Source organism: Giraffa tippelskirchi, chromosome 7 (assembly GCF_054371585.1).
Source record: "Giraffa tippelskirchi isolate mGirTip1 chromosome 7, T2T-mGirTip1v1.2.pri, whole genome shotgun sequence".
Taxonomy (NCBI): Eukaryota; Metazoa; Chordata; class Mammalia; order Artiodactyla; family Giraffidae; genus Giraffa; species Giraffa tippelskirchi.
In genome coordinates, this window is record NC_137281.1 from 125938679 (window position 1) to 126082857 (window position 144179).

The 144179-nt window shown below is 40.9% G+C and overlaps 3 protein-coding genes and 1 pseudogene across 17 annotated transcripts; 2 read left to right on the forward strand and 2 right to left on the reverse strand.

Annotated features, from left to right (window-relative positions):
- The first annotated feature begins 1527 nt into the window (after positions 1 to 1527).
- On the forward strand, positions 1528 to 74792 carry SLC30A4 (solute carrier family 30 member 4). Of its 7 annotated transcripts, XM_081511406.1 has the most exons (10): positions 1555 to 1660; positions 35909 to 36155; positions 38799 to 38884; positions 46940 to 47444; positions 55582 to 55728; positions 68530 to 68683; positions 70130 to 70331; positions 71150 to 71255; positions 72011 to 72145; positions 72746 to 74792. In XM_081511406.1, exons 4-10 carry the CDS (start codon positions 47054 to 47056, stop codon positions 72898 to 72900), a joined length of 1290 nt encoding a protein of 429 aa, XP_081367532.1. In that variant the 5' UTR covers positions 1555 to 1660; positions 35909 to 36155; positions 38799 to 38884; positions 46940 to 47053; the 3' UTR covers positions 72901 to 74792. The 7 variants fall into 7 exon arrangements, with proteins under 7 accessions (XP_081367530.1, XP_081367534.1, XP_081367531.1 ...); XM_081511404.1 differs by lacking the exon at positions 35909 to 36155 and having other exon boundaries at positions 1528 to 1660; XM_081511408.1 differs by lacking the exon at positions 35909 to 36155 and having other exon boundaries at positions 1528 to 1660; positions 72011 to 72140.
- On the forward strand, positions 1607 to 27847 carry LOC145514193 (large ribosomal subunit protein uL3m-like; annotated as a pseudogene).
- COXFA4L3 (cytochrome c oxidase associated subunit FA4L3) lies at positions 60996 to 112547 on the reverse strand. Of its 7 annotated transcripts, XM_081511412.1 has the most exons (8): positions 112498 to 112547; positions 112299 to 112359; positions 112060 to 112145; positions 111073 to 111133; positions 108663 to 108727; positions 92568 to 92638; positions 66799 to 66847; positions 60999 to 61555 (listed from the first exon to the last, which is right to left on the reverse strand). In XM_081511412.1, exons 2-8 carry the CDS (start codon positions 112332 to 112334, stop codon positions 61519 to 61521), a joined length of 405 nt encoding a protein of 134 aa, XP_081367538.1. In that variant the 5' UTR covers positions 112335 to 112359; positions 112498 to 112547; the 3' UTR covers positions 60999 to 61518. The 7 variants fall into 7 exon arrangements, with proteins under 7 accessions (XP_081367539.1, XP_081367538.1, XP_081367540.1 ...); XM_081511414.1 differs by lacking the exon at positions 66799 to 66847 and having other exon boundaries at positions 61000 to 61555; XM_081511411.1 differs by lacking the exons at positions 60999 to 61555; positions 66799 to 66847 and adding an exon at positions 85934 to 87372.
- Positions 112548 to 121549: 9002 nt separating this feature from the next.
- AFG2B (AAA ATPase AFG2B) lies at positions 121550 to 140328 on the reverse strand. Of its 3 annotated transcripts, none has more exons than XR_014059907.1 (8): positions 139157 to 140328; positions 137444 to 137629; positions 131386 to 131544; positions 126642 to 126851; positions 125530 to 125615; positions 124123 to 124257; positions 123255 to 123380; positions 121550 to 121824 (listed from the first exon to the last, which is right to left on the reverse strand). XR_014059907.1 is itself a non-coding variant. In XM_081511419.1 (8 exons), the coding sequence occupies exons 1-8, from the start codon at positions 140249 to 140251 to the stop codon at positions 121657 to 121659; spliced, it is 2268 nt and encodes a 755-aa protein (XP_081367545.1). In that variant the 5' UTR covers positions 140252 to 140328; the 3' UTR covers positions 121550 to 121656. The 3 variants fall into 3 exon arrangements, 2 of the variants coding, with proteins under 2 accessions (XP_081367545.1, XP_081367543.1); XM_081511419.1 differs by having other exon boundaries at positions 124123 to 124253; positions 125562 to 125754; XM_081511417.1 differs by having other exon boundaries at positions 125530 to 125754.
- Between the last annotated feature and the right edge of the window lie 3851 nt (positions 140329 to 144179).

The window sequence follows — 144179 nt, forward strand, 5'->3', positions numbered from 1 at the left end:
TTTCAATGATCCAGGAGATGTTGGCAATTTGATCTCTGGTTCCTCTGCCTCATCTAAAACCAGCTTGAACATCTGGAAGTTCACGGTTCACGTATTGCTGAAGCCTGGCTTGGAGAATTTTGAGCATTACTTTACTAGCATGTGAGATGAGTGCAATTGTGCAGTAGTTTGAGCATTCTTTGGCATTGCCTTTCTTTGGGATTGGAATGAAAACTGACCTTTTCCAGTCCTGTGGCCACTGCTGAGTTTTCCAGATTTGCTGGCATATCGAGTGCAGCACTTTCACAGCATCATCTTTCAGGATTTGAAATAGCTCAACTGGAATTCCATCACCTCCACTAGCTTTGTTCGTAGTGATGCTTTCTAAGGCTCACTTGACTTCACATTCCAGGATGTCTGGCTCTAGGTGAGTGATCACACCATCGTGATTATCTAGGTCGTGAAGATCTTTTTTGTACAGTTCTTCTGTGTATTCTTGCCATCTCTTCTTAATATCTTCTGCTTCTGTTAGGTCCATACCATTTCTGTCCTTTATCGACCCCATCTTTGCATGAAATGTTCCCTTGGTATCTCTAATTTTCTTGAAGAGATCTCTAGTCTTTCCCATTCTGTTGTTTTCCTCTATTTCTTTGCATTGATCGCTGAGGAAGGCTTTCTTATCTCTCCTTGCTATTCTTTGGAACTCTGCATCCAGATGGGAATATCTTTCCTTTTCTCCTTTGCTTTTCACTTAGTGTGACAAAAATGACAAGGAGGACTTTCTGCCAGACCCACATTGCCTTTCTCTTTCTCCTGTTTCTTCTTTATCCCCACAGATTTCAACTCAATGCATGTAGTTCTTGTTGAGGACTCTCTGTGTTCTAGCCCCCATTAATCAAATACTGTGCACTTAATACTGCATGTAACACAGCTCAAAACCAAAAGGCTGGAATTTGATACCAAGGAAGTAAATAGTTCATTGAGTTATATACATCTTTTGAAGTACCTTTAATTTCCCCAGTGGTAGTGGCCATTCTCTTTTATGCACCAAAGTTATAATCCACTTAAAATAACTGAGTACCTGAGATTGGACTAGGCACTGTAGGGTGTTATTTTTTTTAAAAAAAAAGACAAAAATTCTTGTTGCTGTCCACCAGGAATTTATAGTCTAGCATCTACATAGTAGAATTAGAGAGCATGATGGTAAAGTACTAAATTATGTGGACAGACCTAGAAGAATATAAACTACATCATGATGTCATATTGGTTTCCTATTGCTGCTGTAACAAATTAACACAGACTTGGTAGCTTAACTCAACACAAATTTATTACCTTACAATTCTGGAGGTCAAATGTCCAAAATAAGCCTTTGTGGGCTAAAATCAAGGTTTTGGCAGGGCTACTTACTTCTTGAGGCTCTGAGAAACAATCCTCTCTCTTACCTTTTTTACCTTTTGGAGGGTAGCCACATTGCTTGGCTCATGACCCCACCTCACACTGCCTTTTCTCCCTCCACTGCCATTGTTGCATCGTCTCCTCCTCTATCCTGATCCTCTGGTCCTCATAAGGACCCATAAGGACTTGTGATCACATTGAACTTGCCTGCATAACTCAGGATAGTCTCCCCATCTCATCATGGTTCTTTTTAAACACATCAGCAAAGTTCCTGTTGCCATGTAAGGTAATATTCACAGATTCTGGGGAATTGAAAGTGAACACATTTGAGGGGGGAGGGGAAGGCATTATTCAGCCAGCCACAGGTGTGCAGTTGTGTAAACCATGATTGGGAGATAACTAGAGAAAAATTTTAAACTTAATAGAGGAAATTAATCTAAGCTGTATCTTGAAGGACAGGTCAATGTAATATGCAGAACAAATATTACTTAAACCTTCTAACAGGAAAAACAAAAATACCATAAGTAAAAAGAACATACTTAAGACTCAAAGACCTCAAGGTGCTGACTTTTGGGGAAAACAAGAATAACATAGATTAAATGGTTAGTAAAAGAACCTAATGGAGAAAGGTGTTGTGTAATCCTTTAGATCAAAAGAACTTACAAAGACAAAAAATAACACAAAATGTGGTCATATTGCTCTGGAGAAGTTAGTCCAAAGAAATGATATCCAGAAAAAGCTAAATGCTGTATGTATTCATAGCAAAAGAAAAAGAAATCCATTGGATTTCAAGAAACTTGAACTCCAAAAGAAGGAAGGCAAACCTATTGCAATAAATACACAAAATCTTTTTTCTATTTTAGTTTTGCCATTTTCCTTAAATTTTCCTACATCATTTTTGCTAACATAAGGGGAGTAGCTAGATAGCAGAGTCAAGTAAAAAAAAGTTAATACATGAATATTTTCTATTCCTTTTATTGATCAGGGTGTCCTATATTTAGGATATGCTGATTCAATTTTTTTTTTAACTGTCCTAATTTGACCTAATTCTCTCACAGGATTTTCTTGTCCCTTCCCTTCATCTCTCCCCATTCTTTTCTAAAATGAAAGAAAGAATAGAGGTGGGAGGACAAAAAGATTCAAGTGAGAAAAATGCAGGGACCAGGGGCTGCAGAAGAAAAGGGATGGAAAGGAGGAAGATATATAGGAGAAAGATGTTACAGCCCATGACCTTTCCTTCTAGTGGATTAAAGTGTTGAAAATTTGAAAACATTCATATAGGGTGCTGTGCTTGCAAAATAATAAAAAGGAAAGAAGGGAACTGGAGGTAGAAAATCAGAGAAGTTGGGACATTAAAGCAAAACAGTTTACCATTTTGTCTATGGTGAACCAACTGAAAAGGTGTCTCAAGCAGTTTTAACCACTTTTCTTATATTTACATGAGAAATATTCTTTCACATCAGCAAAGTACTAAAATTCTTCCACCCATGGTAACTCTGCTACATTTCCATCACTCCTTTCTTGCCTTATCCAAAAAACATACTCTTCCGTGGATTATTTCACCAACCCATTCTTCTAACCTTGCTGCCAGAAAGTTTGTAAAATATATGCAGAGGTCAAAAGCAATGGCTTCTGACATTTTAAAATAGACTCACAAAAAATTGTTTTTAATTTTTGGCTACACTGGGTCTTCATTGCTGCCCAGAGGTTTTTTCTAGTTGTAACGAGCAGGAACTACTCTGTAGCTGCGGTGCGAAGGCTTTTCATTGCGGTGACTTCTCTTGCTGCGGCGCACAGCTTGCAGCATGGAGTAGTTGTGGCACACGGGCTTAGATGCCCTGTGGCGTGTGGAATCTTCCCAGACCAGGGATCAAACCTGTGTTTCGTGCAATGATAGATCGACTCTTAAGCACTGGACCACCACTCCAAAATAGATTTTTTTTTTTAACAGCAGTTTTAGGTTCACAGTAAAATTAAGAGGAAAGTATAGATATCTTCTACTGCTGCACATACATTATCAACATCCCTCACTAGAGTGCTGCATTCATTATGATTGATGAACGTACATTAACATATCATTATCATACATGTACATGTATGGCTGAGTTCCTTCACTGATCACATGAAACTATCACAACATTGTTTGTTAACAGGCTACACCCCAGTGCAAAATCGGAGAAGGAAATGCAACCCACTCCAGTACCCTTGCCAGGAAAATCCCATGGACGGAGGAGCCTGGTGTGCTATAGTCCATGGGGTCGCGAAGAGTCGGACACAACTGAGCGACTTCACTTTCACTTTTCACTTTCATGCATTGGAGAAGGAAATGGCAACCCACTCCAGTATTCTTGCCTGGAGAATCCCAGGGACAGAGGAGCCTGGTGGGCTGCCGTCTATGGGATTGCACAGAGTCAGAGATGACTGAAGCGACTTAGCCGCAGCAGCAGCAGCAGTGCAAAATAAAAATTAAAAAAAAAGAACCTATCATTCTCACCCAAAGTTGATAGTCTATATTAGGAGCCACTCTTCATGTTGTATATTTCTTGAAACTGGACAAGTAAAATAATGTATCCACCACTAGAGGATCATGCAGAATGGTTTCACTGTCCTGAAAGTCCTCTGTGCACTGCCTATTTATTTCTCCCTCCCTTCTAATCCCTGGCAACCACTCATCTTTTTACTTCATACTTTTGCCTTTTCCAAAATGTCATATATTTGGACTCATATAGTATGTAGCCTTTTCAGATTGGTTTCTTTCACTCAGCAATATGCATTTACTCCAAGTCTTTCTGTGGATTGATGGCTCATTTCTTATTGGCACAGAGTAATAATCCATTGTCCAGATGTACCACAGTTTACTCATTCTATCACCACTGTAGGACATCATTGTTACTTCCAGTATTTGGCAATTATGTATAAAGCTGCTGTATACATCCAGGTGCAGATTTTTGTGCATACATATGTTTTCAACTCTTTTGGGTAAATACCAAGGAGCAAGATTGCTGCATCATATGGTAAAAGTGTGTTTAGTTTTGGAAGAAACTGCCAAACTGTCTTCTAAACTGGCTGTACCATTTGCATTCCCACCAGCAATGAAAGAGAGTTCCTCTTGCTCCATATCCTTGCAAGCATATGGAGTTGTCAGTATTCTGAATTTTGGCCTTCTTATAAGTGTGTAGTAGTATTCTTTAGTTGCTTTAATTTGTATTTCCTGATGACATATGATGTAGAACATCTTTTTATATGCTTATTTTCCATTTGTATATCTTCTTTGGTGAAACATCTGTTCTGCTCTCTTGCCCATTTCTAAATCAGATTGCTTGTTTTCTTGTTATTTAGCTCTTTGTATACATTGGGTAACAGTCCTTTATCAGATATGTCTTTTGCAAATATTTCCTTGCAGTCTGTGATTTGCCTTCTCATTCTCTTAATAGAATTTTTTAAATGAAAACTTGAAAGGAGCTCAGAGCAGAATGTCTTCATGTAAAGAGGGCAGATTCTCAAATCTCCCACAAAGGCAGCCTATCAGTTTTGACATTTATAGATAGGAACATCTTTCTGAAGTATGCAGCAGTGGAATTAACAAAGGATTTAATGTCAAAAGACATGATTCAATCATAGCTAAGACATTTATTAGGTGAATTAGTTAGGAGTTTTTTCGTTTCAAGTGAAAAAGTCCAAACCTGCTTAAGAAAAACAAGGAACATAGTGACTCAAAGAACTTAAAAACTAGGAGTTGATCCAGCTTCAAAGAGAGCTATATTCATTTCTTTAAATAAAATCAGGAATTTCTTTCTTTCTTTATCTTTCTCTCTCTCTGGTTCTCCACTTGGCTTTCCTCTGTATTGGCTTCCCTCTAGCAGCTTTCTCTAGACAATAGCTCTAGGTTTTCATGGTTCTTACAGCTCCCAAGTGAAGCCAACTCATTCCTAGAATTCATTTATTTCTCTCTTTTTAAAAAAAACCCAAATTATTTGGACCATATGCCAACCTGCCTCAGTCTCTGCATTCAGTGGGATATAGTGGGATCTGATAGGCTAGTGTGGGTCGTATGTAACAGAGATAGGCAAAGTCCCTTGATTGACAGTCCTGCTAGGAGTTACAGAAAGACATAGTTCCTTAAAGGAAAACCAGAGTCATATTACCAAAATGAGAAAGGAAACTGGCCCAACAAAAGCAACAGATATAAACTATATCAGTTGTGAGGTTTTAGTCAAGTCACTTAGTCTCTGGTTTGTTGTTTGTTTGTTTTTTATCAGTAAAAGAGACAGGGAGATAATAACACCAGACCCCATTACTGGACATAGTTCTTGTGAGAAACAAACACTCAATAAAACATATGAAAGGATCTGTAAGCTGTGAAGCACAACAGCAGTCCCTAAGTATATATTATTTGTCAGAAGAAACAGTATTATTTCTGTAATTAGTACCTCATTTATGTCAAATGACAAAACTAAAACAATTTAGTAACAAGTTTGATGTCCTTTATTCAAGAGAAGATAATCATGGATTGGGGAGAGTTCAGATCCTTTGCATACTGAGGGATTAAGAGCAAGTTTTACAGAACATTAGTAGAGGCAACATTGCACAGCAAAGGAAACTATAAACAAAACAAAAAGACAATCCACAAAATGGGAGAAAATATTTGCAATGATGCAACCAACAAGGGCTTAATTTCCAAAATATACAAACAGCTCATACAACTCAATAACCATAACAATAAAAAACAATAAAATGAAAACAATAAAAAATGCCCAGAAGACCTAAATAAACATTTCTCCAAAGAAGACATACAGATGGCCAATAGGTACATGCGAAGATGCTCAACATCACTAATTATTAGAGAAATGCAGATCAAAACTACAATGAGGTGCCACCTCAAGCCAGTCAGAACGTCTACAAATCTTAAATGTTGAAGAGGGTGTGGAAAAAAAGGAACCCTCCTGCACTGTTGGTGGGAATGGAAATTGATACAGTCACTATGGAGAACAGTATGGAGGTTCCTTAAAAAGCTAAAAATAGAGCTACCAAATGATCCAACAATACCACTCCTGGGCATATATCCAGGGAAAACCATAATTTGAAGAGGTACTTTCACTCCAATGTTCACTGAAGCACTATCTAAAATAGTCAGAACGTGGAAGCAACCTAAATGTCCATTGACAGAGGAATGGATAAAGAAGATGTGGTACATATATATATGATGGAATATTACTCAGCCATTAAAAAAGAACAAAATAATGCCATCTGCAGCAACATGGATGAGCCTAGAGATTATCATAATAAGTGAAGTAAGTCAGAGAAAGGCAAATACATGATATCACTAATATATGAAATCTAAAAAGCAGAACAAATGAACTTATGTACAGAACAGAAATAAAATTTATATACATAGAAAACAAACTTATGGTTACCAAAGGGGAAGGGTGGCAGGGATGAACTGGGTGTATGGAATTAACAGACACACAATACCATAAATAAAATAGATAAACTTCATCCTCCCCTCCCACACCAATAGAAGCAGAATACTGACAGTGGTATTGATTAAAGGATAATGGGAAAAAATCCAAGAAAAAAGAATATAGATATAGATATACCATATATAGCTCCATTATAGAACTATAATGGAAAAAATATGGCAAATATAGTGGAAAAATATCTATGTAATGTATATATAGATACACACTCATGTATGAACTACCAACACCCAAGACTTTCTTTACTCTCAATACCACTGTTGGTATTCCGCTTCCATTGGTGTGAAAGGAGAGGACAAAGTGTCTTATTTTCTTCTTCTTTATAGCATTATGATGTCTAATTCATGGTCTTACTCATGAGTAAAAGAACATTCATAATATTGAGTGAAAATCACTTAAAATATCACCAGTGTTTTTGGACTATTAGTAAAACTAGTGGTAAAAACTTTATTCATTCAAGAGCTTTACATCTTAAAATTCTCTTTTAATATGCTTATATTGATTCAAAAGGCAATAATTCTTCCACTTTAGAGTTTTTGCAAAATTCATTTATTTTCTTAGTATGAAGATGTCAAAGTGGCCACCAACCATATTTTCTTTCTATATAATGCATAAAGTGGAATTTCAATGACTATAGGCAACATAACTTATTCCAGAACTCAGCTTTCTTTTCAGGATAGATTTATTTAAATTAGCTAAGATAATATTAATCATGCTTTATTCAAAATTACTAAAAGTAGCACATGCAGTAGCTTTCCAAAACAGCTCTTATTTGTTACTTTAAATATTCTCTTCAAAGTATTTCTGTTGCCAGATATAAATAATTTCCAAAGAGTCTTCACTTTGGAGACCAGATGGTGAAATGATATATAAAAATTCAGTTTCTTGTAATGTAATATGATGAGGTCAGTAATACAGAAAGTTCAGAGTCTCCAATTCCTTTTTCAATTTAAAAATTCCAGTGGATCACCTTAGTTTTAAATTATTGCTCTAGTCTTTGGCCTTCTTATAAATTTCTTGTCAGTGTCTTTTGAACTACTTTATGAAAGTGCTGTCTTTATTCACTTACTTTCATCTTCATCTAGTATTTTTTCTGAACTGTTTACCTGATTTACTAAATGAAAGAGCACATTTAAAAGCATTATTTTTTAAATAATTTTATTTATTTATTTACTTTTGATTGTGCTGGGTCTTCATTGCTGCACAGGCTTTCCTCTAATTGCAGCTAGCGGGAGCTACTCTCTAGTTGCAGTTGTGCAGGCTTCTCACTGCGGTGGCTCCTTTTGTTGCACAGCATGGGCTGTAGGGAGCACTGGCTTCAGTAGTTGCGGCACGTGGTCTCAGTAGCTGCAGCTCCTGGGCTAAGAGCACAGACTCAATAGTTGTGGTGCAAGGCCTTAGTTGCTCCACGGCATGTAGGATATTCCAGAATCAGGGATCAAACCTGTGTCTCCTGCACTAGCACACAGATTCTTTACCACTGAGCCACCAGGTAAACTCTAAAAGCATTATTTTTAAAGATTTCAAAGCTAAAGATTTCAAAAGATTTTAAAATGTCATTTTTCTTTTTAAGATTTCATAAAAATCTTAATTATGTGTTCCCAGGAGAAAAATACATTCATTTAATTTACTTAGAGAGATAAATAAAATCTGTCTATATTTCGTCACTAGCCTAGTAAAACTAATTCCTTAATGTCAGTGATTGTGAAGGACTTTTCCAGCCCTGGTGGCCCTCGGATCCACTCCCTACCTTTACTTTTCCTGCTCTGTATCACAGGCTCCTGTGTTCCTGGCCCCTGTGTCATGACTTCCAGATGGGTTTGGCCAGTTGGGGGAACTGGTAGAGACTGGAGGCTGGGAGATTGAAAGGAGAGAGTAGAGAAGAAATCCCAGTCTTTGTCCCTCTCTGCCTTGGGAGGCAACTGGAGCAACAACTGGCTCTCCTGTCTGGTCCTAGCTCCCAGCTGCAGAATCCTATCAGGATTTCAGCTTTGTCAGTCAGGATCCACTCAGGAGAGAAAATCCATGCAGTAATGTGAATGAAGAAGGCTTAATATAAAGAATTATTCACTATAGTAGACACAGGAGTAAGGCAGGATTGGCCAATAAGAAATGAAGAGAAATCTAAAGAATACAAGAGTAGCAGGTATAGGACTCCCCTGGTGGTCCAGTTGTTGAGAATCCACCTGCCAATGCAGGGGACAGGGGTTGGATCCCTAGTCTGGGAAGATCCCACGTGCTGTGAGGCAACTAAGCTTGTGTTCCACAACTACTGAGCCCACATTCCAAAGCTTGCAAGCCACAACTACTGAGCCCACATGCCATAACTACTGAAGCCCACGGGCCCTAGAGCCTGTGCTCCACAAGAGGAGCCACTGTAATAGGAAGCCTGCACACCACAACGAAGAGTAGCCCCTGCTCACCATCACTAGAGAAAGCTCGAGAGTGGCAACAAAGACCTAGCACAGCCAAAAACAAATATTAAAAATAATGATAATAAAAGATAGCACATATAAGGAGTAGTTACAACTCTGGTGCTTAGAGAGCAAGTACCATCCTTCCCTACCTCACCAAAACTAAGATCCAGGTCATGGTGGAAACAGAATAGCCATGGCTCACTGAATGGTGGGCTTCCCTGGTGGCTCAGAGGGTAAAGCCTCTGCCTGCAAGGTGGGAGACCTGGGTTTGATGCCTGGGTAGGGAAGATCCCCTGGAGAAGGAAATGGCAACCCACTCCAGTATTCTTGCCTGGAAAACCCCATGGACAGAGAAGCCTGGGGGGGTACAGTCCATGGGGTCGCAAAGAGGACATGACTGAGCGACTTTACTTTCACTTTCTTTCACTGAATGGTGGAGACGTTTGCTATGGTATCACACCAGCAGAATTTGCCCGGGGAAATCAGCCCCTACCTCATAACAGCAAGGACACTCTGGAGGATGCTGGAGGAAGCTGCCCACAGGGAAGTACTGTGAGTTACTGGCACACAGTAGCAGATGCTGCAGCAGCTGCAAGCACTTCAAGAGCCAGGCACTGCAGAAGCTGTACAGACTGCAGGAGCACCAGTGAGAAAAGTACCCAGGAGTTGAGAGAGAAAAACCCTCCTCCTGCAATGTCTCTCCAGCACCTCCTACTGACCAAAGCTTAATATCATGCCAACTGACAAAGGAGAAACATTTGGAGGGAGAAACTAATCCAGAAACAAGGCCTGGTTTAGTTTGCTCTATCTGCATAATGTATTACCACTAATTTAGTAACTTAAACAACACACATGTATTATCTCACAACTTCTGTGAGTTAGGAGTCTGGCATATTTTGTCTAGGTTCTCTGCTTAGGGTCTCACAAGGCTGAAATCAAAGTGTCAGCTAGCGGCATCCTCATCTGGAGGCTTATGGAAGAAGCAATCATTCAGAGTGTTCACATAATTCAGTTCCTTGGAGGTATAGGACTGATGTCTCTGTATTTTTGTTGACCACTGACTAAGGACTGCTTTTGCAATGTCTCCCCCTCCATAGGCTCTCTTAAACAATGTTTCTTTCTCTTACAGTTTTATTGAGATATAATTGACACATAACGCTGTGTAAGTTTAAGATGTGCAGCATGAATGTACACCATGAAATGATTATCACAATAAATGTAAACACCATCATCTCACATAGGAACGACATCAAATAAAATTTTTTCTAGTGATGAAAACTCCTAGGATTTACTCTGTTAACAACTTTCATATATGTTGTACCTTAAAATCCTGGTACTTATTTATCTTATAACTGAAAATTTGTACCTTTTGACAGACTTCATCCAGTTCCCCCAACCACTGCCTCTGGTAACCACATATCTGATCTCTTTTCCTATAAGGTTTTTTTTTTTTTTTGCTTTTGAAGTATTTTTGATCTACAATACGGTAACCACATATCTGATCTCTTTTCCTATGAGGTTTTTTTTTTTTTTGCTTTTGAAGTATTTTTGATCTACAATACTACAATAGTTCCTGTTATACAACACAGTGATCTTATATTACTGTACATTTCAAAATTATCACCCACCATAAGTCTAGTTACCATATCATCATAGAAAAATATTACATAATTATTGACTATATTCCACACACTACATTTCATACTGTGACTTATTTATTCTGATCTATAAGTCTGTACCTCTTATCTTTCTCACCTATTTCTATCCTCCAACCACCCCCTTCCCTTTGGCAACCACCATTTGTTCTCTGTGTCTATAACTGTTGCAATATTTCATTTTCAATACAGAAATCTTTAATTACAGCCAATCTCTTTTTGAATAGCTTTCGGTGATGAAAAACTCATTATTTCACTAAATGACCTATTATTTTTGAGGATTTATAATTGTTAGGAGGTTCTTCACTGTGATGAACTGAAATCTATTTTTTAATTAATTGAGGTATTTTTGAGGGGGCCCCTCCTCCAACACAGCATAGCATGTGGGATCTTAGTTCCCTGACCAGGGACTGAACCCATGCCCCCTGCATTGGAAGCAAAGAATCTTAACCGCTAAATTACCAGGGAAGTCCCAAGGCATAGTTGATTAAAAATTATATCAGTTTCAGATATGCAACATAATGACAAAAAATTTTTATAGATTATACTCAATTTAAAGTTATTATAAAATATTGGCTGTATTCCCTGTGCTGTATAATATATCCTTATAGTTTATTTATTTTATGTTTTAAGCTATATCCTTATATCTTATTTTATTTATAGTAGTCTCTGCCTCTTAATCCCCTATCACAATTTTGCCCCTCTCCATGTCCCTCTCTCCATTAATAATCACTAATTAAGCCACTATATAAAAGCCAAATTTTAAAAGAAATGGGGTGTGCTGGTCAGTTCTATAAGTCAACCTGGCTAGACATAGTCCCCACTTATTTAATCAAACCCTATTTCAGGTGTTACAGTGAAGATACTTTGTACAGGTGAATTAAATCTGTAATCAGTTGACTTTAAGGAAGATTCTCCTAGAGAATCTGGTGGGCCTGATTCAGTCAGTTAAAAGGTTTTTAAGAGCAGAACTGAGATTTCTCAGAAGAAGAAACTCCTCTGTGGATAACAGTTTTAACTGATGCCTAAGAGTCCCATTCTGCCCTTCCTGATGGTCCATCCTACCAGTGTCCCCTCGCAGCCACCATAGTTATGTAAGCCAACTCTATGCAATACATTTCTAAATTTATCTCCTGTTGGTTCTGTTTTTCTGGCTGAGCTCTGACTGAGGATTGGGGGCTGGGCAGAAAGAGGGGAGAGGCCTGCACAGAGGAATAAAGGAAGAGGAGCAGGCAGCAAAAGGGAGTGCTGACGGGGGCGGGGGGGGGGGGGGTGATTTGACAATTCTGCCCAAGGAAGTCTTTGTTTGGGAAAAGAAAAGAAAAGACAGAAAACTCTCAGAGGGCACCAAGGGTCCAAAGCAAAGAAAGGTAGAAGGGGGCGGCGACCACACCGCGAACCCACTCTTCTTCAGCAGCTTTAGTTATTGGTAGCAGAGGGAGTGGAGAGGGGCTATTGACTTTCTAATGGGACCAAGGTGTCTGCCAATTCTGTGAAAGCTCGTCCTCATAACAGCACAAGCTCACTTCAGCCTTTTTGTGCATTTCTCTTCTTTCATGTAACCAGAGAGGCAAATGCATACCTTTGCAACTAATGCTTCCAGACTCATCTGCAAAAATACACCTGAAAAAAAGAAAAAGGAGCAGGGAGGGAACTGGGTTCCTTCTACATCTAGAGGGTTTCCCCAGATATCACAAATTATACTGGCAACTTTTCTAGAAATTAGTAGGCATCCTAAACTAAGAATGTATTTGAATAACTCAAGAGGAAAAACAAAATCTAAGTTGGAAAAAATAAAATGTTTGGATAAATACATATTTAAATAAGCAAGTTAGTAAAGAGATGCCAATATGAACATTGAAAGGAAGAAAAAATGGTATAGCCTTCAAGGGACTCTAAGAAGGAAACTACATAGGAATGATTTAAAAAAAAAAAAAACAGGAATAAATGAAAAGTTAGAGACTCAAAACTGAACAGACTTAAAACTGTACCAAAATTAAAGGAATCAGCTACTGGATGAGAAATGTAAAAAATTAGCTAGTAGTCTAGAATTTTTCACATAGAAATTACATGAAAAAGAAAGAAGTTGAAATAAATTAGAAAATCTTCATAATAAAAATTTCTTCTGAAAGAAACAAACTATTGACACAAATAATAACATGGGTGTGTTGTGGAATCCAGAGTCACAAAACACACCTTGGAGGACACTCAAGACAGTGGAGTACAGTTTATTACGCCAGCAGGTCCAAGGGGAATCAGTTCCCAACAAGGACCCTGATGTTTCTGAGAGGCCCAGTTTTATACTCCCCACTACATGACTAGTTACATGTTGGCAACCTCTTTGTTGTATATGATTGAGTTTCACAACAAGTAGGTGCTAGGAGAACAAACAATTAAGCTTAAAGGGGGGGAACAATGATTATACATTAAGGGGGGATGTCTCCATGGTTAATCTAACAGGGGCAGCCTGACCTCAACTACAATCTTCAGTTGTCATCTGTAGGGAGGGAAGCCTCCAGGAGACCTGGTTTTCACTGGCAACAGTTTCCTCACTCTTGGGCAGAGTTCAGGCCCAGTTCACATCCTGTCTTTAAGATGGATGACAGGCTTCAAGATGGAGTGTCTCCTGCTTTCCTCACACTGGCCCCAACATTCCCCACTCTTGAGGCTCATCTTATCTTTAATGATGGGCATTAGTCATGGGTAAGTACAGCACACAGGGACTATGTAACTGCAGCAGGGCTGTCAGTCTGGAGGTTATATGTTGAGTTATACACTGGAGAATACAAGGCCCCAAAATTAATAATATAATGATTAACAAAATAATTACAAAAGGATTTTCCACCAAACACCTGTGATCCAAGAAAATACCGATGTCTAAAAAAAAGGATTATCATTAGACATAGCTTTTACCTGGTTTTTCATGTTGTCTAGAGTGGCTGATATATTGCCAGATAAATCAAAGGTATATACACAACATTCAATTTTAATTATAGCACAGGTCCCTCCTTGGGTGACTATAAATATGTCTAAAGCCATTTGATTTTGAATCACTGCCTTTCTCATTTGTATCTATTCTTCATTTAAAGCTTGGATTGCCTTTGCTTTGTCCAGGAGGGCCTGTTTTGTGAAGTTAGTTAGAGCTTTTATTTTAATTATCACAGACCTTGCCCACTGCACATGTAAATAAGGCAAATTTACTGGGGCTTGTTGTAAGGATGGCTTAATACTTCCGTGAGCAAAGGCAAATCCTAATGTACAGCAGCCGATCCAACCGACTGGAAGCAAAGGCCATAAATTTGATCCACACAGCCACTGGGTGCCATTAGGGGCCACCCATCAGATCCTAGGGTTGTACTTCCAGTCTGAGCCAGACCAGTGAGCTGGTAAATCTGGGCAACACTGCTGCTGCTGCTGCCAAGTCGCTTTAGTCGTGTCTGACTCTGTGCGACCCTACAGACGGCAGCCCACCAGGCTCCCCTGTCCCTGGGACTCTCCAGGCAAGAATACTGGAGTGGGTTGCCATTTCCTTCTGCATTGCATGAAAATGAAAAGTGAAAGTGAAGTCGCTCAGTCGTGTCCGACTCTTAGCGATCCCATGGACCGCAGTCCATCAGGCTCCTCCGTTCATGGGATTTCCCAAGCAAAAGTACTGGAGTGGGTTGCCATTGCCTTCTCGACCTTTTATATTTGTTCACATTGCTCAGAAGACAAGTATCCCACATATTTTAGTTCTTTTCGATCTATGGGATGGTCACCAAATCCAACTTATTCCCTTTGTTCCCAACAGATAGGGGCAGGGACAATAGGTTAGCCTTTTTCTGGGGTCATCCAAAAATATTCATCCCTTATCTTGTAAAATTAATCAAATTACCTGATGGATTGGCCCTTCTTACTGACCATTGAGTTCTTATTCCTTTTATTTTTTAAGTAAAAGGTATAGGCTTTGGTCACTTTTGTAAGGCTTGCATTTACCTCAGATGTTATCCCATGGCCTTGATCAATTTGGCTAAAGTCCAGGTTACACCAAGTAAGAAGTGACAGGTTGTGAGTTACCGAGGAAGCAAACACCTCTCATTGCTGTCTCAAAAACGAGCAGAGGGAGCTGAAGTCCCGTCTGCATAGGGGAGACACCCACCAAGGGAGTACATCCATCACTGACAAAGGCATGGCCCCACAAACCTAACAGTTTGAAGTACTATGGAAGTTTGTATACGAGTGAGCCCAGGACAGGAACACAGTATCCTGAGTTTGCAGTCCTAGTAGGGTCATCGTGCCGATCAGGAACAGCAGAATTATTCACAGCGGCTCCATCCTGAATCTGTGGTCGCCAATGGAAGACAAGTCAGGTCTTCAGTGGTCCCTCTGGGTTAGGATGGGCAGTCCAAGGTCCCTTTTCCTCTGCTGCTGTCTTGAACTGGGTATGGTGAATCTAGGGAGTAATACCTGCAACTTTAACTGCAGTGGGAGTGGTTAGTACAATTGTGTATGGCCCTTTCCAGGTGGGTGGGGACAGCATCTGTTGCTTCCAATCCTTTACCCATACTAAATCTCCCAGTGAGTATGGGTGTACAGTAGTGTCTAGAGAAAATGGAATTTATTTTTAACATAAAGGGTGATGTCACAGATCACCTTTCCCAACTGTTCCAGTTGCTGCAACACCTCCATCCCTTCTTTGTAATAAATTTCACTTTACTTCCTGAATAAGTGGGGGAGGCCTCCCGAACATTATCTCATAGGGGGAATACCCATGGGACCGGGGGCTCATTCTGATCCTCATTAACTCTAATGACCGCACATCCATCCAGGGGGGCGCCAGTTTCTTGCACCCATTTTGCCAAAGTCACCTTGATGGTCCAGTTCATTCTCAACCATTCTTGAGCTTTGTGGCCTATACTGTATGTTGTTTCCATTGAATATTTACTGCTTTGCAGATCAGTTGCAATAATTCTGCCACAAATGCAGGCCCATTATCTGCTTCTATACTCTGCTGCTGCTGCTGCTGCTGCTAAGTCGTGTCAGTCGTGTCCGACTCTGTGCGACCCCGTAGACGGCAGCCCACCAGGCTCCTCCGTCCCTGGGATTCTCCAGGCAAGAACACTGGAGTGGGTTGCCATTTCCTCCTCCAGTGCGTGAAAGTGAAAAGTGAAAGTGAAGTTGCTCAGTCGTGTCCAACTCTTCGAGACCCCATGGGCTGCAGCCTACCAGGCTCCTCCGTCCATGGGGTTTCCCAGGCAAGAGTACTGGAGTGGGATGCCATTGCCTTCTCCCGATTCTATACTCAGAGGGAACCAAAACCTGGAAATAATGTCTCTCAGCAAGAACTGGGCCACTTCCTTCGCTTTTTCAGTCTTAGTGGAGTAAGCTTCTACCCATCCAGTAAAAGTACATACCATCCCCGGCAAATATTTGTATCCTCGGCATGGTTTTACCTCAGTGAAGACCACTTCTAGATGTTTAAATGAAGCTGTTCTCTTTAATTGTATTCCGGGAGGCCTGGTCTCCTTGGGAGACGGTTATTCTTGGCACAGGTTTAGCACTGGAGGCTTCCATCTGCACACAAGGCTATTAGATATGGTACGACAAAATAGCAAGCTAAAATCTCACTCAGTTAGTGCCCAGGTGTTTTTTTTTCCCTTGTCTTAGACTGGGGCTGCTGGGGCGGTTAGTAGGCTAGACACCACAGGCGTCACTGTAAGTTTGGTTGCTATGTTGTTCAGGGCGGCTGCTTGTTTTGCCACTCAGTTGGCCAAATAGTTCCCTTTCGTCTGAGGTGTGTCCAACCACTGGTGGCCCCTACAAGTGCATTACTGTCACTGCAGCGGGTTACCACACTGCTTCCAACAGCAGCAGAATTTTTTCTTTATTTTTTATCTCTTTGTCGGTTGCAGTTAATAGCCCCCTTTCTTTATATATGGAGAACTCCTGGTAGTAAAGGGCAGTGGGGCCAGGATGACTCTGCCGGTCTGCAGTGCCACCTGGACTTTCCTAAGAGCCACCTGCAAAACCTCTGTCTCCTGAGGTTTCTTTGTAGACCTCAGATGCCTGGGAGTCCCTGTCGTGTTCCTCAGTATGGGGGAGGAAGTGGGAGCTCCTCTTCCTCTGGATCATGATATATATTTTTTTCAGCTTTTCTTGCCTGGGTTCTGCCTGTGCCAGCAAAATCTCACTTTCTCTTTTTTTAAGGTAACACACCCAGGCCCAAGGGAGTGGGTTTTGCACAATTAGTAGCCATGAGTCAATGTACAGAAACTGATCTGGGTGGCCTGGCTGCCTGGTTATCACAGAATACACAGCCCAAACTTTGTCCAATTTTAGGGTTCCCTCTGAAGGTCATCTTACCCCAAAGGATGGCCAGTCTTCCACAAATGGTTTTAAGCTTGTTTGGGGTTAACTTTATGCCATAGACTCCTCCAAAGCCCTTTCTGAAGTTTTTAATCATGCAATCAAAAATGGTTGGCTTGGATTCTCCACCGCCCATCCTGCTTTTACTTTCCTTTTATCGCTTATGGCAAGTACAACTTCTATTTCGTTGCTCCTTTGCCAGGGTCTTATATCCCAGCCATTGCCGATGTCTCCACTCAAAGAAACAAGACAACTGCCACTTTACCTCAGCTATGACTGGGGTGAAAAGGGCTTTACCTGCTAAGTCTTTCAATGGTAATACCTCTCATATTTTTCTTGCTCTCTAAGCAGCCAGCCAGATCCAATCAATTAAGGCTTCCACGTACTCTTCTCTGCACAAGTCTGATCCTTGCGAAATCCAAGATGGTCTTATCACTGGTTGATGTAGGCAAACATGTGTCCAAAGCCACAGTTCCCAATCTGACCCCAAGCAATGCTGGGGAGGTCCCTGAGTCCCAAAGGAGAACGGGAGGGTGTCGCGGCAAAGGGGACAGTCCCTTGGAAACCAAAAGATACGCTGACAATCAGTACAGGTCTGGTTAACAGAGTACCAGTTATTTCAGTAAACAATTTCCCACTGAGCCTAAAAGGACACAGCCAACATCGAATCATCCAGCCCCAAGAGGTTGATCAGGCCCTTTTTTCCACTATTACAGTGAGACCTACCTACGCACTTCCCTTCTGTCGTCCACAGTCTTGTGAAGTCCACCTGGAAGGACAAATCGCTAAAACAAGAGCCAATCTGGAGGGGGAGGCACCTTCCCCTCCCAGAGGCTCTCATCCCAGCAAGTTACAGGAGGAGGCTCAATGGGCCTGTCTCTCCAAGGGCTTCCCAGCCAACGCACCGGAAATGTTGTGGAAACCGCAGTCGCAAAACACACTTGAGTGTCACAAAGGACACTCAAGACAGTGGAGTACAGTTTATTATGCCAGCGGGTCCAAGGGGAATCAGTTCCCAACAAGGACCCTGATGTTTCTGAGAGGCCCAGTTTTATACCCCCCACTACATGACTGGTTACATGTTAGCAACCTCTTTGTTGTATATGGTTGAGTTTTACAACAAGCAAGTGCTAGGAGAACAAACAATTAAGGTTAAAGCGGGGGAACAATGATTATACATCAAGGGGGGATGTCTCCATGGTTAATCTAACAGAGGCAGCCTGACCTCAGCTACAATCTCAGGTTGTCATCTGTAGGCGAGGGAGGTCTCCAGAAGACCTGTTTTTCACTAGCAACAGTTTCCTCACTCTTGGGCAGGGTTCAGGCCCAGTTCACAGCCTGTCTTTAAGATAGATGACAGGCTTCAAGATGGAGTCTCTCCTGCTTTCCTCACACTGGCCCAAACAGGTGAATCTCAAAAACATTATGTTGAGTGAAAGAAGCCTATACTAAATAGGTGCATACTGTGTGGTTCCCTTTATATAAAGTTCTAGAATAGCAAAGACTGATGTATGGAAAAAAAAAAACTAATCAAAACAGTGGTCAGTTCTAAGGAGTAAGGAAAGCGATTGACGGGAACGGGCAAAAAAGAACTTCTAGGGCAATTATTAGTCATCAGGAAAACACAAATGCAAGTTAGAACTACACTGAAAACTATGCAGAAGGATAGGTGTATAGATTGATAGAATAGAATTGAGAGTCCAGAAATCAACCCATATGTTTGTTTTTGTTGTTCAGTTGTTCAGTCATGTCCAACTCTTTGCGACACATGGACAGCACCTCACCAGGCTTCCCTGTCCTTCATCATCTCCCGAAGCTTGCTCAAACTGATGTCCATCGAGTTGGTGATACCATCCAACCATCTCATCCTCTGTCGTCCCCTCCTCCTCCTGCCTTCAATCTTTCCCAGCATCAGGGTCTTTTCTAAGGAGTCAGTTCTTCGCATCACGTAGCCAAAATATTGGAGCTTCAGCTTCAGCATCAGTCTTTCCAGTGAATATTCAGGACTGGTTTCCTTTAGGATTGACTAGTTTGATCTCCTTGCAGTCCAAGGGGCTCTGAAGAGTTTTCTCCAGCACTACAGTTTGAAAGCATCAATTCTTCAATGCTCAGCCTTCTTTATGGTCCAACTCTCACATCCATACATGACTACTGGAAAAACCATAGCTTTGACTAGACAGGACTTTGTTGGCAAGGTAATGTCTCTGCTTTTAAATATGCTGTCTAGGTTTGCCATAGTTTTTCTTTTTCCAAGGAGCAAGCATCTTTTAATTTCATGGCTGCAGTCACCCTCTGTAGTGATTTTGAAGCACCCCAAAATAGAGTCTCTCACTGTTTCCATTGTTTCCCTACTATTTGCCATGAAGTGACAGGACCAGATGCCATGATCTTAGTTTTCTGAATGTTGAGTTTTAAGCCAGCTTTTTCACTCTCCTCTCTCACCTTCATCAGGAGGCTCTTTAGTTCCTTTTTGCCTTCTGCCATAAGGGTGGTGTTATCTGAGGTTGTTTATATTTCTCCTGGCATTCTTGATTCCAGTTTGTGCTTCATCCAGCCCCACATTTTGCATGATGTACTCTGCATACAAGTTAAATATGCAGAGTGACAATATACAGCCTTGACGTACTCCTTTCCCCTAATTTGGAACCAGTCCACTGTTTCATGTCCAATTCTAACTGTTGCTTCTTGACCTGCATATAGATTTCTCAGGAGGCAGCTGAGATGGTCTGGTATTCCCATTTCTTTAAGAATTTTCCACAGTTTGTTGTGATCCACAGTCAAAGGCTTTAGCATATTCAGTGAAGCAGATGTAGAGGTTTTTCTGGAATTCTCTTGCTTTTTCTATGATCCAACGGATGTTGGCAATTTGGTTTCTGGTTCCTCTGCCTCTTCTAAATCCAGCTTGAACATCTGGAAGTTCTCAGTTCACATACTGTTGAAGCCTCACTTGGAGAATTTTGAGCATTACTTTGCTAGCATGTGAGATGAGTGTAACTGTGTTGTAGTTTGAACATTCTTTGGGATTGCCTTTCTTTGGGATTGGAATGAAAACTGATTTGAGTTCAACTGTTTTTCCACAAAAGGACCAAGACAGTTCAAAGCCAAGAATAGTTCAATGCCAAGAATAATTTTCAACAAATGATGCTTGGACATCTGAATATTCACATACAAAAGAATCACTTGGGACCCTTATCTCACACCATACGCAAAAATTAATTCAAAGTGGATTATAGACCTGTATGTAAGAGCTAAAGCTACAAAACAGAAACAAGGGTGTAAATATTTATGACTTCAGATTAGGCAATGGGATTTCTAGATATGACACCAAAACACAAGCCAAAAACAAAGAAAAATAAATTGGAATTAGTCAAAATTGCAAAAGAGTCAAACACGACTTACCAACTAAACAACAACGAATGAATATTCTTATAAAATTGATTTTGTGGAGAACAGTATTGACTCAGTAGCCCCAGTATAAGGAAGTTCCTCACCAAAATGACATAAAGTTCTAGTGCTGCTGATTCAGTGTGAAAGAGAGTGTGTTAGTCACTCAGTCGTGTCCGACTCTTGGTGACTCCATGGACTGTAGCTGATTCAGGGGCAGAGTTAAAGCTAAGAATTGCTCTCTGGAAATCTTTAACTAACAACTACCATGAATGATTAGTAAATCTTTTAAAAAAGACAAACTGATATTTACTGAGTACTTAGTATACAACGGTCCTATGAAGACCTACAAGACCTTTTAGAACACCCAAAAAAGATGTTCTTTTCATTATAGGGGACTGGAATGCAAAAGTAGGAATCCAGGAAACACCTGGTGTAACAAGCAAATTTGGCCTTGGAGTACAGAATGAGGCAGGGCAAAGGCTAATAGAGTTTTGCCAAGAGAACGCACTGGTCACAGCAAACACCCTCTTCCAACAACACAAGAGAAGACTCTACACATGGACATCACCAGATTGTCAACACCAAAATCAGACTGATTATATTCTTTACAGCCAAAGATGGAGAAGCTCTATACAGTCAGCAAAAACAAGACCAGGAGTGGACTGTGGCTCAGATCATGAACTCCTTATTGCCAAATTCAGACTTAAATTGAAGAAAGTAGGGAAAACCACTAGACCATTCAGGTATGACCTAAATCAAACCCCTTATGATTATACAGTGGAAGTGACAAATAGATTTAAGGGACTAGATCTGATAGAGTGCTTGATGAACTATGGACAGAGGTTCATGACATTGTACAGGAGACAGGGATCAGGACCATCCCCATGGAAAAGAAATGCAAAAAAGCAGAAGAGCTGTCTGAGGAGGCCTTACAAATAGCTGAGAAAAGAAGAGAAGCAAAAAGCAAAGGAGAAAAGGAAAGACATTCCCATCTGAATGCAGAGTTCCAAATAATAACAAGGAGAGATAAGAAAGCCTTCCTCAGCGATCAATGCAAAGAAATAGAGGAAAACAACAGAATGGGAAAGACTAGAGATCTCTTCAAGAAAATTAGAGATACTAAGGGAACATTTCATGCAAAGATGGGGTCGATAAAGGACAGAAATGGTATGCACCTAACAGAAGCAGAAGATATTAAGAAGAGATGGCAAGAATACAAAGAAAAACTATACAAAAAATATCTTCACGACCCAGATAATCACGATAGTGTGACCACTCACCTAGAGCCAGACATCCTGGAATGTGAAGTTAAGTGGGCCTTAGAAAGCATCACTACGAACAAAGCTAGTGGAGGTGATGGAATTCCAGTTGAGCTATTTCAAATCCTGAAAGATGATGCTGTGAAAGTGCTGCACTCAATATGCCAGCAAATCTGGAAAACTCAGCAGTGGCCACAGGACTGGGAAAGGTCAGTTTTCATTCCAATCCCAAAGAATGCTCAAACTGCCGCACAATTGCACTCATCTCACATGCTAGTAAAGTAATGCTCAAAATTCTCCAAGCCAGGCTTCAGCAATACGTGAACCATGAACTTCCAGATGTTCAAGCTGGTTTTAGAAAAGGCAGAGGAACCAGAGATCAAATTGCCAACATCCGCTGGATCATCGAAAAAGCAAGAGAGTTCCAGAAAAACATCTATTTCTGCTTTATTGACTATGCCAAAGACTTTGACCGTGTGGATCACGATAAACTGTGGAAAATTCTGAAAGAGATGGGAATACCAGACCATCTGACCTGTCTCTTGAGAAACCTGTATGCCGGTCAGGAAGCAACAGTTAGAACTGGACATGGAACAACAGACTGGTTCCAAATGGGAAAAGGAGTACGTCAAGGCTGTATATTGTCACCCTGCTTATTTAACTTATATGCAGAGTACATCATGAGAAACGCTGGGCTGGAAGAAACACAAGCTGGAATCAAGACTGCTGGGAGAAATATCAATAACCTCAGATATGCAGATGACACCACCCTTATGGCAGAAAGTGAAGAAGAACTAAAGAGCCTCTTGATGAAAGTGAAAGAGGAGAGTGAAAAAGTTGGCTTAAAGCTCAACGTTCAGAAAACTAAGATCATGGAATCTGGTCCCATCACTTCGTGGGAAATAGATGGGGAAACAGTGGAAGCAGTGTCAGACTTTATTTTTGGGGGCTCCAAAATCACTGCTGATGGTGATTGCAGCCATGAAATTAAAAGATGCTTGCTCCTTGGAAGGAAGGTTATGACCAACCTAGATAGCATATTTAAAAGCAGAGACATTACTTTGCCAGCAAAGGTCCGTCTACTCAAGGCTATGGTTTTTCCAGTAGTCATGTATGGATGTGAGAGTTGGACGATGAAGAAATCTGAGCACCGAAGAACTGATGCTTTTGAACTGTGGTGTTGGAGAAGACTCTTGAGAGTCCCTTGGACTGTAAGAAGATCCAACCAGTCCATCCTAAAGGAGATCAGTCCTGGGTGCTCATTGGAAGGACTGATGTTGAAGCTGAAACTCCAATACTTTGGCCACCTCATGTGAAGTGTTGACTCATTGGAAAAGACCCTAATGCTGGGAAGGATTGGGGGCAGGAGGAGAAGGGGATGACAGAGGATGAGATGGTTGGATGGCATCACCGACTCGATGAACATGGGTTTGGGTAAACTCTGGGAGTTGGTAATGGACAGGGAAGCCTGGCGTGCTGTGATTCATGGGGTCGCAAAGAGTCAGACATGACTGAGTGACTGAACTGAACTAGTATACAACAGGCACTGTGTTACATGTTTAATCTCCTTTTGTGCTCATTTCACACGCCAGCAAGTTTATGCTCAAAATCCTTCAAGCTAGGCTTCAGCAGTATGTGAATCAAGACTTCCAAATGGACAAGCTGGACTTAGAAAAGGCAGAGGAACCAGATATCAAATTGCTAACATATGCTGAATCACAGAAAAAGCAAGGGAATTCCAAAAAATCATATACTTCTGCTTTATTGACTACGCTAAAGCCATTGACTATGTGGATCACAACAAACTGTGGAATATCTTAAAGAGATGGGAATACTAGACCACATTACCTGCCTCCTGAGAAACCTGTATGCAGGTCAAGAAGCAACAGTTAGAACTGGACATGTAACAGCAGACTGGTTCAAAATTGGGAAAGGAGTATGACAAGGCAGTATGTTATCACCCTGATTATTTAATTTATATGCAGAGTACATCATGCAAAATGCTGGGCTGAATGAAGCACAAGCTGGAATCAAGATTGCCAGGAGAAATATCAATAACCTCAGACATGCAGATGACACCGCCCTTATGGCAGAAAGTAAAGAGAAAGTAAAGAGCCTCTTGATGAAAGTGAAAGAGGAGAGTGAAAAAGCTGGCTTAAAACTCGACATTCAGAAAACTAAGATCATGGCATCTGGTCCCATCACTTCATGGCAAATAGTAGGGAAACAATGGAAACATTGTCAGATTTCATTTTATTTGGCTCCAAAATCACTGCGGATGGTGACTGCAGCCATGAAATTAAAAGACACTTGTTTATTGGAAGAAAAGCTATGACAAACCTAGACAGCATATTAAAAAGTAGAGACGTCACTTTGCCAACAAAGGTCCGTCTAGTCAAAACTATGATTTTTCCAGTAGTCATGTATGAATGTGAGAGTTGGACCATAAAGAAGGCTGAGCACTGATGAATTGATGCTTTCAAACTGTAGTGCTGGAGAAGACTCTTGAGAGTCCCTTGGACAGCAAGAATATCAAACCAGTCAATCCTAAAGGAAATCAATCCTGACTATTCATTGGAAGGACTGATGCTGAAGTTGAAGCTCCAGTACTTTGGCCACCTGATGCAAAAAACTGACTCCTTAGAAAAGACCCTGATGCTGGGAAAGATTGAAGGCAGGTGGAGAAGGGGACAACAGAGGATGAGATGGTTGGATGGCATCACCGACTCAATGGACGTGAGTTTGAGCAAACTCAGGGAGATAGTGAAGGACAGGAAAGCCTGGTGTGCTGCAGTCCATGGGGTTGCAAGGAGTCTGACACAACTTAGCAAGCGAACAACAACAAGGCTCCACCAGAATCCTAGAAGGAATGTAACGGTAATATTGCTGTTATTTTACAAATGGAATAACTAAAGCTCACAGAGATTAGTAGCTTGCCCATAGTCAGCCAGGTAAATACGTGATTATAAATGCCATGGTTAAAAGAAGTAAGTCTGTCTCATTTATCCCTGGGTTCCCAATGTCTAAGCACATATTGGATGAATGGCATCACTGACTCAATGGATATGAATCTGAGCTCTGGGAGGTGGTGAAGGACAGGAAAGCCTGGCATGCTCCAGTCCATGGAGTCCCAAAGAGTCTGACGCTACTAAGCGACTGAACAACAACAAGCACATATTGAGAATATAATTTTTATAATGATTATATAGATTGTGCTAAATGATAGAAGACTTGACTGTCTTACCCTGAAGAACACACTAGTATCTACTCTACACTAACATTAAAAGCCCTAGTTTTTTGAATTTATCACTTTTAATGGAGCAATGAACAAAGCCACATTTAACTTGTTTGAAATACCACTTATTGCATCTAACAAAGCCTTTTCACTTAGGCTCCCTTATTATCAGAAGCAAGGAATAGTTCAATTAAAAATACATACATGTGTACATATATACAGGCACTCCCCAAAACATAACAGCTGCAGTAATTGCTAACAGCCCTATTTTTAAGATATGTTTTAATTCAAAGCTTTGTTTTACTTTATATATAGACAGTATAGAGCTTTAGCTTTGACAAGCCAGTGAAATTTTTCTTTCAAAATTCTAAAATGCCAGCAGGACCCCTAAAATTAACTTACTGAAAATGAAACAAAAATGTAGTAATTACTTGAAGGAGTCAGTACTAATGACTCTACCAGCTGGGTAAACAATTATAGCAGAGGCATTTAAAAATACCCATACTAGTTAAGGTAACAGATACACCCTAAAGCCTTGTAAGTCTCAAGTAAATAAATGTTCCCCCTTCACCATACAGCCTATGGAAGTCATTGGGTTATTGGGCTCTGCTCCACATGCTCAATCATGGAGGTTCCTTAAAAAATTAAAAATAGAACTACCATATGATCCAGCAATCCCACTTCTGAAAGAATTTAAATCAGGATCTCAAATATCTTAGCACTTCTATGTTCATTGTAGCACTATTCACAATGGCAAAGATGTGAAAAGAAATGTCCAGTGACATAAATGGATAGAGAAAATGTGATTGATATATACACAAAAACACAATGGATGTTCCACCTTTAAAAAGAAAGAAATTCTGCAATATGCAATAAGATACATGAATCTTGAGGACATTATTCTAAGTGAAATCAGCCAATCATAGACAGATGACTGCATGATTCCACTTATAACAGGTATCAAAAATAGTCAAATTCATAAAATCAAAGAATGGAATGGTGAAGGGCTGGGAGGTGAGGAAAATGAAGACTTAAGGGGCACAAAGTTTCAGTTAAGCAAGAGGAATAAGTTCTAACCAGCAGATCATTGGTTGAATAGCTCACAGATGTCTGACCCTTGGCAGAGAAGCCCTGAAAACAGAGTGGTGGGATGCCTAAAAGTGTCTCAAAAAGACACCTCTCCCCCCACAGGATGCCTGGTTGGAGGCTGCCGATGCAGACCAGTGCACAGATGCTGATGTGAAATGAAAATATCTCCTTCCATATCAATAAACAAGAAATGTCACAGCCATCAGCAATTTCTGGCCTCCAAATATGAATGAGGGCTCCAAAAACCGTGATCCAGAGGATGCAGCCACCCCCACAGTGATTGCTGAGGAGCTGGGGGAATGCAAGAAGCAAGGTGAACAAGGAAACAGGATTGGACCAGACAGCTGAAGTACAGATGAAAGGAATGAATTCAGTGAGCCCAGAGGCTTGCATCTTCCCATACATAGAATGCTAAATTCCTTAACTTGATAACCTGATCTTTGATGTTCAGACTGCCTGCTCCCTTTGTTGCAAACTTGTATATAGCCTGAATTCCCCTCCTGCCTCCTTGGAGCAGTTTTCTCAGAGCTACTGAGATGCTGTCTCCCTGACTCAGAATCCTAAATATTCCCACCAAATAAAATAACTCTCTACTTTCAGGTTGTGACTATATTTTTTAGTCCACACTGGGCTGAGGCATAGGTAACTCGGGTGCTGCTCAGGGCTTGGGCAAGAGAAGGAACACCTGGCTCTTTGTTAGAAGACCCCACAGCAAGAGTTGCACTTGATGGAATAAGCATCTTTGCAAAGAAAATATTGTTAAGCAGTTGATCTCTGATAAAAAAAAAAAAAAAAAAAAAGCCAGTTAATGAGTAAACTATGTCCATTAAAAGATGAACCATGGCCTTTACATCGTTGGGAACCAGGTTCCTCTAAAGTTAACTTTATCACACAGAAGCTGGGAGTGATGCCTTTATGGACTAAGGAAGGTCAAAAAGATATGGCGACAAAATATGAGACTGTCACATCCTAAAATATACTCCAAAGAACCATAATGGAAAAATGGCAGCCCTAACTGTAGGAAGAAAAATTGTATCACATTTCTGTAAATCTACACCTATATTGGAAATTTACTGGAAACTTGACTTGCTGCCAGTATGGAAAGTTAAAAACCTTTCATAATAACAGACAACACTGTCATTAAACCAGGCATTCCTTGTTATGCTGCTCATTTTCTCCCAGACAGTATATGAATGTCACAACAAAAATCATATTGGTAAAGGTTTTTGAGGCATCATGAAAACATGGGAATTTAAAGGCCAGCCTACTACTCATGGTCAAACAAAAATCCACAGTAAGTCCTGGAACAATTTCAACCAGTGATGTTGCCAGAGTCAGCCTGGAACTAAAATGCCTGGACATATGGGAGGCATAGATAGGACAGCATATGGACTGAAAGCACAATATAAGCTTTGTAAATGGCTCTGTACCTGGACATAAAAATTGCTCAGAGATGCTCAGAGATTCTAAACTGCTCACAGATAAAGATTACTATTAAAATTTATTACTCCCTATATATTTCCCTAATAGAGATGAAGAGGAACAACCACAACATTTGTAGGATAAAAATATGTGTCCACCTAGCACACCTGCTATTATATTTGCCTAACTCATTGGACAGGCAGAACCTCACATGTTCTTTGAGTTTTGATGAGCCAGAACAATAAGATTAGCCAGGATTTATATTCTCTGTTCTCAAGCACAGCAATACCATACTTGTTATCTTTGTCAAAAGCATAAATATATTATTCATTCTCCAACTAAACTTTGTAAGAAAAATTACTACTTAAAGGATTTCAACCCTGAATATTCATTGTAAGGACTGATGCTGAAGCTGAAGCCCCAATACTCTGGCCACCTGATGCAAAGAACCGACTCATTGAAAAAGACCCTAAGGCTAGGAAAGATTGAGGGCAGGAGGAGAAGGGGGCAACAGAGGATGAGATGGTTGGATGTCATCCCTGACTCATTGGACATGAGTTTGAGAAAACTCAGGAAGATAGTAAACGACAGGGAAGCCTAGCATGCTGTAGTCCATGAGGTCACAAAGAGTTGGACATGACTTAGTAACTGAACAACAATGAATCAGTTAAGTAGATTGGATATGCCAAATTTAGAGGAACTGGCAGTCTGCTGCTAAGTCACTTCAGTCGTGTCCAACTCTGTGAGACCCCATAGACGGCAGCCCACCAGGCTTCCCTGTCCTTGGGATTCTCTAGGCAAGAACACTGGAGTGGGTTGCCATTTCCTTCTCCAATGCATGCAAGTGAAAAGTGAAAGTGAAGTTACTCAGTCGTGTCCAACTCTTAGCGACCCCGTGGACTGCAGCCTACCCGGCTACTCCGTCCATGGGATTTTCCAGGCAAGAGTACTGGAGTGGGTTGTCATTGCCTTCTCCGAAGCATACTAGCAAAATCTTTGTAATTTGAAAGATTCATTCTCTTTTTTTACTGCATATTTCCCAAGTTATTTTAAAGTGTTTGTAAATTTAACCTCTTTTATTCAAAAGAAAAATGAGGGAGTATGGTCAAGATGGTAGAGTAGGAGAACCCTGGGTTCACCTTCTTCCACAGGCACACCAAAATTATAACTACTTACAGAGCCCACTCCAGTGTTCTTGCCTGGAGAATCCCAGGGACAGGGAGCCTGGTGGGCTGTCGTCTATGGGGTCACACAGAGTCGGACACGACTGAAGCGACTTAGAATAAGACAGAGAAACTATTAATGAGAAAGGCCTGGGGACTAGTAGAAATGATCTCCTACAACTAAAGATATAAAGAAGGAACCACAGTGAGAGGGTAGGAGGGGTGGAGACATGGTCTAGCCAGGATTCCTAGCCCTGGGGTGGGTGACTCACAAATGAGAAGACAATTACAATTGCAGAGGCTCACCCCAAGGAACACAGGGTCTGAATCCCACATCAAGTTCCCCAGCCTGAGGGTTCTACACCAGGAAGAGGAGTCACCAGAATGTCTGACGCTGAAGGCCAATGTGGTTTACTTTCGGGAGACCCAGAAGGTTGCTGGAAATAGAGTCCACTTTTAAAGGCAGAACACAAAAGCTCACATACACCAGAACTCAGGACAGACATAGTAATTCAAAAGAAGCCTGGGTCAGTCCCACCAACTGCTATTGGAAAGCTTCCTAGAAAGTTAGGAGGCAACTGGAGCTCACCCTGGGGGCAGAGACATTGGCAGCATCCACTCTGGGGAATCATCTACCACGAGGACATTGTGCTGCAAGTGCCATTTTGGAATCCTCCCTCTAGCTTATTAGTACCAGGACTAGACCCACCCACTAGCCTGTTGGCATCAGTACTGGAACAAACAACTACCAGGCAAAGATTCAGCCCCACCTATGAAGTGGAATATTACTCAGCCATAAAAAAGAATGAACTCTTGCCATTTGCAAAAATGTGGATGGACCTAGAAGATATTATGCTAAGTGAAATAAGTCACACGGTGAAGTGAAGTGAAGTCGATCAGTCGTGTCCAACTCTTTGCGACCCCATGGACTGTAGCCTACCAGGATCCTACGTCCATGGGATTTTCCAGGCAAGAGTACTGGAATGGGGTGCCATTTCCTTCTCCAGGGGATCTTCCCAACCCAGGGATCGAACCCAGGTCTCCCGCATTGTGGGCAGACACTTTACTATCTAAGCCACCAGGGAAGTCCATAGAGAAAGACAAATACGATATGATTTCATTTACATGTGGAATCTAAAAAACAAAGCAAATGAACAAACATAATCAAATAGAAAGAGTTATAGATACAGAGAACAAAAGAGTGGTTGCCAGAGAGAAGGGGGTGGGCAGAAGATAGAAACAGGTGAGGGAGATTAAGAGGCACGGAGTTCTAGATGAAAATAAATGAGTCATGGTATGAAATGTACAGTGTGGAGAATATAATCAATAATTATGTCATATTTTTGAATGGTGACAGTAATTAAACTTATTGTGGTGATAATTTTGAAATGTATAGCAATATACAATCACTATGTTGTGTATAATAACAGGAACTAACATAGTGTTGTAGGTCAATTATACTTCAAAAGCAAACTCATGGAGAAAGAGATCAGAAATGTGATTACCAGAAACAGGGTGGGAGGAGGGGGGACTGGATGAAGGCTGTCAAAAGGTACAAACTTCCAGTTATAAGATAAATAAGTACTAGGGATGAAATGTACCACATGAGAAACATAATTAACACTTGTATGTTATACATGAAAATTGTTAAGATAGTAAATCCTGAGAGTTCTCATCATAAGGAAAAAATTTTTTTTCTATTTCTTTAAACTATATGAGATAATGGATGTTCACTAAGCTTACTGTAGTAATCATTTCATGATGTACGTGAGTCAAATAATTATGCCATACACCTTAAATTTATATAGTGCTGTATGTCAATTTTATTTCAATAGATAAAATCTAGAAATCTGCTGTATGACTATTGTACCTGAAGTCAACAATAATATATATATCAAACAATAATATATCAAACACTTAAAAATTTGTTGGGATTCCCAGGTAGCTCAGTAGTAAAGAATCCTGCCAATGCAGGAGATGGAGTTCGAGCCCTGTGTTGTGAAGATCCCCTGGAGAAGGAAATGGCAACCCACTCCAGTATTCTTGTCTAAGAAATCCCACAGACAGAGGAGCCTGGCAGGCAACAGTCCCTAGTGTTGAAAAGAATCCAACACAACTGAGGGACTGAACATCCACGCGAAAATTTGTTAAGAGGGTAAATCTCATGTTAAGTGTTCTTTCCACAATAAAATAAAATACAAAAATAATTGAACTGCCAAAGAATTCTAACTAGTTTCAGGGTTAGTCAAGACCCCAAATCCAGAACTCCAAAGTATGGGACAGATACCTTGCCACAATCATCAGATACTAGACTTGGGGATTTAAATTCCACACACTCTTGCTCAAAACTAAGCAGAAGAAGGAAATGGAACTATATAAAAAGAAACATGAATCAGATTTTTGGTCAGCTCTATGGTGACATTAAGGCACGACAGTGGACCGATTCAATTCACAAACTTCCCTTTGGTAACAATACTAATGAGTAGAGAACCAGTGAATTTCCTCTCTACAAGTCAGTGTAATATCCTGACCCTTATACCTAACACAGTACAATCACACGTGGCCCTTTTCATAGCAAAAAAGGGAAGGCAAACACTCAGAATCACTTTAGTTTTGAATCTGCAGAACATTCCATACGTTCATATTCAATGCATGCTCCTTGAAAAAACAAACGGTACAACATGGTAAATCAACTATACTTCAATATAAAATAAAAATTAAAAAAAACAGTGGGACAACAGTATATAAAGTGTAGAATATTATAAAGTCTTTCCTCCCCACTTTGCTATGTATCCCTATACTTTGCTATCACTTTAATACGTACCTTCCCAGTGTGGTGTGCACACACACTCATATGCACATGTATACACACAATATTTGAAATAAATGGCGTTATCCTAACCACACCATTCTGCAATTTATTTTCCTTACTAAAAATTTGTATACATGGACCTTAGTTTTTCTAATGACTGCCTAGTATTACATATGACTCACTGAGGCAATGCTTTTTATTTCCATTCTTGTTGGTAAAGCGTCTGCCTACAATTCAGGAGACCCGGTTTCAATCCCTGGGTCAGGAAGATCTCCTGGAGGAGGAAATAGCAACCCACTCCAGTATTCTTGCCTGGAAAATCCCATGGACGGAAGAGTCTGGTAGGCTACAGTCCATGGGGTTGCAAAGAGTCGGACACGACTGAGCGGCTTCACTTTCACATTTCACTTTCCATTTTTAAAATTTTTATTTAAAAGTAATACACCTTACTTGTTCTAAAAATTCAGACTGTGCAGAAAGTACCTAAAATGAGAAACAAAAATCTCCCACCACCAACCCCACCACTCCCACACCCATTACTCAGAGGTTTAACTAACAGTTTCTAAGTTCTACTGTTGATTACCATTTGAAAACTGTATGTAATGTGCTGCGATTCATGGGGTCGCAAAGAGTCGGGCACGACTGAGCGACTGAACTGAACTGAACTGAATATATTTATGGCTCTTCTTCTTGATTTATCAACTATATATTATCTACTGACTCCTCGTGATGAAAAATTAGGAAAAATAGTACATTCACACATGGATGGAAATGAAACACAGCATTTGGCTATTGAATAATCTCCCCCGCATTGCAGGTGGATTCTTTACCAACTGAGCTATGAAGGAAGCCCATTGAAAAATCTCAGCCTGCTACTAATCATGATTCATCTTCTGTGGCAATACAACTTGGTGGCTACAAATAACATTTTAATTATAGAAATATAGTGGTTTAGTAATAAATTGGACTTAGATAAACTCCCCCAGGAGATAGAATACTTCAGTTCTCATTTCATGGCCCTGCTGCCTATTAACTTCGCGACTGTAAACATATTATGTAACCTTGTGGTGCCCTAGTTTCTTATCTCTTCGAATAGGAAAAACTGTATCTTACAGGTCTGCAAGAAGATCAAATTAAATCATGCCTTTGAAAATGCCTTGTAAACCAGGGAGGTATCATTAGCACCTCTTTAGCCACCTCTGTCTTTCCTGGAGCTGGTGAAGGGCAAACAAGGCTGAGAGTCAGGCAGACAGGTCAGGTTGCAAGGTCAGGAATCCTCACCTCTCCCTTCGGCTTCTCAGGTTTCAGCCCCTAAGACATCTGATGGCTAGGGGGTGCCGGTGGGAACAGAAGTTGAAGCAGCAATTGGGTTAGCAGGGTCTGTTTTGTATCCCAAAGATTAAAAAAAGTCTTAAAGCTAAACCAGAAGCTGGAAGCAGGAGAAATAGATGCGTGGTGCATTGATATAGCAATAGATGTGCCCACTCCTTCAGCCTGGAACAGGATTTAAGTGCTTGACGTGGGGATGGGGAGTGGGATGTGTGTAGATATCAGATGTCTTAAGTCTTGAGACAGTCCCTAGAACTGACCCTGGGACAGATGAGCAGAAGGAGAGAGAGGAGCTCCTGGCTGCAGACAGGTCAATGTTATTGCCTGAGCATCCACCACAGTCCCTGAGTATGGGAGTCATATGGGAGAGCTCAGACCCAGAGCCCTCACTCTATGCTTTTGAAGCTAGCTGTCATTCTATAAAAATGGTCTCTGGTGCTAATTCACTTATAGACATGTGAGGAAAGTTCATTCTGTAATTAATTGAGACATTCCATAAAAATACTGCTAACTCACAGCTACAGAGAACAAACTAGCTGTTCCCAGGGAGGACAGGGAAGGGAGGAGGGGCAATATAAGGGTAAGAGATAGGAAAAAAGTGTATTATGGGATTCTATGATATCATGTGTTGTGAAACTTTGGAAAAATGTAAAGCACAATAGAATTTAAATAATCTTTCATCCAATAAAAAAATAGAATGAAAATAATGCTACAGTGGGGGGGGGGAAGAATACAGTTGCTAGAGGTCCTTTGAGGAGGGCAGCACATCACAGCTCTACAGAGTACCCCCTTGCTGTGAGACTGATTTTGTCAGACTACAGATTTGTTCCTGGTGGTCCTGTAGAATACTCATTAACCAAGCTAAAGCATTGTCAAATCCTATACTTGCTTCACATTCCTGCACTTTTAAAAACCAACTAAAATATTTTAAACAAATGCTAGACCCAAGTTATTTCATCCCCACTTACTTCAGTATGTATCTCAAAAACATTATATACACTTTCTTACATATCCACAATATTCTGGTTTGTATTTTTTAATTTCCATAATTTAGGTTAATGAGAAATTAATCCTTTCTTAGGATGCCCTAAGAAAATCAAGTTTTTGAATCTGATGCACAGTGAACTCACTAAGGTAAAATGCCTTACGTAAATGTCTCTTCCAACAGTCACCAGAACCCCTCTGTCTGAACATGATTGTAATGACTGGACTACAATAACCAGGGTCCCTCACCTCTAACAAGCACAAGTCTATTCACACTTGTGTACACATGCACAAACTATGCAACCCACACACGACTAAGGGGAAAATGAAGTGACCTCTTCTACACAATATAATAATCGGTCACTGTAGCAATACTGGTAGGCTATCAAGATAAATAGGGATGCTACCTATACAGAGAACACAAAATCTATACTGGCTTGAAAAAGGGTAAGTGAGAACATCAGAGAGCTAAGAAAGTACCGGCTTGTTGGGAAGGGAACTGAAAACCACAAGCCACTACCAACAGAAGCAGTATTTCATTCCAGGATGAAATTCTGCTGGTTGCACCTCACCACTTCTATCCTGGTGTATAAGACTCTCATTAACCTCCCCTTGCCTTCCCCATTATACCCAGTAGCCTCCTCTTGACTCTTGGGTCCTCAGGGTAGTAACTTCATAGGAAGTCCTCTTTCCCATCCTTCCTCTTCATCTTTGTTACTTCCACTAACTCCCCAAAGTTTTAACTTTAAGAACACACTTCTTTGGCCTAAAGCATATCCAGCACATAGCACAGTGTGTCTGGTTTACAACAAATTCACATGTTGGAATTGTAATGCCCACTGATATGATGGTGTTAGAAGGTGGGGCCTTTGGACAGTGATTAGGTCATGAGAGTGGATAAACAGGATTAGTGCTCTCATAAAGGAGAGCTCGCTGAGCTTCCTAGCCTCTTCTATCATGTGAGAACACAGTGAGGAAGGGCCAGCTATGAGAAAGAGGGTCCTCACCAGGACACAACCATGCTGTTGATGTTGGACTTTAAAGCCTCCAGAAATGTGAGAAATACATTTCTGTTGTTTATATGCCATTTGATTTGTGGTATTTTGTTATAATAGTCCGAACAGACTAAGGTAACCTGCTAAGAAATATGGGTTGGGTAGATGGATGATGAGTGGTTTAAATGAAAGGGTAATACTTCAAGACCTATGTGAGTTTTGATGGAACTCTAATATGACATTGAAAGACCAGTCACCAAAATGAGTAACCAGTCATAACAAGCGGCTAATCACCCAAAAGAGTATAAAAGTGAGAATGTTACATACACACCTTCCCCACCACCATCCCCAACCAGCAAGCAGAGAAGGGAGAAAAATGTCAGAATGGAAAGATGATGGGCACTTGGCTTGGACAAATTTTGACTCCACCATTCTCTAGTTGGGAGACTTATATATGGACAACAGTGCACCAGACAACAGGCTGAGGTCTGTGGCTCTGGTTCCTCTGTTCAACAATCGCTTTTTGAATACCTACTATGTGCCAGGCAGAGGACCAGGTGCGGGAGATATAGCGGTGAGCAAACACAGGCAGTCCCCCATTCTCATGAAACAGAGAGTCTAACAAGGCAGTTGGAGGCAGCTCTTAATCAAATAACATCACTAATGAAAATAAAGTTACATAGTGAGACATTAGTGCATGTAACAGATGGACTTATCTAGATTTGAGGTGCTATGAGTGCCGTGGGGGAGAGTGGCTCCAGAGTTTACCTAGAATTAATTAGGTAAAGGAACGGTGAGGAAAACCATTCCAAATAAGGCACCTGTGCTTACAAAGGCTGTGATCAAAGCCTCAAACAATGCAAGTTCAGTGTGGCTTCCTGTTAAGAGTGCCTGAGCTAGGGGTGGAGGGGAGGGTGGAGACTCAGTCAGATTTCTATTCTGAAAAGTCCAATCCATTTTAACAGGACCCCTGGGAGCCTGGGACAGCCACAAGCAGAGCACTCTGTGGGTTCTGGGACCCCAGCTGCACCCCATCTATATGAGGACAGGTGCCGGAGTCCAGCTCCAGCAGGTCCAGGGGTTCCCTCAGGATGGACGGCGTCGGCGATGCGAATGAGAAGGCACAGCGAGTCTTAGCGTTTTCCAAGTGTCTACTACTTTTATTGTTTTTTAAGACAGCTTTTATATTTTTAGTGGTATATAGAAACAAAGGTAAAGTATAGAGTCATACCAATTCAGCTTAAGGGACATACCAATTCAGCTTAATGGGTATATCTTAATGGGCCTATCAATTTAGCTTAATGGGCCAGCAGTTTCGACCCTCATCGAAGCCGTTTGCATGTCTTTAGTTACAAAAAGCCTCATTTTGTTTACATCATCTTCTGGCCTGGTGGCCTGCTAACACCTTGTGACTCTCCATTGATAAGGGTTGATCAGTCAGAACACTTTTGTATCGGGCACGTGAGGAAAGAATTCATCAACAGGAAGTTTTAAGGTAAAACCTGTTTTTGGTAATTTACTCTATGCCTTGAGCTTAACAGAAAAGAATGTGGTTCCATAAAGTCATAGAACAGCAAGCTGAAGTTCAACTTTAAGTAAGAATAATCAGTTAAATCAACAATTGTCTTATTATTTGTATTAAAGCTAAACTTCTATTTATATAAATCTCTAACTATTATGCTTTCATTATACAGGCTAAATACATTAAGAGTAAAAACATAGTGAGTAAATATAGATTAAGTAACAGTTTCACAAAGCAATATTTTTTATATTTCCTAACAAGCCTTTTTTCCTGCGAAGGGTTTTGTGCCCATAGGGGCTTTCTGTGCGGAGGCTCTCAATGCTGTTTTATTACTAGGGAGCAGTCATGTACATTAGCTCCAAAGGCACAGGGACATTTATTAAACAAACCAATATGTTAGCAAAAGGAATTTAGATTAGCATACTCTATATCCCAGATAATTTTATTTAGGGTGCTACCGTTCAGGGGCCTTGTTGATTTGAGGTTTCAGAATGGTCTATTTTAGAAGGGAATCAGGAAAGGCCTTTTGCCTAAGTCACAGAAAATAAAAAGAGGTTTATTATAGCAAGCATCAGAAAGAGAGATATCATCTTTAAGGTGAGTGCTGAGGCAGCCTCCCGAGAATTCCCTGAGGCCTGAGTTGCTCTGCTCGTCAGTCCTTCTCCTCATGACTCTGTCATGGGTGGGATCTCGTGAGCTGGCTCCCAGCAGACAGGTAGGCTGCCTTAACAGAACATTAGGAAGCAGGGACTGATGGACCTGAGTAAAGAGCCTGAATTCTCCAGCATCTGTGCTAGGAAGGGGCTCACTGACATGTGTATGTGATCAAGCAGGGGGAGAATGCAGTAAAATCCCTAACTTTTAACTAGCGAAGGGTCTAGATCAGGGACAGCAAACTACAACCCAAGAGCCAGATCCAGCCAGCACCTATTTCTGGACAGCCCACAAGTTAAGAATAGTTTTCACATTTTTAAACGGCTGAAAAAAGATCAAAAGAAGACCAATATTTTGTGCCAGGTGAAAATTACGTGAAATTCACATTTCCGTGTCTATAAATAAAGTTTTATGGGAAAACAATGCTGCTCGTTTGTTTACTATCGTCCATGGCTGCTTTCACGACACAGCAGCAGAGCTGATAACTGCCACCAACACTAGGGTAGTGCTGCAAAGCTAAAATTATTTACTATCTGGCTCCTTATAGAACAAGGTTGCCTGTCCTTCGGCTAGTCAGAAGAGCCTATAAATCTGAGCATGTGGTCAGACAACTGACAAATGAGCTTTAGTGGGAACAAGTGCAAACTAATGCACATTGGGATAAAAATATACAAACTATTTATAAAATGAAGACAAGGCTCTGAGCTATGAGGTCACAGCTCAGAACTAAACACAATGGCAAAGACTGAAGGCAGCTAGAGGAACAGTGTGTGAATTTCCTGCCCCAGACCATAAGAATCAGTACACAATGGATGGGGTTGGTTATCTGATGACATCCCTGGATAGAGGCCTGGGGGAGTGATTTCTCAGACAACTAAGCTAAAATTCAACCTAGAAGAAAGAAAGGCTATATTATTTTGCACTTTCACTTAAAAGTTATATACAGACATAGATAAGGACAGTCTGCATATAATCTCCAGAAGAAATTAGTGATAAAGATTTAGAATGCGTGGTATTACTGCTGGGCTACTGGGGGATGGGTTATCATCAAGACTTTGTCTTGTTCAACTTTATAGCCCCAGTCCCTAGTTCAATGATTGGCATATGATAAGCGTTCAAACAATATTTGTTGAGTAAAAGGAGAGAAGGAAGGGAGAAAAGGAAGATGAGAAGGAAGGAGGGAGGGAGAGGAAGAGAGAGAGGATGAAGGAGGGAAAGAAGGAGGGAAACTGGGTAGAACCTGTAGAGTTTGAAGGCTGAATAGGAGTTGGACATCCTCCAAGAATGAGGAAGAACATCCCAGTGGGAAAACAGAAGCATAAGAGGCCAGGAGAGACAATGAGGCCTGGAAAATATATCACAATAAAACTCCCTGTCACCTTTGCTCTATCTCCAAGGTAACTTGGTTTCTCCTACCACCGGCCCTGTGAAGGGGCCAGGGCCACAGGAGAGGTGTGTCCTCCAGGACAATTAAGGCGTCAGCCACACAGTAAGCTCCTCAGACTCTCCAGGCAGTAGGGCATACACTGATTTCTTCAGCCTGATCCTCAGGGGTAGTTTCCACCCCTGCAAAGCTGATAGAACTGCCCTGGGACCTTGGCGGCTCTAGCAGGGTCATCGGGGGCCCTACCTCGTGTGGCCGCCTCCCTCTTGGACACCTCTGACCTCTTCCATTTCAGCGTAACAGGATTCACGTCTGGAGACTTCCCTGAGACACCCAGCCACGTGTGCTGCAAGTCTGAAAGGAACAAGGTGCCTTTCTGAGGTAAGATACTCTACCTGCCCGACAAACATTCAGCCAGGGCTCCAGAATCCAAATGTTCAGGGTTCTGGAATCTATTCTCGCTGCGAGGGAAACTCATCCTAGTAATGTGAAAGTCCCAGGCCCTGGGAATCCCCTCTGTCCCAAGCCAACCAGGACAGTTGGTCACCTGCCAGATGGATTCCTCATTTAATACACTGGGCTGGTTGGGGAGGAGGAAATTTCCCTCTCTGTCCCTCTGAATTCATGTGTCTGAACTTAAAATTAATGGAAAAAAAGAAACAAATTTTAATTCATGCCCACGGAAGGCCCATAGAATGAGACCGAAGAAGTAGCCAAAGTAGGCAGACTTTATACTTTTTTCTCTTTGGCTACCCTGGGTCTTCGTTGCTGTACCCAGGCTTTTTCTAATTGCGGTTGTTAAGCCATGTCCACCTCTTTGCAACCCCATGGACTGAAACCCACCAGGTTCCTCTGTCCATCGGATTTCCCGGGCAAGAATACTGGAGTGGATTGCCACTTTCTTCTGTAGGAGGATCTTCCCCACCCAAGGATCAAACCTGTCTCCTGCTTGGCAGGCAGATTCTTTACTGCTGAGCCATCTGGGAAGCCCCTCTAATTGCAGTGGCAGGGGCTACTTTTCCTTGCCTTGTGCAGCCTTCTCATTGCAGTAGCGTCTCTTGTTGGGGAGCACAGGCTCTAGGTGCACGAGCTTCAGTAGTTGCAGCACACAAGCTCATACCATGTATGGCTCACAAGCTCGAGAGTGTGGGCTCAGTAGCTGTGGCACACAGGCTTATTTGCCCCACAGTATGTGGAATCTTCCTGGACCAGGGATCGAACCCATGTCCCCTGCACTGGCAGGAAGATTCTTAATCATTGGACCACCACTGGAAGGACTGGTGCTGAAGCTGAAGCTTCAATACTTTGGGCACCTGATGTGAAGAACAGACTCACTGGAAAAGACCGTGATACTTGGAAATACTGAGAGCAAGAGGAGAAGCGGGTGACAGAGAATGAGATGGTTGGATGGCATCACTGACTCAGTGGATGTGTGTGTGTGTTAGTAGCTTAGTCATGTCTGACTCTTTGCAACCCCATGGACTATAGCCTGCCAGGCTCCTCTGTCCATGGAATTCTCCAGGTAAGAATACTGGAATGGATTGCCATTTCCTTCTCCAGGGGATCTTCCTGACCCAGGGATTGAATCCACGTCTCCTGCACTGCAGGCAGATTCTTTACCATCCGAGTTTGAGCAAACTCCAGGAGATAGTGGAGGACTGGGAAGCCTGGTGTGCTGCAGTTCGTGGGGTCACAAAGAGTTGGACACAACTTAGCAACTGAACAACAACAAAAACCAGGGAATTCCATATTTTATACTTTTTAGACAAACTTTTTTGTGAGGAACTGACAGGACAAAGAAACTTAGGTTCTGGGTGCCCAATTCATGAAGAATCAGAACAGTTTTGGTTCGGGGTAGTAAGCTAAAGAAGTAGTGAAGGTTTGTTTACATAGGCTTCTCAGTTCCAATTCCCTATCTTTGGTGATAAGGTGTCCTTGTATCTGCAGATGTAGGGAGTGTACTTTTCACAAGGGAGATTTATTTCCTGCTTTCAGGAAGACAGAAGGTGCAGAGTGTCTCTTCTTTGATTGACCATAACTTTGATTCAAGATAAATAATATGCCATCGAGGCATATTTTTGGGGTGGCCTACCCAACAGGCCTCTTGCTCCACTGTTCCCAGACCTCATGTGGGCCTGCTGCAGAGAAACTGCTGCCTCCCAGAATGTGCAGAGTGGCTCCTTCTGGATCAGGGAAGGGACAGCATGGGCCTGTTGGGTCACTGGGAACAGAAGAGACCAAGACACCAAGGAGGAGGGGTTCCCAAGGAACCTCAACAATTGGAAACTTGGATCTAGGACTCCCATCTTTTATCTGGTGTCTGTATGTATTTTTGTGTAAACAATGAGGATGAAACAGTACTTGGTATCAGGGAAAACTTTCAACATTTACAATGTTTGAAGATAGGGAAGAACTAACAAAGGGAAGACTGTCTGAAACCTTCTTTGTGAGTAAGCAGAATGTGAGTTATTAAAATATAAATAACAAAGAGGAATATATAATTTTGTGGGTCAGTATAAAACAGTTGTAATAATTACAGTAATTTATATCTAATGACCATGTAGCCTAGTGATTACGAGGCATTATTGTGTCATGTAAATCATACACAAAGATCTTTGTGATTAGGGTACTAATTTCTGCTCAGTCATGTGTGCACTGGTGGCCAGCTTAAAACCATTAAAAGTAATTTAGGTTGGCTTAGTCTGGTTTGTTTTGCTTCAGGGAATACAAAGAATGAAATAGTAGGTGAACTTGTTTCATCTGATTCAGCAAGGACCAATATAAAGATACTTAAAAAAAAAAATTAACGCCATCTTTATTTGTAAAAGAATTCTGGGAAAAAGTCAAAGTACTTTGTAGATTTTAATCTAATCAATCCTCACAATAACCCCGGGAGGGAGTTCTTACACAATGGCCTTCTTTGTTTAAAGCCACCAGTTGTCAGAGGCCACAAAAGAGTCCCTTTGTCTGCCATTGCTTCTTTGTCCCAGTTTAATTCATAAATGTTATAACGTTCTTTGAAATGAGTCTAGTATAAATACAAACTACTAGTATATTAATAATCTCTAGTCATTATGAGACATATTGACCTCCCCGGTAAGAATTTCTTACAAATGACTTTACACACTAGCTTAAAGATATAGAAATGTTTGTTAGAAAGGAATTTAAAGTTATGGATGAACTCTCTATAACAAAAATATTTTCATCTATTAATTACATGTATTTACAGTGTTGTGCTCTGAGCACAATGTCAGCTACTAAGGGCACACAGAGCCTAGGAGAGAAATAAATTGTAACAGTGAAACAATGTGGTGGTGATCAAGAGGTCTAAATGAGTCAAAACATGTTTAATAAACCAAAGATGGAGCATAGCAATCCTAAGAAGGATATCTGATGACCAGCATTCACCTGTACCCTTGGTTTGCATTTTGATTTAGATGCCATGGTCTTTAATAGTTCTCACTAGCAAAGTAGGTTAAGCGGGTATTTCACATTCAAAACCTCATTGGATTCTTACAGTGTCGCTATGAAACAGGTAGGACAAATCTTATTTTCCACTATTAACACACAAGAAAATGAGCTCAGCAATAGTACACTGCTAGAGATCACAGTGAATAGATGGCAAAATTAGAAGCTGAAACCAGGTTTCCCAAATTCCACTCTCATCTTCAAGTTTCCTCAGCCCCAGCCACAACCTCCAAACTCCAGGACTGATGTGCTTAGTTCTTTTTTTATATATACATTTTTTAAGTTGATATGTTGTATTTTTATTTTTATTCAGTTCAAGAAATTTTTTTTTGGGCAGAGGAGCATGCAGGGTCTTAGTTCCCTGACCAGGGATCCGCTTGCAGTGGAAGGGCAGAGTGGTGAGTCTTAACCACTGGACTAAAGGGAAATCCTATGCTTAGTTCTTAAATTACTGTCACAGCTGGGACCTCCTATTCCCTTTCATTTCAGCCAGACATGATTAGAGAAATCCATAGGAATATTTAATTAAAAAAAAAAAAGACAGAAACAAAGATATGAAAACAGCAAACTTGTTTGAAGGTAGGTTTGGCTCACAGGTTGGTGAAATGGTAGATGGTCTCTAGAGCCAGAGATCTCCTTTATTTCTTCCCTGGCCAAGAAGGCAACTGCCTGTCCTCAGGTAATCTATTTCTGGTATTTCTTCTCCCCTGGAGGAGAGGTTAAACTGAATCTCCAGCCACTGTGTTACTAGAGTAATCCATGAAAAGATGAAAGCATTACCTTCACCAGAGTTGTGTATCACATCACTAACTCTTGTTCATACCCATCCAACAGCTTTCATCCCCTCCTGAAAAAGGTAAGGGAACACATTCCAAAAACATCCTATAGGAACCTCCTACAGCCACATACTCCAACAGACAAAGGAGTTCTCAGGATGGGGAATATGCAGCATTTGAACCTGTCAGCTAAATAGATGAAGCACCTTTTCCACATTTCAATTAAAAAAAAAAACTTTTCCCCCCTTCCATTCCCAAACAGGATTTCATAGGACTTCCATTCCCAAACAGGATTTCATAGGACAATGCAGAGGTCTCAAGTTGCCGGCAAATCGTTGTTGAATGAAACAGAGATCTCTCCTAACGTATCCCAAGAAGTCTAGATATTTTTCTGCAGATTATTCCATTTTTATGCAGAAAGAAACCAAGAGGGACAGTGTAGAGTGATGGTTAAGAGCTTGAGCTCTGAAACCAAACTGATCTGGAATCGAGTTCCTGCTCTGTTTGCAGCACAACTCTGGCCAAGTTACCTCATCTCCCTGAGATTCTATGTCTCCATCTACTTAAAAAATAGTAATCGCTGGCTTTGATAGAGCACTTACTATGTGCTAGGAACTAGGTATGCTAAGTTTTACATGCTCTATATGCATTAATCTTTATTAAGGCCCTGTGAAGCAGGTATGATTATCACTCCCACTTCATAGGTAAGAAAATTGAAGCATGAAGAGGTTAAACAGTTTGCCAGAGATTATATGACTCTAAGTGGTGAAGCCAGGATGCAAACACAAGTAGCCTGACTCCCACACCCATGCTTTGTATCACTAGTGATTATATCCTAGTGATGCTGTAAGGATTAAATGAACTCAGGTAAATCAGATCCTCTGCCTAGTGCCTGGCAGATAAACAAGCCTTAAGCAAAGGTTAGCTGTAGTATTATTTTTAGCACTGTCATTTGTTCCAAGAGATATCTGGGTTTTAACATAGGATATTTTGCATCTATTCCAGTTAACCGCCCTGAGATATGTGTCCTGAAGCCTGTGTGTTACATGTTACCTGGTTAAGAGATAGGCTAAATGGTTGACAACTTTTTCCATTTGCCCAGGCAAAGTACTAAGAATTATTAACTCTCTTATAAAAGAATGGCATACTGATCAAGAGCTAGCATACTTGCAGCTTATAAATGAGTTGTGTTTCAAAAGCTGATTTATCTATTGTTATAAACTCTGAATATGAAGACATAAGGTTGAAAATGGTGGTTACCTTCCAAGACTATTTACAGAAATCTATTTATTTAGCCCCCTTTAAAGTTCAGTGATAGAAATCATGCCACTAGCTCAAGGCAGGCCTAGGAACAAGAGTCCATGCAATAAAAGAATAAGAAAGGTGTCTTTTCTGGAACAGAGGAAAGTCAATATCAACTATATTAGTCATCTATTGCTGTGTAACAACTTACCCCCAAACTTACCATATTTTAGCTCTTCCCAACAAAGTTTACTGTAAATATCAAAAGCAAACAAACAAAACACATACTCTTGCCTCATCTTGCTTTTAAAAACATCTATCTCCATTCCTTAATGGAATCTCATTTGCAAAATTTTAATTAAAGAATGATCACATTCCTGAAATACTTTATTCAGTTGTTATTTCTCATTAGTGGCATTTCAGGCAATATAACAAATTAAAAGTACTAACAACAAATAAACTACTCCCAATCTGGATGGATTAATATTAGAATTAAGAAAGCAACCTTCAGGAAAATTTCTTCCTTCTGTTGATAATCACTGGGGTCCCCTAGTTATTAAATACTCTGGCTCTAGGGTTCTAGGGGATCACTGATCCAGTTTTCCTAACCTGACTCCCATGGCTGCAGTTCTGTAGGAATATCATGGGCATTCAAAGGTGAGTTGCACCTGAGACATGCAAGATTCTAAAGTGTAATCTGGATCTTCAGAAGAAAATGATGTTTCATATGAGTTTTTATTGTATTTTCTGTAACTTAAAATGTGGTAATTCATATAGATTGTTGTTAAAATATACTTATAAACACTAGATTAATGGGAGTTTGCACTATGATTCAACTCCAAGTAGAAAGCTAGGGTCTTGATCTGTGAGTTCTCCTAACAGTGCTGTTGTTTTAAATCTTATTTGAGTCTGAACCCCATCTGAGAATACAGTGAAGGCTAACAGATCTACTCAATAAAATACATATACCCACAAAATTTTGCATGTAGTTTTAAGGCCTCCAAATCCCCTAAGACTCATCCCGAGAATCACCAGAGAAACAGGAGGTGGGACTTATTTCATTTTGTCATTAAAATTAGATCTAAATTAGAAGCTACTACTAAAAACTTAATTCTTTTTAAACCTTGTTGTTAAATAGAATCAACAGCCAGTACAGATACTTCTACAGTAAGTTTCCTACGTACAAATGAGTTCCATTCTGGGAGCATGTTTGCAAGTCTAATTTGTTCCAAGTTAGCCTAGGTACCCAACTAACAAAATGAGCTCTACAGTACTGCACTGTAATAGGTTTATAATACTTCATAATACTTTTTACACAAATAATGCATAAAAACAGACACAAAAATAAACATTTTTAATCTTATAGTACCTTAAAGTACAGTAGTACAGTACAACAGCTGGCATACAGGGATTGGCACTGAGTGAACAGGCAAGAAGAATTACTGATTGGACAGAGAGGAGGTGGGAGCTGATAGCGCTGAAGGATTGTCAGCAACAGGAGATAGAGGGCAAACTGTAATTTCACTCACACTTGACGTTAATGGCACAGGTTCTGATTCCTTGCTGGATTCAAGTCTATCTACATTCTTGGGAAGAAAAAAAAAAAAGATCCAGGGATGTCTGGGTAGTACTATATAACAGCTACATCACTGCTGCTTTTAAACTTGCTTCCAGACATCCTGAGCTTAAAATAAAGATACTGTACTACTATACTCTATATAGTACTGTACAGTAAAGTACACAAAAGCACAACCACTTGTAGAGGATGCGCATATATGATAATGTATGCATTGGAGAAGGAAATGGCAACCCACTCCAGTATTCTTGCCTGGAGAATCCCAGGGATGGCGGTGCCTGCTGGGCTGCCATTTATGGGGTCGCACAGAGTGGGACACGACTGAGGTGACTTAGCAGTAACATGCCAAACAGGTGAACTAACCTACGTGATTAGACGGTGGGAAAGCATGGAAAGCATGTTCGCATCCTTGAAAGTTCACATCTTGGACCAGTCACAACTCGAACGTTGGTATGTAGGAGACTTACTGTACTATAGTTCCTGTGCTTGGGTTTAGTCCATACTGTAAATACCTTGGCAGCAAAAGGAACCTGATAGGGAGCACACAGATAACACATATTTGCTGAAAAACAACAGTAAATATAAAGCAGGACACTGAACTGCTGACGACAACAAGCTTTGCCCTCTCCAAGCTGATCTGACTGTGCAGCAAATTTTGCCAACTTGCCCGAGAGGCAGCAACTCTAATGGCAGAAAAGCTGCTCAACTTAGCAAGAAAGGGTTACATTCTCTTTTCGCCAAGCATCCGAAACCCAGATCTCAATGCAAGATTCTCTAGGCCGTCCTTCAGTGGAGCGAACTCCTGGCAGCAACGCCCAGCCTCGGGTGGGCGGGACCCTAGAAATCTACCCACTTAACCCGAGGACTCCAGCTCCATCCGACCCGGCCTCCCAGCCTCGGGAAGTGGAGAGTCGGGTGAGGGCCGGGGGACGCGTCGCGCGCCCCTGCCCTGCCCCGCCCCTCGCGTGCGCCTCTGCCGGGCGCGCCAGGCCTCCGTGTCCTCGCGCCCACCCCTCCCTGGCGCGGCTCGCCCGCGGCCGCTCCAGCGCACGCGCGCGGCTTCGCGCAGGGCGGGGAGAGGCGGCGGCCGCAGGCGCCCGGCCCCGAACCTGTCAGACTCGGGAAGCCGGCCTGGAGCAGCGGGCGCTGCAGGCTCGAGGACCTCCCCGCTCCTTCGCGGCCCCGGGCCGAGATGTGCGAGCCGGCCCCGCGGAGCCGGCCAGGGGCGGGGAGATGAGCGGCGGCCCGGCAGCGGCACCCCAGGTAGAGCGCTGCCCCCTTTCGGAGCCCCGGCGCCCCCGGCCGCCCCGGGCTTCAGAACTTGTGGGCTCTGTCGGGCCGCCTTTAATTTATAATGTGTTTCGTCTCCCACAGGATGAGGAGGGACGCGCCGCAGTGCCGCTGGGAACTGGCTCTCGAGTGAAGTAGGAGTCGCCGGCCGCCCGCCTGCACCCAGCCGCTCGGCCCCGCGGCCGCTCAGCCAGTGCCATGGCAGGATCCGGCGCGTGGAAGCGCCTCAAATCAATGCTGAGGAAGGATGATGCGCCGCTGTTCTTAAATGACACCAGCGCCTTTGACTTCTCGGACGAGGTGGGCGACGAGGGGCTTTCTCGGTTTAACAAACTTCGAGTTGTGGTGGCCGACGATGGTTCCGAAACCCCGGAAAGGCCTGTTAACGGGGCGCACTCGGCCCTCCAGGCCGATGATGACTCCTTGCTGGACCAGGACTTACCTTTGACCAACAGTCAGCTGAGTTTGAAGGCGGACCCCTGTGACAACTGCAGCAAGCAGAGAGAGTTGTTGAAGCAGAGAAAGGTGAAAACCAGATTGACCATTGCTGCCGTTCTTTACTTGCTTTTCATGATTGGAGAGCTTGTAGGTGAGTTGTGTTGCCAACTCACTTTCCACTTACCTTGCCTACTGCTTTGGGGTTTAAACTTGCTTTTTAGGAAGCTTGTTATTTATGAAGATACTGATCTGGTGATGTGATGAGGCCTCACAAACTGCAAATCAGCCTAGGTACAACATAAACTTCCAAAGATAACTTTTGACATTTTCTAGTTCTCTGAACACCGTGTCATCTACTGTAAAGTTAAGGACATTATCTTCATTATATATCATATAACTTCCTGTTTCAGAAAAAAAAAATCTGATAAAACACTAGGTTAATTTTTGAAACGTTTAAAATGGTAAATGATTCTAAAATTACTTAGAAAAATAACATTTTACTATATGAAGGGACCTTACTGAACACCTGCTTCACCTTTTTTAAGAGATCTGAGGGCACAGAGGTTAAATAAATTATGAGGACACTTAAGTAAGTGAAGATCTATTGTCTTGATTTTTTTTTCCTCTGCAATTGAATTTAGTGGTTGTTTACTATTTCCTTTTGTATTTATATCCAGGAAATTTGCATAGCTAAATACTACTAACTAACCTCAAAGTTCTTCATTTTAAGGAGGATCTGAAAGCCAGACGTCTTCCCCAGATTTTATGAATTTGGCTTTTTCACTTTTTAATTATTCAAGTAATGGAGTTTTACTATCAAATACATTCTCCATTTAGAGATTAATTTCAGAGTCACATTAGTATAACTGCTAACTTCTCTAAGTGATAATTGATAAAGTGACATTAAAGAAAGGAGATTATTCTCCTGTGTCTCCTTTTTTATATTTTGCCACGCCCTGGGGTTTGTGAGATCTTAGTTCCTAGACCAGAGACTGAACTTCTGAGGTAGTCCTAACCACTGGACTGACAGGGAATTCCCTCCTGTGTTCTCTTAAGGATGAACTATGATGAGAACAGAGGAAGCTGTCTGGATTTAAGATGCTGGCTGGAGGTTACGTGCAGAAAAATTATGTACATTTCCTAACTCGTTTCATAACACTCCTCCCCAGTGCTCACTTCAGCCATGCTAACCTTCTTTCTCCCTTTGACTCACAAAGCTCTTTTCCTGCCCATAATGCCTTCAAACTGACTGGCCCCTCTAAGTCAGTGGCTTTCAACCTTTTTTGATCTCACTGTAGTAAGATACACGTTTACCATAGTGACCTGTGTAGGCATACATGCATACATATGTAAGTATGTTCAGACACATACACATGTGTAGAAATATATGTATAACTAAAACAAAAGTTGCACATCATGTGATGTGTTCTACTGTTTTTTTTAATTATGATCCAGCCCATAATTGATTTCATGGTCTATAAATGGGTCATAGCCCGAAGTTTGAAAAACACAGCTTTATATGGACTGCCTTTTCCCAAAACATTCTTGGATGATTTCTTGTCATTCATATCTCATCTCAAAAGATACCTCTTAGAGACCTTTCTGACTGCCTATAGGTCTATTCTCCCCTGTTCCTTCCCCTACTTTAAAAGCCCTCAGACTATCTTGCTTGTATATTCACTTGTTTAATGTCATTGTCCACTGAAATATAAGCTCAGTTACCAGCACATAGCACAATGACTAGCAAAGAGTATACTTTCAATAAATTTTCATTTAATTAATAATCACTGTTTGAGAATTATAAATGTTTACACTGTAAAGAAAGGAGTGGAAGCTGAGATCAGATAAGGTATGATCTCAGCAGACTGAGTCAATGATGCCCAAATTCACATGAATATGGAATCATTCAGTTAATATTTAATATTTGAAGTTAAATCACATTTAATCACAATTTCCCCCTTAAAATTAGAGTTTACACCTATAAAAATTACTAGGATATAATTGCCCTGACTTATCATTTTTTAAGTCTCTTACTTGGTAAATGATGTTTTGCGAAAGCTACAATAAGGATTTCTTTTCAAATACTAACTTGATTTTCAAGTATGAAAATCTTGTCAAACACTGTAGAGATGCTAGTACTTAGAATAGACATTAACCATATTATTCAGAATGTTACATAGAATTAAATTGTATACAGTAGAGCATTTATTACAATGTGTCAAAAGCACTTAGAAATAAAGCATCTTATATAGAAAGTATGGAGTAATTTTTAAAATGAAATAATTTAAAAATCTGAAAGAGGAGACTTGATTTTGAATCTTGGGTTTGCGCTGAGACATTAGGCAAGGTCAGTTCTTTCCATTCAGCAAGTATTTCTTGGTATACTTACTATGTACCAGGCAGTGTGCTGTGGTGTTCCAGATATACAATGGAGAACAAAACTATTAGGATCCCTACTATCTAAAACACTTAATCTAATGTTTGGAGGACATTATGTCCTCCTGTAATGGAGGATACAGATGTTAAACATGCAAGAAAATTTAAAATGCAAATGGTTTTAAGTACTGTGAAGAAAAAGAACAAGATACTATAGGACATAGTAATCAATAGGACATGGTTTATGTATGAGCCAGATACAGTGAAACCAAAAAAAGAATATTAGGAGTTATTTAAGAAAAGGGAATGGAGGAGGACTTTTTTTTAAACAAAGAGAACAGCAAGTTCAAAAGTCCTAAAACCATCAGTTCTTTAAGAGGACCTAAAAAGAAGACCAGTTTGGCCAGAATATAGTTAAGTAAGAGGGAAAGAGGTAGGGGGCCCAGATCAAGTAGGTCTTGATAGACCATTTTAAATGTGTCTATTCTTTAATTCTAAGTACAATGGGGAGCCAGTGATGGCTTTTGAGTAGAGACTGACATGATGGGATTTACTTTTTTAAAAGATAACTCTGACTCATATGGAGAGTGGATTGGCTGGTACAAGAGCAGAAGCAAGTATATTTTCACAGAAGTCCCAACAGGAAGTGATTATGACTTGAAACAGAGTGGATAGAGAAAAATACACTGATTGAGAAACATTCTAGAGGTAACTGTGGCAAAATGGCTAATGAGTTGAATGTGAGAGTTGATGGGAGAACAATATCAGGAATGATTCTGAAATTTCATACCTAACCTGCTGAGTGTATGGAAGTGTGTATCATTTATGAAGCAGGGAAGGGAGAAAATACAGAACAGGATTTAAGCATGGGCTCAAGGGTTGTTTTAGACATGTTAAGTATTACATGTATGTGAAATAGCCATGTAAAAATGTCTAGCAACCTATTATATGTAAGTCTGTCATTCAGAAAGGAGGTCAAGGTAGATGCCATAGGAATAGAAAAAATTATCTACAGAGCCCAAGTCTTGAGGAGCTACAACTTTAGAAGTCAGGCAGAAGGCAAACAAGTATCCCAGAACTGAAGAAAAGAGTATTTCAAATTGGAAATAAATAAATTAAAGCTGCTGAGAGGCCCAATAAGATGAGATCTAAAATATCCTTTGGATTTAGTAACAGTTAAAGACCCTGATGCTGGGAAAGATTGAGGGCAGGTGGAGAAGGGGACAACAGAGGATGAGATGGCTGGATGGCATCATCAACTCGATGGACGTGGGTTTGGGTGGACTCCGGGAGTTGGTGATGGACAGAGAGGCCTGGCGTGCTGCGGTTCATGGGGTCACAAAGAGTTGGACATGAGTAAGTGACTGAACTGATTGACTGCTCTAACAGCTGCATGGGAATGAAAAAGATATATGTATTATTTATATATATATATAGTATGCTGGGAAGGATTGGGGGCAGGAGGAGAAGGGGACGACAGAAGATGAGATGGCTGGATGGCATCACCGACTCGATGGACATGAGTTTGGGTAAACTCCGGGAGTTGGTGATAGAGAGGGAGGCCTGGCGTGCTGCCAATCATGGGGTCGCAAAGAGTCTGACACAACTGAGCGACTGAACTGAACTGAACTGAATATATATATATATATACACACACACACATATACATATATCCACATACATATATGGAATATATATATATATTATCTCCACACAGATGGGGAATACTGGAAAGGAGATGATAGCAACACAAACTAGAAAGGAATCACGTAAAAGATGTAACTGTATTAATAGGCCCAAAAAAGCCAATTCCTAAACAAGCAGTGGGGAAAACCAAGACCCAATCCAGTTTATACTGTGTGTGTGTGTGTGTTAGTCACTCAGTCGTGTCCGACTCTCTGCGACCCCATTAACTGTAGGCTGCCAGGCTACTTTGTCCATGGAATTCTCCAGGCAAGAATACTGAGGTGGGTTGTCATTCTCTTCTCCAGGGGCTCTTCCCTACCCAGGGATGGAACCTCGGTCTCCTGCATTGCAGGCAGATTCCTTACCATGTGAGCCACTAGGAAAGCCTTATTATTGCTAATCTTGCCAAAACTCAGTCAAAAAAAATATGGTCCTCTACTAAAAACAAGCAAAACAAGACAAAAAAACTGTTATGATTGACACAATCTAAGGGTGCATTTAGTGATATTTTAATTCCATCAAAATTGATATTTTTTGTAAGTAATAACTAAATAAATATTATCATCTATTAAGAATTTGCCACATACCAGGTACTATGCTAAGTGTTTCATGTACATTATAATAGTGCATCAGAAACACCTAGATAACTTGTTAAAACACAAATTGCTGGACCAGAGTTCCTAATTAAGTAGTTCCTGGGTAGAATTTTCTAACAAGTTCCCAGGAGATCCTGATACTGCTGATCCTGAGTACTACAATTGAGAACTGCACTAGAGAATACTAAGCAGGACTAGAATTGGTTGTATCAGGTACCCTTCTAAGTGGGTAAAGAGGAAGGCTAAAATAAGGAAAGTTTATGAAAACTTATAAGACCCAGTCAGATATAATAGTGTAATAATAGAATAAGTATCCATAGAGATAAAATGAGATCATGAATCTATGAAACAAGAATAGGCTATTCTTAAAAAGAAATTCAGAGTAGAAAAAAAGATTTTTGAATAGTAAAAACATTAAAATGTTTTTTAACTCCAAACAAATTAGAAGGTGAATTAAGATAGTCTCTCTTTTTTTTTTTAATAAATGTATTTATTTTAGTTGGGGGCTAATTACTTTACAATATTGTAGTGGTTTTTGCCATACATTGACGTGAATCAGCCATGGGTTTACATGTGTTCCCCATCCTGAACCCCCCTTCCACCTCCCTCCCCATCCCATCCCTCTGGGTCATCCCATTGCCCCAGCCCTGAGCATTTGTCTCATGCATTGAACCTGGAATGGTGTTCTGTTTCACATATGATAATATACATGTTTCAGTGCTATTCTCTCAGAACGTCCCACCCTCACCTTCTCCCTCAGAGTCCATAAGACTGTTCTATGCATCTGTGTCTCTTATTCTGTCTCGCATGTAGGGTTATCGTTACCATCTTTCAAATTCCATATATATGCATTAGTATACTGTATTGGTGTTTTTCTTTCTGGCTTACTTCACCCTGTATAATGGGCTCCAGTTTCATCCATCTCAATAGAACTGATTCAAATGTATTCTTTAAGATAGTCTCTTACAGAATAGAGCAGAGAGATAGAAGATAATGGGAGAAGAAAGGCAAGAAAACTAGTATATGAGTTCAAGTTCCAAATAATAAGGGTTTAGGGAATAAAGAAAGCATAAGAAAGAAATTATCAGCAACATAGTTTAAGAAATTTCCCCAGAAGCAGCGGGAATATAATTACAGACAGAGTCAATAAAAGCCCAAATTGGATGAAAATAATAGCACACCAAGGTACGTCATTGTAAAATTTCTGAAGACTTATTTATTGCTTCAGGCAACTGGTGTGTTCAACAACTGTCTCTGATTGTTTTCAACAGACATTCACTGTGGTTTGCACCAGGGCCAAGTTCCAAGTCAAGTCAAATAAAAAGAACCTTGCAAGTATAGTCTCTGAGGTAATCACCAGACAGGTCAATTAATGACTATTTCCTGGCGGTGGGGCTTTTAATGACCTCTAACTCCATCCAGTACATTCCTGGTGGCTCAGATGGTAAAGAATCTGCCTGCAATGCGGGAGACCCAGGTTCAATCCCCAGGAGAAGAAAATGGCAACCCACTCCAGTACTCTTTCCTGGAGAGTCCCATGGACAGAGGAGCCTGGCTGGCTACAGTCCACAGGGTCACAAAGGATCAGACACAACTGAGCGACTAACACTTTGACTTTCAACTCCATCCTATTCCTTACAGTGGCTGCCAGGCTGAGGTTTTCACTGTGGTTACTGCTTGTTAGTTTCCAAGGCTACCATGGAATTGAAGAGGGAAGAGATTGGGTATAAAGCAAGTTAAAATGCCACAGAGCTACTGAGCTTCTTACCAAGGTTGAGCCTTTTTCCTTGAATAAATGCTACCTGTATCAGCCTTTGTTTAATTAATTTCCATAGTTTTCAGAAAGCTGGTTTGGACAATTTTTGCCCATGTTCCATGCCTTGTATAGATGGGATGATTTTCAGAGGTCCTTACTCTGCTTTCTTTGCTGGTGATCACCACATGTGGCTCTTTAGGCTAACTAAAATAAATTCAATCCCTTAGTTGCTCTAGCCATATTTCAAATTCTCAAAAGCCACATGTGACTAGCAGCTACTCCACTGGCCAGCGCTGATAGAACATTTCCATCATCTCAGTTTTATTGGACAGTGTGGCTTTAAGGTATTATCCTCATTTTATAGATGAGTAAATTGAAGCTCAAAAATGATTAAGTAACTTGCTCAAAGTCTCTGAGATTTCAAAGTCCTGGAAGCCTGATGTGTTGCGGTCCATGGGGTTGCAAAGAGTTGGACACGACTCAGCAACTGAACTGAACTGATGCTATTAACCACCAAGCTGTATTTTCTCTCAGTGATTTCCAGCTTTTTCATGTCAGGGAATACATAAAAAATGGTATTTGTACAGACAACACTGGGATAAATGGATGTGCCTACAAGATCATCAGCCCCACTTCTGCTGCTCTTGGCTCTGTACACCCATCCCAGGAACAGGGGAATCAACAGCTCAGCACATTTAAGTGTCACAACATCCTGATCATGAAGTTCTGCAGTACACTGTAACAGTAATTCTCATAGTGTGGTTCCAAAACCAGAAGCATCAATGACGACCTGGGAACATATTAGAAATGTAAATTCTCAGGCCTCACCCAGACATACTGAATTAGAAATTCTGGGAGTGGGGTCAAGAAGTCCATAGTTTAACAAACCTTCCAGGTGATTGTGATATACATACAAGCTTGAATACTCTGTGTAATAAAAATTTATTCTCTGAATGGTGATAGGAAAATTGGTTGACCATAATGGAACTAAATAATAAGAATAAATAGTGTACATATATACATATATATACACATATATATAAAATAAATATAAATTTATATATACAGACACAGACATACACACCCAAATATATGAAATACATACATTATTATTATTTATTGGAAAACCAGTACTATAAAATTGTATTCTAAATGCCATCTTTTATCCCTCTATTAGGAGACACTGCTATTTATTATCTAAGAGAATCAGTTATTTTTTATCTTTGGTTTTGAACTCTTGAATATCTTATGAATTTCTTCAGTTTATGTTCAAACCCTCCCAAATTAGTGAATAACTACCTTTTATTCAGCTTTATTATAATATTTAGATATGGTGGTTATTAATTTCACTAACAGTACTCAGCAGTAAAGAATATGACCCAGGTTTCATCCCTGGGTCATGAAGATCCCCTGAAGCAGGACATGGCAACCCACCCTAGGACTCTTGCATAGAGAATCCGATGGACAGAGAAGCCTGGCAGGCTGCAGTCGATAGGGTCGCACAGAGTTGGACACAACTGAAGCAACTAAGCGGCAGCAGCAGAATTAGTAGGTTGAGTAAAAGCTGAAGTGCTAAAACATAAAACTTCTCTTGTGTTAGCCCCCCTTTAGTGCCTCTTCACTTTTTTAAGGTCATTGGTTCCTCAGAGAATCTGTTTCTAGAAATGGACAGTCTCACCAGAAAAAAATATGTGCATAGTTAATGTTTTACATAAAATTTCAGGATACTATGACTTAATTGCAATAGGATAAGTATTTAGTTAACTTTAGCTGAAAGTTCATGTTTTGTGGAATATTGCACATTTGGGGTTTGATTGCTTATGTTTGTTATTTTAATTAACTTATTCCTTCTTTCCTGTCACCCTTACTCTAAGGTGGATACATTGCAAATAGCCTAGCTATCATGACAGATGCACTTCATATGTTAACTGACCTAAGTGCCATCATATTGACCCTGCTTGCTTTGTGGCTGTCTTCAAAATCACCAACCAAAAGATTCACCTTTGGATTTCATCGCTTAGGTAAGTAATTGGGTGTTTATTTATAAAATTTGATAGTAAAATCACAATGAACTATATAACCTTCGATTAACTAAAGTCTTTCTGGTGATAGCCTGTTAGAACAAAGCAAATGAAAATAGACAAATAGGAATACCTCCAAATGCATTATGTGTTATGCATTGGCTTAGGAAATAAAGCTATTCAGATATATACCTTCAGATATATATCTTCCAGGGTTCATTCAGCTAAATAGCTTACACATGTAAAATTACATGGTAATCAGGTACTTCGCTGGCAGTCCAGTGGCTAGGACTCTGCTTCCACTACAGGGGCACAGGTTTGATCCCTCGTCAGGGAACTAAGATCCTGCATGCCATGGCACAGCCAAAAGAAAAAAATTATATGATGATCATTAATATTCAAATGTTGTTCCCTGTGTCCTGAAGATGTTAACAGAAAAAAAGTTTACCTTCAGTTTACTGAACCAAGCAGAACTATATGTATTTAATTCATCAATAAGTGTTAACTTCTTTCTTTCACTCCAGGCTTTCCAACCAAAGCTACTGTAGTCCAGGTTTGGGGCACTACTGTAATTTGTATGACACACTGTATGGCTAACCTTTACTGTGGCCATTAGCTTGTAAATACAGCAAAGCTTCTCTGCTTGACCAAACCTCCTGAGCCATCTCCCAAGCCCATCTGTGTTCTTCCTTGTAAAATCTAGTTTTAGCAAGGACCTTGCCAAGTCAATTTAACAGAAACCCCATTCTCAATATTCGATGGGTTATTCCCAGGTGATGTCTCATCACCCTGGCTTGTTTTCAACAAGACTTCCTATACCAATCTCAATGGCTTCCCCCAACCTTTAATAAAGTCTTCTTTACTATGTTTTAACAAGTGTCATTGAATTTTTTTCTTTAACAATGCACACATATTTTATTTTCCTATTTTGAATAAATACTAATATTCAATTAAAAGAGGTTAAAATCATACATTTTTATCCACATAACTCTTCTTCTTGCTTGTTTTTTAAAATTTTTACTTATTTTTAAAATACATGTAGAACAGTCACTTGAATTAGTATATGAAGTGCCATATGACCAATTTTTGCATTTGCTTAGGACTTAAAAATTGACATTTAAGTAGCTTGAGCAAAACTGGTCTTAAAGAACCAGAATTAACATCTTTTGTAGAGACACTGACACTTTGGGCTAATATATTAACCAGTATCTCCCCTTCTTTGTTACTTTTTAGCCTAATCTTAACATGTAGGTTTCATACAATTTAATAGCTGAGTCTTTTGGTGTAAAACTTGACGTTGTACGTGAATGGCTGTATTCCAAGTAGCTATCCAGGTCACAACTTAGGGAAATTATCTGGCATCCCCATATCTCAGCATCCTCAGCTGCTGTACAAGAGAGGTAAAGCCCTGAACGAGGTCTTTCTGTTATTTGTTAAGCCAATGTATAACACATAATGCATTTGGATGTGTTCCTAAAACAACTCCCACTGCTAACTGACAAATTATACATCCATTTGTTTACTGATTGCCTTGGGGTTTGTAAACAGCTTCAAAATTATTCTCAAACTTGAATCTTTTTGTGATGTAAACTCCTGCAATTTAAGATCAGAACTCAAACATAGCATCATGGAATGGGGATTTTTATTTTCTAAAGAGAGTACATTCATTTTAGATTGTAGATCCCTTGGAATTTTAATGAAAACAGTGGAATTCTCCCCTAGAAACATGCAGTAACATAGAAGGTTCTACAAATGATAAATTAAGAACACATAATCATGGAAATTCTATTAAATGTCAAAGTATTTAATATTTATTTGGTCATAGATTACAAGCACTATGGAAAGATGAAAGAGAAAAGAACTGACTGGTTCTATTGTATTTCTGTATATTTCTATAGAAAGTCAAATTTTGCCCTTTCCTTAAAAGTACTAGTTCAAGATGGTGGACTAGAAATCAGCATTTGAGTCGGGAAATACATTTCAATAGGAAATACAGAGTACCAAAACAACAAAGAAAAGCAAATGGTTGGGTAACCAATAAACAGGAAATTTCTGGAAGTCAGAAAGTAGATGGGAGTTGGTTGAAGAAAGAAACAAGTCAAGGAGCAGCAGCCTAGAGTCCACTTGGGCAGGAACTGGATCAGCCTAATGGAACTCCAAAGAAGACTCAGGGACAGAAATGGCAGAAGTGAGAATTAGGGCTTAAAACAAGATTAACTGAATGGCTATAAATGGAAAACTGCTCCTACTAGTCAGTCCACTATGTCCCTACCTTTTTCTCATCCCCACCTCCCCTCAGGCAGTCTGCATTTCTCTCCATGTGAACACCAAATAGTTCTTCCAGAAAGAAACTGAGCCAAATGTTTGGAGAAAGCTGAGGCTTTTAGTGTGAATGTTGATGCTCCAAAATAAATCTTTTTCATCCTAGAATTCAGGGTTCTGCAGCCTTATAGTTTGGTTCCTCACACTAAAGTAATACACTTGTCTTAGTCTGCCCTGCTCTACACCCTTATTCATAACTATTTTAAATAGTTATGTGTTATCCTTCCAGCATTTACTTTTTGCATAATCCTGTCCTGCTACCCTAAATGTGAACAGACAACCAAGGATCTTTTAGGAAATGAGAAAAACCAGCAGCACGAAAGAAAGTTTAAAAAAAAAAAAAACTAACAAAAATTTGTTCTACCTGAAAAAGAGGTGATTTAAGAAACAGAGGAAAATGATTTAAATTACCTTATTAATATACTCAGTATAGTAAAACAGTAAAATATTTTGAAAAAACATATTAAAAAAGTTCTTTGAAATTGAAATATTACAAAAAATTAAAAAAAAAATTTTTTTCAATAGGACTAGAAAATATAATCAAGAAAGTCTTCCAGAAAGACCAATGCCATATGATAATATTTATATATGAGATCTAAAACATGATATAAATCAACCCATCTATGAAACAGAAGCAGATTTACAGATATAGAGAACAGACTTGTGGTTGCCAAAGGGGATGGGGGCACAGGGAGGGGTTGGGGAGGGACAGAATGGGAGTTTGGGATTAGCAAAGGCAAACCATTATATAATAGGATGAATAAACAAGATTCTACTCTATAGCACAGGGAATGATACTCAATATCCTATGAGAAACTATAATAGAAAAGAATATGAAAAGGAATATATATATGTATATTGAATCACTTTGCTCTGCAGAAGAAATTTACAAACTTTGTAAATCAACTACAATAAAAATTTTAAACAATAGGAAAAAGGGAAAAAGTCTCCCAGAATATAGAACAAAAATAAAAACAGGAAGAAAAAGTTTAAAACTATAAAAGAATGATCTGGAAAGTCTGAAGTATACTATTAAAAACCTCAGAAAAAGAGACTTAAAAAATAAAATGGAGTGACTGCTTCAGGATTATAGGGTTTCTTGTTTGGGGCTGATGAGCATGTTCTGGAATTAATGGTACTTGTTGCACAACCTGTGCATATACTAAAACCCACTGAATTGTCCACTTAAGTGGTAAATTTTGTTATTTGAATTTTATCTAAATTTTTTAAGTCATCTAAAAAATAGAAGGAAGAGGATTGTTGTGATACAGATAGGTGAGTATTTTCCAGAGCTAAGGAGGAAATCACACCCTCACACTAGAAGGGCCTTTTGAGATCTTTTTCTTCTTTGTATTCCAAAATCTTACAAGGATATATATAGACAAGAACTTATTTCACTTATTCTGCTCTTTGAAGTAATGAAAGAAAAAAATATGATGATCTGAGGAGGATTAAAAGGCAACAAAGGTATGTAGAATTGAACAAAGCTATAAACTGAAGCAGTGGCTGTCCTCATGTGCTATAAAATTCCACAGCTTCACAAGTAATCTAAGTTTCTAGGGGGTATGTTTATGCTGGACACATTTAGAAAGCGTGCCTCTTAATGACCTCCCAACTACCAAGACTTGGGGATTCGGGTCCTAAAGAACGTTTCGGAAGGAATTCCCCCTAAGAAACTTCTGGTTGGTTACTGTGCTGTTGAATTTTGTTTTGCTTTGATGGCATGGGTGATAGGAGTTGGATTTTTCTTTGCTGATTTACTTTGTGTATATGTAAAACTGTCACAGAAGTCAAAAATGAATTTTTAAAAGAAAAGATTTACTCAGAGAAGGCTTGCTTTCATCCTGTCCCCTCCAACCCATCCTTCTGCCCTACTCCTAATTAGCAACCATTTTAATTACTTTCTGTCTGTCCTTCCAGCATTTCCTTTTGAAAGTATAAGAAAAAAAAATATGTATGTATGTTCATATGCCACTCCCCGCCACCCTTCCCTATGCAAAGGCAGCATACTAGAGGTATGTGTCTATGGATAAGAGTTAGATATTAGTAGTATCATACCCTAAATTTATTTTTTGTGTTCTCATAACACTTTATACATGTCTAATAGCATTTACCACATTTTTATAGATATTTCTATGAGACAGTGTCTCCTTCTAGACCATGAATTAAGTAGGGACAAGAACATAAAATACAAAACTCTATGGTCTGGCACTAATAAGTGCTGTATAAGGTATCATTAATCAGATTGTTACATAGTCAAAGCTGAGTAAATATGGATATGAAAACTGAAACAGATAATCTAGTGATCCTTAAATCATTTGTTTTTGAAGTTAAACCAACTTCCAAACTGAGAGTAGGAGAATTTTTTAAATTTTGGGACAAAACTATTTGGGACTTGAAAGCATTTATCTGTAATTCTGAATCAGTTTATACTCACAAACTCTAAAAATTTATTTGGTCAGTAACATAGCTGGGTTGTGTAGCCTGGCTAAGAAACTAATTAAGAAACTAGTCAGAAGGGAATTTCTTCTCCTTATCTTAGTCAGGAGCTGATCCCACATCTGAGATCTTGCTCTTTCACTAGCTGTATGACCTTTGGGAGAATGACTTAACCTAACTATGGGTTTCTACTGTAAAACAGGGATGATAGTACTTTTATTGCAGAATTGTAAAAAAAAAAAGAAAAGACATAGTTAAGGTACTATAAGTTCCTAACATTGATACCTGGCACAGAGTAAATTCTCACTAAACATTAGTGTCAGCCTTCTTTTCCTTCCCTCTTCTATCTGCCAGTTTATCATCTTATCCAGACTTTTCTTGTCTCTCAAAATGCTCCATGCTTCAAAACTGCCTGCCTCCCCCCACCCCAATCAAAATTCTTATTTTCTTAGCAAAACTATCTCAGCCAGGTAGTAGGAGAAAAGTAACGTGATTCACCCTCATGATTAACAATTTTTAAAGATGTGCTTTATAACTCAGGTCTTTAGTAACATTTGGGGCAGTATAACAAAGTTTATTTTAGCAAAAATCATTCAGTCAAGGCAAGAGAGGTAGTTTCAGATCTGAGAGGTAAGCCCAACTGGCTGTTGCAGGAGTCAGTTCCATTCTGTTGGTGCTTTCTTTCCTTCATGTGAACTCACAGACTGTATAAAATCATTCAGGTTTTTCTTTTCCTTTTTCTTTTTTTTCTTTCTTTCTTACATTTCAGTGAGTTACAATGGCAGCTCTTTTGTGAGAAGATATGTGAGTTATTTTTAAATGCCTGGATTTATTTGACTGTGGGTATGTCATCTTATTCTGGACGTTAATAAAACTTAGAACTTCGTGAAGCCACACTGTAGAAGAAATCCCACAGATCTTTAGGAGGAATAGCATTATGTCTCAGGGGACATGCTAGTGCAAAGGGGAGGAAAAAAAACCTTTCTGCTTTTATCCTTCTCTGTGGATTATGAGTGTAATTGACTTTATTTATTTGTCTTTTCTTCCAGTTCTTGGGCTGAAGAGTCTGCAAGGGTTAGATAAAGACAGTGACCATGTGAAAAGACTGTAATAAGCAGTTGTCTGTATTTGAAATAAAAAGCAAGGTTAACTTTGGTAATGCAGATCTCAGCCTAGGTTAACCATGCAGTGACAGTGCAGAATCTTCTGTAGCAGTGTCATTCTACTGAGCAGAGACCTTGCAGATCTGACCAGATGATGGTTGTCCTGAGGCAGGTATATGATTGTAATGCTAATTCTACATAGTTTGTTATTTTTCCCCCGATACTTACTAAAGGAACAGAAAGTATTCAGCTAAAAAAAATTTCTTCCCCCATACAAGCAGCCAAAAAAAAAAAAAAAACACCCCATCTCTTCTCCCTGGTGATTCATTTCAACAACTTCCTCCCACCCCTGACAAGAGTTATGCCTATTTGTCATGCTCACATCTTAAGCGTTAATTCGTATCACATGAACATATATAGGAAAAGTACAGGTACATGCTAGAAATGGGAGTTTTTACTGAGACAGGTATAAGACATCAGTCAACACTGGATAGCCAAAAGTCTATCCAGACTCGAGAGCACTGGGCGCTGTGGGTGTGGGGAAAAGGGAGTGGTACGAAGGCAGAAAACAGGAGGTTATTTAGAGTAGGAAGTGAGAGGATCCAAAGATACAGACTTTGCAGTTTAGCTTTTAGTATCCTGGTGGCAACAGTGGGCCCCTGAAATCCTATGTGATGTCTTTGTCCTGAGTTTATCCTCATCTGTGGATGAGATGAAATAAAAATACCAGTTTGGAAGTCCTAGGCAAATCCAGAACAGCCCACTGCTTTTCCTTCTTTTTCCTTCCTATCTGCTTTTAGAAGAATGTAGAGAAGAAAAAATAGCATAAAAGGAAATGGAAAAGACTATATCTCTACTCTCCTTCCCTATTCTTTTTTATAGGCCTCTGAAACCTGAACTTTAGATGTTTGCTATTTGAGTCAATAGAGAGACAATGTGTATACCTGAAGGGAAACAGACATTATCGGCATCATAGCAAAGATAACGGTTATGACAGGCCAGTGCATCTCGGCTGCTGCTGCTGCTAAGTCGCTTCAGTCGTGTCCGACTCTGTGCGACCCCAGAGACGGCCGCCCACCAGGCTCCCCCGTCCCTGGGATTCTCCAGGCAAGAGTACTGGAGTGGGTTGCCATTTCCTTCTCCAAGGCATGAAAGTGAAAAGTGAAAGTGAAGTCGCTCAGTCGTGTCCGACTCCTAGCGACCCCATGGACTGCAGCCTACCAGGCTCCTCCATCCATGGGATTTTCCAGGCAAGAGGACTGGAGTGGGTTGCCATTGCCTTCTCCGGTACATCTCGGCAGCACTCATAAAAAAGCACATATGCTTGGGTTGAGTGTGGTTTACATAGTTGAAGTAGATTGTTACTCATTCACTGAATAGGTGCTCAAAAGTTCCTGTTGAATAAGTAATATTATACGGTGGGGAAACAGACAGTAAATATATACACAAGCACAACATAATCATGCTGCTGCTGCTGCTACCACTGCTAAGTTGCTTCAGTCGTGTCCGACTCTGTGCGACCCCATAGACGGCAGCCCACCAGGATCCCCCGTCCCTGGGGTTCTCCAGGCAAGAACACTGGAGTGGGTTGCCATTTCCTTCTCCAATGCATGAAAGTGAAAAGTGAAAGTGAAGTCACTCAGTCGTGTCTGACCTTAGCGACCCCATGGACTGCAGCCTACCAGGCTCCTCTGTCCATGGGATTTTCCAGGCAAGAGTACTGGAGTGGGCTGCCATTGCCTTCTCCACAACATAATCATAAATTGTATTAAATGCTGTAAAGAGAAAGAATAAAGCAGTATGATGGAGAAAACAGAGGATGTCAGAGAAGGACTCAGTATTTTTCATATGAATCTTGAAAACCTCTAGTTTTGGCAATTTATTTGCATGTACTCTCAGTCACCCAGATGGGTTCTTTACCACTGTACCACCTGGGAAACCCTTTGGCAATTTACAGATGTGTTAAAATGTACAATAAACATTTTTAATTTATTATAGTACTATCAAAACTTGATAACCATCTGTGTTTTGTTCCGTTTAATTTTTGCTCTTACTATTTATTAGCTTTTCGAATCAAAACTGTATATCCTCTGTATGTGAAATTTAGGGTATGTTTTGGTCTTTGTTAGATCATTGATCATAATAAGCATTTGTATTTCAGCTGAATGAAATGACCCAAGTGAGTGTTACAAAACACATGTTCATTCATCTTGCTCCATCCTCCAATGCTACCATTCAGCCAAGTAGAGTGATACAATTATTTGTGTGTAGAATAAAGTAGCAAATTATGTTAGAACTACTATAAAATAGGTTTTCTAGAATTTCCATAAAAATCTCTTTCAAGAGTTTACTTACATTAAATTTCCATTTTATCAACTTTATCTAAGACGAATAGGATAGTAACTTTCATAGAAACTAGGGTTTCAATTGTGAAAGTTCCCGAGTCTCCTTTAGAAAATGGAAAATCCACATGTTGTATACTCCTTTCATCTTGAACTTTAATGTACGTTATGTGACCAGATACCAACCCAGGGCAACAGGACAAGAATGAGAAGATTGGAGCAAGTCATAATTTGGTTGTTGATTGAAAGCTTCCTTCTCTCTCAAATGTGGGAGAAAACAATATCTTGCCTGCATTTATCTGCATTCCATCATATTTAAAATGCTATGAAAAAATTTTAAACACTAATTAGGTCTATTCATGATATTTCATCAATGTGTAATTTATTCACAGTGAAAGAACTTTTTGTTCATTTTATCAGAATGATCATATGTCTGCTATTAGAAATTTTAGTTATATATGTTTCTGTGCCTTATACTTCTCAATTATAAATCTCAGCCCTAAAAATACACTCATAATTTAGTTTCTTTTTTGCATTTATCAGTGCTCTGTTTAGAAAACATTTTGACAGATCATTAGAATAAAAAAATAACAGATGAATTCTTTGCTTTTCACCAGGGAAACTAAATATGAGACACATTCCTATTAATTGCTGAATAAGCCACATCTTTGGTAACAGTATCCTAATATGTCATTTTGGGAATTTCTAGGAATCAGCTGAATTCCATTACTCTTAACTATGGGCAGGCAGTAGTTAAGTTAACTTAGGGTCCTTTGTGCTACTCATGTGGGTGAAAACTGTGTGGTGGAAAACTGTGTGGTGGAAAACTGAGTTTTTGGCTGCAAGGGCCTCGGGCCTTCTCAGGGTGGGAATCCTCGTCAAGAACGTTATGCTTTAGTTTGACTTTCATTTTACTTTATTTTGAATATGGTTTTGCCTTGTCTGAAAGTTCACAAAAAGATAATTCTCAGCGTTTAGGAAAACTATCACTGAGATGTGGGTGTTCCCACATTTAACTTGCTTGCAAGCTCTCTCTCTCTCTCTCCAGATGACAATATGTCTGAAATATTGCATGGGACATACTTACGTGCAAAAATTGGTTGTTTATCTGAAATGCAGATTTAACTGGGCATCCAGTATTTTATCTGGAAGACCTCCTAGGGTCACAATATATCTTATCATCCAAAAGACAAAGACACTTTTGAGAGTGAAATGGGACACTGTTAGTAATTATGACAGGATAACAGGCATAAATTGGGGCTATCTGGGAAAATAGGAAAGTATGGCCAACCTAATTACAAGGTGTTTTGAAAGAATTTTTAATTACTGATCTTAGATCTTCATAAGCAATCACATCTCTATGTCATTAACTTGTATAACTGTTAATCTTTACAAAATGTACTGTTTTATAATTTCATATTAAAAATTTGATTTAGGCACCCTTAAAACTATGGTGTCCAACTATTAGCTAGCTTCAACCTGGACACATGATTAAAGTTCTTTTTTTTTTTCCAGAAGAGTTTGAGAAGGATTGGTATTTTTTAAATATCAATATTAAAGAGAATTAAAGTTCTATTTCTTCATGAGTAAAATGAGGAGCCAACCACTAGTACCTAAGATTTTACAGTTCAAAATTTGTTATTTATTCTTTCTTTATATTGTTCATATATGTATATTTTGCCATCAGCGGTTATAACTTAACAAGAAATTCTATGTGTTTTCAGTCTTATATTTGGCTTAATTCTTTTCTTTTAACCTATTCTTGGTTTTCGGGATTTAGTAAATAACCTATTGTTCATATTTAGCTTAACTTTCTTAATTGTATATATACCCTTTTATCTTTCCTTACTCAGCCTAACTAACTCCATTCTACAGATCCATCCATAAATACGTGAGTACATACTACATGCCAGCCTTTCTGCTGAGTGCTACAGTAAATGTGACATGGAATGTAAAGTAGTCATATCCTTAAGGGGCTTAGAGCCTAGACTTGATATAGTAGTTTCTCCATAGCTTTGTGTATTTCAGTTGGTTTTTCTCTTTCTTATTGCTGTGTCTCCTTTAAAGTATGATAATTAGTATGTCAGCAATAGGTGAATCATAGTTTTAAATAGGAGTTGTTATGTTTTTTGTCTTATTCTAACATCTGTTGATTCACAGAATTTTAGAGTTTTGGCTACATTAATGAGATGTCTTTGGGGAAACAGCTTATTTTGCTGCTAGATAGTTTTCTGTGTTGCAATTTATGAGGTGGAATAAAAATGTATCAAAGTCCAATATACTTGAACTGCCTGGGACCTTTGAGCAATGAGTTGACCCAGATAACAATTTTCCAGGTTGTTTTAACTTATAACACTTAAAGGTTTAATATTTGATTTCTTAAGAAAAATTTTATGTGTTTTCTATTATTGTTCTGAGCATCAACACTAGTTTTATATAATAATTATTTTTAAATGTACTTTACATTGCCCTATTTTAGTAATTTTAAGAAGCTATAAAATGATTTCTACTTCTTACTCACATGGTGGAAAGCATATATAGTGGAACATTATCCCTGTCTCCTAGCCACCCATTTCCTTCACAATCTGTTTTTATCAATATTTTGTATATTCTTCCAGAGTTTGCATGTACAGATCATTATTTACATATTCTCTTTCTTTTGGCACAAATGCTAACATATCATATATACTGTTGTGTACTTTTCTTTTTTCACATAGATGATTCCTTATTAAAACATTAAGAGCTCAATGCTGTTTTCAGCTGCATAATATTCCATGCTACAAGGCTCCTACTAATCACTTCTTTTATTGTTTTCATTTGTTTGCTATTATAAGTAATATTTGATAAATAGATTCTTAACATACCTCATTTTGTACACGTGCAGCTCAGTTGGCGTGATTGTGTGTATCATTCCTGGAAGAGGAATTCCTAAGTCAAAGTGCATTCTTGCATACTTACATGCCTTTAAAAATGGGTTTGTTCTTCTTTAGTCTAAAGACAAATGTGTTTATAGTAAAAACTTAAAATTTTTCAAGCATTACAAAAAAGAATAAAGGGAAAAATAAATTCCCCAAGCACTCAGTCTCACTTCCAGGTATAACATTTTCTTGTCAATCTTTTCTTGTGATTATCAATTTGCCTGATTTTTTTTTCTTTTTATTTATTTATTTGGTGAAATATTTATTTATTTGGCTGAGTCAAGTCTTTGTTGCTACATGCAGAATCTTTCGCTGTGGCGCCAAACTCTCTAGTTGTGGCATATGGGCTCAGTAGTTGTGGCACGTGGGCTCAGTAGTTGTGTGTGGGGTTAATTGCTCCAAGGCATGTGAGATCTTAGTTCCCCATCCAGGGATCGAACCCATGTCCCCCTGGATTGCAAGGTGGATTCTTAACCACTGGATCACCAGAGAAGTCCCTTTTTTTTTTCCTTTTTTTTTTTTTTAATATAAATAAACCAACAAGGACCTACTGCATAGCACAGGGAACTGTACTCAATATTTTGTTATATTGGGGCTTACCCAGTGACTCAGTGGTAAAGGGTCTGCCTGCAATGCAGGAGACAGAGGTTTGATCTCTGGGTCGGGAAGATCCCCTGGAGGAGGGCATGGGAACCCACTCCAGTATTCTTGCCAGGAGAATCCCACTAGACAGAGGAATCTGGCAGGTTATGGTCACAAAGAGTTAGACACAACTGAAGTGTTGGACACAACCAAAGTGACTGAGCATAAGAGAAGAAAATCTGAAGAAGATATATATATAGATACTGTACTGTACAACTGAAACTAACATGATATTGTAAATCAATTATACTTCAATTAAAAATATATATGACTATGGCTTTCCATTATGTATATACCATAATTTATCCATTAAGTTCCTTATTGGTGGGCATTTAAGATGTCTCCAGATCTTTTTTTATACTACAGGCTAAGCTACAGTAGAAAATTTTGTAGATGTCTTTGCATACATATGGATGTGTTTCTATTGGATAGATTTTTAGAATTAAGGAATATATGCAGTTTAAAATTTTATTAGTTTTACCAACTGCTCTCCAAAAAGATAGTTTTATTTTATGCTTCACCAGTGTATCTTTGCTAACTATGGCTGTTAAACTTTTTAACATTTGCCAACTTATTAGTAAGGGGCAAAAAGGAATTATTTGAATTTCGTGTATTATGGTTGATTTTGATAACTGTTTCTTTTCTGTATATTACTATTTGTGTCCTTTACCCATTTTTCTTATGGGTTGTTTGCTTTTTAATTGATTTGTAAGTATATCATCTATGGAGAAATTAGTCTGTGGTCAAGTATGTTACAAATTCTTTCTCAGCTTTTTTCAGTTTGTTTGTAAATATACATAATTTGACCCTAAAGAGATGAGGAGGTGGGGAGTGGTGGGAATGAATTAATAGAGGATCCAAAGCAAACTACTAAACAATTTTTTAAATAACAAAAATAACATGACAAAAATAATATAATGCCTTTATCTCCTTAGAGGAAATAAGATATAAATTAGAGACTGCACAGTATTTAGTATGTATGAAGTATAATAACCATTCTGCAAATATATTTATTTTTTATATTTTTCCTTCCAGAGGTTCTGTCAGCTATGATTAGTGTGCTGTTGGTGTATATACTTATGGGGTTCCTCCTTTATGAAGCTGTCCAAAGAACTATCCACATGAAATATGAAATAAATGGAGATATAATGCTCATTACTGCAGCTATTGGAGTTGCAGTTAACGTGATGTAAGCTGCATTTTTTAAAAAATTTAATAAGCTTTATTTTTTAAAGCAGTTTTAGGTTCACTGCAAGCATTTCTCATATGTACGCTGTCCCAACACATGCATAGCCTCCCCCATTATCGATATCCCCCACCAGAGTGGTACACTTGTTATTAATACAAGCCATAAGCTCTACATTGACACATCATTACTGCACAGAATCCATAGTTCACATGAGGGTTCACTCTTGGTGTTAAACTCATTCTATGAGTTTGGACAAATTGGATAATGACACTATCTACCATTATAGTATCACACTCTATATTGTGTTCACATTCATATTTTCAAGTACTGTGAACTTAGAGACTATGGTGTATGCATTCAATAATGTGCAGTGATATTTTAATATATTTTGAAGTTTTATAGTACATTAATTTTTCTTCTCAATGTTAATAAAATACTGTTGTGGAATTATATAAGTTTCTCATGGGTTTGCTCAGGTATACTGAAGTTTGACTAACAATCAGGAATTTAAGTAGGACAAAGTTTTTAAAATAACTTTTATAGTATTTTTATTTTAATAAGTTTTTCTAACTACCAACTTTTTTTCCTAAAAACTACAAAATCTTTAATAGTTAATCATTTGGACCAGGGTTCAGTAAACTTTTTCTGTAATAGGACCAGATAATAAATATGTTAGGCTTTGAGAGCCTCTTTTACATATACTCAGCTCTACTGCTATAGAACAGAAGCACCCACATTTAGTATGTAAACAAATGAGCATGGCTGTGTTCCAATAAAACTTTATTTGCAAAAGAAAAAAATGTATAAAAACAAGAAGTGAGCCAACTATGGTCTGCAGACCCTGGTTTTCCAGTCCCTGTGCTAGTGGCCTCCATTCATACTTAGAATAAAATCAAAACATTTTACCATAGCCATTTTGTTAGATCCTGTGTACCTCTCCAGCTCACCTGCTAGCATCTTGGTCACTTTATTCTAGCCACAGTGGCTGTCTTGCTTTTTAAAGCACATAGAGCACATTTTCATCTTAGGGCCTTTGCCCTGGTGGTCCTTCTACCTAGAACACTCTTCCACCACCACTTGCTTCCTGACTTCATTCAAGTCTCTATTCAGAATCCTAGTGAGGCCTTTTCTCATCACTCCCCATCACTCTCCATCTCCTTGCCACGCTTTACTTTTTCTTCAAAGCATTCACATTGTCAACCAGTACATTATGTATTTATTTGTTAATTCTCTGTCCTCTCTACTGGAACATAAGTTCCATGGGGATATGTCTGCCTTACCACTATTTTGACCCCAACACCTAGAACAGTACCTGATACATAATAGGTGCTCAAATATTAATTAAATGAATGAGTTTCATGTTGCCTCATTAGTGCCTGATTAGTAACAAATATTTTAATCAATAATATTAGAAGGAATAATAATCTTTTCTTTTATTCTTAACAGAATGGGGTTTCTGTTGAACCAATCTGGTCACCATCATGCCCATTCCCACTCCATGCCCTCAAATTCTCCTACCACAGGTCCCAGATGTGGACACAACCAAGGGCAGGATAGCCTGGCAGTGAGAGCTGCATTTGTACATGCCTTGGGGGATCTGGTACAGAGTGTTGGTGTGCTAATAGCTGCATACATCATACGATTCAAGGTAACATAATCGCTAATTCTTCTATTTTAAAATACTATTTAATTTCAACATTAAAAATGACTGGACTTCCCTGGCAGTCCAGTGGTTAAGACTCTGTGCTTCTAATGCAGGGGGCATGGGTTTAATCCCTTTTTGGGGAACTAAGATTTCATATGCTGTGCAGCTCGGCCAAAACATAAAACAAAACTAAACTAAAGGTGACAACTATCTTTTATCGGTATACTAGACACCAATGCCAGTCCTATTCATTTTTGCCTTATGCAAACATACCTGAACTATCAGTATCGCTCTTTTATTAGCACCAGTCACAATAGTATCACCTCAAGGGATAACTTATCTATAGGTTTTGGTGGTGCTTTCACTGAAAAACTCAATTTTAAGCTTTGTCACTCAAGTACTAGGTACTAGAATATATACCGGAATGAAAATTCAGAGATCTGAGTTCTAGTGTTGGCTCTGGCTGTAACGCTTTGACCTTAAGCAACTCCCCCAGCTCTAAACTTGAGTTCCCTCCACCTTAATACGAGGGGCTTAGACCAGATGGATGGCTGCTGAAACTCCTTTCAATTCTGATAGTCTGTGGCTTGTGGGTGGAAGATTTAGAGGAGGCACAGAGGAAAACAGTGGAACAAATGGCTAAACTTCTGGAAATGGATTTCACAAAGAACAGTAGACATTTCTCAATTGGCAATATTCAAGTTTTAAAGATATCTTCCAGTCCTGCTAAAGAAGGGACAGAGGATACCTTGCTTTGCTTTTCAGACTTGTTTTATGTCTATTTTTATTTAATCACACAATTTTGATTTGTCTCTTTTCAGCCAGAATACAAGATTGCTGATCCCATCTGCACATATGTGTTTTCATTACTTGTGGCTTTTACAACCTTTCGAATCATATGGGACACAGTAGTGATAATTCTAGAAGGTAAGCTCTCTGGTATCCCCATTGTGGGTTTCTTATTTCCCTAAATCAGATCGGGGCTGTTGGCGGGAAGGATTCTCTAGGGTAGGAGTCATGTCTTTCTTTCTACTAATACTTGTTAGTCTATAATACCACCTTACATGAAAAAACATACAAGAGTCAATGCACTCTCCCCTCTAGTACCCATTTGATCTTTATAAAGCCAAGAAAAGGAGGCAAGGCAGGCATTATTATCCCCATTTACCAACAACAAAACTGTGGCACAGTGGGGTAACATAACTTCATTAAGGTCATGCTGCTAATAAACTGTGGAGCTGGGACAAGAATGCAACTCATGATTCTTAATGTAATTATGTTTAGTAATTCATGTATTAAGTCTGTCATTTCCATTTAACTTGATATTCAAGTTCCAACATTCCTGCCTTACTGATACCAAGTATAAGCATGTAACCAGTTCTCAAAAGTAGGTTTATCGTCATTGTATGTTCCTTTTTCTTTTTTATCTACCCTATTTATTAAAGTATTCTGATTTGGTTGACATTTCTTTTTGGTGAGCATTTTTTAAAGTATTTATTAACATCATGTATATCCTGCTATATGTATGCAGTTTATCTTGAAGTTTTAATATAATTTAAAGTATTAATTTAAACTGAATTAGGTAAACCCATTTGGTTTCTTTTCTTAAAAAATGTAATATTAGTAATATATAACTTTTTTCTTAAAATAGCCTTTATTTATAAATGATCCATTCTGAATAGGTGTACCAAGCCATTTGAACGTAGACTATATCAAAGAAGCTTTGATGAAAATAGAAGATGTACATTCAGTGGAAGATTTAAATATCTGGTCTCTCACTTCAGGAAAACCTACTGCCATAGTACACATACAGCTAAGTATGTTGCTGACGGTAAATTCTGGGGTTGGTGGACTTCTATCTTTGGAATTAAACAACTGTCCTTAGGAGTAAATAGGAAGACTTTTCCACTGGAAAGATTTATTTTAAGGGAAGGGTGAAGCTCTTCAAAAGGTGAGTTGCAAGTCAATATAATGATAGCAGAGCAATCATTTTCTCTCTGATGAGATATTACAGATTGATTTTTTGCCTTCAGATTAAAGGCATAAAGTATATTTACCATGTTTTTCTATATAGAAAAAGCTAGACTCTATGTTTTTATTTAAACATTTCACAGATTGATGCTTTTTATTTTTTTATCAAAATAATATATGCTTATGGCTTTTTTAAAAAGACTACAAAAGATGAAAGAGTTGTAACTGATGTCTAGTGTTCTTTCTCTACACAAGAGTGGACTAGAGAAATTGGAATAGTAAGAAGTCGCTCTGGCTTTGTGAACTGAAACACTTCTCTAACAGAATAGCTTCAAGAAGGGAGATCTCAAACTAATAACATGTACACAGAATTTTTGCCCTTTATCTTGTTCACTAATATGTAAGTGTGTGCAGTGAATAGTAATGATATTTTCTTGATATTGCAGTTCCTGGAAGTTCATCTAAATGGGAGGAAGTACAGTCCAAAGCAAAGCATTTATTATTGAACACATTTGGCATGTATAAATGTACTATTCAGCTTCAGAGTTACCGGCAAGAAGTGGACAGAACTTGTGCAAACTGTCAGAGTTCCAGTTCCTAACTGTGTATATATGGGAGACTGCTGCCTTATTTATCCTGCAGTCACAGATGTGAGAGCAATAAATGCACACCTGAGTGAGAAATGGAATCCCTGACAGCTGTGTCACCATCAAGCACCCGTCTCTCAAAACAGACACTCCAGCCTGACAGTGCTAGTTTCTGTTTAATGGTAAAATGAGACTTCACCATGATTCTCATATGAAGATGTTTCTAAAACACTGTTTACAGAATGAGACATGACTCTACAGATACCTCATAGAAGACAATCCAAGACCGTACTTCACTAATTATTACAGTACATGTCTTAAAGAAAGCATCAAGAATTCAGTATTTGCATTTAAAAATCCTTTTTAAAGACCATTTTTATATCAAGCCAGTGCTGGAAAACTGATTTTTTTTTATTATGTAATCTTGAACCCAGCTTCTTGAATTTGACACCCAGCTCCCTTTTTACCAAAATTATTTCTCAAAGTACTACTAATTATCCAGAGAGTGGAATAAGCATGTATTCCTAGAGTTTCAGAAATGTTTTATTTCACAGATAAGTTCGAATCTTATTGTTATAATTTGTAACAACTTTTTCCAGATAGTACAGGGTTTTATATCTCAAAGTTAGCATTTCTGGTTATTTGTAATCTGATCAGAATCAAATATTTACATATTGTGGCCACTGATATTAAATTGTTTAGGAGATACTTTCTGTGTTATTCTGAATAGCAGAAGTGAATCATAAACTCAAAATTATAATATGATACTTTGAAACAAAACTTAGGAGTGAGAATGGGGTGTGGGGTTTCAGATTTAAGTCTTCCTGAAATCACTTGTTCATGGAATTATTTTAAGAACAGCAGAAGACTGCAGAAGGTAAACAATGACCCTCTGTCCTTTTAAGAACTGCCTTGCCTTTTGTACAGGAAGTTTGCTTGGTACCTTCCTTCCTGCTTCCATACCAGTTAATCTGTGGGAGCCCTTTCAGGGTAGAACTCTGGGAAACTAAGTTTCAGTGTGCCCTCCACCTCTCATGTGTAGACCAACCACCTTCCTCCAGGAAGAATTTCGGATCAATGATACGGGTTAGCGATTCTCCATGGACTCCAGGAATCCTAGGATATAATTTTGAAGTTTTTCCAATAATAATATCATAACAGAAATGCCCAAAGAGATTGGGGGAAGATACTACTCTGAGAAGACAAAATTTTCAAGGGTTTTTGACCTTGTGTGTTCATGTGTTTCGAAGCAGGGGAATGGGGATGGACATTAAATCTGTTGTGGGGAGGCTAAGCATAAAAGTTTTCAGTGCAGAGGCAACTAATTGGTAACGATTGTGTTAAAGACGCAGCTGTGAATATTCATGTTTCATTTTCCAACTGTTGGTTTTCAGATTATTTTTATGCATGTTAGAAATCCATTTTCAAGAACAGTTTCTTATACCAAGAACAGGTAACGGTTCTTAGACTCCTCAGAATCAGAGTAGAGCAGCAGTGTACCAGGCAAGTTGTGAACTGAAATCCTAGATGGGCATGCAGATGACTCCTGATATAAATGAATAGGACACACACTTTATCTTTCTGCCAAATACCTCACTATGTAATAAACCTAAGATAAAACCTAGGTTTACCCCAAAATTTATTGTTGACGGTATCCAGTAAAAGGGTTGATGAGGATTAATGGTTGCTGATAAAACCTCGTGTTTGTTGAATTGAATATTAACTTTATGAGATTCTTACTGTGAATCTATTTAAAATAATGATTTGAATCTTTCAAAAATTTCAGTAGCACATAAGCTGTTGAAATCAAAATAAATATAAAATTAAAATATAGAGGGCAAGTAAGAATAAATGAGAGGCATTTCAGTGGATATTTGGGCACTTGTAGACTTTGAGCACCTAGCAAGAGAAGGGAAAAGAATATGCATTAATGCTAATTATGCTAATGGATTTCCCCGTATTTGCAAATTGTTCCTCAGAGCTACCCAGCTTGTTTCTTATAAACTTTCCTTTATCCTAAATAGCTATATCTGACTTTTCATAAATGACCCATTCCTTGGAAAGTTACTTGATGAAACAGTCTGAAATCCATTTGAGGATTGAAAGGATCCTTTTGTAAAACGCAGAAACACCAAAAACTTTTGTAAATCTTAGAGTGTTCTCCTTAAAATGAGAAACATGAGGAGTTTTCCTATGCTTTGCTTTTTGTAGCAAGGACTATAGACTTTGTACTGGTACTTCATTGGGAGTGTAAGATTTGAGGATTGATAGATTTAACTTGTAACTTCATAAGACCCACAGAGAAGGATGTGAATTTAGCAGATACGACCAGGAATTGCACAGTTGGTCTGTCCTTCCCCCGCCTAGTTACAGCCCCGAGTTATACTCCTCAGCCAGCTCTCAAAAAGGGCTTCTCCATTGTCCAGAAAGGCAGTGGCTGTATAAATACCTAGCATTATTAATTTCGCATAAGGAAAACAGATCACAACATAAAAACTGGGCAATTCTTCAGTGAGGTATATTTTGGTTATCATTTGCAAATAATCAGAGTTACTTATGTGTATAACCTGTGTTTCACGGCTCTCGCCAGATGCAGCATTTTGACTTTTATGGCTTATTGTTTCATTAATGACCATGCTGCTTTAGAAATATAACATGGGGAATATAGTTGCATAAGGCACATTTCAGAGGGCTTTGAAATGCAGAACCAGAAGTGACTGAATTCCTCCATACATTTTCCGTTAGCTATTCCTTGTGTAATGTGAGCCTGGATTTTCACAACTTGCAGCTCCCATCAGTATTGTTTGCCAAATCACTGGATTTCTTATTTTACTGTTTTCCACTTTGGGTGCTTCATTCCCATTTTCTAAAACTAGTTTCCTGCTCTTAGGAGTCTCAATGTTCTGGTTCTATCTCTTGAGCCCAGGTGTCCTCACGGAGTGTTTGTCTTCAGTAGAATTTTCCCAGAAGAGGCACAGGCAGGATCAGATATATGAACTTCCCTTTCACTTTAATGTGAGGAAAAACCATCCTTCAGAGACAAAGCACCACTTATAAATGTGTTTCTGGGTAGGGTAAAACCTTTGTTTAAGCTGCTGATTGTTCCTGATCCAAATTTCTCTGCCCGCCAAGTTTTATGGCAAGTGTGGTAGAAGTAGATGCACTGCATAATCACAAGCCAGGATCATTGCTAAGATGCAAACAACCACTCTTACCACAGAGAAGCATTCACTTCTGAAACAAGCACAATTAGCTAATTGTATTTTCTTCAATTGGTTCAACGAAATGAATAAGGTGTTCTTATATAGAATTTGAGCCCCTTTGGAATAAGGTTTTAGACACTTTTGCTGTTGCCTCTGCCTTACATATAGTAAATTTAAAGTTACAGAATGTGTTCACAAGACTAGTTCATCGGGTTCAGTTTGTCTTTGAATCAAGCTTCACTTAGGAGCCAGTTGGGTATTATCAGTCACAAATGCATAGTGACACTTTGCTGTATGCTCTGTTGAGGGGAGGCCAGCTTGATCCCCAAATTGTTGATTATGCCTAATGTCTCTCTAACCACAATATCATTTGCAAACCCAGGCTACAGATCTGTCCTGTGAATCCCACCAGACAGGGCTTCACATTTATGTTACAGATCGCTACCCAGGGATATTGCTTTTGATGCCAGTAGGAGCGCACAAATTGTAGAGAACTATCGTGGGAAGTCCTCAGTGTTAAATTGTGTGTGTGTGTGCCTCCGTTACACATTCCAGCCAGCCAGTCATTGAATTCTCTCTTTCAAAAGATTTAACCCATTCTTCTAGTCATATTGTGATGACCAACAAACATTTTCTAATTTTTGGTAAGATTGGAAAACACTTAAGACTTTCCCAGTTAAACCTATGACAGTGTCAATTAAATACTGCAGTTAAGTATATTCTGAAATAACTGCAACAAAATTGAAATGTGCCAGTATGTCAGCTTTGCACCTGAAAGATAATGTATATTTGGAAAGCTTATGCTTCTCTAAGTAAATACATGTTAATAAGTAAGCCATATCACACTTTAAGAAATTGTATATACTTTCCCATATACACCTTTCAGAAACCAGATATTTTGCATAATGATTGATTTTAGAAAGATTTTGAAGCTGGAGTCTGTCCATGTAATTTAAAATCAAACTATAGTATATGTATATGTACTGAATTTGCAATCTTCAAATTGTAATTTCCTATACATTTATTAAAGTATTGTTTTGCCATGTGGTTTATTAAAAAAAATGAAAGTGTACAGTGTCTTCAATTTCAAGATTTTTAAAATCGAATAAATAATCATAATAGGCCTCAAAACGTAATCGTCATAGAAAGAAAAGCATTGGAAAATAGATTTTAAGCTATCTAGTTTTAGAATCTCCAATTTAATGGCCTCTTAGATGTTTCAGAAATAAACCTGAAGAAAATTTTCCAGAGAGGATAAAAGAGACATCGAAATAACCTTTATCTTTTTATATCCGTCACTTCTTAAAAAAAATTTTTTTTGGCCATGCTACATGCGGGATCTTAGTTCCCCAACCAGGGATGAATGAACCTGGACCCCTGCAGTGGGAGTGGGGTGCCCTAACCACTGGAAAGTGAAAGTGAAGTCACTCAGTCATGTCCGACTCTTTGTGACTCCGTGGACTGTAGCCTACCAGGCTCCTCTGTCCATGGGATTTTCCAGGCAAGAGTTCTGGAGTGGGTTGCCATTTCTTTCTCCAGGGGATCTTCCCGACCCAGGGATCGAACCCGGGTCTCCCGCATTGTAGGCAGACGCTTTACTGTCTGAGCCACCAAGGATTTCCCTGGACCTCCAAGGAATTCCCATATCAGCCCCTTTTGATGTCCCTGCAGCCCAGCAACAATGGCAGAAAGGAAAGAAAGAAGCTGCTGTGGGAGTGAGTTCGGTGAGGCCCATCAGAAAGTATGAGCTTAGGGCCCCAGGGACCTTCAACCGTTGCAGACCAGGGCTCAGACACCACACCTCACTGGCCCATCTGCCACAATCTGTTTGTATGGCCCAAGTTGCTGAGGGTGGTTTTCTCATTTTTTAACATTAAAAAATCATAATAATATTTCATGATGTGAAAATTACATAAGGTAAACTTCAGCATCTGCAAATAAAGTTACTTGAACACAGCCACACTCATTCAGCCACAGCTGCACTCATGCTACAGTGGCAGAATTGAGTAGTTGTGACAAATCTATTTACTGCTTGTCCCTTAATAGAAAAAGTTTGCTGGCCTCTGCTGTACCCTGTTGTACCATTTTAGGACCATAACAGCACAAATGGATGCAGCAAGCTCTCACAGAGTCCGCTTGGAAGTTCCTGTGATTGGTTGATCTAACAGCTAACTGAGTCACCAAAAGGTCTTCTCCTCCCTTTACCATTTTTCTTTTCTTTATCTCCCTTGGAGTCTGGGGCCAAAATATAGAGAAAGAGTAGCAAGATTTCAATTACCATATGTTCTACATAATGTTCAGCAGCAAAGCCATTTTCTACAGCACAATGATCACCAGCACCATTTAAGAATACTTTTCAACATAAAGCTTATTCACCTGAATTTTTTAATTTTGCACATAAATTATGACCAAAAAAATGAATGAAATAAAAATACATACATGTTGAATACCTTACCTAGTTGGTGCCAACTGGGAGCTCACAAACAAAAAGATAACATTTTATCTGCTAAGTAAATTGAAAATTGCTTATAAGGCTTTTAAAAGAGTATGTTCTTTAAAGTTTTTCAGGTACCCAGCTAGTAAAAAACAACTATTTTTGAAAATAATAATAAATACAGTTTCAGATATATTAGTAAGCACTTATATGTTACATACTCTGTGATTATATACCTTGGTCTATTTCTATTTTTTTGATGTTTTATTTTTGGGGTTCATGTCAGATGTTAAAATAATCCTAATTTGGGGTACCAATTACAAACTTGTTTATGCTAAACTTTCAGCCTTACTTAATATATTAGAATAATATTTTTTTGGTTATATTTCAGTTCCAACTATGATCTACTATAATTTCTATAAGCTGTGAAATAAATGAAGCATATATAGAAAATATGAAGCCTATGACTAAATATCTCTTCATGAATCATGGAGATAAGATGTTTAAACCTCCTAAAATTGTAAGGTTCAGTGAAGTATCACCAATGAGCTCATCATTTTCAAGCAGCATTCTGGTTTAAGGCTCTCATGTGACTTTTACAGAACACAAACTGTAAACTTGGCCTGTGGGTATTACCAAACATGAAGATGATACTTTGTAAGTTACCAAATAGCTTCCATGTATCCTGACCTGGACTTTTCAAAGACTTGTTCTGTTGACTTTTAAATTCCTATTGTCTGTGTTTCACTTCCCAGTTTCTGCACATTGGTTTGTGGGTTGTTGTGGTGTGTTTTTTTTTAAAAAAAAAAACACTTCTGTTCATTTTAACAAAATGCTGACAGTATGGAGAAGATGTGTATGGGTAGGTTTTTCTCCAAAATATACTGAGGTATTTCTTGTTAAGAGTATAGGATTTTTTTGTTTGTTTGTTGTTTTTTTGTTTTTGAAACAGAAAGAAAGAGTGGCTTTATTACTTTGCCAAGCAGAGGGGGAACACAGTAGGCTAGTTCCTCAAAAACTGTGTTACTGGAATTGCTGGGATTTTTTTAAATAGGAAACTTTTACAGACCTCATGAAGCAAAGCTAGCCTTAGAGCAAGACTGTTCCCTTGACTTTCCTAAGACTGAGGAAAGTCAGTCTGTCCCCACCTTCTCCTATCACCCTTCCCCTATACCCTTTCCAGAAGAAACCTGCTAACAGCATAAAGGTAACAGGGATATATTTACCTCTGAACAGTGATTACATTGAATGTTTGGCCTCAAACTTCAGAACTGGGGTGAAGGTAAGAGTTTCCTGGACTTCCATTCACTAATCTATCATATTCAACTGTGAAGGCTCCAAGGCAAATCCTAGTTCCAACAGGTTTTTTAATCAGTTACAGCTTGACCAAAGTTTCAGTATTTTCAGAACACAAGCATATTCCATCCTCTCTTTGCTTTTTTGTGTAAGAACATTTTCCAAAGCCCAGGATATTTTTTTAAAATCCCTAAGACTAAGTATTACAGAATGTAGAGTGTTTTAATCAATGATATATATATTTGATCTTAGAAGCAGTCTTGAATTTAAGATGACATGGTACTGAAATCAGAACATCTCAGAAAGTTGTTTCTATTGGTTAGAAATTTTCTCTTTTTCTAGAATATGTTGAGACTCCTTCCAAATGCTGATTTTATAATCATTCAACTAAATATTGCTCTTTTAAGGCCCCCTTCGTACCACTGAACATGTTACGAAATAGAGCATGAAACTCCTATGTATTTTTTAAATTAAACAAGAAATTAAACTCTATTATATTTTTGGAGAGCATGTTGGGTTATACTGTCACCCCTACAGGTAGATCCCACTCCCACTAGAGATGGCTTGAAAAACTGTAGGATGAAATCCATCCTTTGGGTAAATACACAAAATCCTTCTAACTGGTGACTGCTTACTGCCATCCTACCTCTCTTACATCAGCCAAACTACAGTCAGCTCTTGGCTGATGGGGGAAATAATGATTGCTAACGTGTACTGATCCATTACTGCCCTTCAGACACTGTACCATGCACTTTTTTATGTATTATTTAATCCTCATGATGGTCCTCTGAAGATAATTATAATCTTCATTTTGCAACTGAAGAAACTGAGATCAGAAAAAATTAAGTGACTTGTCCAAAGTCCCATAGGTAGAGCAGTAATTCAGGAATAAAAATCACAGATAACTCCTAAATATAGTTATACACATGTAATACAAAAACATGTAAACATGTAATACAAAAGGAATGCAGTATAAACTAATGCAGTTAAAGTCACAACCAAGTTTTAGATAATAGATGTATAAAAGTAAGAGAAGTATAATAGTTTAGGGAACGTTCAACCTTATACAATTACCTGCATGATTAGCAAGAAAGCAACCAAAAGTTTACTGTTTGTTAATTGAGTTCCTGTGTTCTGAGGTATCATAATGGCACTGAATCAGGTCCCAGCACATCCCCTTCACTGGCTCTTCCTCTCCTTATTCCTCAGCCCTCACAGCCATGACTGGGAAGGGCTGGGATCCAGGCCACAGGCCACAGGCCACAGGCCTTGGACGCCTCCTGGCCTTCTCTCTGCAGCCAGCCACTCCTTTAAGGTCAGGACGCTGCATTTCCCCGTCCACTGTTGGTCTTGCTTGTGAGGCGGGAAGGGGAGAGAATTCTATGTTACAGTCAACATACCATGGCATCTATTGGTCACAGCAGCCCCCCAAATCTTAATTCATGCATGGTTTGGGTGGGGGAGGAAGGGGTTAAATTAAGAAGGGGCTGTACCCACTAATCGGCCATCACCAAGACAGGATAGAGACAAAGAAACAGCTCAGAAATGCTGCATAGAGAATGTGAACCCACAGGAAACAAAACACAAGCTTCTGGTAATTCATAGAAATTTTCAAGAAGAGAATGAACTTCCCACAAGTCATGGAATTATGGGCTAAAGTTGATCTCATCTTGGTTGGGAGTGGGTAAAATCTGGTTGTTATCTGGGTTAGTTACTGCTGCTGCTGCTGCTAAGTCGCGTCAGTCGTGTCCGACTCTGTGCGACCCCATAGACAGCAGCCCACCAGGCTCCTTCGTCTCTGGGATTCTCCAGGCAAGAACACTGGAGTGGGTTGCCATTTCCTTCTCCAGTGCATGAAAGTGAAAAGTGAAAGTGAAGTCGCTCAGCCGTGTCTGACTGTTCGCGACCCCATGGCTGCAGCCTACCGGCTCCTCCGTCCATGAGGTTTCCCAGGCAAGTTAGTTACTAGGTAGCTCCAAACCAAACAGATGCTCTCATTGAGAGCTTGCACAGAGACAAAGTCTCTGACAGACGGTTTAGGTTACCATCCTGGTTCTCCAGAAGAATGAGGGAAAATCACTGAACTTCTCTGTGCCTCAGTTTCTCCACCTCCAGAATGGGGACAATAAGTGTCTCTCCTTAATATGACTTTTACAAGAATTAAATGACCAACATAATCAAAGTTTTAAGAGCACACAAAACTCGAATATCAGCTATCCTTATTACTGCAGGTTAATTTCTTCACAAATGCAGACTTACAAAAAAAAACACTGAGCATTGCATCTTGCACATCCAGAACAAGACAGACTTTCTTATCCTTCATCTCCTTCTTTATCTGGAAGACCTTTTCCTCAAGTTGTTTACCTCACAAAAATCAACTCATCCTTAGAGACTCCTCAGGCATTATCTCTGTCAAGAAGCCTTCCTTGCCTTCCCTATTAGGAGCTCTTTCTCTGGGCTTCCTTGGTGACTCAGACAATAAAGAATCCGCCTGCAACACAAGAGACCTGGGTTTGATCTTTAGGTCAGGAAGATCCCCTGGAGAAGGAAATGGCAACCGACTCCAGTACTCTTGCCTGGAGAATTCCACGGACAGAGGAGCCTGGCGGGCTACAGTCCATCAGGTCGCACAAAGTCAGACACGACTGAGCGACTAACACACACACACCTCTGTGCTCCCCTCCCTCATTCTGTCACCATCATCCTGGAAAGCCACCACTGTCTGCTTACTCACAAGCCCCCTGGGTGAGACCTAGATCTGCTCTTCGACTTTCCAACGTTAGAGACACCGGAGGGATGCATTAATGTTCCCACGGTTGAAAACCATCCCATCGTCAGGTGTCTATTTATGCACAGAAACTTTTTTAAGGAGCCCTAAAAATCCCCACCACCAAAGTTTTAACCTCTTCTCTGTAATGTCACTGAAACCCACTCTTCTATAAAAACATTCCAGATTGGCCACCTCCCAATGACAAGTTGGTTTTTTATACTTAGGATACGTGTAATTCTACTACAGCTATGCAAATATTTATGGTTCTATCTTTTCAAGACCGCAACAGAAATTAGACACTTTTCTGAAACACCCAAGACAGTTATGCAATTAGTTGCAACTAAACTGGTGCTAACAACCAGCAGTTTTTATCACTTATATGGCCTGATAATCTCTCTTGGAGCCCAATGCAGTGGTAGAACTGAGCTGGTTCCTGTCAACTCTAGTCTTCTTGATGACAGTTTGTTTTTACAAAAGATTTTTAAAAAGATGAATTAATAAAGTGATTATTTTCAGCATAGGGGAACAGCTCAGGCTACTTTCAAAGAATCGATGAATTTTAAATCAGTAATCTTAGTGTTAAAGCATGTAACCAAGTATACAAAGCACACTGGATTAAAAGGCAAAAACAGCAGTTCTGGTTCCAGCTTTTCCACACATGGTTCGTTTGACAAGTTACTCTGTTTTTCCCTGCTTCAGTCTGGCTATCTGAATAACAATAATAGGGACTTCCCTCTGTTCAGTGTTTTGGACTCTGTGCTTCCGCCACAGAGCACAGGTTTGATCCCTGGTCTGAGAACTAAGACGCTACAGGGTATGGCAAAAATAATGATAATAATTGTTGTTATTATTTTTAAAATACTGATTGAGTGTTTAGGGCTGTATATACCAGGCATTGTTCTAAAAGTTTCAAGTATTTGTTTTTTATTAAATCATTTCATGCAGAGACATGCTCATTTTCATTTGGGGTAATTAACTGTTCTAAAAGCTTTTCAGGTTTTTGAGAATCCTACCAAACAAACCTATGAGTTATTATAATCCCAGTACTATGGGTGAGGAAGCTAAGGCAGGGAGGGGTTAAGAAACTTGCCTAAGGTTAGCTAGTAACCTTGAGCTGGGTCTCAAATCCAGGCGATTAGGCTCCAGTGTCCACTCTCTTCCCCTTTATGATGTGATTAGAGCTGTGACTGGCCACATGGGTTATCAAGTGCAATATGGTATGGTGCTCTCAGAGGGTCAGGAAGGCCTGGGCTGACTGCCCTGAGCCACTGCAAGAACCCACCTGCATGGGTGGGACGGATGTGGGAGGAGAGGGACCCAGCAGGACTGTGCCTGCTTCATCAGTGATTGCCCAACTCGATGGACAGGTTACCGTAACCCTGACGCCCTGTCTCCCAGGACTGCCTCAGGCTCTCTAGCAGGTTTCGCAAATAAAGACCCAGAGGGGCTATGCTCTTTGTGCCTCTTCTCTCGTACACTTTGTGGGTGAGACACTAAGGAGGGACAGCGTGGTGCAGTGGAAAAGAGAGAGCTTGGACCCTGCCTGCAGTCAGTTCAAATTCAGCTCAGTGAACTTAGGCCCAAGGTGGGGGCTTTAGTTCCTACAGAACAACTCAACCCTATGTATCAGATTGGTACATGTGGCCCTTGAGGAGGAACCAGGACTCTGTTAAATTGCTGCACCATTGTTTCTTGAGGGGCTTCTCAGGTGGCAAGTGGTAAAGAATCCACCTACTAATGCAGGAGACACGGGTTGATCCCTGGGTCGGAAAGATCCCCGGGAGCAGGGAAATGCAACCGCTCCAGTATTCTTGCCTGGAAAATTCCATGGACAGAGTAGCCTGATGGGCTACAGTCCATGGAGTTGCAAAGAATCCAGCACGACTGAATACGCGCACACATTGTTTTATGATGGCTTTTCCTTTGTTTCTGCATTCCCTCTCTTCCCTAATTAGGAAGTCCTTGAATCTGCCCTTTGAAACTCAAGAAGGTCTAGGAGGCTGAAGCCTTTTTCTACAAACAGGAAGGGGATGGGTGGCATGGAGGAGACTGTATCCGGGAGGGCTCCCCAGGGTCCTGCTAGCTTTCAGTCTCCCCTTTTCTTTGATACTCCTCAATCCTGAGGGGTCAAGTGTGGGACAAAAAAGAGAATAAAGTTTTGGATAGAGAGGTTAATCATAAACTTGGCCAGGGTACTAGGTTTTAGGGGGACTCAGTTTCATATCATCTAGGAATATCATCTTAGCCATTTTCATGCCAGTAATTGGAACTCTTTTGTCTAGCTGAGTTCTCACTGGATCTGCGAGGTTGGAGTTTAAGATTTTATTTTTTTAGAGAAGTTTTAGGTTTATGGCAAAATTGAGAGGAAGGCAAGAGATTTCCCATTTCCTTCCTGCCCCTACACATGCAGAGTGTCCCCCACTGTCAACATCCCCTCACCCCAGAAAATAGCCTCTTACTAGCTTTGAAGGGACTACTTCAAAGAGTTAGGGGAAGAGCCAGTATATATGTGAATTTTTTTGGCTGGGAAATACATGTATCCAGCATACATTTTGGTAAAAGATGACTGCTGATCACAAAGAACAGACATCTCCGGTTAACGATTTTCATGCTTTTCTACATAGGAGAAGGTGCAAGAATCTGGAATCATTGAAATTCTTCCTTAGATATGCATTTTCCATCAGGGACTGGTGTATCCCAGGTACAGAATGTGTCACCTTGTTTGTCCATCCTGAGTTTCCCTCAGGGCATTCTGTCAGTGAGTGATGACTTAACCCACATGACCAGGTTGTGAGTGATGCTTTGTGCTTTTTGTTTGTTGTTTTTCAGTCACTAAGTCATGTCTGACTCTCTGTGACCCCATGGACTGCAGCATGCCAGGCTTCTCTGTCCTTCACTGTCTCCTGGAGTTTGCTCAAACTCATGTCCATTGAGTCACTGATCAACCTATATTCCGAATTTCCCTTGTGGTCCAGTGGTCAAGAATCTGCCTTCCAGCGCAGCGGATGCGGGTTCCATCCCTGGTCCAGGAACTAAGATCCCACTTGCTGCAGGGCAACCAGGCCTGTACGTGCCACAGCCAGAGAAGGCTACTCACTACATCAAAGAGCCTGCACACCAAAAAGGAAGACGCAGTACAGCAAAAAAACAACACAAAACAAAAATCCAACAACAACAACAAACACCTATATTGACACATCATTATCGCCCAAAGTCCATACTTTAGGGTTCACTCTTGATGTACATTCTATGGGTTTTGACAAATTTATAGTGGCACGTATTCACCATTAATCTGTGCTCCGCCTATTCATCCTTCCTCTGACCCAACTCTAGGCAAACACTGATTTTTTTTTTTTTTTACTGTCTCCATTGTTTTGATGTTTCCAGAATGTCATATGGTTGGAATCACATAGTACGTAACCTTTTCAAGTTGGCTTCTGTCACTTGGTGATATGCATTTAACTTTCCTCCATGTCTTCTCATGACTTGATAGCTCCTTTCTTTTTAGTTCTGAATAATGTGCCACTGTCTGGATGTACCACAGTTTATCCATTCGCCTACTCAAGGACATCTCGATTGCTTCCAAATTTTGACAATTACGAATAAAACTGCTATAAACATCCAAGGTCAGGTTTTTTGTTTGAACATAGTTTTCAGCTCCTTTGGTTAGATTCTAAGGATTGTGATTTGTTGCATTATATGGTAAGAGCGAAAAGTATTAGTTGCTCAGTGTGTTCAACTCTTTGGGACCCCATGGACTGTAGCCCACAAGGCTGCCCTGTCCATAGAATTCTCCAGGCAAGAATACTGGAATGGGTAGCCATTCCTTCCTTCAGGGGATCTTCCCAACCGAGGGATCGAACCCAGTCTCCTGCATTATAGGCTGATTTTTTTGTTTTACCGAGAGTAGATAGTAAGTTTTTACTCTGTTGACCAACCCATTCTGGGAACTCACCTCCTTCAGTCTGTGCGTATTCCCTCCTGGTTCTCCTTTCACTCCTCTGCTGCTTCCTCTGGCTTCCTTACTTTCTCCTTAAATATTCCTTACATGCAATGTAGCTTGCACACAGTAAACACTCAGTAACTATCAATTTCCTGCTCTGACCCCAAATACTCCTGCTTCAGCCAGGGCCAGCCCTCCCGGTGGCTGAATGGGCTGAGGAGGCTCCAGAGATATTATTCCCTCTGCTCTCGTGCTTCTTCTGAGAGATGCCCAGCTCTTGCTGGCAGATGCCTAGGGAAACTGCGGCTCAAGGGCACCACTTCATCTAACCAACGATTAAAGGTGGGAAAAGTGAAAGTTCTTGTCCCTTTTCGGATACAGCTAGTTCCTTCATTTTCATTGGAAAAGACCTGAGGCTGGGTAAGATTGAAGGCAGAAGAAGAAGAGGGCAATAGAGGATGACATGGTTGGATGGCATCACCAATTCAATGGACATGAACTTGGGCAAACTCCAGGAGATCGTGAGGGACAGGGAAGCCTGGGATGCTGCAGTCCAAGAGGTCACAAAAAGAGTCGGACACGACTCGGCAGCTGAATAACAACAACTCCTTCATTATAAACACTCAGTTCAGAAATATGAACCAATGAAACAAACAACTCTGCCACAAATCCCCAAATTATGGAAAATGTATATTCAATGAGTAGAAGACAACAAAACCACACAAAGAAGAATCACATTTAACAAATTCTGCTAAGGAATATGGATGAGTCTGTTAGGAAAAAATAAAAGTTGATTCATGTCATTCACATCATGCTGCAAAAATTCCAGATCAGGATATTCTGTGGAATCATATAAAAGATTAATGGGTAATATAAAAACTTTTTGCTCAAACACATTAGAGAAAATTTGTCTGCTGTGTCCTTCACCTAGAAATACACAATATACATTTGGCTCTTTGTTCACTAGCGCCTCATAGTTGGTGCTCAGTAAATATTTTGTTCAATGAATAAAGTACCATATTTATGATCTGATAAGTACTGTAATAAAGGAAGTTGTTTAGTTTTTGTCTAATTCATTGTTTTCCAATCTGCTTTGACCATGGAACCCCTTCAGAAAATGCATTAACATTAAAAGAGATAAGAGGACACTGATTTGGGAAACACTACTTAGAAGAAATATACATTTACCTTAATTTAGGAAGAAATATATGTATGTTAGGTAGTCATACATGAGCGGGTCCACACCCTGTCCTGAACCGGGTCATCTTTCTCTCCTCCACCTGGACTCTGGTGATGAGAACATGCCCAGCGACCTTCTCTCTTGTGGCCAAGGACCCCTGCTAGGTATCTAGCCATATCATGACCAGGCAAGAAAAAAACCACCAGCACACATTGGCACACAAGCACCAACACCTAGAAGGTGACTCAAAGTCACCTGGGCTTCAGAGTGCTGTATTTGTAGTAAATTAGCACTGTAGTCTTTGACCACCAGTGCCACCACCATGGGTTTCCCTGGGAAAGCAGCTGCACACTAGGGAAACATTATATAACCTAAAGCTGACTGTCAACTTGTCAGTCAAGTGACACAGGACACAGGGAGGCACCGCCACTCTTAACACACCCAGCCCTGCCCCACGCGGGGCTGCTTCTGGTTTCCAGACAGCCAGATCTCGTCCTTTTTTGAGAGGGTACTTTCCCTTTTCCTTAAAACTCTGGCTACTCAAAATGTGGAAACAACATAAATGTCCCTAAATAGATGAAAGAATAAAGCAAGTGTGGTATACACATACAACAGACTGTCATTCGGCCTTTAAAAAGGAAATTCTGCAATAGTGACAACACGGGTGAACCTGAAGGCAATTATGCTAAGTGAAATAAGCCAGCCACAGAAAGACACATACATGATGCCACTTATATGAAATATGGAAAACAGCCAAACCCATAGAAATAAACTACAGAATTGTGGCTTTCAGAAGTTAAGGAAAGATATAAATGGCGTGTTGATAATTAACAGTTGAAAATTTTCAGTTATCCAAGATGGATAATCTGCAGAGATCTGCTGAACAATATTGTGCCTATGGATCGTGATATTGTATTTTACACTTAAAATTTTATTAAGTGTTCTTAAGTTCTTATATTAAATGTTAAGTGTTCTAACCATAATAAAATAAGTAATAAAAAAAAAAAAAACCATCTTGCTAGCACCTGATCTTGAACTACTGGCCTCCAAAATTCTGAAAAAATAAATGTGGTGTTTAAATCAAACAAATAAATAAACAAACAAACCTTTTGTTACTTAAAACTCCTTTATGTCCCTCAACTGAATCCTTTCCCTTGAGAGAACAAGAATCAAGGAAATCACTATTCCTCTGGTGACATATATATTATTACTATTAAAGTAATTTTTAAAAAATAGATGAAAAAATAGAAAGGTATAACCACAGGAGCAGTCCAGTGTATTACAAAAGAAAATAATAAAAACTAAGATGGAAAAAAGTAACCATGAGAACTGGAGAAATTGTGATAACTGTGACAGATACAAATTTGCTAATAAAATATATAAAGATCAAATACAGATCCACAGAGAAAACAAACTCCTAAATAGGCAGAGAACACATTGACCAGCCAGCATGTATAAGAGGGAATTATTATTAAGCATCGTAAAGGAAAATGTTTAGTTTCACTAACAACTAAGGAAATGTAAATTAGTCCACTTACGGACCATTTTGCCAATGTTAAATCCACAAACTCTTGAAACCCTGTTTTAGAAACACACACTTTGGGGCATTCTTGAGTTGCTATAGGTTGATACAGTCTTTCTGGAGGACAGTCTGACAGTTTATAAAACAAGACATTAAAATAGCCATACCCTTCGACCAAATTATTCTACTCATGAAAATTTCCAAGTTAAAAAAAAAAAAAAATCCCCAAACAAAATGTTTGCCTAGGGCAAGAATCTGAGAGGAGACGGAGAAGAAGACCCCCTAGTGGGAAGAATCTGAATTACCTGGAACTTTTTTGCAGCCAACATCTGTTATCTCTTTTCCCAAGTTCCTGATACCTGCCTTCCACACTTTTGCCTATATTATCCTGGTTAGGAATCCCACTCTACCTTTCCACCTTTAACTATTTTTATTTTTTAATTTTATAAATGAAGGGTTAAATTATTAATACTTAGTTTAAAAGTGTTATTTTTAAAGTGCTCAAATTAAAGATAAATGATCACACTGTGAACACACCCGTATAACCACCAGGTCAAGAAATAAAACATCATCAGCCCCAGCCTAGTCCTGATCTCTGCCTCCATCCTCCACACCATCATCCTGACACCCAACACTATAAAATGACTTGCCTCTTTGACTTATACAATCATTATCATATAGTAGGCATTGCTTTATGTCCAATTTCTTTCAACATTACATTTGTAAGATTCACCTATGCTGTTACTATGCGGCTGCACTTTGCTTTTGTCTGTTTTGCTGTTAGATATTCCATTGCATTAATATACTACAGTTTTTTCTTTCTATCTAGCCTATTGTTTGTTTATGGACATTTGAATTGTTTCCAGTTCTTGGCTATAACCAGTCATGCTGTTCAGTTCAGTTCAGTTCAGTCACTCAGTCGTGTCCAACTCTTTGCGACCCCATGGACTGCAGCACGCCAGGCTTCCTTCTCCATCACCAACTCCCGGAGCTTGCTCAAACTCATGTCTGTCAAGTTGGTGATGCCATCCAACCATCTCATACTCTGTCATCCCCTTTTCCTCCCGCCTTCGATCTTTCCCAGCCATCATGGACTTTTCAAATGAGTCAGTTCTTTGCATCAGGTGGCCAAAGTATTGGAGTTTCAGCTTTAGCACCAGTCCTTCCAATGAATATTCAGGACTGATTTCCTTTAGGATGGACTGGTTGGATCTTCTTGCAGTCCAAGGGACTCTCAAGAATCTTCTCCAACACCACAGTTCAAAAGCATCAATTCTTCTGCGCTCAGCTTTCTTTATAGTCCAATTCTCACATCTATACATGACTACTGGAAGAACCACAGCTTTAACTATACAGACCTTTGTTGGCAAAGTAATGTCTCTGCTTTTGAATATGCTGTCTAGGTTGGTCATAGCTTTTCTTCCAAGGAGCAAGCGTCTTTTAATTTCATGGCTGCAGTCACCATCTGCAGTGATTTTGGAGCTCCCCCAAAATAAAGTCTCTGTTTCCACTGTTTCCCCATCTATTGGCCATGAAGTGATGAGACCACATGCCATGATCTTTGTTTTTGCATGTTGAGCTTTAAGCCAACTTTTTCATCCTCCTCTTTCACTTTCATTAAGAGGCTGTTTAGTTCTTCTTTGCTTTCTGCCATAAGCGTGGTGTCATCTGTGTATCTGAGGTTATTGATATTTTTCCCTGCAATCTTTATTCCAGCTTGTGCTTCATTCATGCTGTTAACAATGTGTATGATCTTAGGGTACATGGGCATATATTTTCGTTGGGTATATATCAAGGAGTCAGGTTGCTATGTTACAGATTAAGCCATTGTTTAACTTTTTTTTAGATAATGCAGAATAACTCCCTGCAGCAGTATATTTGAATACCCATAACCCCACATTTTTGCCAACTCGGCACTGATAATCTTTTATTGTTAATTTTAACCATTCTGGAAGGTAAATGGTGACACCTAACCGTGGTTTCAATTTGCAGTTCTCAACATTCAGAAAACTAAGATCATGGCATCTGGTCCCATCACTTCATGGGAAATAGATGGGGAAACAGTGCAAACAGTGTCAGACTATTTTTGGGGGCTCCAAAATCACTGCGGATGGTGATTGCAGCCATGAAATTAAAAGACGCTTACTCCTTGGAAGGAAGGTTATCGCCAACCTAGACAGCATATTGAAAAGCAGAGACATTACTCTGCCAACAAAGGTCCGTCTAGTCAAGGCTATGGTTTTTCCAGTAGTCATGTATGGATGTGAGAGTTGGACTATAAAGAAAGCTGAGCGCAAAAGAATTGATGCTTTTGAACTGTGGTGTTGGAGAAGACTCTTGAGAGTCCCTTGGACTGCAAGGAGATCCAACCAGTCCATCCTAAAGGAGATCAGTCCTGGGTGTTCACTGGAAGGACTGATGTTGAAGCTGAAACTCCAATACTTTGGCCACCTCATGCGAAGAGTTGACTCATTTGAAAAGACCCTAATGCTGGGAAGGATTGGGAGCAGGAGGAGAAGGGGACGGCAGAGGATGAGATGGCTGGATGGCATCACCGACTCGATGGACATGGGTTTGTGTAGACTACGGGAGTTGGTGATGGACAGGGAGGCGTGGCAAGCTGTGATTCATGGGGTCGCAAAGAGTCAGACACGACTGAGCGACTGGACTGAACTGAACTGATGCAATCCAAAGTGAAAGTCCTCCCCCTGGTGGATAAAATCTAAATTACTTGGATGGTGGTTGTTTTTGTTGTTATTTTTGGTCTGAGGCCCTCTGTCAAGGCTCTTCCTCCTCCAGGAGTCTCCAAGAATGAAAAGTCAACCATCTTTCATAAATTCATCATGCATTGGATATCCCCTTTTATGAAGGATCCCTTTATGTCTCAAACATTTTTCTAAGCTCATTTTTCTATTGAGATTTTTTATACTAACTTGTTATCTGCATATGTTGATGCACACACACGTTCCATTTTAAGCTTGTAAATCAATTCATGTTCAACACAACATTATAAATCAACTGTACTTCACTTAAAAATCAACTCGTCTTCACCTACGCACAGGCTCAATGCAAGTTCAACTTTGTCATACTTAGATGTTACCAGTAGATGGCGCCATAACCTTGCTCCTGAGTCTTCCACTGGCTGTGCCTGTATTGCGGCTAAATTTCCCCAAATATTGCAAGTAAGCAATGTTAAATAAGGAGAAATCAAAACTTTAAGCCACCATACAGCTAGATGGAATACAACTAGAACTGCTTTTTTTTTTGGAGGGAGGTCAGAAAACGACACATTAATGTTTTTTGTTCCGAATAAAGGAATAAAAAGGTCTTTACCCCAAGGCAGGAAACACAGGTGAGGCTGTCCTGAGGCGGGCAAATCCATGGAAACATCCTCTGGGAGTAACCTGCAGTCCAAAGAAAATGAATAACTACCTCACCTAGCATTCAGACACTGTTTCACTGTTTACAAAAGGCAGGTACCCCCTAGCACAAGGTCTGAAAGCAGAGAGAAACAGGGGTTTGGTCTCTGTTCCTGCCTCCCTCTGCCTCTCCTTCTGCCTCCACTCAGGGTGCAGCCTTCCCTGAGCTGTGCCCCCACTTAGAGTTGGACAGACCTCTCCATCCTGCCTCCTCCCCAGCCCCACTCTCCACTGAACAAAGGAATGAATGAGTGTGTGAGTGATGAAGTCCTGGCCTTCCTGAGCTGAGATATCAGAGCACACAAACCCCACACTCAAAGGAAGACCCCATGAGAGAATGTGGAAATACTGCAAATAGAGGTGCAGTTCTGAAGGTGAGCTTGAGGGGGTAGGTGCGACGGGTTGGCTTGTGATGGGAAGTGATTATGAGCGAGAAGACACCTTTAGTTATTAATACTTATGCAAAGCCATAAACCGGGGCCTGAGGCATATATAGGATGTGGTGAGAAGGTGATCCCTTTTATCTAGCCTTCACAATGGTCACTGCAAGAACACAGGAACATCAAGTCAGAGATTCAGCTATTTCCTGGAGTAGCCAAGACAAGGTTTCTACCATGGTAGGTCACCACCTCTGAGTCCCCAAGACCTAGTGCAAAGACTGGCACCTTTAGAACAGGTCATATTAGCTCACTGGTGCTTTTCATTCTCAATGTTCAGAAATGCCCACAGGTTGAGCTGCACGCCTGAAGTCATCTCCATCCCACGTCTGTTCAGACCTAGCATGACCTGCCTTGATATAAAGAGATATATCAGCCCACTGATATAAACAGAAGCTTAGAAAGAGAGGCTTTGTCCTATTCTGGTTTTTCATTGTGGGTAATTGGGCAAGTCTGCTTTCTGAGCAGTATTTCACACTTTCTAAGGTAGAGGAAATTGCACCACTCAGACTTCCTCATTCTGCAGGCTACTAGGGAAGGTGTCCAGAGGCTGGGGCTTGGGTGGGTGCAGAGCCCACAGGCCCAGGCCAGAAAAGTGCATGTCTACAGGTGGGAGGGGTGCCCAGGCCCAGCTCTGCTCCTCCTGGGTTGCAGAGGCTTGCTACCTGTCACCTGCTACCCACATAGCCTGGGAAGGGAGAGGCTGCAGGTGAGAATGCACTACAGTTTGGGGTGTGGAGTCTCCACTTCTCCTCCTGGCCCATGTGGCACCCAGTGGTTTGCTGAAGCCAGTCTGTACTGCTTGCAAGATCTAATTGTTAAGTTTTAAGGAATTCTGCAAAGCTGTTGTTTTGGTTTTTGCAAAGTAGTTGTTAAACAGCCATCATATTAACAATTATAAAATCTTACAAGAGAATAAGTTATATTTTTAAAAAGCAGCAAATGCTCAAAACTTCCCAATTATTTGACTGAATTTTGTAATTATATTTGCTTTTGAGGCTGTCTACACCTGTTGTGTCTGCTTGCTAGAAATATTATGTGACAGCGCACTGCTTCCCATCTGTCCCCAATTCCGCATTCAATAACATCTTGTTGGTAGCTTGAAATTGATGGTGGTGGGAATATTTACACCACAGAAATCAAGAAATGCAACCAATCAGGGCTTTCTTCCCCAAGTGCCAGTTATTCGTTGACAGGTGCACCGTTGCACGTGGCCCACAACTGGGGGACCTGGGTGTGCAGTGGCTAGGGGGTGGCCAGCCCTGTGTTTTCCCCCCACTGCTGCCAGGGTGGACCTTTGCTCAGGCAGATGAGGGGGGAGGAAAGGGGAGGAAGTGGAGAAAAGCTGGGAAACACCCTTGGTTTCCCCCAGGACATAGCAGCAGGGAGCCTGGCTCACTAGGGAGTGGGCAGAACTATTTGGAAAAGCCAGGAGCACGAGAAAGGTGACAAGCAGAAATGAAGTCAGTTAAGTGACTGAGTGGAGGAAAGTATAATGTCCAGAAGGCAGGTCTTGTGAAGACAGAAGGCAATCACAGAATGTTGCACTTAGGCCACAAAAGGGAGGTGAGCCAAGAACATACAGAAGTTGAGCCCCATAGAGTTGGGCTTCACCAGAGGCTCTGCAGTGCTGGTTCCTGACAGGGCTGTTATGATGGGCTCATAATGAAGAGTCTGGAGGGAACAGAGAGGAAGTCACCGGCTCACAGTCCTGAAGTAGGAGCTCCTGGTGCTTCTCCATGCCCCCTGACTCTCTGACTCACTCCTCCGCTCTTACTTAAAAGTTCTCCTCTCCAGGGAATTCCAGACACTTCCCCACATTCTGCATTACACTCACCCTGAAAGCTTCCAGAATCTTCTATTGCTGGAGACACCCCAGTCTCGAGCTGGATGTCCCACAGACACCCAAATACCTCACCTAGTCCTCCAAACCTTCTGCTTCCCACCTCAGCCTCCCATCTCAGAGAGATACCAAACCTGGAAGGCCTCATCAGTCTAGCAACTGTCACAGCTCTGAGCAGCCTGCTCCATCTCCCCACAACCCTCCTCCTCCTCCTCCATCCCACCTCCCAGGGCTCTGACACTGCTTCCCAAACTTAAATGGCCTTTTCCTTCACGTTCCCCCTGTTTTGAAAGTTGCCTATGACATTGCATGCATTAAACATCACCACCTACCCTTAAAGTTGCATTTGCAACTTCCAATCGGAATTTCACCCATTAAACCCACAGAGCCATTACCATGTGCCATGTGTGCTGGGCACAGGGATGCAAGGTGAACAGGCCTGGCCCTGGCCCTCCAGGGCTCATGGCCTACCAAGGGAGAGTCACATAAAGAGATACTAAATCAAACAGTGCTCCTAGATAAGGACAATGTGTCTGCCACCTGGACTCCATCTCCAGCCATTCTCCAGACCAAAGCCAAAAAGGGCTTCCTAGAACACAAAGCTGACCAAGTCATTCCCTTATTTAAAACTTTTGTTGTTGTCGAGTATTTAAAACCTTTAGTGGCTCCCTATTGCCCTTAGGATAACATTCACACTCAAGTTAGCTTGGCTTCTCAGCCCTTTCTGACCAAACCCACATTAACAGGAGAATTCTCATTTACTTGGTCAATTAACACCAATCTAACTGAATAGTTACTGTGTGCCAGTCATTGTACTGAACACCAGGATCCTGAGGAACCATAAAATGTATACCATTTCCTCTCCTGGAGCGTGTAACCTACCAGGGCAGATATTAACAGATACTTGTACAAATGATTATCAGTGCGGTGAGTTCGGAAAAAGGAACATTTCCTCCTCAGTTCCCTGCTTGACCATGACTCCTGGTGGTGCCCATCTGCTGGTCCTGCCTAGGTCAGCCCCTCTCCTGAGATGCCCTCTCTCCTTCATTGGCCAGATCTCTGTTAAGCCCCAGGTCTCAGGTCAAGGTTCCTCCCGAGAGTCTTCCTGAACTCACCCCCCCCCCCGCCCTTGTGGTCCTGTGGTGGCCCTCAGCCCTGTGAGGACGCTAAGTACAGGGCTGTGTTCCCCAGGCCCAAGACAGAGCTCCTGAGAATGACAGCTGAGTCTTCTTGATCCACCTGGGAATATGTGCATTTTTAATTTAAAAATTATTTACATCGATTTCACGTATTTATGAAAGCTGGAGCTGAGTGCTAATGCTGCTGCTGCTAAGTCGCTTCAGTCGTGTCCGACTCTGTGCGACCCCACAGACGGCAGCCCACCAGGCTCCCCTGTCCCTGGGATTCTCCAGGCAAGAACACTGGAGTGGGTTGCCATTTCCTTCTCCAATGTGTGAAAGTGAAGTCGCCCAGTCGTGTCCGACTTTTAGCGACCCCATGGACTGCAGCCCACCAGGCTCCTCTGTCCATGGGATTCTCCAGGCAAGAGTGCTAATAAATGAAACAAATTATTTTTAAAACAAGGATGTTTGTGAAGACCAGAGCTTTCAGGTAAACTGAGTTAGAGAGTAAGGAGGGGTGGGCGGCGGAAGAGGTGGGGCTGCCTGGTGGGGGTGGCTGGGGGAGGACGAGCGCCGGCGGTCTGGCTGGCTTTCGGGGGTGGGGGTGTCTCCATCCTTTCAGCGGGCTCTCTGCCCAGAGGCCCTTGCTAACTTCCTGCGGTCACCCACCACCCTGCTTGCGGGGGCCCGGTGTCTGCCCCTGGACTTATCTCCTGTCGGCTCCTCATTGCCCCCGGGGGGCGGGGAGAGAGCGACCCCGAGAAAAGAGAGGGAACCCCCAGGGACGGGGTCAGCTGGCCCCTCCTGCGTCCCAGCGCTGTTCCCGGGGCAGCCCGGCCGAGCCGGCTGGTCTCTCATCTGCCGGGTCTGGAGGCGGACTTCCTCTCGCACCTCCGAGGTCCCGCGTCATCCTGGGCCCGGCTGCGGGCAGGTCCCGGAGCAGCCGAGGTCCAGCAGGGAGGCGAGCCTTGGAAAGCCGCCAGTCTCTCTAAAAGAGGCTTTGTCCTGCCGGGGAGTCCCCCACCTCCGGCAGCCTGTGCGCAGAGTCCCACACTCCTCCCTTGGAATCGGGGTTGGAAGATGGCGTGGCCTGCCTCCTTCACTTCAAAGCTGAGGAAGCTGCTGTCCTGAGAGGGAATTCAGCGCCCACGGTACCGCAGCCGGCGAGGTAATCGTTCTTTACAACAAAACAAGCAGTCTCCTGGGCCTCCCTCCAGCCGGGGCCCTTGGCTAACCCCTACTCCCAGCCCACCTGTTTAGGGTAGGCTGCCCCAGCTCTTCAGCTGGTTTGAACCCCAACGTCATGCCTCTGGTGAATGAAACTCAACGGAAATCATGGCCACCCCCGCCTGCACCTTCCTCCACACCCATCTCATTCATCTGCCCCTCTGACACCAGGAAGCGGGGACAAAGCTTGACCCAACCTGACAGGCTCTCCCGGGCGGGCGGGGACCAGGAGGAAAAGCTGCTCAGTGACTCGGGGGCAGGGCTCACCTGGGTGAGGAGTGGCTGCCTTAATGCTTTAAGGAAGAAAACCAAACACAGGTGTGCCCTGTTAGCCTTCCCAGAACACAAACATGACGGGTCTCTCCCTGTCCTTACAGGATAAAGCCCCAGCCTCTTAGCCCAGCCCCCAAGCCGTTCCCAGTTGGGCTTCAACCTGACTGTCCAGCCTCATCTCCCACCATGTGGACCCCATGCTCCTTCCTGCCTTGTCACACCATCCTCGAACATGGCGCGACACCCTCCAGGCCTCTCTGGCTTTGTAGGTGCCGTTCCCTCTGTCTCCAACATCCTTCTCTGCTTCTCCACCTGACAAGCTCCTTCCCGTTGTTATGACCCACCTCAGCCAACGCAGGCGACTGGAGGTTCCATCCCTGGGTCAGGAGGATCCCCTGGAAGAGGAAATGGCAACCCATTCTCCCATTCTTGCTCGGAAACTGCCAGAAAAGAAGAGCCTCACGGACTACAGCCCATGAGGTCGTAACGAGTCGACAGGACTGAGCATGAGCGTGCGCCCGCACGTGCGAGCCGCGGAGCAACTTAGCCCCGGGGCTACTACTGAGCCTGCGCTCTAGAGCCCAAGAGCCGCAACTACCGAGCCCACAGTGGTCCATGTGTCAGGACCACTGAAGCCCAAGCACCTGGAGCTGGGGGCAGTGAGGAGCCCTCATACCACAACTAGAGAGTAGCTCCTGCTCGCAGCAGCTAGAGAAAAACCTATACAGCAACCAAGACCCGGCACAGCCAAAACTAAATTAATAATAAAAAAGAAATTTGAAAAAAAACCTCAAAAGTCATCTCCCAGTCTCTGTGTGGATACTTCCCTCCTCCGCCTTCTCACCCTCCTCTTGTTCCTCCTCCTGCACCTCGTCCTCGTCCTCTTGCCTGGGGTGCTTCTGTACTAACTTTATAGATGATAAAGAAAATGTGAGGTCATGAATCTGTGTCCCCCGGACAGACTCAATTCCTCACTGACAGCAGTTGTGTCTTTATCTTCAAATACTTAGAGCCCAGCACATAGCGGACACTCAAAAAAGCAATGATTTGCTAAACAGAATATATATGGACTCTGGATTTACTCCAGAGCTTAATTAGGAAACAAGTCTTAGCACTGCTCAAGGATCCTCTTCCAACTCCTTTATTTGACTCGTATTTATTGAGTATAGTGATGTGCAAAGCACTGTATAGACAAAGTATGGGGCACTCCAAGCTGGGTAGACACAGGTTTCACATTTTGGAGGTACAGACAAGACAGAGTATGACTTATAAGGAAAGAGTTAGGAGGGAGTGACCAGCGCTATTATAAGCAGATTGTCACGTCTAATCCCACAAAGTAGACACTTACATTATTATTCTCACATTAACAGATGAGGAGATTGAGGCTTCAAACTCTGAGAGAATAGTGAAGGCACAACTAATAAGTAGTGGGAACAGGATCTGAACCTAGGCTGCCCCCGGGCCCCACACGCCCAGACACAAAGATTTGGTTTAAGGGTTTTATTTTCCTAACTAGTGACCCTCAACACTGTGTGCACACAGCCAACACCTGGAGAACTTAAAAAAGCACAGGTAACCCACTTTGGTCCCACCCCAGAGATTCTGATGTACCTGGTCTGCGGTGCAGCCAGGGCTGAGAACTCTGGCTCTAGATGGGGGAGTCTGGTGTCAGGTATGTAACGTGAGCCCCACCTGCAGCTGAGGTGCCCCCTGGCTGTGTCAGGGTCCTGTCTGTGGAGACTCGGAGCTTTCCTGTCCCCTTGGGAGGGGCCCCAGACAGTGTGGCCAGGGCTGGCGCTTCCTCCCTCACATTCTCTCTGTGTCTCACCAGCTGTGACCTTCTGTGGCCTTGGAGTTGCCAAAGACACCTTACTGGGGAAATTCCATGGCTTCCGTGTGAGGGGGTATGAGTTCTCCAGGACTCCAGCCAGCTTTCGGTATGAGCTTGCCAAGAGCCGTGGGTCGCAGTGAAGGTAGCTGATGTGAGCACCCTGGGTGGGCGGCTTGTGGGCGGCCGACCTGACACCAGCAGAAGGGACTGGAAAAAAACACCACACACCCCACAGATTCCCCAGAGGCAGGCTCCGTGGGGAACAGGCAGCAAGGTGGAGAGAGGGCTCCTGACTCTACTGTCTGCCTGCTGTCCTCGGCAACTGCTGGACTCCAGGCATTAGCAGACCCCGAGGGACAGTGAGGATCCCCAGAACCAGCGGAGCCAAGCAGTGTGGCTGCAGCCAGCAAGGCTGGCTTTCCCCTTTTCAGACCCAGGCAGTGACTCAGGGACAAGGATGGAGAGCAGACAGTGACCTCAGCTCCCTTGCCCACTGGGGAGCATGACCTTGCCCCAGAGCACTGTCCAGAGAACCTGGGACTGATAGAAGGGAGGGTGGCAGTATGGCCCACGTGTTTTGAATGGCAGGACCCTGCCCTCACTGGCCCGGTTCTTCACAGAGATGTTGTGAGCATCATGTCATTAAATCCTCACTGCAGCACTTGGGCCATTCTTTCCCAGCTTTTCAGATGCAGAGAGCTTGGGGCTCTTGGAACCATGAGCACAGGCTGGTCTGTGTGTGGGCGTCCAGGGTGAGCAGACTCAATGGGCCATCTGTGAGATCTCTCCCATGTCCAACTTCCTGTGCCTCTATTTCTAAATCTAGGTAGTTCATGGACTGTCTGACTATGCACGGCTCCCACATAGGATGGCCACATCTGTTCCTCTAACCGTGAGGGCTAGGATGTACTCTTGATTACCCCCAACCATGACTAGGTATGAAACAGCTTCCTTCACAGGAAGAACAACAGGATAAGACACCAGAGCAGCCACAGCAGAGGGCGGGCCTTACCCCCAGCCTGTGCTTCTTTTCTTTTCTTTTTCTGGCCATGTGGCAAGTAGTTCCCCAATCAGGGATTAAACTTGCAGCCCCCCGCACTGGAAGTGGGGCATCTTAACCACTGGACCATCAGGGAAGTTCCAGCTATGCCCCTGTTATCTGTACCTTCATATAAAGCCCTCTGGCTGTATCACCTAGCACAGCACGTGGCAGGTAGCGGATGCCCCTTAAGTGTTTTCTGGATGATTCAACCCAATGATGAATCCTTTTGCAAAGACTCATGCCATAATTGAACTTTGGCATACATTTAATTATTCATTTATCCAACAAATAGATATGACGAGTGCCAGTGACACACCAGGCACACACCAGTGGCTTAGTGATCCAATGACAAATGGAAAATAGGTCTCCATGGCACTCCAGATTTGTGGGGGAAGAAATTAGTTTCCCAAATGCACATAAAATGAGTCTGTGAAAAAGTTATTAAAGGAAAGGGTCACAGGACTATGGAAGTGCGGGCAAGAGGATCTGCCTGGGCCTCCGCAAAGGCTCCTTTGAGGAAGAGATCTGCACATGGATCCAGCCACCCACAGACCCATCCATTGTGGACCGTGTTCTGAGCATGCCGAACAAGGTGCCACCACCGGCTGACTGTGTGGGTCATTTCCCCAAAGGTCCTCCAGAGTAAGAGGAAACCCACATCTCCTGGCTCACCCAACAACATGCTCAAGTTTTTAGGTGTAAGTTTTCCAGTCAAGAGGAAAAAGAATTTTTTGTGTGTGTGCAAAGCAGCTGAAACTGAAACTGTCTTCACCAAGGGCGTCCCAGTTTTGTTTTTGGTCAAAGGAATGAGCCAACTCTCCAGGAACCCCAGGGACACTCCCATATTGCCCAACACTGAGGGCAATGCAGCCTTGGACATCCCCCAACCCCCTGCCTCCGCCAGCCCCTTTGCCTCCTCAGCGCCAGCTCCTCCATAGCCAGAGGTCTGCAGGGAACCACCCCAGATGGAACCTTCCCCAGGGTCTGCTCCGGGTGAGGTCAAGAGCAGGACTGGAGGAGTGACCCTCAGACCAATTGGATGAGACACTGACCAAACTGTCTACAATCAGGAGATGTGGGGTGACTGAGGCTCTGCCTCTGAACTGCCTGCACCCCTTCCAGGGCCCTGAGCTCATAGCAATAATCCTAGTGACTCTGGACACGTGCAGCTGCCCATACCTCGGCCCCTTCCTCGCTTTCTGCTCAGGTCCCCCCTCTCTCTCCTGACTGACATCTTTCCATCCATACTCACTCAATAACTTAGGGTACAAGTGACCCTATGATGTCCCTGACTTTCCTCCTGGCTGTCACTCTTGTCTCTTACTTTAAGCTTCTGAGAGAGTCTGTCTGACACAATAAGCCTTTTTCAAGCCAGGGCCTCACGGGACCACTGACAAGGGGACGGAAAGCCCTGCAGGTACTTGAAGATCTAATCTCAGCCCCTTCTCATCCTCTCTTCTTCCTGCTCATCAAACTGGTTTTCCTTTGGGATATACAGATGGCTACTACACCATCACAAAGTCTTCCAGATGCTGTGGCTTAGAACATAACCTCTGGGCTCAACTTCCCAAGGTTTGTCCACCAAAGAAAAACCCTTTCTCTCCCAACTTGCCACAAATATGTGCCTACTGGCTTTGGGCAGGCTATGGTGTCAGCGATGGATTTCGAAGCCTCCGTGTTTCTATTTATTTGTTCTAGACCAGAGCTTCTCAAACTTAAGCCATGCAGGACCCTGAAGAGGCTGTGTACCAAACCCAGAATCCTGGGCCTCCCTGCCAGAGATGTAGATTCAGGAGGTATGGGTGTGGACCCAGGTGATGAGGCTGTGCTGGGTCTTCATTGCAATGTGCAGGCTTCTCTAGTTGTGGTGTGCAGGCTCAGTAGTTGTGGCTGGGGGAGCAGGAAGGACTTACTTGCCCCATTGCCTGGGAAATCCCATGGACAGAGAAGCCTGGCAGGTTACAGTTCATGGGGTAGCAAAAGAGTCAGACACGACAGAGCACAGCGGATAGCATAGCGTAGCACATGTGGGATCTTAGTTCCTTGCATGCATGTTTAGTCACTCAGTTGCATCCGACTCTGTGACCCCATGGACTTTAGCCCACCAGGCTTCTCTATCCACAGGATTCTCCAGGCAAGAACACTGAGGAGGATTGCCACTTCCTCCTCCAGGGAACCACCCTGACCCAGGGATTGAACTTGTGTCTCCTGTATTGCAGGCAAATTCTTTAACCCCTGAGCAACCGGAAGAAGCTTAGTTCCCTGGCCAGGGATCAAACCTGAGTCAGGGAATGTGTCAGGGAATTGGTGAAGAAGGCAGATTCTTAACCATTTGACTACCAGGGAAGTCCCAGAGTAGGACTGTTTTTGCATCTCAGTCCTTACCCTGAGACAAAAGGTGCTCTGACTGAACAGTGGAGGGAAGAAGAGCAATGAGGAAATAGTGCAGAAGTAAGATATCTCAGTGAAGACATTTCTAAATATTAACCCATTGTACTGGCTTACCCTTGAGATGAATTCCCTTTTGCAAAGCAAGGTTCTGAGAAGTTAGGAAACCCACCCAGGTCACCCAGCCCTAGACTGGCAGAGCCTGGAGTCACATGCTGACCTGTCTGCTTGCTCCCTGCCCACTGTGCCCACCATGAAGCCGAATTCACGTCAGATTTAATTGTTACTGGTAGAACCACTGCCATCTGTCCTGACACGGGTGGTCAGTAGTGTCATCTCTGCAGAGAAATGAAGATGTCAAAAAGGCATCTGCATCTAACCCCATGGACACCTTCTAGACCCACCACTCCTCGGGTTAGGGTGCTGGGGTCAGTGTGACTGAGCAGGCAGCCTGGACTAGGGGAGGCATTAGAACCCCAAACACTTAGGTCCCACCTCAGAACCACTAAAGCAGAAGCTTTGCATTGGGAGCCCAGCAATCCATGTTTTGGGCTTCCCAGTTGGCTCAGTGGTGAAGAACCCACCTGCCAATGCAGGAGACCCAGGTTCAATCTCTATGCCAGGAAGATACCCTGGAGAAGAAATAGTAACGCACTCCAGTGTTCATGGCAGGAGAATCCCCACGGACAGAGGAGCCTGGAGGGCTACAGTCCACAGGGTTGCAAAGAGTCAGATATGACTTATCGACTAAAACAACAGCAACAATCCACGTTTTAACGTGTCTTACAGGAGAGTCTGATGCTTGAAAACAGCTCAGGTTTGAGAACAGCTGTTTTTACTGAAAGAATGATCCAGCTTCCTAGTGTGGTTTGGGAGGATTGGGTTTGGTGATATGGAAGGTTCCTTGCTCTCTGGGCAAGCTCTGACATACACCATAGAGGAGTTGGTGAAGCATACACTAATCCAGTCGTGAAGCCAACTGTGACTTCTCCTGCTTTGCCTGGTTACAGCCTTGTCCTGGAGAGGATTTATTGCCGGGATAGTCTAGTTGCTACAGTAACTCTTGTACTCTGCCTGGGCCCTTCCTCTGTGGGTGGTAATGTTTACATCATTTAGATACCAGGTCAACCCAGTGTCCGAACTCTGCTTCCGGGTCTATCCACACCAGAGCCCAGGGAAGCCTGTTTGTTATCACTGCAGGGACAGCCTGAACTACAGGGCCTGGCCCGGGTGGCCTTGTTGGTGTGTTTCTTACAATCTGCAATAACTTCCAATTTTCTGTTTTCAGAAAAGAAAACAACCAAAATGTAATAATATATGGGGGTTGGGGGTGGACTACTACTTATGGTGGAAAAAGTTATGCCAACCTCGAGAGAGCAAGTAAATATAGAGCAGATTTTTAAAAAATATAATCCACATACCATAAAACCCTTTTAAAGTATACAGTTTAGTGGGTTTTAAACTAAATTGTGCCACAAGAGAACTTTCTGGGGTGATAGAAATGTTCAAGAGCTTGTTTTACCTGATGGGCTTCCCTTGTGGCTCAGCTGGTAAAGAATCTGCCTGTAGTGCAGAAGACCTGGGTTCAATCCCTGGGTTGGGAAGATCCCCTGGAGAAGGGAAAGGCTACCCACTCTAGTATTTTGGCCTGGAGAATTTCATGGACTGTATAGTCCATGGGGTTGCAGAGAGTCGGACTCGACTGAGAGACTTTCACTTTCACTTGTTTTGCCTGATACTTCCATGGGTGCATATAATTTTCAAAACTCTTCTAACTGAACCATTGTGTCCTGTTCATTGTATCCTATCTAAACTATACTTCAATATAAAAGAATAATTTAAAAAGTAAACAGTGTGCTTTCCCAGTAAGTGGCCTGGAGGTGACCTCTGAAAATGGTTTGTTATTCAATTGACCCAGAAAACCCCACAAAATTATGCAAACCAAGAGGTTCAAGTCTTTGTGACCTGAAGGGTATGCACATCCGAAAAGCCTCCAAGTATCTGAAGGATATCTAAATGTAAAAATAAATAAATAATGATGCTACTTTCAAAAATCTGAAACAAAATTTGAGAAATGTCCAGTGGTTGACTCAATGAACTTGTCTCCAAAATAACAAGCAAACAGTCACATTTGCCTTGTGACATGAACCCATTTCTTGTTAATGTTGATAAGGAAAATTGAGATAAACACAGGCATTATAAAATAATCAAGTTAATTTGCCTGAGGCAAGGTAACCTGAACAAACACCCACGGAATAGAATGGTATCAACATCATGATTACACACAACTAACTAAAGGAAAAATGACATGTATTACTTGGTGAAAATATAAAAAAGTAGAGTTTAATTTTTTAAATAGTATGCCCTCTCTTCAAATAAGCAATATTTTATTATATATGTATCATAAGTCATACCAGGTGAAAGAGCAATTTGCTTTTAGCATATTAGCAAGAGTTATCAGGAGACTCGGGTTCAATCCCTGGGTTGGGAAGATCCCCTGGAGAAGGGAATGGCAAGCCACCCCAGCATTCTGGCACCACCACCCACCCAGCTACTGGGGTGAGAAATCTGAGAGTCCTTTTGGACATCCCCCAGCCACATCCCATACGCCTTGAGGTCTTCCCCCCTTCAATCACTCTCAAGTACATCCTCCTTTCTCCATTCCCTCTGCTATTTCCCTAGTTAGTCATGGCTCACCACCTGGACCCAGGACCACTGGCAGAAGCTGGTCTCTGGCCTCCAACCAAAGTTTCCTCCAGTGCACATCACAAACCTCTAGTTGCTAACACTCAACACTCCCTTAAGTAAACTGTATGATGTCCATCCCCATCTTGATATATAATAAAAATCCTAATCTATTTCCTTTGTGCCTGCAGGATAATAGCATAAAATCTTATCCCACTTTACACTCCAATATTAAATTTCATGTATTAAACTACTCAAGTTTTTAAAGATATGCTATCTGAGCCCTCTGTGGCTTGGTAAATATGTGTCTCTACTTCAATTGCCTTTCTGAATTTTAATTACTGGTTTTTAAAGAAACTAGGTTTTCAGGGATCCTTGATCTTTGGGAAGGTTTCCTTTGTACCATGTGCTCATTTCTATCCTTGCTTTATTGTCATCACATTGCTTGGATTTGTTCATAAGTGTGTCTCCTTTTCCTGTCAAATCCTTGAGGTCAGCACAACACCCACCAGACAGTGAATGCCCGATAACTGTACAACTTCTTCAATATTTAGATTACTTGAAAGTGTCATTATGATGTCTCAAACTTTTAAATTTCAAAGCCCACAATCCAAGAGAATCTCATCCAGATCAAACTCTAGAGAAAGCAGTTATAAGCTCCTTGGGAGTCACCTCCATGACCACATAGCTGTCAGGTATTCATTACAACAGCCTAACAACCAAATGCAACAAGTGAAGCTTGGATAGGACTCTGGAGTAAAAAATAAGTATAAAAGACATTAAAATTAGAGGAAATGGAAATGGGTCATATGTTAGGTGATAGTATCGAATTAATGTTAATTTTCTTAGGATTGATAATGATGTAACAGTTGACTAGAATATCCTTACTCTTAGGCATAAATAGCTTTACCTTGTAACTTAGTTTCAGAGTTCATTTTAAAAGAGCACAATATACAGAAAGATAGAGAAAATGTGGGAAAATGTCAACTGATAAAAAGTGTGAGTGTTCTTTGTACTAGTTTTTCAACTTCTCTGCCTATTTGAAAATTAATAAAACATTTGGGGAAAATGCTTAGAATACTATCAAAAATAAAATCAATAAATCTTTTGAAATGTACATTTCAATATTGCTGTTGGCCTTTTCCCTTCCCAAACCCACTGCATGGTATCTTCCACCGCCTTGTTCATCTTGTAAAGCCACTGCATTTCAATCAGACTTGTGTTTTAAAGTTGAAAGGCAAAGTCCCCCCTCCCAAACACTACAATTTGCTCTCCTAATTGGCCAACCATCACAAGGCTGTTCGTTTTTATTTGCCTCTACAGTGCCACACTGCCCTTTAGAAGCTTAAGCAAATAAAATTGTACTTCATAATTGGTACATGTAATTCCTTGAGATCAACAATCAGAGATTTTTATCTGGGAAAATTTGAGGTGATAAGGAAGTAGCAGAAGTTGCAAAAGTAGTCTTGCTTTAATCCTTTCAGAATTGCCAAGTCTCTAGTAAGATTTAGCTAATTTTTACTGCCCTGAAGGTGGTTAGAATTTGGCCCTTCTCTTAAATTTCTATTATGTTCAGATGGAAATTAAGAAAAAGGGACTTATGATTTTTATAAGGGTCAACAAACCTGGGCATATACCCAAGAGAAATGAAAACATATGGCTACACAAAAACTTGCACATGGCTGTTCACAGCAGCATTCTTCATACCAGCCAAACGGTAGGAACAACCCAAATGTCTGTCAGCTGATGGATAAGCAAAATGTGGCATATCCACACGATGGAATATTAGCCATAAAAAGGAACAAAGTACTGATTCATGGTACAACACAGATGGATTCTGAAAACATGATGCTGTTAAGAGTTAAGCACCAAGGTCACATAAGGTGTGATCCTATTCATCTGAAGTACAGAGAATAGGCAAATCCATAGGGACAAAGATTACTAGTGTTTGCCTGAGGTTGGGGACAGAAGGATCAGAAGTAGGTTCTTTTGGGGTGATGAAGATGTTCTGGACTTAGGTGCTGGAGATGTAAAACTTTGTGAATTTACTAAAAAACCACTAAATTGCGCACTTTAAATACTATGCTCTGTGAATTATATCTCAATTTTTTTTTAAAGTTAATTAAAAGTTATTTTCTATTTGGTCTCTTTTTCAGGAACAGTCAAGGGGGAGCACCAAGGGGCATGCTGGATTTGATTGCATCTTTGATCTCCCTGGACCACTAGCCAGTGTGAAGAGAAGCCCCAAACTTGTGGGGTGCTCTCCATCCTTCCCTCCCCACATGAGCACCACTGTTAGCCTTGGCATCTGGAGGGCCAGTCTCACATACGCCACATTCCCACCACCGCCAGCATCCCAGTACTTCCTCCAAGACAAACCCCCGAGTCTCATACTCCATCTTGTTTTCACTTTCCTCATTGTACTTGCCATCTTTTACTCCTCTCACTCCAAAACTTGATTTTGCTCATTGATTTATCTTGGCTGCACGAGAACAGTGCGCAGCTAACAGCAGATATTCAACAGATCTCTGGTGAATGAATGAATTTGAAAAAAATGTTACACAGAAATTTGCACTGGGTGTTATTTTAAAAAGATGAAGCTCCATGAAGGTACCCAGTGGCCTAGTGGTTAGGATTCAGAGCTTTCACTGGAGGCCCAGGATCAATCCCTGGCGGGAGAATGATCCCACATGACATGTGGCATGACCAAAATACAAAAAAATAAATAATTTTTTAAAAAAAAGAAGATCTTTTAAAAATTAAAATAAAATTTAAAAATGAATCTTCATGCTTCAAAATGTGTTTATCTCCCATAAAAAATCTTTCCCCTCCATTTAAATATGTACCCAATCTTTCAGAAATCTTGCACAAATGATATTTTATTATGGACAATTGAATTTAACAATCTTTATAGGCAAACATTTAGGCATTATAAGCACACAAATTTCAATACACAGAACAACATAGAATCTTATTTGGGGACTATGTGGTTATGCTGTGCTACCTTTATAATTCCTTATCCAGGGTCCAATAACGTAGGCAGGCCCTAAAAATGTAGCAGAAGCATTTCCGCACACTGGTATCCATAATCTAGTTTGTGCAGAAGTGTTTCCACTAGATTCATAGAGTACTCTTTGGAAGAAAAAGGCGAGGACTGGTCACCTGGTTGCCTTTCGGACCTTCTGCAACTCTTCAATGGGCTTCCATTCTTGGTTGATCGTTACAAGCTTTAAAAAAAAAACAAAACAAAATTAAAATGTTTTGTTAGGATCTGTCCATCCTCAAGTCCCCTTTTCAGATCTGTACACAGTTCCCTCTGGAAAAAGTATCACCATAACATTTTTAGCCAAAGAATTACCTCTTCCCATCTCTAATTAAAACAGTAACATGTACCAGTTCTATCCCTCTAAATAAAGTCTTTGGGTTCCTGAGTGTTACAGGGTTAGAGAGAGAGAGCATATACATTTACCCCATTTTCACTTAACAGGTTCTAGATTTTTTTATTTCCTATGATTTTATGTGAACTATAAGCTCAAAAAGTGTATCTGTTCCATGTGAGTGGCTATATAATGTTCCTAGCACAGAGCTGCTGCTGCTGCTTAGTCGCGTCAGTCGTGTCCGACTCTGTGCGACCCCACAGACGGCAGCCCACCAGGCTCCCCCGTCCCTGGGATTCTCCAGGCAAGAATACTGGAGTGGGTTGCCATTTCCTCCTCCAGTGCATGACAGTGAAAAGTGAAAGTGAAGTCGCTCAGTCGTGTCCGACTCTCCGCGACCCCATGGGCTGCAGCTTATCAGGCTCCTCCGTCCATGCGGTTTCCCAGGCAAGAGTACTGGAGTGGGGTGCCATTGCCTTCTCCAATGGGCACTTAAAATTTCCTCACTGTATTTACTCAACAAAGGTACAAATGATCCAAGTTACACAATAAGGGGAAAGACAGAGAGCTGAGGACAAGTCTTGACTTCCAAAGAACTCACATTCAGAGTTTCTCATTTATTCTCACTAGGTAGCTTTAAAGATCCTAAACGCCCTTCACTAAGTCAAGCTGTGTCATTTGAATTCTTTGTTTAAACACACATACACACACACCCCACTCCAGTACTCTTGCCTGGAAAATTCCATGGACGGAGGAGCCTGGTGGGCTATAGTCCATGGGGTCACTAAGAGTCAGACACAACTGAGCAACTTCACTTTCACTTTTCATTTTCATGCACTGGAGGAGGAAATGACAACCCACTCCAGTGTTCTTGCCTGGAGAATCTCAGGGACGGCGGAGCCTGGTGGGCTGCCGTCTATGGGGTCGCACAGAGTTGGACACGACTGAAGCGACTTAGCAGCAGCAGCAGCAGCACACACACACACATACACACACACACACAACTTTCTGGAGAGAGTTTAAGTCATGTTCATTCCGACAGACTACATGTTTGCTGCTGCTGCTAAGTCACGTCAGTCGTGTCTGACTCTGTGCGACCCCATAGACGGCAGCCCACCAGGCTCCTCCGTCCCTGGGATTCTCCAGGCAAGAACACTGGAGTGGGTTGCCATTTCCTCCTCCAGTGCATGAAAGTGAAAAGTGAAAGTGAAGTCGCTCAGTCGCATCCAACTCTTCGCAACCCCACGGGCTGCAGCCTACCAGGCTCTTCCGTCCATGGCGTTTCCCAGGCAAGAGTACTGCAGTGGGGTGCCATTGCCTTCTCCATGTTTACTTCCAAAATATTTAAAATGTAAAAAAATCTTTTCAATAGTCTTACAAATCTACTCATTTGGATGAGTGGATATTAGCTAATTTTGCTTACAGAGAATGCCACTGTCGTTTTTAGGAGTTCCTGTTATTTATCACAATAGACCTTATATTAACTTTTGATAAATAGTGGATAAAATGAGATTATGCATAAACAGACTCATAGATTTCAAAAACAAAATTATGGTTACCAAAGGGGAAAGGTGGGGAAAGAGCTAAATCGGAAGTCTGGAACTGACATATATATGCTTCTATATATAAAATAGAGAACAAGGACCTATGTATAGCACAGGAAGTTCTACTCAGTATTCTGTAATAACCTATATGGGAAAAGAATTGGAAAAAGAATGGATATATGTATGTATGTATATATATATGTATATATATAACTGAATCACTTTGCTGTACACCTGAAACTATTGTAACAGAACATTGGAAATCAACTATGCTCCAACATAAAATAAAAATTAAAGGAGATGATGTATCACAAGAATTATAAAAGTTAATTATCTGAGTGCTTACTATGGGCCAGACACCGTGCTAAAGGGCTCTATCTACTTTATCTTCTTTAAGCCTCTAATCTCTGAGGCAGGGCCTTATTACTGTGCCCATTGTATAGATTCTGAGAACCTCAGAGAGACCAAGTTGTCTAAAATCACCTGTGAATAATGGAGCAAGGATGTGAACTAGATCTCCACAATCCTACAGCACTCTCTTTTAACACTACACTAAATGGCACCCTAAACATGAAAGTTATTACATCTATTTTGCAGACAAAGGTGCTAAGGTTTGGGCTAAGTATAAATCATATTTTAATGTAGCAATACCTTTTTGGGTACAGTAGGATCCACAGTTTCCCAAGGTTCTGGATTTCTTTTTCGATCAAGGCTAAAAGAAAAAGAAAGCTGATTAAACATTAAAGTAAGTGCATTTAAACCAACTCTGATATTGGGTTTATACTACTCTAGGGACAGACTCAGAGTGCATACTTAGGCATTCATTGCTAACTGAAATTGATGGAACAGTTCTTTTCAAAGCTTCACAGTTTGGCTCACACATTAAGGATCAATTCCTTTGCAGGGTACAAGGTCTGTAGTGCCTTTATAGTGCTAGACTGGAAAATGTTCTCATAAGCTGAGAGCAAAGAGAGTGAAAGTGCCAGGCTAAGAGCAAGCAGATAAGCTCTTGCCCCAGTTTCTGGGAGGGGCAGAAGGGCTCAGCTTAAACCCTGAAGGTGGTGAACTGCCAGAACCTCCCATTATTGCCTATGGAGCCCTGTGCCGGGCCAAGATCAGTTTCAAGTTTTTCTGTTCCTTTTATTCCAGGATACATGGTACTTTACCTTATATCCAGGGCAGAAATTAGGTTTATTGTAGACAACTGTAGAAATTAGGTTTATTATCAGTCAACTTTACCACATTAGGAAAGACCTTTCTAGTAAACTGACATTTTAAAATGTCATTAAAATGATGATTTAAGATTGATGATATATATCCCAAAAGACTATCCAAGAACTTTACATTTCAAAATGTATGTTTTAAAAAAAGCAACTTCATTTTGCTGCAGGAGAAGAGGACATGAAAGGTCAAAATGGATGATAGGATATTTAGATACAAGAAACAAGCTTATTCTATCAATATCATCATTTAATAGCCTTCTGAAACCTGGATGCTTTCTGGCCCTGACTCCCAATTCACAATTCGACATTCTTATTCTCTGGGAAAAACCAGGAAACTGATACCATGCATTTCATAAACTGAAGGTCAACCTAACACTACTAAAAACGTTTCTATAAATGATGAATGCTTACTTACATCACATCGGTTTTTCGAAGGGAATACACACCAAATGACAAAGCTCCAGTCGCTGCCACGGTCATGAAAAACACCAAAGGAATAAGCTAACAGAGAACAAAATATTCCGATGTTTCAATGTGAAACACTTGAAATATAACAGAATAGCTCTATATCATTTTATACTTTTTCCAAATCATCTGTTCATCTTTAAAAGTTAATCTTTTTAGCCAAAATTTTCAATTGCTTTAAAAACTTACTTCCTTCTTTTTCATCAGGAGTTGGATAAAGCCCATGATGACTCAGGAGTAGAATCCAAATCTACAGGGGGGGAAAAATCCAAGATACTGATCAGAACTCAGCTACTAGGACTCAACCTGGTGGGGGCCAAATCGGCTAACGTATCCCAAAGCCAGCCTCGAGCCAGATGATCAGCGCCTTCATCCGAGGGAGGCTCACCTGGGGGACCCGGCGGGACCTCACGAGCGGAGATGCTAACGCCCAGAACCGAACCCTGACGTCAACCTCCGCGCCTTATATACCAACCCCGCCCGCCCCGGAGAGCCGGCCGGAGCGTTCTGGTCACGCGGGACGCGCGGGTGCTGTGCGGGGCTGGACTCGTTTTCCCAGCCGGGTGCCCGGCAACTGGGCGCCCCCTGCAGGACTCCTTGTCCGCAGTCGCCGCGCAGCTGGACGCGAGCGCCCCCTGCCGTCGGCTACGGTTCTCAACCTCCGCTCGGAGCGAGCCCAGGCTGAGCGTTAGCGCCCCTGCAACTGAGAACCAGGAGAGCTCGGATAGCCAAAACTGGTGAAAAGCAACCCCTCTAAAAGGAGATCCGGAAAAGGAGCCGCAGAAACGAGGGTCCCATGGGAGGCTCCTTGGTGCAGGCAGGTAAATTAGAATTAATCCAAGTCACATTAAAAGCTCCAAAAATGGGATGTGGCACACATATGAACTGTTAAAGTTCCTTCCAGAATAATTCCTCGTTGCCTTGATTTTTTACCATTTAAAAAAAAAAATCAGGATGTGAGGGAGAAGAAACAAAAAGAATCAACCGGAGAGCTTTCCAAGAGAAGATTTCTTAGATGACCCTGAAGGCTGGCTACGGAAACATGCAGGCGGCTGCAGAATAACGGGAATAATATTTAAATCAGAATCTGTGTGTCAGACGCTGTACTAGAATCTTTTCGACATTTTCGCAAGATACTTTTTTTAGGCTCAGAGACGCTCTAGTTGCATAGCCAGTAAGTGGCGAAGATGTAATCAGAGCCCATTTCTGTCTGACAATATCACTGTTCTTTCTGCACCCCACTCTTGGCAACTGCAGTTAAGACAAGAGTGCAAGTTCAGTTATTTAAAAAGTTATTTTTAAAAAATTATTTTAAAACTGTTTGAAGTTCAAGCTATAAGTTAATGTAAAATCGAAAACAGTGTTCTCTGAAGGGCCAGATCCAGCTCTGTTCAACCCGGTTTTAGTTCTAGTCATGGACCTTGCATTCAAACCGAGCTGAGTTCAGAGCCCGCCCCTGCCACTCTTTATTAGCTGACTGACTTCAAGGAAACTAGTTAACCTTTATGACTCTCATAAAATGGGGACAAACTTAGCTCAGCAGGGAGCTGGAAAAAATGGTAGACTGTATGCCAAGAATGTAGCATTCTGTTTTGCCTGAGGTAGGCATTCAATCAATAGTAATTGTTATGTGCAAATATTTGTTTTATATACGGCGGAACATAAATATAACTTGTAACCCAGTTACTGACACCTAATTCTTCCTGTGTAACCCGAGTTGTAACTAGAGACATGTGTTGATTACTTCAAAGAAAATTAAACATTTTCTGTAGTTTATATTCACAACAAACTGGAAAATTCTTAAAAGAGATGGGAATACCAGACCACTTGACCTGCCTCTTGAGAAATCTGTATGCAGGTCAAGAAGCAAGTTAGAACTGAACATGGAACAACAGACTGGTTCCAAATCAGGAAAGGAGTACATCAAGGCTGTATATTGTCACCCTGCTGATTTAACTTACACACAGAGTACATCAAGCGAAATGCCAGGCTGGATGAAGCACAAGCTGGAATCAGGATTGCCGGGAGAAATATCAATAACCTCAGATACGCAGATGACACCACCCCTATGACAGAAAGCAAAGAACTAAAGAGCCTCTTGATGAAAGTGAAAGAGGAGAGTGAAAAAGTTGGCTTAAAACTCAACATTCAGAAAAAGAAGCTCATGGCATCCAGTCCCATCACTTCATGGCAAATAGATGGGGAAACAATGAAAACAGTGACAGACTTTACTATTGGGGGGGCGGGGCTCCAAAATCATTGCAGATGGTGACTGCAGCCATGAAATTAAAAGACACTTGCTCCTTGGAAAAAAAGCTATGACCAACCTAGATAGAATATTAAAAAGCAGAGACATTATCTTGCCAACAAAGGTCCATCAAATCAAAGCTACGGTTTTTCCAGTAGTCATGTATGGATGTGAGAGTTGGACTATAAAGAAGCTGAGTGCTGAAGAATTAATGCTTTTGAACTGTGGTGTTGGAAAACTCTTGAGAGTCCCTTGGACTGCAAGGAGATCCAACCAGTCCATCCTAAAAGAAATCAGTCCTGAATATTCATTGGGAGGACTGCCGCTCAAGCTGAAACTCCACTACTCTGGCCATCTGATGCAAAGAACTGACTCATTGGAAAAAAACCCTGATGCTGAGAAAGATTGAAGGTTAGTAGGAGAAGGGGATGACAGAGGATGAGATGGTTGGATGGTATCGCCGACTTGATGGACATGAGTTTGAGCAAGCTCTGGGAGTTGGTGATGGACAGGGAAGCCTGGTGTGTTGCAGTCCATGGGGTCGCAAAGAGTCAAACATGACTGAGTGACTGAACCGAACAATTTGTATTGAACAGAATCAAAGAAACCTTTTAATGCTCCTTTTGCAGATCTAAAGCTTGTCAGAAGGTTCTAAGAAAAGCTTCATTTTAATTAAAAATAAATTGTTTATAGGATGCAAGGAGGAGAAGAAGGAAATCTTATAGGAATCTATCATGGCCCACAAGTTAAAATTAAAACGTGTAGCCTTTGGGAATTCCCTGGTGGCTCAGAGATTAAGACTCTGAGATTCTATTGCTGGGAACCTGGGTTTGATCCCTGGTGGGGAAACTAGGATCCCACAAGCCCAGTGAAACTCGGAGCCCTGCTTTGCCAAAGTCGTTGCTTTTCAAAACGCAGTTTTTTATAAGGTAGCCTAGGCACTATTCTGGGAATGGGGCATGGTAAATCACATTTCTTCAAATTTACTTTCCATAGGTAATTCTAACATGATTTGGTGCCAAAGATGATTAATTCTGACTAAGGGGCTCTGAAAAATCTTACCAAAGGTGAGGATATTTATTTGAACATAAACAAACCAAGTGTAAAAAGACATTTTGGGGGCAACTAGAGAAACTTAAATACAGACCAGAGATGAAATATTAAAGGAGTATTGTTGATTTTCTCAGATGTGATAATGGTATTATGGGGTTTTTTTAAATCTAGGTGATAGATATGTGGGAGTTTGTTATATTACTAAATGTTTGAAAATGTTCAGATTTAAATGTTTAAAAATGTATAAATTGTATATAGTGTCAAAAAATAAAATTCAAGAGTCAATTTTAAGACCTAATTGACTTTATTCAATAGTTGATGAACTAGAAAGGTGTTCCAAGGGGCAGTATAAACAGAAAGCTTTTATAAAGACAGAAAGGTGGGGCAAGAAGGTATTAGCTGTAACCCAGACTTGCAGGGGCATGAAAGCACAGCTACTTGGTTCCCATTCTAGGAATTTAACTTAGATTTTAGTCAGCCCAGCTTAGGCTTTGTAAGAAAAACAGAGTATTGCTTCATTGAACATTTTCATTATTCCTTTATGCCCATCCTTCAGTGGCTGCCTGTTACCAGGGTTCAGTTCAGTCGCTCAGTCGTGTCTGACTCTTTGCGACCCCATGAACCACAGCACGCCAGGCCTCCCTGTCCATCACCAACTCCCGGAGTCCACCCAAACCCAGGTCCATTGAGTCAGTTATGCCATCCAACCATCTCATCCTCTGTTGTCCCCTTCTCCTCCTTCCCTCAATCTTTCCCAGCATCAGGGTCTTTTCAAATGAGTCAGCTCTCTGCATCAGGTGGCCAAAGTATTGGAGTTTCAGCTTCAGCATTAGTCCTTCCAGTGAATATTCAGGACTGATCTCCTTTAGGATGGACTGGTTGGATCTCCTTGCAGTCCAAGGGACTCTCAAGAGTCTTCTCCAGCACCACAGTTCAAAAGCATCAATTCTTCTGCGCTCAGCTTTCTTTATAGTCCAACTCTCACATCCATACATGACTACTGGAAAAACCATAGCCTTGACTAGACAGACCTTTGTTGACAAAGTAATGTCTCTGCTTTTCAATATGCTGTCTAGGTTGGTCATAACTTTCCTTCCAAGGAGTAAGTGTCTTTTAATTTCATGGCTGCAATCACTATCTGCAGTGATTTTGGGGACCAGAATATAGTTAGACACTGTTCCACTGTTTCCCCATCTATTTGCCATGCAGTGATGGGACTGGATGCCATATTGATTTGCTAATTTTGTAGTCTATTGTTGCTCAGTTGCACAGTCGTGTGTGACTCTGCAACTCCATGGACTACAGCAGGCCAGGCTTCCCTATTCTTCACCATCTCCAGGAGGTTGCTCAAACTCATGTCCACTGAGTCAATGAAGCCATCCAACTATCTCATCCTCTTTTGTCCCCTTCTCCTCTGCCCTCAATCTTTCCCAGCACCAAGGTCTTTTCTAATGAGTTGGCTCTCTGCATCAGGTGGCCACAGGACTGGAGTTTCAGCTTCAGCATCAGTCCTTCCAATGAATATTCAGGAGTGATTTCCTTTAGGATTTACTGGTTTGATCTCCTTGCAGTCCAAGGGACTCTCAAGTGTCTTCCCCAGCACCACAATTCAAAAGCATCAGTTCTTTGGTGCTCAGCCTTCTTTATGGTCCAACTCTCACATCCGTATTCTTTAATGCTGTAATGTGGCTCAGAAAGGAGTTTGAGTTTAATGTTACACCGTTCAAGAAATAGAGGGAAAAAATTGAATGGGAAAAACTAGAGATCTCTTCAAGAAAATCAGTGATACCAAGGGAACATTTCATGCAAAGATGGATACAATAAAGGACAGAAATGGTATGGACCTAACAGAAGCAGAAGATATTAAGAAGAGGTGGCAAGAATACACAGAACTATACAAAAAAAGATCTCCATGATCCAGATAATCACGATGGTGTGATCACTCACCTAGAGCCAGACATCCTGGAATGTGAAGTGGGCCTTAGGAAGCATCACTACAAACAAAGCTAGTGGAGGTGATGGAATTCCAGTTGAGCTATTTCAAGTCCTAAAAGATGATGCTGTGAAAGTGCTGCATTCAATATCCCAGCAAATTTGGAAAACTCAGCAGTGGCCACAGGACTGGAAAAGGTCAGTTTTCATTCCAATCCCTAAGAAAGGCAACACCAAAGAATGCTCAAACTACCGCAAAATTGCACTCATCTCACACGCTAGCAAAGTAATGCTCAAAATTCTCCAAGCCAGGCTTTGGCAATACGTGAACTGTGAACTTCCAGATGTTCAAGCTGGTTTTAGAAAAGACAGAGGAACCAGAGATCAAATTGCCAACATCCGCTGGATCATCGAAAAAGCAAGGGAGTTCCATAAAAACATCTATTTCTGTTTTATTGACTATACCAAAGACTTTGACTGTGTGGACCACAACAAACTCTGGAAAATTCTGAAAGAGATGAGAATACCAGACCACCTGACCTGCCTCCTGAGAAACCTGTATGCAGGTCAGGAATCAACAGTTAGAACTGGACATGGAACAACAGAGTGGTTCCAAATAGGAAAAGGAGTACATCAAGGCTGTATATTGTCACTGTGCTTATTTGACTTATTTGCAGAGTGCATCATGAGAAATGCTGGGCTGGAGGAAGCACAAGCTGGAATCAAGATTGCCAGGAGAAATGTCAATAACCTCAGATATGCAGATGACACCACCCTTATGGCAGAAAGTGAAGAACTAAAGAGCCTCTTGATGAAAGTGAAAGAGGAGAGTGAAAAAAATGGCTTAAAGCTCAACATTCAGAAAACTAAGATCATGGCATCTGGTCCCATCACTTCGCGGCAAATAGACGGGGAAATGGTGGAGACAGTGACAGACATTATTTTTTGAGGGGGCTCCAAAATCACTGCAGATGGTGACCGCAGCCATGAAATTAAAAGACGCTTACTCCTTGGAAGAAAAGTTATGACCAACCTAGACAGCGTATTAAAAAGCAGAGACATTACTTTGCTAACAAAGGTCCGTCTAGTCAAAGCTATGGTTTTTCCAGTAGTCATGTATGGATGTGAGAATTGGACTATAAAGAGAGCTGAGTGCCGAAGAATTGAGGCTTTTTAACTGTGGTGTTGTAGAAGACTCTTGAGAGTCCCTTGTACAGCAAGGAGATCCAACCAGTCCATCCTAAAGGAAATCAGTCCTGAATATTCATTGGGAGAACTGATGTTGAACCTGAAACTCCAATACTTCGGCCACCTGATGCAAAGAACTGGCTCATTAGAAGACACTGATGCTGTGAAAAATTGAAGGTGGGATGAGTAGGGCATGACAGAGGATGAGATGGTTGGATGGCATTACGAACTCAATGGACATGAGTTTGAGTAAATTCTGGGATTTGACCTTGGACAGGGAAGCCTGGTGTGCTCCAGTCCATGGGGTCGCAAAGAGTTGGACATGACTGAGTGACTGAACTGAACTGTTCACACTTCTCTGGTACTTAGAAGCAGATGTGTTTTCTCACTGATTGAGAACACAGGTTTTGGAAGTTTCCCAGAGCAAACCTTCAATCACACTGAAACTGAGTCAAAGAACTCCTTGATCTGACTTCATCATTTATATCAGTGAGAAAAGAAACACGGATTTTGTCTTCAAGAATTTTGAAGCTTCCAGAAATTCTGTTGAGAAATTACAAAAAGACAGTTTCAAAGCAAAACTCAGCTTCTAACCAAAGTGTGTGTACTAAATTTCCAGGCTGACCACTGGAAACTTCCTCTAGGAAAAAACAAAGAGCCCACAGCTAGAAGAGTTAAGGGGTTCAGGCTAGAGTGCCTTAGACCTAGAGATGGCAAAGGCCTAATAGCTGCCTTGTCCTATAAATCAACAACGGACAGAACATGAACAAAAATAATTAGAATTTTAATAAAGCTTCTAGGTTTTTTCCCTACTACTCTAAAGCATGTCATTTTGTTAGAATAATTTTAATTGAATTAATTTAAGTAATCTACTTTAGCTACCCTAATGTATCAAAACAATGACATCAACATGTAATCAATGACAAAGTAATAAACCACTTAACAGTTTTTTTCATGCTGAGTCTGAATTCCAGTGCACATTTTTACTTATGGCGCATTTTGATTTGGATGTTAAATTTTCATCGGGAAATTTTTTCAGTCGCTAAGTCATGTCTGACTCTTTGCGATCTTTGTGATCCCATAGACTGCAGCACACCAGGCTTCCCTGTCCCCGTCCTTCCCTGTCCTCCCCATCTCCCAGAGTTTGCTCAAACTCATGTCCATTCAGTCAGTGATGCCATCCAACCATCTCATCCTCTGTCACCCCCTTCTCCTCCTGCCCTCAATCTTTTCCAGCATCAGGGCCTCTTCCAATGAGTCGGCTCTTTGCATCAGGTGGCCAAGTATTGGAGTTTCGGCTTCAGCATCAGTCCTTCCAATGAATATTCAGTGTTGATTTCCTTAGGACTGGTCTGATCTTCTTGTATTTAAATTTTATAAAATTTATGGTGAAGAAAGTCAATTCACGTACTCAAGTTATTCCAAAGACACTTAAATGTTTCCCAATAACTGGATTGAGTGTGTGGTGTTTAGTTGCTAAGTCGTTTCTGACTTTTTTGTGACCCCCTGGACTATAGCCCTCTAGGCTCCTCTGTCCATGGGATTCTCCAGGCAAAAATACTGGAGTGGGTTGCCATTTCCTCCTCCATGAATTACATTTTATACCTATAAATAAGACAGGCCTTTTTCTTAATTGCTCAATTGTTAGTAATAATCAATTGTAATTATTAGTAATAATCAAAAGTAATTGCTCCTGAATTGCTTAGTAATAATCCTGGCTCCAGTCAGAAATAGAAAACTTTTCCAACAACTGCTTCTCATTTATGACTTTATATAGTTCATGCACCATGCTCTGATTGTACATACATTTCTTTTGAAGCTCATCTCGTGCTTAATTCACTGCATGATTTGTCTGAGGTCCCCGCTCCCAGCTGCCCTATCCATGCCATGTCTGGCTCCTTCACTCACACTCTTCTCTGTATAACACCCTGTGGGTGAAGACTCAGTAACATACTTAGCAGATATTGTCAGGTGAGAAAAAAACAAGAGCTACATAGTACTATGCCTTTTGGTTTTAAAAAGTCCCTTACACATCTGTATGTGTATAAGGGACTAGAAAGTTAAATACCCAAGTGTCTTCTTCACATTTATCTGTATTTTCTAGCATTATTACCTTTTTAATTTAATTTAAAGGTAATAAAGCTTATGTATAATCTAGCTCCTTAAAAAATACTCAGAATTACAAAAGGAAAACTAATAGCTATACTGTGGAGATGGGGACAATATCAGAAACAAGTGATCAAAATTAACATCACCAATAATGTGCAGATGTCACGTGCCTCCAGCTGTGACCTGAGGACATGACAGCACATATACTGCTGCACGACACGAATCCATCACGATGTACAGAGGACAAACCCACAGCAGGAACTGACTATTCTATACAATAGTCTGTACTCTTCAAAAGTGTCAAGGTCACTCAGAAAGGCTGAGGAACTGTTTCAGATTAAGAGGCAGACAGGCTAAAGAGACATGACAACTAAGTGGAATGTGTGATCCTAGACTAGATCTTCTAATGGAAAAACAATCACTATTGGGACAATGGATGAAATTCATTGTCAGTAGATTAAAATGTTGTATCGATGTTAAATTTCTTGAATCTGATAACTGCACTGTGGTCATATAAGAAAATAACCTCATTTGTAAGAGATGTACAGTGAAGTATTAAAGGGATAAAGATGTGTGATGTGTAAAATCTACTTTTAAATAGTTCATAAAAAATACTGTGGAGGGGAGGAGAAAGAGGGAGAGAGAAAGGAGACAAATGTGGCAAAACGTTAAAAACTGGTGAATCTAGAGGAACTTCCAGTGGCCCAGTGGTTAAGAATCTGAGCTCCCCAGGTTCAATTCCTGGTCAGGGAACTAGATTCCACATGCCACAACTAAGAGTCTGCATGCCACAACTGAGACCTGGCACAGTCAAATAAATAAATTAAAAAAAAAACAATTGGTGAATCTGAGTTAAAAGTATATAAGAGTGTCTTATTTTTTTAAGTTTTCTGTATGAAATCTTAGCCTGTCAGGCACAAGTTTTTTTATTTATAGGAAATACACACAAAGTAAATTGTAAATTATAGTGCATATTCACATTTCAATTAAGCCTTGAACAGGTATGTAAAATAATTTTTAAATATCTTCTAAGATAGAAAATTCTTTTTTCTGAAATAAGTTTTTATATAAAGTCAAATCCTTATGACTTAAGGACGGTTTTACAGTCTTAAGTGATTCTAGAAAGTGCTCTTGTTTCACTGTGGTCGCTTCCAGTCCATTTTCCTGCAGAGCCAACAAGGCGGCCTACAAAAGACAAACAATAGGAAATAATAAATATACTTCACTGTTGTTTTATGATATATGGTAATACTTTAAAATATGAACATCAAAATCTCAGTCTCACTTCGCAGAATTTCAATATTCGTGGCAATAAAAACATTAAGCTAAAAAGTTAAAGTGATTAAGTCTTCTCAGTGGACCATCTTTCCTTTTACATTACATTTTAGCCTTAAATGCAGGAGGCAGGGGTGGGGGTGGAGCGTAGTGCAGAACAACTATACTGGAGTACAGATGAGATCAACTATACTCCAATATAAAAAAAAAAAGATGAGCGACTGTATTCGTGATCTCAGAGTAGGAATTTTTGAACAGGACACAGCACTGATCATAAAGAAACAGAAAATGAACAAACCACTGTTATACACAGGCTTCCCTGGTGGCTCAAACAATAAAAAATCTGCCTGCAATGCAGGAGACTGGGGTTCACTCCCTGGGTCAGGAAAATCCCCCGGAGAAAAGAATAACCCACTCCAGTATTCCTGCCTAGAGAATTCCATGGACAGAGGAGCCTGGAGGGCTACAGTCCATGGGATCGTAAAGAGTTGGACATGACTGAACAATTAACACTTTCACTGTTACACACAAAACCACGGAAGAACTTCACAGACATAATCTTGAGTTAAAGAAGCAGACAGAAAAGCATATCATATGGTCCCATTAATATAAAGTGCAAAAGCAGCAAAAGTCATCTCCCCAGTGCTAGAAATCAGGAGAGTGGCTCTTTTGTGATCAAGTAGGAAGGCCCACAGAAAGCTTCTAGCATGCTGATGACATTCTTTCTTGACCCAAGTGGTAGTTACACAAGTGTGTTCACTTTATGTTAATCCAGTGGGCTGTATCCTTCTGATCTGTGCATTTTTCTGATGTTATATTTTCACAAGTTTTTGGAAAGGAAAAACCTACAATGGCTGACCTTTTTTCTGCCCTCAAGATAAGTTTAAATGCCTTAGAGTGCCTTACAGGGAACTGTCTGAGCCGGCCACTGGCCACCTCTTCAATAATGTCATCCCCTCACCTCCGATCGTCTGCACGTTTTATTCCTGTGCCTCAAACACTCCCCTTCTCTCCCCCAGACTGGCTAACTCCCTAATCATCCTTCCACTTGTAATGTACACATACCTCCTCTCAGAAAGCCTTCTCTTATTTTCAAGTCTGGACTGGTATTCTTCCTAGCACCCTAAACTTCCCCGACTCACTACATTTTTAAATTCAGTATCACCTCTCGGCACTACTCCCTGCCCCATCAACCCGTAAGCCCTGAAGAGAAGGTAAGGGACCAGAGCAGCTTGTTTCACCTCCCACGGTGCCTCCCTTTCAGTAAATACTGCCAAGTGAATGAAGATCTGAATAAATGCAGAAATGTGTAGATTTTCTTCACTAATTCATTAACTTACTTCTTTGCAGAGGTTTCCAAGATCAGCTCCAGAGAAAAAACAGGTTTCTGCTGCTACCTTTTCTAAGGAAACATCAGGCCCCATTGGCATGTTTTTTGTACAGACTTTCAGAACAGAAAGCCTTCCCTGGAACAAAATAAAACATAATATGTTTAGAAGCTTAATGTTTGACATAATATTATATTAAAACATATAGAATTTTCTTTATTACAGACAAAGTATATATATTTAAGAATTAAAACATAAGAATCACTTTTTCTCAAGAGGTAAGAAAGTAAATGTGACATCAAGATAAATTTTAATATTTTTATAATTTTAAAAAAGTAAAATAGATTAAAATTTTTTTTTCATCCCTTCAAAGTTTGATAAATAAAAAATGCATTTTCTGTGTCTTTCACCACTCACTGCCAGTGGCTCTGGATGTGAAGGACAAAGGGTTTATTGATTCTTTGGCTGTGGATACATTATATAATCTCTGTAAGCTCAGATTTCCCCACTGTAAAATAAGGATGCTCACCCAGATAATCTCCAAAACTCTTTAACGCTTTAGGATTCTTCCATTCTAGCTGCAAAATAATTTTGAGGAGACTCCATAAACTCAGTATTTTGAGTCTTCCACAAAGCTGAAATTACTACCATTTTTAGGCTTATGTTTCTCTGAAAACAGGGCCAGAGTACCCAGCAAAAGCAGAAGAAAATGATGACTTATGATGGGCCATCAGGTAAGGAAAAAAAGAGAATCCAATATAGGACACACACCATGTACACCTACATCCAGTCAGGAACTCAACTCTGCCATCTTCTTAGAGCTCAGACACTGATGTGTTATTAGGAATGCTCACACAGAGTATATGTGCAAAGTGATTACCTTTTCATCTGGAGGTGGAATATAAATAATCTTATCTAGTCTTCCAGGCCGTAACAAGGCATCATCTAACACATCAGGTCTATTTGTTGCTGCAACAACCATGACGTTGCTATTGAAAATTTCTTGAAACTCTAGCTGAGGGGAAATATACAACAGAAATTAACGTCAATAAGTTGTTAATTAGTAAATGTATTTTTTTTTAAATTACAAATCAGCAGGTCCATTTGTTTTTAAATAGGAGAATACTGTTTTCTTCAGACTAGAATGCTTACATTTCCTATCCAGACCACCTTCTCAATATCAAGGCACCGCAGAAACAAATTATTAACCAAAGAGCTACTCTGTGCACATGGTAAAGGGAGTGATCAAGCCCAGTGGGGCATCTCTCAGCATGAGAACTGATGAGAAAAGCTCTGCACCACAGCAGAGACATCTCTCTGCCGACCTGAACGCATCTGAGCCCCAGCGAATGATTACAACTTAAATGCATGACTTGAAAAGACAGAAGCATCTGACTAGCACATAGTATACCTATGAAAAGTCTTGGCTCTCATGTTCTTGAAGAGGGAGATTTATTTTACCTCTTTTTTTTTTTCTTTACAGAGACAAAAATATGGCAACTAATATAAGTTGCATGTATATAAATCCAGGATGAAGATTAAAAAAAAATCTAAGAGCTGCTACAGCAAGGCCTTACACATGCTAAGCATTCAGAATTGTTGAACTTAATTTTCAGAGCAGTTTTCCAGTAATGTGATCTCTCAAAGCAATGAGTTCCCTGTATCTGCAAGTATTTTAGCAGAGGCTGGGTAAACACTTCTCAGAGGCTATAGATGGAATTCCTGCTTTATGAGAACTGATTAGAACACCTCATGGGTCCCTTCAAATTCTAGTGGCCTATGTTCCTAAGGAGCTATAAGATTCTCTTTCTATGGAACAATTTAAGAAATGGGAAACAAGAAACAACAACAAAAAAAGAATAAAAGCTTCGGAAGGAACAGGATTTCCAAAGGTCACTTTAACTTCATTAGAACCTAGGAAACCTCAACAAAACTGGAAGTTTTTAATTACTGATTATTGGAAATAATAGTCTGTTTTCTTTCACTTCACATAAAACACTAGTTTCTCAGGATACAGAAATAAGAAACTCCCTTCTCCACTAGCAATATATAGTTACATTTCTAATCTTAGGAAAAAATCCACATTCATACATATCTAAGATATTTTATTATAAAATTTGCCTCATCTTCCCAGCTAAATCACAATTTTACCAGCTCTGTAAAAATCCTAATAGGCAAACTGAAATTATATAATTCTATGAGATGAATCCAGCATAGGAAAAGATAGTATAGATGCAGTCTATTTACTGTTGGCCTGGATTTTTGGTGTATCCTGGCTAATAAATACCTCTTCATTTTTTTCCAGCTGCTTGCATTTACCATGTTGATCTGATTTACTTCCTCTTCTCTCTATAGTCTTCAATCCAACACCATCTAATTCATTTAGAAGAACAGAAAGAACACGATCTTGAACATTACATTCTGTTCTGCTGATTGATCGAGAGCCCAAGATTGAATCAATTTCATCCAAAAACACAATTGCTGGTGTATTTGCTCTTGCTTGTCGAAATACCTTTTGTTCAAAAGTAGAAATATTAAAAGGCTATCCATCATGCCTTATTCATATGAATGAATGTTTTCTGCACTACTATTTATAATTTTTAAAATATATATATATATATATATATTTTTTAGCTATCTCTCCGTCCCAACACATGCAATCATCTTGGGTGACCTCAAGGTCTCCAGAGGAACAGCCACCCAAAATCTCAGTCTCCCAGTCGCTGACTTTTTCATTGCCAAAGGCCTTCCCTCTGATTCCACCCCAGACATCTCCTCCCATTGTTTCTGTTTGATTCTGTCATTCCCCTGAAAGTGTACCAGTTTTGTACCAGAAATTAAAAAGAAAGATTCTAAATGTCTAACAACTGGGGAATGAACAAATAAAGAACAGAGTATTATACAGGGGTTAAAAATCTTATTTCCAAAAACATTTAATATTACTGAATTTTAAAAGTGGTAACACTAAGTTAAATCACAATAAAGATATATATGTGTGTATATGTATATTTATGTGAATGGATACATATATATGTATAAAATGAGTGGATAGTACATATATATAATGAGTGGATAGGTATATATATATATATGTAATAAGTGGATATTCATATATAAAATGAGTGGATATTATATAATATCCACTCATTCCCCTGCCCAAGGACACAAAACAACAAAGAAAATTCACCCAAATGTTAACAGTAAGTAGAGAATTATGGAGGACTTCCTATTTATACTTTTCTATATTTTCTAAGTTTTCTATACACAAACAAGTATAATGTTCTTAACAGGAAAAATAGCCAGTTACATTAAAAAAAAGTAGTAAGGTTTATCCTTAAGGCATGAAAACAAAAATTCAAAAGTAAACTTAACTACATGAGGGAAAATAAACAAACCAACCTGAGACAAGATTTTCTCTGAATCTCCAACAAAAGGCGAGAAGAGATCAGCTCCGCTCACTGAAATGAAAGAGCAATGACAGCTCGTAGCCAGGGCCCTCACCAGTGTGGTTTTAGCACACCCAGGGGGCCCATATAGGAGAACTCCCTTTGGTTGTGTCAGGCCCATCCTAACAAATTCCTGAGGGAATTTCAGAGGCCATTCAATGCTCTAAAAGAACACAAAAAGAGATAGGACACAAAAGGAGACAGTTGTTTTAGTATAATGTGGAAAAAAAAATTCAATACATTCATTCAACAATCTTCAGCGACCTGCTATGAGCTGGATATGGAGTCCAGTCTCCACACAGCAGCCAGTGTGCTCATGACGTAAGTGAGGTCACATCACTTCCTGCTTAAAATCTTCCAATGACTTCTTGTCCGAATTACAATATTCAAATCCAAATTCCTAACTTATCACTGCTTACAAGGCCTAACATAACCCATCACCCAAACACCCCACAGTTTGTTCCCGTCTCAGGGCCTTTACTTGCTAGTCTCTCTGCTTGAACACTCCCTTACAATCTTTATGTGCTATTCTGCAGGTCTCCACTCAATAGTCATTTCCTTGGAGAGGTCTTCCCTAACCACTGTAGTTAAAACAGACCTTCCTCCTCGGCACTCTATGCTACTACCCATTTTTTATTTTTGGAGCACTTTCTCATTTGCTATCTGAAATTACTGTATTTCCATGTTGAGTTTGTCGTTCTGCTCTTGCTGGAATGTAGGCAAAGTTCACCTCTAAATCCCCATCACCTAGAATGACACCTTCACAAAGTAGGCACTCATTAAATGTTAGCTGAATTATAAATAAATCCTCAATACCTCTGAGGTAGACGGTTTTGTTATCATCATAATTTCAGAGATGCAGAAACTCAGGCTTAAAAAGTGAAGTAACTTGCCCAGGCCTTATTACCTTATTGTGAGTGAGGTAGCACAACTAAGACTAATCCTAGACAGTGTAGGTCAAGAGCAGGAATTCTTAACTACTGATACATTGCCTCTACAAAAAAAGACACACAAGATCCCCGTACTAGAAACTTCTATTGTAGTTGGGAAGACAGGCTTAAAAACTAACAACCAGGCCAGAGTAGGGCATTCCGTGGACAAGGAACAAATATGTACAGATATATATGTGTATCTGTACATATATGTATATATGTACAAATATATATATCAAACCATCCGTTTATCCAGTTCATCTCCCAGCGGTAAGCAGAACAGAGCAGAGGACGTGGGAGGCAAGGTGTGATGGAGCTGAAATGGAAGCAGAAGTCAGATCACACTGGGCCTTGACAGTTTTAGTCAACAATGAGGAAGCAGTACGGAGAATGAACTAGAAGGAAATGAAACCAGAGAGAAGGAAACCACTTAGCGGTGGTCAGTGAGTGCAATGACTCAGACTAAAAAAATAGTAAGGCTGGATGTGTCACAGGCAGCAGAGATCGTGTGGAAGGGATGTATTTGAAACAAAATGTTAAGTGTATTTTATGCAGGGCGGGAGTCCAGAGGGAAAGTTACGTGACATACAACATGACATGCATTTAGAAGACAGGTCTCTGACTTTAGGGGACAGGGTAACTGGCTGTCTTCACTGGGAGAAGTAATCCACATGTAGAGATGGAATTGATAAGTTGAACTCTGGACATGCCATGCTGAATCCGAGATCCTTGGAAGTTATTTAGTAGGCAGGGAATTAAGTAGTTTTGATGGTCAAAATAACTGTCTGCACTGGATATAAAGATTTCTGAGTTAGCTGCTTTCAGGAGACAGCTGAAGCCTGGGACACGCTTCAGGAGATGAGAGATGAGGGACTCACTTAGAAAATGCAAAAAGAGGACTCTTGGGAGCTTGGAGAATTAACATTTAAAGTAAAGGAGAGGAGTGCTCAAAAAGGTAGGAAAGTCTAACGTCTCAGAGCTAAAGGAAGACAGTGTGTCTCACAGCAAAGTATGGCTATTTTGTGAAGATTAAATGAGAGCATATAAAAAAATTAGAGCATATTTAAATGTGCTTTACGAAAACAGGAGATATCAAGGGAACATTTCATGTAAGGATGTGCACGATAAAGGATAGAAATGGTTAAGGACCTAACAGAAGCAGAAGAGATGAAGAAGAGGTGGCATGAATACCCAGAAGAACTGTACAAAAAAGTCTTAATGAACCAGATAACCAGGATGGTGTGGTCATTCATCTAGAGCTGGACATCCTGGAGTATGAAGTCAAGTGGGCCTTATGAAGCATTACTATGAACAAAGCTAGTGGTGGTGATGGAATTCCAGCTGAGCTATTTCAAGCCCTAAAAGATGATGCCGTTAAAATGCTGCACTCAATATGTCAGCAAGTTTGGAAGACTCAGCAGTGGCCACAAGACTGGAAAAGGTCAATTTTCATTCCAATCTCAAAGAAGGGCAATGCCAAAGAACGTTCAAATTATCATACAACTGCATCATTTCACATACTTGCAAGGTTATGCTCAAAATCCTTCAACCTAGACTTCAGCTGGCTGAAGTGAACTGAAAACTAGATGTACAAACTTGATTTCAAAGAGGCAGAAGAAATCAGGGATCAAATCGCCAACAGTTGTTGGATCATGGAGAAAGCAAAGGAATTCCAGAAAAACATCTACTTCTGCTTCACTGACTATGCTAAAGCCTTTGATTGTGTGGATCACAACAAACTGGAAAATTCTGAAAGAGATGGGAATACCAGATCACCTAACCTGCCTCCTGAGAAATCTGTATGCAGGTCAAGAAGCAACAGTCATAACTGGACATGGAAAAACTGGTTCAAAATTGGGAAAGGTGTACAAGACTATATATTGTCACTCTGCTTATTTAACTTCTATGTGGAGTACATCATGTGAAATGCCAGGCTGGATGAAGCCCAAGATGGAATCAAGACCACCAGAAGAGGGATGCCCCTGATGGTTCAGTGGTTAAGACTCCACGCTCCCAAGGCAGGGTCCCTGGGTTCAATCCATGGTCAGGGAACTAGATCGCACGTGCCACAATGAAGATGGAAGGTCCTGTATGATATATACATATATATATATATATACACACAAACACACACACATAAATATGTATAAAGATTACTGGGAGAAATATCAACAACCTCAGATATGCAGATGATACCACTCTAAAGGCAGAAAGTGAAGAGGAACTAAAGAGCTTCTTGATGAGGGTGAAAGAGGAGAGTGAAAAAGCTGGTTTAGAACTCAACATTCAAAAAACTAAGATCACGCCATCTGGCCCCTCACTTCATGGCAAATAGGAAGGGAAAAGGTGGAAATTGTGACAGATTTTATTTTCTTGGGCTTCCAAAATCCCTGTGGACAATGATTGTGGCCATGAATTAAAAGACGCTTGCTCCTGGAAAGGAAAGGTATGACAAACTTAGATATCTATTAAAGAGCAGAGATATCTCTCAGCCGACAAATGTCTGTAGAGTCAAAGCTGTGGTTTTTCCAACAGTTGTGTACAGATGTGAGAAGTGGACCATAAAGAAAACTGAGTGCCAAAAAACAGGTGCTTTCAAATTGTGGTGCTGGAGAAGACTCTTCAGAGTCCCTTGGACTGCAAGAAGATCAAACCAGTCAATCCTAAAGGAAATCCACCCTGAATATTCACTGGAAGAACTGTTGCTGAAGCCGAAGCTCCAAGACTTTGGCCACTTGATGCAAAGAGCCGACTCACTAGAAGACCCTGATGCTGGGAAAGAGGACGGGCAGGAGGAGAAGGGGGCGACAGAGGATGAGGTGGTTAGATAGGAACATCGACTCAATGGACATGAATTTGAGCAAACTCTGGGAGATGGTGGAGGACACAGGAGCCTGGCGTGCGCGGGGTCACAAAGAGTCAGACACGACTTAGTCACTTAGCAACAACAACAAAATGTGCCTATTCATGGATACAAGGATTCCAGGGTTCACTGTAGATACAGCTCCTAGTTAAGATAAATAAATTATAATGGATACTTATAAATCAGTCCTGTGTGTGCTCAATTTGAGAAACCTACTTTCTTATGGCAGGATCACTCAAAGGGGAACTGGCAAAATTAATTTCTGGAACTGCAATGCAGGTAAGAAAATCTGGTGAGCTGTGGCCCTCAACAGCCACTGTGAAAATCAGCATCAAGTAACTACTCAGGCCAAAGTGACTGTTAATTATAATTTTGTGTTTTTACCAGTCCCAGGGTAAATTCAGGCCTATGAATGAAGAATTTGTATTTGTACAGTCTATGAACTAAGAATCAGTTTTACATGTTTAAATGTTAAAAAAAAAATGTGATGTGAAAATTATATGACTTCAGTGTCTATAAATAAAATCTCATCAGAATACGAATACTCATTACATATGACTGCTTTTGTGCTGTGATAGCAGAGTTGAATGACTGCAACAGAGACCATAAAACCTAAATTATTTACTCTCTGGTCCTCCACAGAAAGAGTTCACTGATCCTTCATCTAAATTAGAAACTCTTTAGAGCAAAAACTAAAAAAGGTGAAGAAAGAAAGTATGAAAAATGGCATTTGATGTCTGTAGAGCCCAGTTAAACAAGGACTGAAAAGCGATCATTAGATCCAGATGTTAGGTTCGCATTAGTGAAGGCAGCCATAAGTTTCAGTACCACTTGTTTACACCACAAATGCATTACACTTAGACCATCATATTCTACTGGCTTAAGCAGATTCTCTATCTTACCTGCTTTAACTTCAGTTTTACATCTTCAAGGCCACCAATCTGCTCCCAGCCAACAGGTTTGACGTCTGTCAGTCCAATGACACTTCGAAATGATGAGGGTTGGATCTTTTTAAAAGCTTCAAGGAAGTCTGTTTCATCAATCGTTGGATTGGCCTGGTTCTGAAGTAATCCACCCCAAAATGCGAAATCAAACCAAAAATCAGGTGGGCCTTTTTTGTGGCACACAAACATGATTACTTTTTTATTGTGATCCTCATTTGAATTTATACATCTATTTTGTTATCACTATAAAGAAACTTATAACACATGGTATGAAAAAATTAAATGTCTCCCCCTCAACTCCCACCAATCTTCATCCCCAGAAAATGTCAACAGTCTCCTGTGTATTCTTCCAGTATGCTTATGACATATGTATATCCTTTCAAAGAGACACACAAATGGGACAATACTGTATACATTAATTTGTACTTTTTCATCTCAGGAATCTTTTCATGTCCATGAATAGAGTAATACCTCATTCTTTCTGACAACTGCATAATATTGCATGAGTATTTTAATGACACCCTTCTGTTGAACAGAGGTTTTCCAGTCTTTTGGTACTAAACACAAAGCTGCAACTGAATGTCTTTGTACACATATTCAAGTAGTTTATATAACACTTTCCTCAAAATAGAATTACTGTGCTTAAGAGTATGCACACTTACAATTTTCATAGCTACTATTAAAATGTACTCCAAGCTGTACCAATAATATAAACTATCTTCCCCATACCTCTCTAACACTGGACATGATGAAACCTTAAATTTCTGCCATTGTGACAGAAGACATGGTGTTTACTATTGTGTTAATTAAATTTCTTCAATCAAGAGTGAGGTAAAAAGAATAATGGAATTAGAAAATAAATTTTGCAACCATTACAGTAATGGCTATTTGAGGCAAGAATCATCAGTGGATGCCAATCTAGGGGAAAGAAAGTCTGATGGGGAACAGGATACCTGCATTGTCTCAGAGGGTCTCCTCACAGATTTCTTATTAGTTGCAAAGGGAAAAATAATAGCTCTAAAGCATATAAACTGGACCAACGCCTGACTAGTTGATCGCACCAGTCACCCACGAGGGGCACCCTCAGTGAGGAGCAGGTGGACACACTATGTCTCCACAAATGACATCCTAAGGAGGACACACTAACATTTAATGCAGTGTTCCCAATGGGCATGCATAACGTGAATCTAACTAGGAGGAAACAGACAAACCCACACTGATAGATGCTCTATAAAATCACTGACTTTAAATCTTTTAAAATGTCCATGTCAAAATGTCACACACACACCAAGAAAGTGCTATGGAAGTGTTCAAAATTAAACAAAACCAAAAACTAAACATACACTATCCTGGACTAATACACTATCCTGGACTAAATCCTACACTGAAGGAAAAGGGTGCTACAAAAATTGAAACAGCCAGCAAAATCAGAATAGGGACTGTAGATCTGACAACATTTTGATCAGTGTTAAATTTCCTGAATATAATGAGATTATACATACTCATTCATAGGAAATGGACACTAAAATATTAAGGGATAACAGGTTAAGACGCATGTAATCCATTTTCAAATGATTTAGGAAAAAAAACCAATGTGTGTATGTATACAGTTGATCCTTGAACAACATGGAGGTTAATCCTCATTTAAGTAGAGGTAGCCCAACAAATCTGTTGTTCCCCTCATCTGTATGGATTCAGCCAATCCTGGACCGTGCACTACTAGTATGATTTACTATCGAAAAATATCTATGTATAAGTGAACTGGCGCAGTTCAAACCCATGTTGCTCAAAAATCAACTGTATATATAGAGAGAGACAAAGAGATGAGAGAAAAGAGAGGAAGATAAGGCTAATACGGCAAAATGTTAAAGACTCGTCAGTATGGATAAAGGAATTAGCAGGAGTTCTCTATCTTCAACTCTCCTTGAAGTTTTAATTTTTAAAATTTTTCCCCTGAAGTTTTAATTATTTCTTTTTTAAAAAAGAGAAAGAATCAAAAAAGGCTAATCTTTAAAGAAAGTTGAGGAGTTTTCATGTTTATTAGTCATTTGTAATCCTTTCACGATGGTGTGATCACTCACCTAGAGCCAGACATCCTGGAATGTGAAGTCAAGTGGGCCTTAGGAAGCATCACTACGAACAAAGCTAGTGGAGGTGATGGAATTCCAGTTGAGCTATTTCAAATCCTGAAAGGTGATGCTGTGAAAGTGCTGCACTCAATATGCCAGCAAATATGGAAAACTCAGCAGTGGCCATAGGACTGGAAGAGGTCAATTTTCATTCCAATCCCTAAGAAAGGCAATGCCAAAGAATGCTCAAACTACCACACAATTGTACTCATCTCACACACTAGTAAAGTAATGCTCAAAATTCTCCAAGCCAGGCTTCAGCAATACGTGAACTATGAACTTCCAGATGTTCAAGCTGGTTTCAGGAAAGGCAGAGGAACAAGAGATCAAATTGCTAACATCCGCTGGATCATCGAAAAAGCAAGAGAGTTCCAGAAAAACATCTATTTCTGCTTTATTGACTATGCCAAAGCCTTTGACTGTGTGGATCACAATAAACTGTGGAAAATTCTGAAAGAGATGGGCATACCAGACCACCTGACCTGCCTCCTGAGAAACCTGTATGCAGGTGAGAAGCAACAGTTAGAACTGGACATGGGAACAACAGACTGGTTCCAAATAGGAAAAGGAGTATGTCAAGGCTGTATATTGTCACCCTGCCTGTTTAACTTATATGCAGAGTACATCATGAGAAACGCTGGGCTGGAGGAAGCACAAGGTGGAATCAAGATTGCTGGGAGAAATATCAATAGCCTCAGATATGCAGATGACACCACCCTTATGGCAGAAAGGGAAGAACTAAAGAGCCTCTTGATGAAAGTGAAAGAGGAGAGTGAAAAAGTTGGCTTAAAGCTCAACGTTCAGAAAATTAAGGTCATGGTATCTGGTCCCATCACTTCATGGGAAATAGATGGGGAAACAGTGGAAACAGTGGCTGACTTTATTTTTCTGGGCTCCAAAATCACTGCAGATGGGGATTGCAGCCATGAAATTAAAAGATGCTTACTCCTTGGAAGGAAAGTTATGACCAACCTAGACAGCATACTAAAAAGCAGAGACATCACTTTGCCATCAAAGGTCTGTCTAGTCAAGGCTATGGTTTTTCCAGTGGTCATGTATGGATACGAGGGCTGGACTATAAAGAAAGCTGAGCGCCGAAGAACTGATGCTTTTGAACTGTGGTGTTGGAGAAGACTCTTGAGAGTCCCTTGGACTGCAAGGAGATCCAACCAGTCCATCCTAAAGGAGATCAGTCCTGGGTGCTCATTGGAAGGACTGATGTTGAAGCTGAAACGCCAATACTTTGGCCACCTGATGTGAAGAGCTGTCTCATTTGAAAAGACCCTGATGCTGGGAAAGACTGAGGGCAGGAGGATGAGATGGTTGGATGGCATCACCAACTCGATGGACATGGGTTTGGGTGGACTCTGGGAGTGGGTGATGGACAGGGAGGCCTGGCGTGCTGCAGTTCATACGGTCACAAAGAGTCGGATGTGACTGAGTGACTGAACTGAACTGAATCCTTTCACTGTCAACTACCAGTTTATCCGTTCATATTTTACTATACATTTTCTCTTGGATTGGTCTTATTGCTTTGTAAGACTTCCTTCTATAACAAGGAAATTCGTCTTTTGTCATGGGCTGAAAGTATTTTTTCCCAGTCTGTCTCATGTCCTTGCCTTTGCTTATAGTATTGTTTGTTTTGCTTTTGAATGTCATCTTTTTTAAAAGTAGTATTGTTTTGCCATTCTAAAATGGTCAAATCAGTAAATTATCTTCTTTTTGGCTATTAAAAATTCATATTTCTATTTGTAATATCGTATTATATTTAAGTATTTACCCTTACATCAAATTCTCAATATTTAGTTGTCCCAAAATTCCCATTTTCAATAACAAACTATTTTATCCCATTTATGTAAGATTAAATAAGTGAACATGTATATACAGAACTATTCTTAACGGTATTCCTAAAAATGTTAATAATTATAATCTCTGGAGATGAGATTTCAGACAATTTTTATCTTATTTCTCACAAAGAATGTTATTAAATAACTTTTTAATATAACATCTTTTTTTTTTTTTAACTAGCTAGCAGTATCAGATATTGGGTAAATGAATACTAATATACTTTAGGTGAACACCAACTAACATTTGAAAATCCCATTTACACTTCCAGATCATTAGTGTGTGTATTATTCATTTGATTTTCATAACACTTTCAGGCAGATAAAATCCTTTCCCCTCCATGTGCATATGTTTATGTGTTAAACTGTATTTCCAATAGTTTAATAGACACAGTTGACAAAAAGCTGAACAAACTCTAAGGTGGCCTCATCTGCCCTGTAATAGACAGAGGCAGCAACAGCCCCTCAGCTGCCTGGAGAGGGAAAAAGAAATATATGGAACCAGTACCTGCCCAGATGCCTCTGTCCATTCTTCCTTTTTGTCTTTCTTTTTTCCACTTTCCCTGGTTGTTTATGAACTCAGCCATCACCTGTGGTAACTATGCCCGGGCAGGCCCTCCTGAAGTAGCAGTGGGCTCCACCCTAGGACAACTGCAGCTGGCTGGTCCACCTAAGCCAAGGTGCTTTAGGTCAAACCTGGAACTTCAAAGCAGAGGGAATTCTAAATGTAAACCTCTGTTCCCACATCCTGTACTCTTGTCCTCCCTTCACGAGGCATATATTCTCACATCTTCACACATGGGGCTTGTCATTAAATCTTTAAGCACTTTTGGTTCTCAACCCCAAAGATGAGGCCTTAAAGTTCACATAATTCCTTCCCTACCTTCAGTATAAGAGTAAAAATAAAGGAAAAGAAGATGAGGAAGGATATAAATTAACTAGGTAAAAATGTTTTCAAAATGTGGGATAAATCATCCTTTTATGTTTTTTTTTTTTTTAAAAAAAAACCTCAAAATTAGGGGTTAAAAATTATCTAAGACCAAACGACAATTTTAGTGTTAGAACAGAATCCCCAGCACAATGAAATTAATTTTTTTCTGGAGGAGTTTAGGGACTCAGGATGACTTATTACATACAAAGTGAACAGATTTTCCAATCTGTAGTGTTGAAAACTACTACATTTAAGTAAATATCCCAACTATTTTTTCAAAAGGCAGTCATGAATTAAGGATTTAAATGTCAAAGATGAACTTAAGTAAAATTCCAGGCACCTAATCTTCTCCAGAGTAAGAAAAGGTTCTTTTCCCTACCAGATGCGTATTGATAACAAAGGGAAAAACAGTATCTTAACAATGGCGAAATCTCAGAAATAACCACCTTATCCAAGATATCAAATCAGTAACAGGACAAAGATATATCATTTCTACCTAACAGACACAATGAGAAGAACACAGTATCATTTCTGGAATATTTCTGCCAAAAATGCAAAACCTGAATCAAATCATGAGAAAATATCAGTCAAACCTACACTGAGGAATATCCTACAGAACCACCGAACTGTACTCTTAAAAATAATTAAAGTCATAAAAGAAAGATTGAAGAAGTTTCTAGATTAAAGATTAAGAAACCATGACAACTAATAAATGCAATGTGTAATCCTGGATCAAAAAATATGTACTATTTTTGCAACTTTTCTCTAAGTCTGAAGTAGATTCAAAATAAACAAAAATTTTAAAGACACAGGCTTGATTCTTCTGGGGTCACAGTGTCTTTTTCCTTATTGCTCTGGGCTTTAGCACTAAAGAGTTAGTACGGGAGAACGGGAACATGCCCTCGGCCGACCTAGAGAAGTCAGCTCTCTGTCCCCACTTTGAGTCATAGACTATTTATATGTGGAATTCAAATGTAAAAATACATATAAGAAACAGATGTCTAAGGTATCAAAAGTTTCAAGAAAAGGTACTCACCACTTTTTTAAGTCCCCAAATTAACTTGTTACATTAATAAAAGGGTTAACGTAGGTCAGAAACCAGTACTTCTTACCTTCTCACTATGAAGCAAAGCCTGCATGGCAGCCTCCCTACAGAGTGCAGTCAGGTCTGCGCCAACATAGCCAACTGTCATTTCTGCAAGGAGGTTCAAATCAACTTGACCAGAGATAGGCATCTTTGAAGTAATCACTTGTAGAATTGCCTTTCTTTGTCTAAGAGTGGGAGTTCCAATGACAACCTATGTGCAAAGCAAGAAAAGAAAACATTTACAGCTTAAAAATATTTTTTTATCCTCACAAACATGTATAATAATTTAGTGAACAAATCTGGAACTATTACTAGGTACTCTTGAGTATATATCTTAGATTCTGAATATGAGAAAATCCTTATTTTCAAGAGTGAAAAAGCTGGCTTGAAACTCAACATTCAAAAAACTAAGATTATGGCATCCAGCCCCATCACTTCATGGCAAATAGAAGGGGAAAAAGTCGAAACGGTGACAGATTTTATTTTCTTGGGCTCCAAAATCACTGTGGACAGTGACTGCAGCCACAAAATTAAAGGATGCTTGTTTCTTGGAAAGCTATGACAAAAATCTAAACAGCAAATGAGAAAGCAGAGATATGACTTTGCCGACAAAGGTCCATATAGTCAAAGCTATGGTTTTTCCAGTAGTCATGTATAGATGTGAGAGTTGGACCATATAAAGAAGGCTGAGTGCCTAAAAATTGATGCTTTCAAACTGTGGTGCTGAAGAAGACCCTTGCGAGTCAGTCCCCTGGACTGCAAGGAGATCAAACCAGTTGATTCTAAATGAAATCAACCCTGAATATTCACTGGAAGGACTAATGCTGACACTGAAGGTCCAATAATTTGGCTACCTGATACAAAAGAGCTGACTTATTAGAAAAGAACCTGCTGCTGGGAAAGACTGGAGGCAAAAGGAGAAGGGAGTAAGAGAGGATGAGATGATTACTTAGCATCAATGACTCAAAGGACATGAGTTTGAGCAAACTCCAGAAGATAGTGAAGGACAGGGAAGCCTGATGTGCTGCAGTCCATGCGGTCGCAAAGAGTCAGACAAGACTTAGTGACTGAACAACAGCAACATCAGGAAGTTTTTGTTATTTTTGAGAACCTACCACATTCTAGGAGCCAGTAAACCAGAAAGTCTATGTCCCTGCCCTTATGGAGCTTAATCAGCAGACAGGTATTAGATGGTGTGAGGGAAATCCACTCAAGTTCTAAACAGATTATCCTAAAGTCTGCAATTATCAGCTGTCTCTTCGCAACAAGGTTCAAACATCACAACCACTATTCAAACTATCTAACAGAAATCAAGAATCAATTTAGGGCTGAAGTTCATAAAATAATACTTGAATATTTGAAAACTTCGAATATTCAATCTTCCTGGAAACTAAGAGAGCAACTGTGGTGCAGGATGCTGGCATTCAGACAAGGAGTGAATAAATCTATATAGAAGAGTTAACGTCAGGGTTAATTTAGTTCTTCCCTGCCTTCTTTCTTATTTCAACACATTTGTTTCTTGAGGCTATCCTTTTACTTTAGAGTCTCATTCCAAATCCTAAGAGTTTAATAGCTTGTAGTAGTCCTTAAAAACTAACACTACTGATAACAGTATTCATCCTCAGGGCCTGCACAACAATCTCAAACGGCCCCCTGGCTCCTCAGAGCAATTTGACTCTGGGAGGGAAAGGGTCCTGGCTCGCAGATCATTTGTAGACCAGAGAACGGGTTCTCTAACCTCTCGGTCGAACCTCCCAGGTCTCCGCAGCGCTGGGTCTAGAGCATCCGGCCGGTTGGTGGATCCCACAACCACCACCTCGCGGTCCTCACCGATGCCGTCCAGCAGCGTCAACACCTGGGCCACCACGCGGCTCTCGGGGGCTTGGTGTGGGCCGCCCCGCCGGGGACACAGGGCGTCCACCTCGTCCAGGAAGAGGAGGGTGGGACGACGGCTGGCCAGCTCCCGGGCGCGCTGGAAGATCCGCCGCACATTTTCCTCCGTCTCCCCGGGCCGAGCGCCCTGCAGCGCGGGGGCGCTCACCGCCAGTAGCTCCGCGCCCGTCTCCCGGGCCACTGCCCGCACTAGCTGGGTCTTGCCCACTCCCGGGGGACCGGCCAAGAGCACCCCGCGTGGCACTTCTAGCCCCAGCGAGGCCAAGGCGCGGGGGTAGCGGAGCGGCAAGCGGAGGAGCTCCCGCAGCGAGTCGGCCGCCTCCGAAAGGCCCCCCAGGGGCACCTCGGGCTGCGACTCCTCTTCCGACGGAGGCACCTCGCTCAGACTGATGTGGGTGCGAGGGGTGACCAGCCCGGCCGGATTCGGGCTGGGCGCCCCGCTAACGATGTGCAGGGCGGCCACTGGACCCGGAGCGCCTGGAGGAGCGGCCACCACGTGGCCCTGAGAAACTGGACGGTTCCTCAGCAGCTCCTGCACCGCCTCTAGCACCGCGGCTGGATTCGGGGCACCGGACGCGCCCGCTTGCTCCCTCAACTCCGGCCACACCGCGAGGCGCCGAAGGGGCGGGCAGGGCACTAAGCGGAGTCGGTTCAGGTTAATAATCCCCCGAGACCCCGGCGCCCCCACCGCCGTCCCCGGGCTCGTGCACTGCGGGTCTAGCTGCACAAAGCCGTCCGCTCCATCCCGCCGCGGCCAGGCGGTGCAGAGGCAGGAGCCACCGTCAGGCAGCGAGATCTTCACCGCCGAGCCCAGGTGGGCGCCTAAGGCGCGGAGGGCGGTAGGGCCCAGACGACAGCGCTGGGTGCCCCGATCCCTAGCATCTACGGGTAGCAGCTTTAAGGCAGGTCCTTCCGGAAAGGAACCCGAGTCCGGAGCCATTTCTCACGAAAGACGCAAAACCCAGGAGAATAGGGTAGGAATTCCACCGGGCCGGAAAGACCGGCACACCGTGGCCGGAAGCAGGTGATGCGCATGCGCCAGGGAAGCCGCAGATGCGGGTCCCTGATAGGTGGAAAGGACCAATAGGAAATTAGACTAAGTTAGACAATGATGGGACCGTCAGGGCTCGTTTGCCACCATGTTGGGTTTGGTAAAATCTCGTCGCCCTTTTTATAGCTTTGCAGACACTATGACTGACTTCTGGAGTCCATAGTCACTTACTGACCTCTGCTGTCTGTTTCCAGCGCCTAGGTTGGAACAACCTAAAAGGAACCAGGAAACTATAGTGAGAGAAGATCCTGAGATGGGGAAATCACTAATTAAACCCTGTTTTCTTCTTTCTCTTAATCCTATTGCTTTCTATTCTCTTTGGAGAACAAAGGCTGTAAATTCAGACTTCTCAAGAACAGCTTTGTAATTTTTAAAAATTTTTATTGGAGTATAGTTGCTTCATAATGTTGTTTCTACTGTACAGCAAAGTGAATCATATATCCTCTTTCTTGGATTTCCTTCCCACTTAGGTCACCACAAAGCATTTAGTAGTCTTCCCTATACAGTAGGGTCTCATTAGTTATCTGTTTTATATATAACATCAATAGTATGTATGTCAATCCCAGTCTCCCAGTTCCTGCCACCCCACCCTTCCCTCTTGGTATCCACACAGCTGTACTCTATGTCTCTGTCTTTACAACTGCTTTGCCTGAGGCGGCCTTACAAATAGCTGTGAAGAGAAGCAAAAAGCAAAGGAGAAAAGGAAAGATATACGCATTTGAATGCAGAGTTCCAAAAAAGAGCAAGAAGAGATAAGAAAGCCTTCCTCAGTGATCAGCGCAAAAAAATAGAGGAAAACAATAGAATGGGAAAGACTAGAGATCTCTTCAAGAAAATTAGAAATACCAAGGGAATGTTTCATGCAAAGATGGGCTCAGTAAAGGACAGAAATGGTATGGACCTAACAGAAGCAGAAGATAATTAAGAAGAGGTGGCAAGAATACACAGAAGAACTATACAAAACAGATCTTCACAATCCAGATAATCATGATGGTGTGATCAGTCACCCAGAGCTAGACATCCTGGAATGTGAAGTCAAGTGGGCCTTAGGAAGCATCACTACGAACAAAGCTAGTGGAGGTGATGGAATTCCAGTTGAGCTATTTCAAATCCTAAAAGATGATGCTGTGAAAGTGCTGCACTCAATATGCCAGCACATTTGGAAAACTCAGCAGTGGCCATAGGACTGGAAAAGGTCAGTTTTCATTCCAATGCCTAAGAAGGGCAATGCCAAAGAATGCTCAAACTACCACACAATTGTATTCATCTCACACACTAGTAAAGTAATCCTCAAAATTCTCCAAGCCAGGCTTCAACAGTACATGAACCGTGAACTTCCAGATGCTCAAGCTGGTTTTAGAAAAGGCAGAGGAACCAGAGATCAAATTGCCAACATCCGCTGGATCATCAAAAAGGCAAGAGAGTTCCAGAATAGCATCTATTTCTGCCTTTTTGACTATGCCAAAGCCTTTTGACTGTGTGGATCACAATAAACTGTGGAAATTTCGTCAAGAGATGGGACTACCAGACCACCTGACCTGCCTCCTGAGAAACCTGTATGCAGGTCAGGAAGCAACAATTAGAACTGGACATGGAACAGACTGGTTCCAAATAGGAAAAGGAGTATGTCAAGGCTATATATTGTCACCCTCCTTATTTAACTTAAATGCAGAGTGCATCATGAGAAACGCTGGGCTGGAGGAAGCACAAGCTGGAATCAAGATTGCCTGGAGAAATATCAATAACCTCAGATATGCAGATGACACCACCCTTATGGCAGAAAGTGAAGAAAAACTAAAGAGCCTCTGATGAAAGTGAAAGAGGAGAGTGCAAAAGTTGGCTTAAAGCTCAACATTCAGAAAACAAAGATCATGGCATCTGGTCCCATCACTTCATGGCAAATAGATGGAGAAACAGTGGAAAGAGTGGCAGACTTTATTTTGGGGGGGCTCCAAAATCACTGCAGATGGTGACCGCAGCCATGAAATTAAAAGACGCTTACTCCTTGGGAGAAAAGTTATGACCAACCTAGACAGCATATTAAAAAGCAGAGACATTACTTTGCCAACAAAGGTCCATCTAGTCAAGGCTATGGTTTTTCTTGTAGTGAAGGCAATGGCACCCCACTCCAGTACTCTTGGCTGGAAAATCCCATGGATGGAGGAGCCTGGTAGGCTGCAGTCCATGGGGTCGCTAAGAGTTGGACACGACTGAGCGACTTCACTTTCACTTTCATGCATTGGAGAAGGAAATGGCAACCCACTCCAGTGTTCTTGCCTGGAGAATCCCAGGGACGGTGGAGCCTGGTGGGCTGCCATCTGTGGGGTCGCACGGAGTCGGACACGACTGAAGTGACTTAGCAGCATGTATGGATGTGAGAGTTGGAATGTAAAGAAAGCTGAGTGCTGAAGAATTGATGCTTTTGAACTATGGTGTTGTAGAAGACCCTTGGGAGAAAAGCTATTACCAACTGAGACAGCATATTAAAAAGCAGAGACGTTACTTTGCCAACAAACGTCCATCTAGTCAAGGCTATGGTTTTTCTATTAGTCATGTATGGATGTGAGAATTGGACTATAAAGAAAGCTGAGCGCCGAAGAATTGATGCTTTTGAATTATGGTGTTGGAGAAGACTTTTGAACTATGGTGTTGGGCTGCAAGGAGATCAAACCAGTCAATCCTAAAGGAAATCAGTCCTGAATATTCATTGGAAGGACTAATGCTGAAGCTGAAACTCCAATACTTTGGCCACCTGATGGGAAGAGCTGACTCATTTGAAAAGACCCTGATGTTGGGAAAGACTGAAGGTGGGAGGAGAAGAGGACAACAGAGAATGAGATGGTTGGATGGCATCACTGACTCAATGGACATGGGTTTGGGTAAACTCCGGGAGTTGGTGATGGGCAGGGAGGCCTGGCATGCTGCAGTCCATGGGGTCGCAAAGAGTCAGACACGACTGAGCGACTGAACTGATCTGATACCATGTTTCTAGATTCCACATATATGAGTTAATAATGATATTCACTTTTCTTTCACTTTCTTCACTCTGTATGACAGTCTCTAAATCCATCCATGTTTCTACAAATGGCCCAATTTCATTCCTTTTTATGACCAGGTAATATCCGATTGTATATATGTACCACACCTTCTTTATCCACTTCTCTGCTGATGAACATTTAGGTTGCTTCCATGTCCCAAATATTGTAAACAGTGCTGCATTAAACATTGGGGTGCGTGTCATTTGGAATTATGGTTTTCTCTGGGTATATGCCCAGTAATGGAACTGCTGGGTTATACCTATTTTTAATTTTTTAAGGACCCTCCATACTATTCTCCATAGTGTCTATATCAATTTAGATTTCCACCAACAGAGTATGAGGGTTCCCTTTTCTCCACACCCTCTCTAGAATTTATTGTTTGTAGATTTTTTGATGATGGCCATTCTGATCAGTGTGAGGTGATACCTCATTGTAGTTTTGACTTGCATTTCTCTAATAATTAGTAATGTTGAGCATCTTTTCGTGTATTTGTTGACCATCTCTGTGTCTCCTTTGAGAAGTATCTATTCAGGTCTTTTGCCAATTTTTTGACTGGATTTTTTTACATTGAGCTATATGAGCTGTTTGTATGTTTTGGAAGTTAATCCTTTGTCAGTTGCTTCATTTGCTATTATCTTATCCCATTCTGAGGGCTGTTTCTTTGTCAGGTTTATGGTTTCCTTTGCTGTGCAAAAGCTTTTAAGTTTAATTATGTCCTATTTGTTTATTTTTGCTTTCATTCTCATTACTTTAGGAGGTCGGTCAAAAAACATTTTGCT

Coding starts and splice junctions, on each gene's coding strand:
- COXFA4L3 (XM_081511411.1), bottom strand. CDS start 112,334: ATGGGCTTTATCCAACTCCTGATGAAAAAGAAGGAA. Junction 111,134..112,059: donor CTTCGAAAAACCGATGTGAT/GTAAGTAAGCAT, acceptor TTTTTCTTTTAG/CCTTGATCGAAAAAGAAATC. Junction 92,639..108,662: donor AAGGTCCGAAAGGCAACCAG/GTGACCAGTCCT, acceptor TTTGGACTGCAG/GTTACTCCCAGAGGATGTTT.
- AFG2B (XM_081511417.1), bottom strand. CDS start 140,251: ATGGCTCCGGACTCGGGTTCCTTTCCGGAAGGACCTGCCTTAAAGCTG. Junction 125,755..126,641: donor CAGAGAAAATCTTGTCTCAG/GTTGGTTTGTTT, acceptor TTTGAACAAAAG/GTATTTCGACAAGCAAGAGC. Junction 123,381..124,122: donor TTCCACCTCCAGATGAAAAG/GTAATCACTTTG, acceptor ATTTTGTTCCAG/GGAAGGCTTTCTGTTCTGAA.
- SLC30A4 (XM_081511404.1), top strand. CDS start 47,054: ATGGCAGGATCCGGCGCGTGGAAGCGCCTCAAATCAATGCTGAGGAAG. Junction 55,729..68,529: donor CTTTGGATTTCATCGCTTAG/GTAAGTAATTGG, acceptor TTTTCCTTCCAG/AGGTTCTGTCAGCTATGATT. Junction 72,146..72,745: donor CATAGTACACATACAGCTAA/GTATGTTGCTGA, acceptor TTGATATTGCAG/TTCCTGGAAGTTCATCTAAA.